Genomic DNA, 105,080 nt, shown 5'->3' with positions numbered 1-105,080 from the left:
CTTAGTCTTGCTGGGCCTCATCTGGCTGTATCTTCAATGGCTTGCAGCCTTGAGTAAAGACCAGTGTGGCCGGGAGGTGTTCTTCCAGGTCTTCTCTTGAGGGATGAAGCCATAGCCTCCCATCATTATGCTTCCTCTCTTCTACCTCCCTCCCTTGATGAGTTCCCACTGCATCTACCAGGCAGCTCCCCATACTCTATCACAGCCCCATGCTGTGTCTGCACAACTCTGTCCTGGTCCCCTATCCAGCCAGCTGTGTCTCTGCTGCAGAGGGTGGCCCTTCCTTCCTTTGTTCTCAAGGACACCGTATGGCCCTGATATCTAGCCATGGAGCCAGCTGAATTGGGCTTCCCTCCCTCTGCTCCCAGTAGGCATAGCCCTCCCAGTTATGAGGATCTTGTTTACCCCCAGCCCCCTCCATTCCAGCAAATGGCCCTTGCAGAGTGGCTGTGCTGGGCCTGACCTTTGAGAGGGTGGGGGCTAAACCTCCTGTCCTCACCTCCAGCACAATCTCCTCCCATCCCCCGACCTGTCCCCGTCTATCCCTCAACCTCCCCCACCTCCTCAGCTTTCTCCCTCCCTGTGGGTCTGGCTAGATATCAGGCAGGGCTGAGATGGTGGTAGTAGTTGGGTCAGGGGCATGGAAGAGAGGAGCAAGGATCCTGATCCTGGCTTGAAGAGGTGAAGGTAGGGCCTTGAGAAAGCCATCCCTTCTTCCCCTGGCTCCTACAACCTCAGTTTTAAGAGGCCCATGCAGCTCCACATATCTTGCATACCATGAGGGTGGATCTAGGCAATAGCCATGGAGGGACAATGTGAGGCTCTTACCAGCAGGATGCCTTGCTTGTCCTGGGGGAACTCCCTGTCTTGCCTGGAAAAGTAGGTGGGGGGCTCCTGAAAACAGGGCAACCCCATCCCCATCCCAAGGTTTTGAGCATGGTACCAGGATGAATGTAGTGATAGGATTTGGCTGACCATACATTTAGAGACAGCTAACTCCTGCCAAGTCTTGCACACCTGAGCTATGCCCTGCAATGGATGGAAGGTTGGGGGTCCAGGGTCAGTTCTTGCCCCTGTCCTGAGGATGAATATGAGCAGGAGGAAGCCCCAGGCAGTTCTTGGCTTCAAGCAGTGGCTCTCTGCTAGTAAGGGATGTCCTTCACGACCTGCCACATGACTTTCAGCTGCGTGAGCAGTGACTTCTAAAGTGGATTTTGCAGGAGGTAGGAGGATGCCAGGCCCAGAAAAAAGCACCTGCTTGATTTCTAGGCTTTAGGCTGGTGAACTTCAGATTGAGGGAACATGTCTTTCCTCCCAGCCAGAACAGGCTCCTAGAATACCCTGCAGCACGCTGAGGGAGGGACCCCACATGAGGGTCATGTCCCCAATCCCAGAGAGCATGGCCACATAGCTGGTGCTCAGATGTCAACTGAGTGAGGTATGAGGTATATGTTTGGGGAAGTGGCTTTCAGCTGACTTGGTAGATGTCCTGCTACACCACTGACATGCATGGGGTGTCTGCCATTGGGGCTGCCATGGTGCATGTCCCCTGCAGCAGTCAGGCCTCCTTGCCCCTTTCTCTGCACCTCCACTGGGGTCTTCTGTCGAGGTCTCTAGTCTACCTGGCCCCAGACTTTGAGACAACTGACTGTTTCCTCCTTTCTTTGGTGTGACCATCCCTCTTCCTTCCCCTGGAATTCCAGCTCTGGAGTACATTGCAAAGGGCCCTGGAGTCTCTGAAGTACCATGTCAACTGCCCCCTCCCAGAGGGCCATGACTGATTTAGGCCCCACACTTTGCTGATCCACCACCAAAAATCCAGCACAATCCACAGGCTTGTTTGGTTGTTTCTTCTTCTTTTTTTTTTTTTTGTTTTTTTGTTTTTACTTTCCCCATTATTTGAAACTGACAAGCTATGACTGAAATAATTTCTTTCATAGAAAGAAAAGGAAAACAACAACAACACATCTGTTTGTCTAGCTTCTGTGTATGGTGGATATAGCAGCATCAGAAATAAAAATAAAATGAAAGATGCAAAATTCAAGGCAGAGAAAGGTCATGTCCCTAGTAGGGCACGCAGGTTGTTTTCCCCCCACCCTCCTTCCACACACACTGTGTCTTTTCCCCCTGCCTGGAGGGTGGGCCCCTGGGGCCAGGGCGCTGGGCAACATTTCACAGTGGCACAGGCTGAGTGAGGAGAAGTCTGGCTGGAAGTCCCTTTGGGAACTGGCTGAAGGGTCCATCAGCCTCATTCATGTTCATTCTCAGACTGGATGGATGAGTCAGATGTGAGGAGGGCCAAGCAGCTAAGCAGCCAACCACAGGCTTCATGACAATGACCACTGGCAGGCAGGTCTGGTGCACCATTGCCACAGCAGCAGGACCTGCGGGGTCAATCCTGGCCATGAGGGGTTGGGGCAGAGACCACTCCTCTTGGGGATATGGGTCCTCTGCAGCAGCAGTGTGGGCTCATCCCCTATTCAAATCTCCCAAACAATTTAACCCAACCCAACCCAACCCAACGCAAAGGGAGCCTCCAAGGCAGGCTATGAAGCTGAGTAGGGCTCTGGGCAGCCTTGGCGTCTGGGCCCCTTGCTTGTCTTTCCCTTACAAGGGGCTGTCAATGACAGAGGGGGAGCGAGGTGCTGAGGCCAGGAGGGAGGCGACAGCAGGGCTGGAAAAGGAGGCTTTGCTCCTCTACCGTGGGTGGGGTGGAGTGCAAGTAGGAATATGTGAAGACAGGGAGAAGGGAGAGCCAGATGCACGATTTCTATCAGCTGCAAAGTAGAGGGCTGACCACCCAGACTGGCACTTTTCTGGAACCTGGAAGAGCCACTGGGAGAGGGCAGAGGTGTCTGAGGTCCAGCACAGGGCAGCCAGGACAGAGCTATGCCTTCAGCCTACGGCCACCAGGCCCCCTCTCCTTCACCCAACTCCAGGTGGTTCTTGGGGCTTTGTAGGGCAAAGGCTTTCCCCACTAGGGCTCCTGGTAGGGAGCATTGGCAGGTATCAGGTTGAAGGAGGAGTGCTACAGGCCTCCAGGTACCTGAATCATTGGAAGGTGTGCCCCAGACCTCAGTGGAAGGGGTAAGGGACAGTATGCCCCACCCCCACCCCCACCACACATTCTCCACAGCTGGTCCTGCCAGGAGATAACTGCTCTACACAATGTCCAGTGTATGGAACCATGTGATCTTTGGAGGACGGTAATGGCAGGCTAAATCCCCACCCCCTGGAGTCCAGTCCCCAGAGAGGACACTGCTATCCTCCAGGAGCCCCATTCCTGGAGCTTCACCCCAAAGAGGGGCCGTGCACCTGTCAGGAAGAACTCCAGCAAGATCAGGAGCCTCATGCCTGACCTATCACAGAGGCCCCACCTCCCTTCAGGAGCTCCACCTATAGCCCTGGCCCCAGTGAGGACACTGCCCCACGCTGGGAGGAGCCCCACTCCACTGGTGCCGGGTGTGGTGCCTCCTACTTGCAGGTGTGCACGTCGTAGATGCGCGTGCACTCCTGGCAGCTCACGTAACAGCACCAGTGGAAGACACAGTGGCACTTCTCCCTCCGCCTCTCAGTGCGTGCGTTGTGGCCTCGGCCGCAGCACAGCAGGTCACAGCCATCAATGCCATGTGAGCTCACGTTGCAGGTGCGGTCACGTGTACCGAAGGATCCCGTCTCGGGGTTGGGTTCACAGAAGTTGGGTGAGGCCTCATAGTAGACCAAGTCGCGCTCTGTGGGCACCTTAAAGTAGGTGTAGCGTGGCCGCAGGGTCTCCACCCAGCCACGTGACTCGCGGTGCTTCTCCACCACCATCTCAGAGGCGCTGTCGTACTTGTCCTTGAGGAAGTCGCCAATGGCACGGAAGTCAGGCTGCGACCACCAGCAGGTCTTCACCTCACAGCTGCCTGACAGCCCATGGCACTTGCACTTGAGGTGCATGTGGCTGGCGATGGCCTGCAGGAATGTGGGAGTGGGGGTGTCAGGGCTGATCCTCAGTCTCCCTAACTTCTGGATCAATGGCTGTGCTTCTTGCCTGTAGTCCCCTCTCCACTCACCTGATAAACCCAAGCTCTCCCACTTGCCCCATAAAACTCTGGGACTCCCAGGAGGAAAAGATGTCCTCCCAGCACCACCCTTCTGGGTGGCTCCTTGGTAGACCCCAAATCCCTGGAGGACAGGGCCTGGGAGGTTCTCCCTCCCTCTCCTGGGCTGAGTCCATCTCTATACTACCTATGTTGAGTGAAGGAAGGGGCTGTAACATGTGACATGTACTTGCTGGGGTGGAGGTAGGAAGACTATCATTCTGATTGGGAGAACCCAAGACTTTGGCTCAGAGATATACATAAGCTGGGTGGCAAGGTTGGGGGTTGACCTCTGACCTGAGCATGGGTAATGGGAGTGGCTTGAGCAGGGAACATTCAGGGCCCAGGAAGCTGGGTTTGCCTGACTATAGGGAAGTGGCTGAGAACTGTGTGTATTTCTCCTGTGAGCATCCTGGTGGAAGGTTCTCAGCCCTTCTCTATTTGGGGGAAGGAGTAGGAGTGAGGTGAAGGGTCCTGTGACTTAATCAGAACTAAGTCTGCACTGGCTACTATGGTGGACACCAGGCCCCTGTGAGGCCCTGAGATGTGGCTGGTGTTCCAAACTGAGAAATGCTGTTATGTGTAAACCATATATGCTGGGTCACATTGAGTCCCCAGACTTAGTACAAGAAGAGGATATAAAAATATCACATTCAAATCTTAATATTGCTTGTATTACTGGATAACATGTTGGCTGTATTGGGTTAAAATATTATTAAAACAAAATTCACCTTTTTTTTTAAAATGTGGCTAATAGAAACTTTAAAATACATATATGGATCCTATTACACTTTCGTTATTCTACTGGACAGTGCTGGTTTAAGGCTTTAGGTAGGTTCTGCATCCAGATGCTGCCTCTACCCTGTCTCACTCTCCCTGCTGTTTCTTTAACCCTTCCCGTTCACACTGGCCCTTTTTCAGGGGCATCCCCTCTACCCCAGTCCAGTTCTATCTAATCTCTTTTGTTTTTGGGGGGGCACACCTGAGGCATATGGAAGTTCCTGGGCCAGGGATGGAATTCAAGCCACACCTGCGGCAACACTGGGCTCTTTACACCCTGCACCACAGCAGGAACTCCAGTTCTGTCTAATCTCTATTCTCTTCTCTTATGTGGCCAAGCTTTTCCAAAAAGGAGTCGTCACTTCCCATCTCTGCCTCCTCAGTTCCTTGTTTTATTATTATTATTATTAGCTTTTTAGGGCTGCACCTGTGGCATATGGAGGTTCCCAGGTCAAGTCGGAGCTGTAGCTGCCGGCCTACACCACAATCACAGCAACACCAGATCCTTAACCCACTGAATGAGGCCAGGAATAGGACCTGCAACTTCATGGTTCCTAGTCATATTTGTTCCTAGTTGGAGTGCCACGATGGGAACTCCAGTTTTACTTTTGATCAAAGTTATATATGCACATACTTTAAAGAGTCCAGTAGTTTCTAAGACCTGTTAAGAAAGACAGGAGTTCTGTTCCCACATTCTTATTCACAGCACTTTCCTGACCACTTGAGGCAGCACCTTGTACCTCTGCTCTTCTAATAAAATGCTTGTCATGCTACTTGATTTTTCAGTGTTTGGCATCATCCTCTGGACATCTCACCATGTAAGTTCCAGGGCACCTCACCCCACAACTCTGATGGGGGGAACTTTTATCAACCACCTTCCTACTCTAAAAACTTTAGGTTATAATTCCAAGTCAGAACAATATTTAGTGCTGAAGGTATTGGAGTTTTGTTAAATGTCATACTCACTTGATCCATGTAATATGATTGCTTTTCCTTTTATACAGAATGTTTTGTTGTTGCTGTTTTTAATGTAATTATCACAGATTTAGTCTCAAAGTCTCCTTTAGTTGTCTAAATATTCTCTTTGAGACTTTCAAACACACCAGGTGTTCTATGGATTTCATCTTCTTGGAGATATCTTTTCAAAAGCTCTTTTTCTTTTTTATTTGTCTTTTTGGGGCTACTCCCACAGCATATGGAGGTTCCCAGGCTAGGGGTCAAATTGGAGCTATAGTTGATGGTCTATGCCACAGCCACAGCAATGCCAGATCCAAGCTGTGTCTGTGACATACACTGCAGCTGATGGCAATACTGGATCCTTAACCCACTGAGTGAGGCCAGGAATCAAACCTGTGTCCTCATGGGTACTGGTCAGATTCATTTTATGCTGAGCCATGATGGGAACTCCTCAAAGGCCCTTTTCTAAGGTAAATGTTGTGAAATGTGTATATCTGAAAACAATCTTTCCTACTGGAAAAGTTGAAAAGATAATTTAGCTGGGTATAAAATTTTTGGCTTAAAATATCTGCCCCCCATCCCACCCCCCACTCAGGATTCTGAAAGCATTGCTCTATTTTATTCCAGATTTCACTGTTGTGTTTAGAAACTCTGATCCTTTGCATGAAACCAAACATTTTTTGGGGAAGCTTGGAATGCTCCTCTGTGTCATTGGCTGTGAATTTCAAACAACAAGTTTTGATGCAGATCTTCTTCTTTCCTGTGCCAAATACTTATGGGGCCTGTTTGGTCTGAACATTTGCTCTTCATCCCTGGAAACCTTTTTGTCTTAATCAACTTCCTCATCTTCATGTTCATCATTGTCTTTCTTGGGCAGATCTTCCATATTTTCTATTCTTTCCTATTTTCCATCTCTTTGTCTTTTTCTCTACTTTGTGGGAACAGTGTCTCAACTATCTTCCAATCTTTCTGCTGAGATTTTTGTTTATGCTGTCCTATTTTTAATTTCTAAGAGTCTCTTTTTTCCCTCTGAATGTTCTTTTAAGTTAACATCCTAATCCAGTTTTATGGATTTAATGTTTTATCTGTTGGGGATAATGATAGCTTTTTGACATTTTCATCTCTCTTTGTAATATCTCTTTCCCATAAGTTTGGTTTTTGTTTCTTTATTTTGGTCTTTACCTCTATGGTTGCAGGGGCCTTCCTCAGATGTCAGTGATCAATGGCTGTCTGCTCATATATAAAAGTGGGGCACCAAAAATCTTGCAACGTCCTGTGTGTGGGAGGGACTCATCAACTTGAGCCTTCACTATAGAGTGATATTGTCATGCTGCTTTTGGGGGAAACTCCACATGAGTATTTTCGAGTCTTTTTTCTTGGAATGGTCTGATTCTCAGGGGAGAATTTTCCATTCTCTAGTCAGGCTTCATTGTGGCACTAGGAGATTAGGAAAAGAAATGTGTATGTAGATGGAATGCTTTCACTTATGTAGCCTGATCCTCAGCTGTGCTTGGTGTCCTTCAGCCCAGACAATGCCTGCTTAACTGTTTTTAGGGAATCAGCCTCCAGACTTCTCTGTATGGTAATGGAGGAACGTTGTCTAGATGCAATAGGTTGGACAGAATTACTGGTAAGTTAAAAAGTACTTTTAAAATAGATGTCAACCAATATTTGTTTTCAGCCATATATCTATCTCTCTTCTCAAGATATATGATACTAGCAATTTCTTGGTGATTCTCAGAGTTCTCTACTGGCTAAGATTCAGCTTTCATGAGTGTACTAAGATATTGAGTATTCATCTATCTGCTTTTTACTTTCAAAGTTTTGTTTCCATTGTCACCTCTTCTGTTTCCATGTTCTCAATAGTTCATTTATGCATCTTAAAATTAATTCACTATCACTTAGTGGGTTTCTAGGAGAATGCAGAGGGAAATGTTTGTATTTGGTTTATCATCTTTAACTGGAAGGCCCCATTCATTTTTCAGGTCTATAATGTCTATGTGATTCTTTCCCAAATCTATTATATTACATTTTAGATTTGCGAACATAAGTAAGAATATTTTTCTCATGATCTGTGTCTAATAATTTCGATATTTGGAGTCATGTTTCTGTTTTTTTATTATTTATTTATTTGCTGGTTATCACTCACTGTGTCATCAGCTCATTTAACAGGTTATTTTTGATTAAGTGTTGAATATTGTGTTTGAAAAATTATTTGTAGAAAAAAATTTCAGACTAGGAGTTCCCATTGTGGCTCAGTGGTGAATGAACCTGACTAGTATCCATGCAGATGCAGGTTCAATCCCTTGCACAGCTCAGTGGGTTAAGGGTCTGGCATTGCCGTGAGCTGTGGTGTAGGTCGCCGACGAAGCTCGGACCCTGCGTTGCTGTGGCTGTGGTGTAGGCCAGCAGCTACAGCTCCAATTCAACCCCTGACCTGGAAACCTCCCTATGCTGTGGGTACAACCCTAAAAGACAAGAGACAAAAAAAAAAAAAAAAAAGAAGAATTTCAGTCTAGTATAAGGTTATCATTATCCAAAAATGATTTGTCTGCTTTTCCAGGTGCATGGGTATACCAGCAATTTGGGATCACCTTAATCCATTCAGTCTTGAGATTTTATTAGCCTGCACATGACCACAAGGGCTGGTCTATTTCTCATTTTTCCTTTACTCCTTAGGGTACCAACCTAGACTAAAGAGTTATTTCCTAGACATAGCACCTTCGGTGGGCCCCTTTTGGCTCTGTGAGGATGCTGAAAGTGCAGCTCAGCATATGCACATTTTTCCCAGATAAGCAAATGATCCCTGGACAAAAGCTGCCCCAGGTACCAGGCTCAGAGTCTTGTCCTTTGTACCTTTGACTGCTAATATATCTATGTATAATATGTATATATAATATAATATATATAGTGATATGTTTACTTATTTGATACTTAACATTTATTTTATGAAAGTGTAATATACATACAAAAGTTTACATGTCATGTGTGAAATATGACAAAATCTTACAAATTACCAGCCCCAAAACAGAATACCAGCTCCTCAGAAACTCCCATCATGCTCTCTTCCAGTTGTTATTCTCTCCTCTCTCCAGGGCTTATATTCTAATAGCATTTCCTTGATCACTAATGCTACTGATCATTTTTTCACATATTTATTGGTCATTTCTAGATTTTCCCTGTGATGTGGATTTTCCAATTTTTCTATTGGGTTATCAGTCTTTTTCTTATTAATTTGTAGTGTTCTTTTTATATTATAGCTTTCATATATTTGTTGGATGTATATATTGTGAACATCTCTTATGTGGATGGCCTGTTCAGTTTTATGGTGGTGCCTTTCTATGAACAGATGTTCTTTTTTCTCTTTTTTTCTTTTTGTCTTTTTAGGGCCAAACCCACAGCATATGGAGGTTCCCATGCTAGGGGTCAAATCGGAGCTATAGCTGCTTGCCTATGCCACAGCCACAATGACGCTGAATCCGAGCCACGTCTGTGACCTACACTGCAGCTCACGGCAACGCAGGATCCTTAACCCACTGAACAAGGCCAGGGATTGTCCTCATGGATACTAGTCAGGTTCGTTAACCACTAAGCCATGATGGGAACTCCAAATGAACAGATGCTCTTAATTTTAATATAGTCCTATTATATTTTTCTTTTGTTATGAGTACTTTTTTGGCCTATTTATGAAATCTGTGCCTACTCCAACACCACAGAGATGTTCTCCTATGTTTTCTTCTAAACATTTTTTGTTTAACCTTTCCTATTTGGACTTGTAATTGATTTTTAATATGGTGTGAAGTAGGAGTCAAGATTAATTTTTTTCCATATTGTTATCCAGTTGACTGAGTACCTTTTACCGAAAAGACAGTTTCCCCCTCTGCACTGCACTATATTCTGTGATCAATCAAATAACTGTATACAGTGAAGCATTCTATACTTTTAAAGAGTGCTTTTTACATTTCATCCTATATTTGTACCTGTCTTTAGCTGGAAAATTAATCTGAGTCACCTAGTTCCCTGTTGTTGGAAGTTAAATATCCCTGTTCACTCTTCAGTCCTCTGCAATGCCCTGGTTCCACAGGACAAGGCCAAGGCCAGTTCTACTGGACATCTTTCAGTCCCTAAGCACATCACTTCCTATCAGCATTTCCCCACTGACCTTCTAAGTCCTTTTCAGAAGGGCTCACAAAGCCCTTTATAGCTTGGTCCCTGCCAGCCTCTCCATTCCCCAAATCCCTTTTTTCCTCTGTTCTCCATATTCTAACCAGATTAACTCACATTCATTCTTTCACCTCTGGGCTAACCAGTGGCATTCCTAGCCTCCCTTCACATAGATAACTGCCAATTATTCTGTTTCTCCACTCACCACCTCTGCCAGCTGAAAGTTTTTTTTGAGACTCCAGCCTGGGTTTGACTACTCTACTATGCCAAGATCACCTTGTGCATGTGAATTTCCTCATCATAGAACTTAACCACACCGTGATGTAGATAGAAGTCTGTCTGTTTCCCTACATGGAAGTGCAGGAGCTCCTGTAGGGCGGGCCTTTCTCCCATCCCTCCTTCCTTGAGACCCCAGTTACACACTGGACAGCATTGTGTTTCAGACATCTCTGGGTAGGAATTGAGCAGACCTCCAGCCTGGCCACGATAATAATCCTTCCTACAGCCAACCATCCTGCCTCCACCAGGCCACACCCCTCAGAGGACCAGGCCACACCCCTCAGGGGACCAGGGTTAGGGTCCACGAGGACCTGCCCGGGTGTGATTTCAGGGCTCTCAAGTTTACACCCCAGGACCGGAAAGGGCCGCAGACGTACCTGGCGCCCAGCCTCATTGTTGTGACGGTTCATTGCGGAGCGAGCGTCTGGCCGGTTCTCCCGCGCATCTGCGAACTCCCGAGACACCATCCCGCCGAACTCAATGTCCTCGCTGCACCCGCCCCACTTCCAGCCCTCACCGGGAGAGCCCTGGTGACGGCTGCTGCAGCCGCAGATGGCAGCGGAGCCCTCCGCACACGAGCGAGTCACAGCGAAGGCAACTCCAGCGGAGGCGATAGCGTGCACGAAGGCAGACTCCCGGGTGGCTGAGGAAAGAGGCGATTTGATTGGCAGGACCTGGCGAGGCTGCTTTGACTGGGCTTGGGGTGGGGGCGTGGCTGCCTCTTTCTGGGCGGGTCCTGGACACCCACTGCAGGCTGCCTTGCTACCTCTCACAGAGGGAACCGAGGTGGTCAAGTGCAGGAAGCAGGGGTGCAGTAGGACAGTAGTCCGCGTTCCTAAACAAGGACCCAAGGAGGAGGGAGAGGTTCCCCAAAGAAAGTATACGGAGGACCAAAGAGCCCAAGAGGCAAGCTACTGGACATTACTCGTCATGGGGAACCACAGGGACGGCTGAAGTCAGAAAGTCAGATCATAACCAGAGGGAGAAATAGAACCCTCCACACTGCTGGCTGGAAGGGAACTAGTGCTGCTGCTTGGGAATCATTTGACAGCTTCTTGAACACACGTGCCTACTATAGTCATATGCCTCTGAGGTGTTTACCCTGGAGGAAACGTGTCCACGCAAAGAAGCAAATGTCACTGCTGCTTTATTTGCAATAGTCCTAAACTGGCAGCTCCAAAATGTCCATCAACAGGTGAAAGGATGAAATAAGTAATGTACAGTATGGCGATTAGTGTTAATAATATCGTATTGTATATTTGAAAGTTGCTAAGAGAGTAGATCTTAATTGTTCTCACTGGAAGAAAAAAATCTGTAACTGTGCAGGGTAATGGATGTTATCTAAACTTATTTTGGTGATCATTTCACAATATAGACAAATATTGAATCATTATGTTTTATACCTGAACTAATATGAGGTTGTAAGTCAATTATATTTCATATAAAAATTGTGGCATATCCATAAAATGGAGTTCTATCTAGCATAAGAGGAAAGAGAATATGGATGAATCTCAGAATAATCATGCTGGACTTGGAGAATAGACTTGTGGACTTGTGGTTGTCGGGGGCGGGGGGGGGGGGGGGGGAAGAGTGGGATGGATTGGGAGTTTGGGGTTAACAAATGCAAACTATTGCTTTTGGAATGGATTAACAATGAGATCCTGCTATGTAGTACTGAGAACTATGTCTAGATACTTACAACGGAGCATGACAATGGGAGAAAAAAGTATGTATACATGTATGTGTAACTGGATCCCCAAGCTGTACAGTGGAAAAAAAATTGTGTTGGGAAAATAACAATTAAAAAAAAAAAGAATAATCATGCTGATTGATTAAAAGGCAGACAAAAAAAGCTTATTGCTACTGTCCCTACAGCCCACCATGGAGCTCCCCTTCCCAGATTTCCTGGTTAGAAGCTTTCAGCATCTCAACAGCCCCTCCCAGGGTGTGGCTCCCAGCCCACATACTACCCACCTGTGGCTCTTTTACTGCCTGCACTCCCTTCTCTTCCACTTAGTGCCTTCCACCAGGCACTAAGAGGCCCAGCGGAAGGGTCATGTCTTCTGAACCTTCTAAAGGCCAGTGCCTCCATGTGCTGTGCCCTGTGCTCCTTGTTCTATGCGCTGGCCCCATGTGCTGGTAGAATGCCTGCCAGGAACTGTGATCAGGTCACCTCTGGCCCTGGGGGCTGGTATTGGAGCTGCCAGAGCCGCTGCACGCAGTCTTCTTCCATATGTGGGAAAACTGAGTCAGGGAAAGTGGCATTGGTTTTGTAGAGGCCAGTGGGAGATGGCTGGAGCTTGGGAAGAAAAAAGGTCAGTGGTCTGGATCAGACAGACATGTGAGGAAGTCAGGGAGGCCTGCTTCTGAGAGACCAGCTGCAGGGGGTTGCTGGGTGTGGGAGGCCTATTTTGATTCTGATAGACAGAAGCCTAGAGGAGTTGGTTTCAAAGGACAGGCAGGATGTTGACAGAGGAAAAGCAGGGAGCAGGAGTATTTTGCATGGGAGATTCCACAAGGGCAGAGCTCCAGGGAGGAAAGATTGGGCTGGCAGGATCAGAGGGAAGTGCAGGACATGTAGGGGATAGCCTGGACTTTACAGAAGCAAGACCCCCCAGCCAGGCTTCCTCAGATGGGGTGAATGAATGTATCATGCTTCCTGAGTGTGTGCAAACACTTTTTTTTTTTCTTTTTCTTTTTGGTCTCACGCACAGCATGTGAAATTTCCCAGGCCAGGGATCGAACCCATGACACAGCAGCCACCCAAAGCTACAGCAGTGACAATACCAGATCCTTAACCCTCTGGAACTCATGTGCAAACATTTCTTCAAGGGCACCAAGACATGATCCACCCTTGGTGGCAGACAGGATTCTGGGGATGTCCTAAATCCTGTGTGAACTGATAGAACTCACTCCTCAACTCACCATTCTATACGTGTGTGTGAGAGGACCTGCTGTTTGCCAAGCCCTGCTGGAGAAACATCAGGGAGCAAGATGACCTCATGGAGCTTACCTGCTGAGTAGCAGGAATTCTAAAATCTTGGGTTTAAAAAAAAAAGTGCCATGGGCTGTGGAGCCTGGCAGGCCTGGGGCTGAATCCTTGCTTGGCATTATACGGCCAGTGTACCCTTGGGTATCTTTGCTGCCATCATGTGGGGTCCTGTGCCCCACCTTTCCTGGCTCTGACTTATCTCTCCTTAGGCCTTCAGCTGGCAAGAGGGAGGAGGGAACATGAGAGATGTAGAAATAGGATCAACTAGGGCCTCTGTGCCTGTGTCCCAGAGTTGCTCTAGGGTAGAGGTCCCACAGCAGTTCTGAACAGTGCTGGGCTCCCAATGGCTATAGGACATGTATCATGGGAGGCTGCAGTCTCCTCACCCCCATCAATGCCTAGGAGGCTTTTTTCCTTGGGAAGAGGATGGACAGGTGGGCTCTACCTTGCAGAATGAGCAGAGGTTTCAGGTTGCTTCCCACACTTCCTCTAGCTGCATAGTCTCACCTATTCCCAAGTTTGCAGCCAAGTGTGTATGCCCCAAAACCCAGGTGGTAGAGGCAGGGAATGGTAAGACAGAGTTCTAGCCAGCAGTATGCACACACTCAGACTCATCTACACAGCTTTGTACACATCCACACACACCTGCCACTGAAAAAAGCACATTTACTCCTATACCAAGAACATGCAGAGTAGGATGCATCTGAGGAAGTGCCTTCTGCACCAGCTTCCTGAGAGCTGTCAGGTCCCACACTGCTTTTGGTGACTCTTTCCATGGATTTGCCAACACTTATGGATGGTTTTGCTGGTGCTGGCCAACTTGTGTACTCCCCATGTTTTGCCCAGAGCAAGTCCTGGACTCTTGCTGTTTTCTAGAAACTCCCAGGTGCAAGCACCCAGACACAAACCCAGAAAGGGACTCTCCATTTCTCTCCTATCAGCCTCTCACTGACAGCTTGGCTGGGGACTACTAAGTCTGAAGGCTGCTCTGACCTCCCAAAATGGCCCTGGCACCTCTGGCCCCTCGACTCTTCACCAGGAGTTCAGCTCTCAGTATCTCCCACTTGCATCAGAAGAGCCTCCTAGTTGGGAATGGCACTACCGGCCTCTAGCTTCCCCTGCCCCCTATCCACACACACACACACACACACACACACACACACACACACAAAATACACTCAGACACAAACACAGACATTCTCACTGTCTCCCTCATACTTGCATGCACACACATCCACACATGTACATACTCTCATACATTTACGCACATATATGCTCTCCCACCACACACACACACTCTCACCCACAGCACTTTGTCCAGGGCCCATCTGGCCCTGCCCAGCCTCTTCTCCACTTCTTTCCACTGTGTCCTTGCTTGACTCACACACAGGCTGACTCCTGCCCCTCCTGTTGCCCTCTCAGCCTTGTCCACCACTCCCTGGCCTCCGGCCACACTCAGCCCTCATCCTTCCCTTGGTTCTTCCCAGGTGCTCTTCTGATCATGTGTATCTGCTATGTCCCCATACCTGCTCTTTGGGGCACAATCCAAGGTCCTGGCCATGCAGTCTGGGCTTGGTCCACACATGGCTCCGGAGCCTTCTGGTCTTGGGTACTTTGGGATCACCCTCCTACACCCATTCTATCTGAAATTTCCCTGATGTGGGTACTGTGTACTGTTCATTTTTTGTTTCTCATCTGGAGCCCCAGGTCCATCCCTCAGATGGTCATTGGGGAGCAAGGGCCTTGTCAGAGGAGAGGGCAGTGGCTCTGGGCTGGGGCAGAGAATGAGTTCTGCTCGCCTGCACAGGCCTACCCCATGGCTCTCTGCCCCTCCCTACTCAGCTTGTCCTTAAACGAATTAAGGACAGCTCCCTCACTGTTCCCTTTCCCAAACATCAGCCAGGCAGCCAGGCAGGTGCTTGAAACCCCTGCCCCATTTTCCTTCTATAATAAAACTGGTCAGTTACAGGCAGGCCTGGAACCACCTCCTTCTGACCCAAGGCACCCATTGAATGAACACCAGCATGGACACCTACCCCTTTCCCTTTTATCCTTCCACTCAGCAGAGTATGTGCCCTTATTTTGTCTTCTCAAGGACTCAGGTCGTCCCCTACCTCCAACTCTTCGGAGGGTGGGCTCAGCTCCCAATTTTCACCCCTCCAGAGTCCCAGTCTGGTGCCTTCCCTCCTGCCTGTGCAATGACTCTGACTTAGGGGCTGTGAGCTGGTGGATTAGGGGCACCTCCCCCCATCCCCACACATACCCAGGGAAGGGCAAAGCCCAGGCATTCCAGGAACCCATCACATACAACCTGGTACCTCCCCCACTGCATCCTCTCCAACGGCCCCTCTCAAGGTTCAGATTCTCCAAACCCTGAATATGCTCCCCCAACTCCCTCTAAGCCTGTCCCCAGGGGGCCCAGGGCAGCTCTTATAGGAGGATCCTGTATCTGTCTCTGCCTCTACTCTGCCCCCTTCATCAGTCCCTCCTCACTTCCCCTTCTCTAGTTTCTGAGATAAGGGGAAAGAAAGCGGGCCTGGGGCTTTGCCCTGTCTTGAACAGGGCTTAGAGATCTCTGCTTATCGAGCTCAGGCAAATAGTCCAAGGCCGCCAGACACACTTGAGGAGAAGGTTGTGCAGGGGTTGGGAGGGTTGTTCCCCCTTGAACTTGGAGGTAAAAGAACTCATTCCTACCCTGCTCTGTCACCAACTAGCTGTGTGACCCTGCACACTTCTCTCTCCCTTCTGGGCCTCAATTTACTCTTCTGCCAAATGAGGAGAGAGGCTCCTCACAAATAAAGTCCTGAGGGCTCAGGACACCTTGGAGTTGGTCTTCAACTTGCTCATGAGGAAAAGAAGGCTTTACAAAGACCACGTGGGCCAGAAAAACGTGAGATGGTTCATTCTGGCAAAAACAGTCCATTTTAAAATAGAAGACACTGCTGGGGAAATAACTATTAATAATAATAATAATAATAATAATAATAAATAAAATAAAATAGAAGACACAAGTCCTTAAGCAGGTTCCTGATTTAGCAATCAACCACAAAGGGAAAAACTGAAACTCTGCTTTGGAGAAAACTGACAGACCCTGCCTTACCAGAGAAACTGGGGATTGCAGTCACCAGCAACAGGACAAGACAGACAGATGGAAGCTATTGCGCTTCCTGAGATGATATTCCAAGGACAGCCCCACCCCCTTTGAGACATTCTCATCAAACATACAGTTATCAGGAAATATCCTACACACTCAAAGACTTGACCAAGCTCCTCCCAGTCTCAAGGGCATGAAGGACAAGGGCTGGGCTGAGGAGTCTAGGGACCTGGGGTGGGATCCTGGACAGATAAATGATATTAGTAAAAAAACGGATGAATCTGGGTTAAGTCTGGAGTTTAGCTATTAATGATGGATCATAGATTTGATGGATCTAACTGGGTTTGTGTGCTGTCTGGAGGCCTAGGAAAGGATCTGGGCTCCTGCAGTGTTTCTGTAAGTCTACACTAAATTCCAAAGAAAAAGGTAAATCTCATCCTGAGGCTGTGAAGAAGAAGACCTCCAGAATTCCCAAATGACATTCCACAGTGGTGGGGCTTTTAACCCAGGAATCCATGGGTAGGCTTTAGGGGGTTACAACTCTCCCAAATCATAAGCATGTCTGAAAACCCCAGGGCATGTCTGAAAACTTGTGTGTTTTCCAGTTTCCTTCCAGGAATAGACTGCTTTTATCAGATCTCCACAGAGTTTGAAACAAGGAGGTCATGACTAGAGGTGTAGCCTCAGTTTACAGAGGAAGGGGAACAGGGTTCCTCTGAAGTTGTGGGGGCGGGAGGGCACAGCCACAACTCAGACCAGGGTCTGAAGCCCAGCAGCTGCCCCAGTCACAGCAAAAGTTTTAGCTTTGTCAGAGTTTTCTGTTTATACAACAGAGGCAGCTAGGGAGGGAGGAGAGGAAACAATCCTGCCCATAGGAAGAGAACTGCATCTTGGAGATGAGACTGGAAATATCTTTGTCACCAGCAAAATGCCTTCTTTTGAATGGGCTATGGGAGGTCAAGAGAGGAGGGGACATGGGCTATGAGAGAGGGTGCTTAAGTATCAATGTTGCCAGTTTGCCAAGTTGCTGGGATAAGCCTGCATGAGCCTTCTGAGGCAGCTCACCCCTGCTCTTATTCCCACAGTATAACCAGGAGTTGGGAAAGGAAGAAGAAAGAGAAACTCGTGATAAAATCTTTCTTTAGGATAAGCATCTTCCATCAAGAAAACCACTTCCCCAAAATCTTGATATTGTCTCATTAGTGATTATTTATTGAGTTCATGCAAAATATCAATGATCTACAATTTCCTTTCATTCATTCACCATCTATCCATCCATCTACAATCCACCCATCCATTTGTCCGTCCATTCACCCTCTATCTATCTATCTATCTATCTATCTATCTATCTATCTATCATCCATCTATCTACCCATCTGGGACCTGAGAGTCTATAATGAGCCATACCCTAGGCTCACAACTAGGAATACAAGATAAGTAAGATACAATGTTCCCATTTTTAAGAACTAAGGTAGGAAATCTGCAAGAAAATGGAAATCTCTATCTGATGAAATTTATAGTAACCAAGGCTTTCTGAAAGTTGAAGGAACCACTTGTTCTGGTGTTAGTTAAGCATAAACTGGATGACCCACTGAAAGGTGGAGGGAATCCCTGTGCTGTGAAGGAGGAGGATGAACCAGAGAAATCCTTGCATTCTTTTAGTAGGCGGCTCTGCTATTGCAAGTCAGTTTCTTTGCTTTTGGCTGTGCTGAGTCACCTATCTTCGGGAGCTTACAGTTCATGAGGAAGAGAGTAGCAGGAACAAGGACACGCAGTAGACTTGGCAACGAGCTCTGGGGGAAGGCCTGGGATGGATGGATGAATGGATGGATGAGTGAATGGATAGATGAATGGATAAATGTGGAGAGTGCATGGATGGGTGAATATATGAGTGGATGGACGGGTGGGTAGGTAAATGGTGGATGGTGGGTAAATGAGCAGATGGATGGATGGTAGAGAGTGGATAGTGGGTGGATGATGGATGGATGATAGATTGATGGATGGGTAGATGAACGGTAGATGGATGGCAGGGTAGAGGTAGAGTCTAGGACAGGCAAGGGAGTAGAGTATGGCAAGATCTGGGGACCTGGGAGATAGAGGGAGCATCGCCTGGCAAGGCTGCATCATCACTGCATCATCACTGCAGCCAGTGCAGCCTTGGGTGCAGGGGTCTAGTGTCATACATGAGAGAGGTTTTGGCAGTTACTTCTCTTTCCCTGGGTCTCAGAACATTAGAACTAGAAGGATCTTAACAAGTCCTGTTTCTAGATTTGGATTTCATAGACTTGGTAACTACTAGAGATTATGCAAGGACTGAAACAGGGTTGCAAAGTGTTGTTACTTTTTTGAGAGAATATGACTTATAAGAAATGACCTATAATTTCAGAAAAGGACCTCTTAATATCAAAAAAGGATACATTTCCAAAATCCTCTATACTGAAGAAAGTAAAAAAAAAAAAAATTCCAAGGCCTTATCTTCCACATTTTACCATGAAGCTGGTCATTGGCAACTACTTATTAAGCACTGACTGTATTCTAAGTGGACAAGGAGGTTGTAGTCTCTGTCCTAGAGATGATTTTCCCTCAGGGAAGTCACCCAGAAGGCCATTTCATCAAGGATTGATAGGAGAGCACCACCCAGGGGCATCCCTGCCCTGGGCCTTGTGAATCCTTTTATTACTGCTCAGAGAACTGGTCCGGACAGAAAGACAGGGGCTCCTCTCTGCTGAGCCACCACCATGGGGCCTGCAGAACCTCTCAGTCCCAGTGATGTGTGGAGGCTCAGAATGGTCAGCCCCAGGCTGCCCAACAGTGAATATTGAGCCTAGACAGGGGTTGGCAGAGAGGCTTCTGCTTCCCTCAGTAATGGGTTGCATGATCACCAGGCTATTCCTGTATCTGGCCTGGCTCCTGTGTGAAACAAGGCCCTTGGTTACTGGCTGCTGTCATCTGGTGGCTGGGTGGGGACAGAGCCTGGGGCAGAATGGGGTGTGACCTCCTCCTTGGGAGCTGTAGGACCTGCCTGTCAAAGCCTTCTCCCAGTTGAGTTTTGGCCTGAGGGACAGCCCTCCCTCACCTGGGTGTGCTTCCCCTGTGACTCCTTGAGACCTAGTGCTCCACCTCTCCCTGGGACATGTTGACCTTGAGGCCGGTGGCGGGGGGGGGGGGGGGGGGGGGGGGGAGGACTTGGTGCTGGGATTGGTCGCCAGCCTCCATAGAGCACCACATCCCCCCAGCCTCCTGACCCCAAGACCATGGCTGCAACCACAATCCCCTGCTCAGGGCGCAGAGTCTTGGATCCCAGCACCATCTCTCCACTACCCTTCAGGGACGTTTCTCTCTTGCCACTGTGTAGGGTGAACCCCCCATCACACAGGCTTGCCCTCACTCAGTCGGGGACTCTTTGTGAGTCCTCTCACTGTGTTCCAGGTAAGGAGTTCCTTGTGGCAACTGCCAGTACTCACGGTTGGATGGGCCTTTGGAGAGGCCAGGGCAGGGTAAATTGCTCCCAAGGGCACTGAGCCTCCAAAGGGCCTCTGTGGGGCCTTTTTCTGCTCCCACCTGCCCATAGAGCATCAGTGGCAGGACACAGAGTGAACTCAGTCCCCTCACTCATGATGCATCCCTAGCACATCCAAGGGCAGCAGCTGTGGCTCTCTTTCAGCTGTGGCTCCCTGCCTCAGCCTCCCTGAGCCAGGCCTGGGGCCTCTGACCACCTCCCAGGTGAAGGGCTATGGGAGGGGGAGGAAGCAGAGAGGCAGATCCAGAGATGGCCACCCCCCAAAACAGACAAGTGGGTCCTGCATTGCCTGCGCAGGTGCAGAGGGGTCAGCAAATGCTCTGTGACTGTCTCCCTGGACCATGAAGGCCTCAAGGGCACTTTTAGAGTGTTCAGGGGTTGGCACCTCTTCCCTACTAATGTCCCAACACGAGGGAAGGACAGATGGAAGACTGGCCAGAGCCCCCAGCCAGCAGTTTGCCCCCCTCCCACACAGCCCACCTTCCCTGCTCTCAGAGCTAGGGGGGGCGGTCAGGAGGGGGTGTTGCAATGGGCAATGGCATTTGGTAATCCCGTTGGCCCGTCCTGCACAAAGGATGGAGCCACCTGAGAGCGGAATGCAGCTTGCGCCCCACTGTAGCTGCGGCCCCTGACACCGCCCGGCCGCCAGCACGGCCGGCGTCCTGATTACCTGCTGAGGCTAATGAATCTGGCTTTGTGAGCCACTGTCACGCCGCGTTAGGCCCACAATGGCGCGCGATATTTTATATGAATTTCCCCCTCGTCGGCGATTAGGCCATAGCAAGCCAGTCATAGCAACCGGGAGGTATGCACGGCCCAGGGGCCTGGGGCGCGAGGGGAGCTCGCTATTCACACGCTTTAACACAGCACTCCCGAGGGCGTGTGAATCGCCAGCAGCATTTTCACTTTTCTCTTGTGCTTAATCTTGTCGTCGTCGTGGGGATATTGTTCTCTGAGCCGGGCGCGGCAGGGTGTCTCTGGGGTCTCTCCTGGCCCCTTTACATCAACTCCCCCAACTGGGGAGAGTTAATGATATACGGGGGGTGGGGGGAGGCTGCAGAGACAGTCGGAGCCCCCCAACCACCATGAACCGAAACACTTTCCGATGGGGGTCAGGGGTTGCAACCTGGATTTGGGGATGCTGGTTCCCTCAAGGGCCCCTTCTTCTCTTTGGCCCCTCCTGAGCCCTGTGGCTTGTGCCATCCTGGCTGTCCTGCCCCAGCCCCGTGCCTACCCGCTGGCCCTCCGCAGACTGGTCTGGGACACACAGGGAGGAAGACAGACCACCCCCTGGAGCCCGGCCAAGAGAAGGAACTCAGCTCCAGAGGGGATAGGCTGTGCCATCCCTTCCTGCTTCTCCCCAGTCCAGAACAGGGAAGAAGGTAGGCAGACATGGGTGGGTGCTTGACCCAGGGCTATCCAAGGGCATGGGTGGTAGGTTGTGAGGGAACAGGGCAGGCATCGAGCATCCAGCACACACTTGCTGAGATCTTGGCTAATGACTACAGACCTGTCCCAAGGAAACCAAAGAGGACTCTGACATGATATGCTTTGGGGGGTCAGCCAAGGCCCTCCACTCAGCTGCCCAGTGGGTAAGGTCCAGGTGCAGACCCACCTCTGCTAGCAGCAAGGTCCCCTTTCCCAATAGGGATGCCCCACTGGGGTATAGAAGTACAGGCTCTATGTCCTCCAGATCCTGAGACCCTGATGGGACCTGGAATCAGAAGAGGGGTGGGTGGCTCCCCCCAGCCATCTCATTAGGGAAGCCACTATGGCCCAGGCTTGAGGGTGCCTGGGAAAGCCACTGCCACCCAGAGCTCCTGGCTCTGCTATACTAAGGGCACTAAACTAGTGGGTGGACACAGGCTGAGGCTCAGTATCTAGGTGTCATTGATGATGAAATTGGGGACTGTACCCCATCTGTCACATTGATGTACTGGGACACCAGTGGGAGAAGCACCAAGGGCCCTGCTCCTCACTGTGGATGGCTCACTGCCTTATGGCTCCTTCCATTTCTCCAAAGTGCATATACCCAACTCAACTGAGACCAAGGTCCCAGAAAAGTCATTTGCCACACACAAACCTCCTGGCCTGGACCTTGAACAAGCTGCATCCACTGTGCTTCCCCAGGGGAATGGCCCTGGCTGGGCTTCCTCCAGGCGTGTCTACTAAGGTACCGCCATCTGGTACCTGACTTCCTTGCCTTTTGGCCTCCCCACCCCTTCACCTCATCAGGGGTCAAGAGTGGGTGTTGGCCAGCTCTCAGGGAAAGCAGGCGCTCCAGGTGTCCAGGAGCCTGCCTGGAGGGACAGATAAGCTGCAATCGTGTGCCAGCCTCCACACACTCAAAATTCTTCAAATGCTTTCTGCCCAGCGCAGGTTAAATTGTCTTGCTGCTGTGGGAAGTGAGAGTGGAGGGCACTTCCAAGCCTGGGCTCGCCTCTGTCGTCCAACTCCACGTTCCTCCCTGGCAGCTTCTCAGCCTAGCCCCCAGTCTTGGGCCAGGCAGATGCTGGTGTGTGTGTGTGTGTGTGTGTGTGTGTGTGAAAGAAAGAGAGAGAGAGAGAGAGAACTGGAAGCAGGAGGTATAGGCGCAAGCTCTTTCCCTCTTATCCTCACCCCCCACCACACACACACATGCTTGCACACGCACACGCTCACACACGTCCACACAAGGCTGGGCCCCTCTCCTCAGCTGGCTGGGCAGTGGTTAAGCTCTGTTCAACTAGGCCGCCTCAGCAGGGGTGGCCAAGCACCCCGTGGACCCTGCCACAAAGCCTGAGTGACCTCTGACATGATTAGGGTCGCCCTGACCCTAATCCAATCAGATTGATTACTGCAAGTGTGGCCCAGTGGGCAGGCGGGGGCCTCCACAATGGCCTCCCAGAGCTGGCCTCTCTCTGGGGCACCTGGCAGTCTCCTTCCTCCTGGGCCATTCAGCTCTGCACCACAATGAATCCGACCATTTCTCAGCCCTGTGGCGAGTGAGGGGGAGAGAGAGGGTTTCCTCTTTCCCACTAGACCAAGTGGTGAGGGTGTGTGGGAGCTTAGATGACTTCCATCCAGCTGAAAAAGAAGGACAGAGGGAGGGAGGGGGAGACATCAGGTGGTGTGGGGTAGTGGGGAGCAGAGGGAGCAAAGGGCAGAGGAAGGAGCATGGGCGTGGGGGAGTAGACATAGGGGGCAAACATGGGGGAGAGTGGACATGGGGGGAGAGGGGTTCAAGAGGCCTGCTGGAGTCTGGACTCCCCCTGAGAGGCTTTTGAGGGAGTGAAGGAGTACAGAGGAGGAGGGGGAACTCTCTGGGCCCCAGCCCAGAAGCTAGTGGCTTGTCTGTCCCTTGGGGCAGGTCCTAGGCACCCACAGAGCCTCCTGTCACCTAGAGAGCCCCTACAGAACCTCACAAAGGCTAGCACATTCTTCTGAGTCCTGGCCCAGCCTCTTCTTCATGCCTCAATTTCCTTAACTTGTAACCTTGGTGCCAGTTCATCCAATGGGTTTTAAGATTCAATTTGATGCTCCATGTAAAACACTTAACACATGCCCCCAGAAGTATTGTACACATATTCTAAAGAAAGAGAGAAAACTCTTTAAGGAGCAGCTCAGGCACCCCCTCCCCAGGGAAGCCCATCCACAGAGGCACCTTCAGGCATGTGTGCTCACCCTTCAGTCACTGACTTAGCACATCCTTATAAAGCACACATTCTCTGCCAGAGCACACCTTGGTACTGCCCTGTGTGCCTGCTGTGTGAACCTACTGTACACAGTAGGGAGCCCCAAACCAGACCTGAGAGCACTCCCACAGGGCTCAGCTCTTGTCCTGGGAAAGTGATGTCGAGATAGAGCTAGGAAACTCGAAGCTGCTCCAGAGGTCTGGAGCTGTCTCCCAGGTAGGCCCTGTGGGCTAAGAAGGATTTGGAGAGACTGAGGATTGCAAAGATGGGGGTCACAAAAACTGACCCTGTATCAGAATATGGGGTGCAGTGAGGGGCAGGTGCAGGCATCTTTGGATGGGCCGGGAAGGTCTGTCTATAACAGTGATGTTAGAAAAATGCAAGGAGCAGGACAAGTCACCAGCGAGAGGGCATGGCTGCTGTGGCACCCTGTGGTGGTGAACACAGAAGAAAGGAGTAGGGATAGAGGTCAAGAAGCAGGCCTCAGGGCCACCACAGCTGCCCTGACTGAGGTGCTTGTGTATCTGAACATGGCTGGTAGGTTTGGAGCTGAACGTGACAGGACCATATGTCTGAACATACAGAAAAAGGATGAAGCCTATGGGCCAGTGAGGGTGATGCTGTGCCCCAGAGGTCTCCTAGGCTGGTCTTCTATCCCTGGGGGTGAACAGAAACAGGCCAGGGCCCAGAGGATGGCATGGGTAGTTCCAAGGCATCCTCACTGGCATCTTTGCCTCTTTTCCTGCCTCCCATTCCAGGATCACCCATCTCCCACATGATCCAAGAGGAGGCTCCTAGTCTTCCTGATACTTGTCCAGACTTGGTATCATCTATAAAATCTGGGCCACCAAGTCCTGTACAAATAAGACGTTTCCAATTTCTTGTTTCCACAGAATAAAAAAGGACCCAATTAAATGATATGTTGACAGATTTTTAAAAACTTTTTGATAATAGATCACTGTGATTTTTGACACATATAACTCCGAAAAAATTCAAAGTATTGATATATACATTATATCAAAACTCTCCCTTTTATCTATTTATTTTCCTGAAAGAAGATCTTCATACTTAGATATATAAAATTTAAGAATGGGATGGATTCAATGCAGTCTCTATCAAGTTGCCAATGACATTCTTCACAGAATTGTAATGAAAAAAACTTAAAATTTGAATAGAAGCACAAAGGACCCTGAATAGCTGAAGCAATATTGAAAAAGAAAACTGGAACTGGAGAAATTAAGCTCCCTGACTTCAGTCTATACTACAAAGCTACAGTCATCAAAACAGTATGGTATTGGCACAAACACAGAAATATAGATGAGTAGAACAGGATAGAAAACCCAAAAATAAATTGAAGCATCTATGGTCAACTAATCTATGACAAAGGAGGCAAGAACATAGTGGAAGAAAGAAAGTCTCTTCAATAAGTAGTGTTAGGAAAGCTACATGGACAGCTACATGTAAAAGAACAAAATTTGGAGTTCTGAGAGTTCCTGTCATGGCTCAGTGGAAATGAATCTGACTAGTATCTACTAGGATGTGAGCTCAATCCCTGGCCTTGCTCATGGGTTAAGGATCTGGCGTTGTGAGGTGTGGTGTAGGTTGCCGACATGGCTTGGATCTGGCATTGCCATGGCTATGGCATAGGCCAGCAGCTACAGCTCTGATTCGACCCCTAGCCTGGGAACCTCCATATGCCATGGGTGTGGCCCTAAAAAGACAAAAATAAGTTGGAATTCCCATTGTGGCTCAGTGGGTTAAGAACCCAACTAGTATCCATGAGGGTGCAGGTCCAATCCCTGGTCTTGCTCCCTGGGTTAAGGATCTGGTGTTGCCACAAGCTGCTACATAGGTCACAGATGTGGCTGGGATCTGGCATTGCTGTGGCTGTGGTGTAGGCTGGCAGCTGCAGTTCCAATTCGACCCCTAGCTGGGGAAATTCCATATGTTGCAGGTGCAGCCCTAAAAAGAAAAATAAATAAATAAAATTAAAACATTCTCTAACACCATACACAAAAATAAATTCAAAATGGAATAAGGGCCTAAACATAAAGCCAGATACTATAAAACTCCTAGAGGAAAACATAGGCAGAACATTCTTTGACATAAATCACAGCAAAACCTTGTTTGATCCACCTCCTAGAGTAATGAAAATAAAATACAGAAATAAACCAATGGGACCTAATTAAATGTAAAAGCTTTTGCACAGCAAAGGAAACCATAAAAAGATGAAGACAACCCACAGAATGGGAGAAGATCTTTGCAAATGAAGTGATTGACAAGGGATTAATCTCCAAAAAATGAAAATATAGCATGGAGCTTTATAAACCCACCCAATCAAAAAATGGGCAGAAGATTTAAATAGACATTTCTCCAAAGAAGACAGACAGATGGCCAAAAACACATGAAAAGATGCTCAACATCACTAATAGAGGAATGCAAATAAAAACTATAATGAGGTATCATCTCACACCAGTCAGAATGGCTGTCATCAAAAAGTCTACAAACAATAAATGCTGGAGACGATGTTGATAGAAAAAAACCTTCTTACACTGTTGGTGGGAATGTAAACAGTACAACCACTATGGAGGACAGTATGCAAGTTCCTTCAAAAACTAAATACAGAACTACCACATGATTCACTCCTGGGAAAATCTACTCCATAGCCTATATGGGAAAAAAGAATAGATATATTTATATGTCTGACTGATTCACTTTGCTATACACCTGAAACTAATACATCATTGTAAGTAAACTATACTATGATAAAATTAAATTTAAAAAATTATGAAAAAAAAAAAACAGGATGGGCTCTGAAACTGTCTCCCCAAGATCAGGAGGAAATCAGAGGCCCCTCTTCTGCTCCCTGCTATTCAACATTGTCCCAGAGGCTACAATGAGGGCAAGAAAAAAAAAAAATAAACGGTGTCCAGATTGGAGAGAATTAAAACTGTTTCTATTAGCAAATGACATGAAAATCTTAAGGAATGCATGAAATATCTATTAGAATTGATAAACCTGCAGAAAGATTATAAAGTATGAGATCAATATTTGAAAATCAGTTGTATTGCTGTACACCAGCAATGAACAATGCAAAAATGAGATGAAAAGTCCATTTATAATAGCATCGAAAGAAAAAATGCTTAGAAATAAATCTAACAAAAGAAATATAAGATTTGGGTAGTTCCCATGGTGGCGCAGCAGAAACAAATCCGACTAGGATCCATGAGGTTTCAGGTTCAATCCCTGGCCTCACTCAGTGGGTTAAGGATCTGGCATTGTCATTAGCTGTGGTGTAGGTCACAGACATGGCTCAGATCTGGTGTTGCTGTGGCTGTGGTGTAGGCCGGCAGCTGCAGCTCCAATTAGACCCCTAGCCTTGGAATGTCTATGTGCTGCAGGTGCGGCCCTAAAAAAAGAAAAAAAATATAATTTGTACACTAAAAACTGCAAAATATCATGAGTTCCTTTGTGGTGCAGTGGGTTAAAGATCCAGCATTGTCACTGCAGTGGCTCAGGTCACTGCAGTTGCATGTTTTTGATTCCTGGCCCCAGGAATTTCCACATGCCTTGGGCTTAGCCAAAAGGGGAAAAAACAACAACAACAACAACAACAACAAAACCACGCAAAATGTCATTGAAAAACATTAAAGGCCTAAATAAATGGAAAGACATCATATGTTCATGGATCTGTAAACAAAATTGTTAAGATGGCAATATTCATCAAAGTGACCTGGAAATTCAACCCGATCCCTAAAAAACCAAGCTTTTTTTTTTTTTTTTTTGCAGAAATTGACAAGCTGATCCTAAAGTCCATATGGAAGAATAATGGGCCCCAAATAGCTAAAACAAACTTGGAAAAGTGGAACAAAATTGGAGTACTCACATTTGTCTGTTTTAAAACTTACTGCAGGGCCACAGTAATCAAGACAGTGTGACCTGGGCAAAGGACAGATGTATGAATCAATGGGATTGGAATAGAGCCCAGAAATTAAACCCATGTTTCCTTCTCTGGCTTCCAGATTGGATCTGATCCCACCAGACACAGCCTCCTCCATTACTATAATGGCAACCTTTCCAGGTGGGAAAGGCTTCTGCCTTCTTCCTGAAACCCCTGAAATTTCTTCTTACCTGGGAAAGTGGGAACCCTAATCATGCCTATAAGGCTCTGGAGCCAGGAACCCAGATGGCAACATGACCCTGTCTGGGCCCTCCTGGGCGTGAGGCAAATGATGAACATACCTCCCTGACCCACACTACCACTGACCATGGCACAGTATGGGATTTGTGTGGGTGGCAACCACACACACACACACTCTACACATTACACACATGCATATATAAGCACTTGCACACCACACATACAAATATACATGCACATGGTGAACACACAAACTTGTGCACATGCTCACAAGTGCATGCACACACATGCACATACATGCACACATACTTGTGCACATTCACACGTCTCCACATGCTCTATTTGCCACATTACCTTGTGGCCCTAACTTCCCCCCTGCATGATAGTAACCATCCCTGAAGGAGCTGCTGTGTAATTACCCTAGCCAGTATCTCTGTAAAGTTGACTGAGTGGCAATTATTCTCCCATTTTATAGATAAGGATGCTAATGCACCAGGAAGTGAACTGAATTGCTGGTTGAGGTCACATGGCATGATTGTCTCACACCCCTTCCGGTTCTTAGAGAACACAGGCCAATCTGGAGGCCTGACCATGACCACTTGATGCTGGGGAGCCCTGACTTCTTGAACAAACACCATTAGGCCCCACCTGCCCTCAATGCAATGCTCATTTGCATTCTTAGAACCTCTGCCCATATGCATGCCAGCAGTCTCAGAACCTGGTGTTTTCCTCCCAGACAGTTCTTGTTCTTTCTTCCTCTGCATTATGGCCTCTAGTTCTGAGCAAAGCTATTTGTTTCTCCCATATAAATTGACCATGTGCTGGCAGACATACATGGACTTCACAGGGCTCATGGGGAGGCTGATGGATGTAATGGTAAAGGATTCAGGACAGTGAGGAACAAGATGTGGAGGTGGGTGATGGCGAGAGAGAGAGACAGCATGGGGGATGCTATGTGATACAGGAGACAAGGTGGCATTTAGAAGGAGACTGAGGGGAGTTCCTGTCATGGCTCAGCAGAAATGAATCTTACTAGCATCCATGAGGATACAGGTTCGACCACTGGCCGCGCTCAGTAGGTTAAGGATCTGGTATTGCCCTGAGTTGTGGTGTAGGTTGCAGACACAGCTCGGATCTGGCATTTCTGTGGCTGTGGTGTAGGCCAGCAGCTACAGCTCTGATTTGACCCCTAGCCTGGGAACCTCCATATGCCATGGGTGCGGCCCTAGAAAGAAAAAGGAAAAAAAAAGGAGCCTGAGGGAAACAGGCAAGGGAACCACACAGAAGGCATAGAAAAGATCAATGACAGGGGCTCTACAAGAACAAAGATGGAGATGGAACAGTGGTCAGTGTTTTGGAAGCAGCCAAGGAGACAGTGGGGCTAGAGAGGGGCACAGGGAAGATGGAGAGGACAAGGGGAAAAGAGGCAGCAAGGACAGAGCATTTGAGAGAATAGGGTCCAAGTGAAGGAGGGGTGTGTGTGGTTGACATGGCTCTTCTGGCCCTTGGGACATTGGGAACAGCACTGAACAGTTGCAAAAGAGCTGCTTCAATCTTGGGCATCAGGGTTGCTGGGTTTGGTGGGAAGTAGATTCAGGACTCTGAAAGTATTACTGTTGGGACTTGTGATGGAGAGGAGTCATGAGTGACCCTACTTATGGGTTGCCTTTTACAACACAAGGAAGTAGGTATGTGGGAGGGATACATGGCCTTGGCCATCCTTTTGCCAGTGCCCCTTGGGACTACAGGGCCTCCAGCATATCTTTGCTAATATTATCTTCCCTACCTCTGTCCTAGTAATCTTCTTTGGCACTTCTTTCTTCTCAGGTCTTCTCTGGCCTACTCTCCCTACTGAGAGCATGACCAACTGTGCCCTCTGTGGCCATCAAATCTCTACCAGCCCATCCTGGAGTGGATGACATGTTCCTGAAGTTGCCATACCAGTGCACACCCCATCCTTCATGCTTTTTCCCAAGGTGACCTTGGCATGCCATCAAAGGGGAGGTTGATGTCCCCTACCCTAGAATCTGAGTGGCCCTTTGTAACTGCCATGACCAACAGAATGCACCATTGCAGAGCCTTTGAGGCTGGGTCTCAAAAGATGATACAATGGGGCACCAGCAAAATGGCAGAGTAGGGGGCTTTTTGCTATTGTTGTCATTCCAGCATATTAAGGAAATCTCTGCCAAAGCACTAAACTTACTATAAGCTAAAGAAACAGAGCTTCTGGAGTCACACATGACAAAGAATATAGTCATAAAAATAATTTAGAAAAGACACTAAACAAACAAGGAACAATAGCCCATAACAACAACAATAAACTCTGAAGGGGAAGAAGAATCTAATTTCCTGAGTTACCATATTATAATATTCAAAAGGTATATATTTCAACAAAAAATACTAGGCATGCAAAGAAATGAGAATATGGCTCATTCACAGGAAAAAGAAAATTAAATTAACAGAAACTATCTCTGAGAAAGCATAAATATTGGACATATTAGACAAAGACTAAATCAACTGTCTTAAATGTTCTCAGAGAGATAAGAAACCAGGATAGCAATGGCTCAGCAAAGAGAGAATATCAATAAAGGGGTAGAAATTATAAACAGCATCCAAATAAAAATTGTGGAGCTGAAAAGTACAATAACTGAAACAAAATATTCACTAGACGTTTTCAATAGCAGAGTGGAGCAGAGAGAAGAAAGAATCAGGAAAACTGAAGAGAATTCAATTGAAATTACATGCCGCAGGAACAGCCCTAGAAAAGGCAAAAAGGCAAAACCAAAAAACAGTATGAGGCACAGAAATAAAAAAGAATGAAGAAAAATGAATAGATCTGTGGGACATCATCAAATATTGCAACAAACACATTGTGGGAGTCCCAGAAGGAGAAAATAGAGAGGAAGGAGCTGAAAGAATATATTTAAAGAAATAATGGCTCAAAAGGTCAAATTTAATTTAATTAAAAAAAAACCTTGAAGATTCAAGATATTCACTAGAAGCTCAATAAACTTTAAATGGGATAAACACAAAGAGATCCACACTGAGACATTTTAATCAAACAATGAAAATATACAGAGAGAATCTTATAAGCAGAAAGATGTGATGTATAAAGGATCTTCAATAAGGCTAACAGCCAATTTCTCATTGGAAACCAATGAGGCCAGAAGGCAATTGGATGACATATTTAAAAAGCTGAAAGAAAAATGCTGTCAACCAAGAATTCTACATCTGGATAAACTATCTCAAAAATGAAGGACTAACCTAGATGAAATGAATAAACATACAAACTATCAAAACTGACTCAAGAAGAAATAGAAAATCTGAATAGACCTATAACAAGTAAAGAGATTGAGTTAGAAATTAAAAATCTCCCAATAAAGAAAAACTTCACTGGTTAGTTGTACCAAACATTTAAGGAGGAGTCAACACCCATCGTTCTTCAACTCTTATAAAAAAAATGGAAGAGGAGGAAATCCTTCCTACCTCATTCTATAAGATCAACATTATCTGATACCAAAACCATATAAAGGCATTACAAGAAAAGAAACTACAGATCCAATACCCTATTATGAATATTGATGCAAAAGTTCTCAACAAAATATTTTCAAACTAAATCCTCCAGCATATTAAAAGGATTATATGCCAATACTGAGGGGAATTTATCCCAAGAATGCAAAGATGGTTCAGTGTAAGAAAATTAGCCAATAATGTTATTCCATATTAACAGAATGAAGGCAAAATCATGTGATCATCTTATTTGATGCAAAGAGAGCATTTGATATAATCTAATACCTGTTTCATGATACAAACTCTCAACTGAACAGGAATAGAAGGGAGTTTCCTCAACCTGATAAAGGGCAGTTACAAAAACCCCACAAGTAACATCATATATTCCATGGTGAAAGACTGAAAGGTTTCTGCCTAAGATCAGGAAGAATACATGGGTACCTACTCTCACCACTCCTATTCAACATAGTACTGGAAGCCAGAGCAATTAGGCAAGAAAAAGAAATAACAGGTATCCAAATTGGAAAGGAAGAAGCAAAAATGTTTCTGTTCATAGAGGACATAATCTCATACATAAGAAATCCTAAAGAATGAACAAAAACTCTCAGAGCCATTGAAAAAATTAAGCAAAGCTGCATGATACAGGATTAAAATGCAAAAGTAAATTGTACTTCTATACATAATCAGTTAACAATCCAAAAAGGAAATTAATAAAACAATTTCATTTATAACAGCATAAAAAGAATAAAGTACTTAGGAATGCATCAATCAAAGATGTATAAGACTTGCCCACTAAAAACTACAAAACACTGCTGAAAAAAATTAAGGAAGACCTAAATAAATGGAAGCTATCTCATGTTCATAAATTCGTTCATTAATACTGTTAGGATGGCAATATTTTCCAAACTAATCTATAGATTCAGTGCCATTTCCATCAAAATCTCATCAGCCTTTTTTGCAGAAATGTAAAAAGTTATTCTAAAATTTATATGTAATTGCAAGGAAGCCCTCCAAAAAACCCAAGACAATCTTGTAAAAGAAATATAAAGCTGGAGAACTTATACTTCACAACTTTAAAATATACTACGAAACTATAGAAATCAAAATGCTGCAGTATTGGGAGAAGGATAGCATATAGACCAATGGAATGGAACTGAAAGTCCATGGAAAAATTTTTTTTCTTTTTAGGGCTGCATGCATGGCATACGGAAGTTCCCAGGCTAGGAGTCAAATTGGAGCTATGGCTGCCAGCCTACACCACAGCCACAGCAACACAGGATCCAAGTCACATCAGCGACCCACACCACAGCTCACAGCAATGCCATATCCTTGACCCACTGAGAGAGGCCAGGGATTGAACCCATGTCCTCACGGATACTAGTTGGGTTTGTTTCTGCTGTGCCACAACAAGAACTCCTCCATGGACAATTTTTGACAAGGGTACCAAGATCATTAAATGGGGGAAAGAATAGTCTTTTCAACAGATGGTGCTGAAATAAGTGGTTTCCAATTGTAAAAGAATGAAGATAGGCCCTCACAAAATTTAACTAAAAATAGATCAAAGATCTAAATGTAACAGGTAAAACTATAAAGCTCTTAGAAGAAGACACTGATGTAAATCTTTGTAATCTTAGATTAGGTAGTACTTACTTCATTATGACACCTATATAGGTAAATTGAACGTCACCAACATTTAAAACTTCTGTGCATCAAAGAACACTGTCACAGAAGTGAAAAGACAATCTATATAAGGGGGAAAATATTTGCAAATTGTATTTCTGGTAAGTGTCTATTATCTAGAATATATAAAGAACTCTGACAACTCAACAACAAAAAGACAAACAACCCAATTAAAAACTGGGCGAAGGACTTAGACATTTCTCCAACATTCACATGGCCATTAAGCCCATGAAAAGATGCTTAACATCTTTAGCCATCAGAGATGTGCACATAAAAGTCAAAATGAGACATCATTTCGCATCCACTGGGATGGTTAAAGGAAAAGACAGAGATAACAAACATTGGTAAGGATATGGAGAAATTGGAACCCTCATGTGTTGCTATTGGGAATGTAAAGTGGTGAAGCTACTGTGCAAACCAGTTTTTATGGTTACTCATAACATAGAATTACCATATGACTGGAATATTCCACTTCTAGTAGTATATCCAAAAAAAATTGAACTGAGTATAGATACTGAAATACTTGTACAAAAATGCTCACATCAGCATTATCCACAAAAGCCAAAAGGTTGGAAATAACCCAAGTGTCCATCAACAGATGGATGGATAAACAAAATTGGTCCATCTATATTATGGAATATAATTCAGCCATAAAAAGGAATAAAGTGCTGAAACATGCTATAGCTAAATCAATCTTGAAAACATGCTGTGTGAAAGAAGCCTTTCTCCCTTTTTCTTTCTCTTTTTCTTTCTCCCCATTTGCTGGAGGGCCCAGTCACTATATTTATGGGAGCCCAGGCCACATACAAGGGCCACTTGTGGGTGTTCCCACTGACAGCAGCATTAGCCATCAAACATGTAAGAGAAACAAGGACTAGCTGCAGTGGAGAGATCAGCCTGCCTACTGGGCTGCTGAACCCTGATCTGCAGGTGTTTTGTGAAAATTTGCTCTTCACTAAAAGTTAACCAACACCCAGACTTCTTCATGTTTCTCTCCTTCCCAGAATAATCCCTTGACTCCAGGATCATGGATAATTTCAGCTGTGTGCCTTTGTGGTCCCCAACCTTCTCTCTTCCTGTGTTTTTCTTTGCTTGTTTCTGTATTTTTCTCTCCAAGACGTGCCTGAAGTCCTGCAGGAAACCTGCAATGGTTAATTTCATTCCCATGGAACTGTGCAGTTGCCTTTTGGGGAAGGGGAAGCAGAAGGAATCTCTCCATGACCCTACATTCTTCCTAAGCTCCAGAAGCACCCTCCAGAATGGATGAGCATTGGAAAGGACCCACATGGGAGATGCCTATGGTAACAAGGTCTGTGCTGGATGTGTTGTTCCTATGCCTAAGCATAGGTGAGACATGGAGGCAGAAAAGGATGGAGTGGCTTGTGTCCACCCACAGTGAGGGGGAACTGGCTTAGACCCTGCTGTACCCACAGCTCTGGGCTGCCACCTCTGCCTGGAAAGTCATGACAGGTGCCATCTGTACCTTTGTCCAGCACGGGGCCAAAGATGGCCAGGCTGTTGTTGATAGTGGTGCAATTCCACCGGCGGCCACGGAACTGGTGTTGGCACTCTTGGATGCTGATCTTGATGCCCTCTGCCACGCTGGGCATGATCTCCACATAGTTCCGGCAGAAACGCAGCTGCTTGGGTACCAGGCCTGGGATACTGGCGCAGAGGATGGGCTGTGTCCCCAGGGATGAGTACTGGGGCCCAACAGCCAGGGACCTAGGGGAGGAGGACAAGGAAGGCTGGTTAGTAGGGGAGGTGCACTGCTAGAAAGCCTGTCTCTACCCTGTACCTGAGACTTTGCACAAAGCATCATGATATGCACGTGGATTGACAGAAAATAAATCAAGGAAGTGGTGGAGGCCTGCTTTCTTCTATGCAAAACTGCAGAACCCCTCCCCCCAACACTGTTGTTGAGACAGCAGCACCCTAAAACTTTTTAGGAATACAGAGAGTAGAACTCAGGAATACAGTGTTATGCTGGGTCAGCTGAGAAGGAGCTGCTGGGTTTGCGGTAGGAGGGAGGAGGACCACTTCTGGAGCAAGGTTGAGATGGGGCACAGCGTGGCTAAATCATAAGGCTGAAAATCATACCTACCATGCCAGTCAGCTTTTGGCTATTTACCCAACAGATATAAAAGAATATGTCCACAATAAGATGTGTTCAAGAATATTCACAGGGCTGTGATCATCAGAGAAAAACTTGGAAACCACCCAAGTATGCATCCATTGAAGCATGGATGAACAGTGTTTACTCATGCAGTGGAATGCTACTTGGAAATAGAGAGGTGTGGACTGCTGATGCAAGGGTAGGGATCTCCCTGGGGGAGTGCTGAGGAGAAGCATGACACAGTGTGCGTAACCACAATTCCTCTGAGACCCAGGCCAGGTACAGAGTGGATGGGGACAGAAATCAGGGCAGTTGTTTCCTCATTCATACAAGAAGATCAGCTTGACCAGAAGGTGGCATGAGACAATGTTTCTCAGGATTCACTTTGCAAAATGGCTCCCATTTGCCAAGGTGCCTATGCAATTTAAATTAAGCAAAATGACAAAATATGAAAGAAAAAGTCAGTTCCTTGGTCATACCAGTTACACATGGCCTGTGGGTACCATGTTGGATGGTTAGATATGGGACATTTCAGTCTGTCCCATATAGACAGCGGAACTGTGGAAAGTTCTACTGGATCACACTGGTTCAGGGTGATGGAGGTGTTGGTTACCCACGTATTTAATGTGTTGAAATGGATTGAATTGTGGTCATTTGACTATAAGTGATTACATCTCAACTTAAGAGGAAGAACCACCAGGTCTTCTGTGGGGCAGAGGGGAATGAGCTTTTCCAATCCCATGGTGACCTGTTGTTACATTGTCCTGCCGCTGGTCTATGTGTCTGTCTCTGTGGTGGGCTTTTGGGCTCTGCTCAATCCCTTTGTGTCTCAGTTCTTCCTTCATCCCTCCGTGGATACTCCTCATGAATGACTGTGTGGCTGCTGCTGCTTTTCAGGGCCAGCTGTGGAAGCTTGCCTCCCATCACCCATCGATATTACAAAGGCTCTTTGGGGTTTTTGGGAAGGGACTGTGAAGACCCTCAGGGTGGTAGGAGAAGACCAAGGCATGAGAGGCCCTGTGGAGCCAGGGGGACCACTGTGGGGGTGGGGTGACTCCAGGGAAACAGCATCCCGTGGCTTCTTTTTGGTCCCTAGGGATTTGCTGACCCTCTTGGAACAGAGAAGTGTAGATGCTGCCCACGTTCCCTTAGACCTTTGGCCTCATGCACGCTCTCCTCTTCCTCAGGGAGCCCCGTCTTCCTCCTTCCTCTGGGCTGTCTGGTGTGGTGTGTCCCAGGCCTAGAGTGGGACACTTCAGAGTGGTCCTTCTGCCTGGCAGGATAGTCTCTGCTTATCTGGTAGCTTGCTCTGGTGGGATCCAGGTGGAAATGTCTGTTTCCCCTTTCTTTGTTTGGTGGGGAGACCAACACACTGGCAGCTTTGTAAATGTTTCAACTGGACCCCCAGAGTTTCTTTTGTTTGGCTCTTCCTCTTCCCTGGGAAGGCTAAGCACCCCTGAGAATGTGGGACAAAGATTTCTGTGTCCCTCGGTAAGCCACATTCCTGCATTATGATGCTGACTTTTAGTAAGTCCTACTCTGAGTCTAACTCAGTTCCATCCAGCTGTGGTGAGAACAATAGGAAACAGGAACCATTGTCTCTCAGAGAAATAAACCTACCCTCTGGAAATACAAATCAGATCCTAACATCTTTCCCTGTTCATCTCCAAAATCTTCAAAGGCTGCCTAGCCTGGAGACAAAAACCCAAGCCTTTCAGCACCTGGAGATGCCTTATTGGACAACCCAGGGAGAACATTTCTTCATTGCACAGTCCTGCTAGAATCTGGATCTGTCTAGCTTATCCTCTCACCCCCTGCAGGCCTCCTGCTCCTGCCACAAGAGCCTCCCCACACACTTCCTCTGTCTCCACCCATCTATCAGCCCATGTAGGGCTTTGTCCCACACATCTCCACAGCCGCACAGAGTGCCCTCTCTCCCCCTGTAATACCCCTGGCCTCCTGTGTGATGGTCACCCTCTCCGCCTCCCCTCTGAAGCATATATGTAGTTCTGTATTTAGTTAGCTGGCTGGGAAGAGGGCAAATACTCCTTGAAGTTCTGAGCATATGGTTTCCCACTCTCATCTCATGCCCTCCTGCCCACCATTTCTGGGCATACTGTGCAGTCTTTGTTGTCTGTTTGCTCTCTTTTCCTAATCAAGTATATCTCTCAAGAGTTAAAAGTCTTTCTGGGAGTGACGATGGCACCTTGCAGTTAGGTGTTCAAGTGAAGCTAAGCCTCCTTTTCATGGTTGGCCATCCCTAGAGTCCCCATTCCTAGGAAAGGCCCAAAGCTTCCAGACCAGATTCCTGGCCTCCTAGACCCCTCCCAAGTCCATGCCCCAATATCTGACCCCACCTCCCTGGGCACACTCCCCATCATATCTGTCCTCTGCTTGAACGCCTTGATGAGCCAAAAACCAGCCATGACCTCATGTCAGATCTCATAGATGCCTCCATGCCCCTACTTGAGTCTGTATTTACAGAAGGGCATGCAGCTGAGGGGCCGGTTCATTCCCTTGCTTGTTCCTTCACTACCTGCAGAGACTGTTGAGTGCTGGGTACCTGTCCAGGCCTGACCCTCTCTAGCTTTCTCCCACATCCACCTTACAGTCTGGGACCCTGAAGTTTTCAGAAAAGTTAGCCCTCTGCTTTCACCCAGCTGTGAGGTTCTTCCTCTCTAAGAAGTATTCTGTCATTTGGGCCTTCCCCTCCTGCATCCTGTCCTGTATAAACAGCTCTGTGCTAACCTAAGTGCTTAGCTTCCTGATGGACCAGCACAGGCTGAGTAGATGGATGGGAGAATGGGAGGGAAGGTGACACTTGGACTGAGAGATGGTGTGCAGGCCAAAGTCAGCAGTCTCTGCTCTTGGGGAACACCCAGAGGCAGGGTGGGGCCTTCAGTGTGGAGAAGATCTGCCAGCTCTGCCCTTTCCAGGCTGAGGTCCAGATGTCCAGGACACAGGTGGTAGGGGGTATCCAGGGAGGTAGGCTGTGTCTAACCTGTGTGTGCCCCCTGCCACTCTCAGCCCAAAGTTTCATGGAGAAACTTCCACTTGTAAAACAGATGAAGAAACTCCCCTGGACCCCAATTCTCCTTCAGAACATTGTCACATTCACATCCTATCCAATCCATTTCAGCAATTCTATATGTCTGTACCTCCTCTCACCCTATCCTGTCCCCAGTGGCCACTCTGCCTATATTGATGCATGTGCTGATGTGGATGACTTCACCTGCCCTGGCTGGGGTCAGCTATCTGTTTCCACCATGTGGTACCTCTCACAGTGACCCCAAATGTACCCACCTCCCACCCTTGCCTGACATCATACCCTTACATCATTTGGCACTAGCAGGATGTGACCTGGAACTGGCAGCATGAGAGTTTGGGAAGACACCCTCTGTAATGAGTGGAGGGACTCGTGGGGAGGGGGCCTGAGAATTATAGCCAGGTGGTCTCGTGAAGGCAGCAGCTGGAACACAGGGCAGGAGCTGGGCTTGGAGAGAAGCAGGACTGTAGTTAAGGTCCTTCAGCAGCTTCTATGGTACCTCCCATAGCTCGGAGTCAATCTCTTACCTCCCTTGGGCTGGTCTGGCTGGTCATTCGCCAGGTTCCTTTTGCCTCAGGCCAAAAAATGGCTGCAGTGGCGAGTCCTGGAGGCCTCAGTGTGTGCCAGGCCAGAGAGGTGGCTATGATGGTCAGGCTGGTGGCTATTAATCTATATACCTTGGAGAACATAGGAGCCCTAGCAGAAGTGCCTGAGAGGCTGGCAGGTGAGGTGAAGCTGAGACCGACTGTCCTAGGTTGCCTGGGACTGAGCAGACTTCCATTTGTAAGCAGGGATAAGCTGTCACTCCTGGTGAGGCTGCTCTGATAGTCTCTGGCTCCGCTATTCCACGAGCCAGGATGTTTCACATTCACTTATTCCACTTATCCCATATAGATGGGATGTGATTTGCAAAAATAAATAAATAAATAAATAAAAAATAAATAAAATAAAAAGCTGAACTCTAGTTAATGATGAGCCCACCAAAGTGTTCAGGGGAGAGTGTACTGAGGGTGTATACAAACATGAGATGAATAATTGGTGGACAGAAGGGATGGTTAGGGATGAGATAAACATGAGTTGATTTTCTCTGTCCAAGTGCTGGATTTTTTCTGGATGTTTGAACATTTCCTAAGGGAACATTAGGGAAAGGTTTGACCTTCATAGCTCTGGTCTTGGAATCTTTTCTGGGGGGATGCTGAGTCCTGAGGTTCATGGAGTTCCCTCCTCTTCTGTTGCTAGAAGCCTTGCTCAAACTGGAGAAGGGCAAAGAGGTCCATCAGAAAGAAAATCCTCTCAGCTGATTTATTTTTATGGGATGAATGTACTTGGAGACTCAGAACAAGTGGGAAAAGAAGAGGCCACTTAATTCAGACAGAAAAACAGGATTTAGTCTCTCTTTGTCCTCACCAGTCCCATCTCTACCAGATGCCAGAGGCCAAGATTCATTCTGTATGGGGGTTGAGGTGCTCTTCCCTAGAACCCCATAGACTTCCACAGAAAGCATAAAACCTGCACCAACCTTGGCCCCTCCCCACCTCCTTTCATGTAGCCAGGCCACAGCACCAGGGAAAGTAGAGTGGGATTCCCAAGTTCACAGCTTCTCCACAGGCTTCAAGGGAGGCTGCTGAGTCAGCTCCCCCACCCCTGCCTCCTTTTGGCCCTCCTCCCAGTCAGGTCCCAGATCACCACCTCCCCAAGCAAGGCTGGAGTACCAGTGGCCAGTTTAGATGCTACTCCAGCTATTCCAGCCTCCACTAAGCTTGACTGGATCCCTCTCCCACTCCTTCTGGCTGGAATAGCTGGACTCTGGGCCCCAGGCCCCAGGGTCAACCATGTACAATCCTGTCTAAAGGTCTTGCCAGGAACCAGTGGCAGATTAGTGGGAGAGGGGTGCTGTAAACTGAAAAGTGCTGCAACTGTAGGACATATCACCTTAGTGCTCTATGCCTCCCCAAGTTCTCAGAGCACGTAAAATGCAATACACCAAATGCAACCTGGGCTCTGGTGTCAGATCTTGGAACAGAGGAAGGATGTCCATGGAGAGACTGATGAAGTCAGTCTGTGTTTGGCTGATGGCAGTGCACTAGTGTGATCTCTCATCCTGATAAGTGAGCTAGTTATGTTAGATGCAAGTGCCAGGGAAGTGGGTTGGGGCTGCAGAAACTCTCTGTAGTACAGTCAGGTCATCATCCCAGACCAAGTGTAGAAGAAAGAAACAGTTACAAGGAAACAAGCAGACTGATAAAAAGTTACAATAGGGAACAAGCTTGTGGTTCTGAACTGTGTTTTAGGTTATTTTTTATTTTTATTTTGTCTTGGCTGCAGGTACAGCATGTGGAAGTTCCCTGGCCAGAGTTTGATCTCTTGCAGCAGTTGTGACTGTGCCACAGCTGCCACAATACTGGATCTTTTAACCTGCTGCACCACAGGAGAACTTCTTGCGTGTTTCTTTATTGAGCCTACAAGGTGGGCTGAGAGCACAATGGTATTTTGTAATCTCTGCACCAACTGTCACCTGAGATAAAAGTATCTGCTTTCTCCTGGCGATAGGATCTCAGAAACTGTGAATTCTGCTGCAGTTCGTCGCCTCTATTCATAACTGAAGGTGAGTTCAACTGCAGTTAGTCTTGGGTACAAATAAAGATGTCATTTCCTTGTCCCAGGGGACTGGCATGTAGAGGGAGAGGGCTTGGGAGCATTTGTGAGGGGACACGTGATTTGAGGGGGGGCACAGAGGGCGGTTGTGCATACTTGGAAGGAGGTAGCTGCTCTCCTGTGCTCCAACCCACCACACCCAGATTCTGACATGGCCCCAAGAGTCCCCACCCTTCCATCTGAGACTGTGAACACAGACAGATCACACTAGCTATATCTATAGGACCTGTAGTGAGCAGTAGACATAAATCAGGGCCATCAACCTGAGTTAATCTAAGCACATGTTAATCTAAGCACAAAGCAGAGACTCCAGGTAGTAGCAGAAGACAGAGATAGCATCTGAGGTTGTTGCTAGTCTTGAAATGAAGGGGCCTAATTCCAGGACCAGAAAGTGGTCTTGAGGAGCTAAGAACCACCCTGGCAGACAGCACAAATACACGAGAACTGCAAGGACCAGAATTTGACAATTGGGTGAGGGTGGGAGCATATTCTTCCCTAGATTGGCCAACACTTAGGTTTTGGCCTCTAGAAACCCTGATCAGGGAAACCAGACTTCCAACCTGCACAGCTGTGAACTAAAGTACAGGTGCTGTTTGAAGCCATAAGTCTCATCATTTGTCACTGGGTGTAGACTAAATATAACCCATCTCTCTCTTCTGTCCATGCTGGCTCTTTCCACTCCAATTTGCTCAATATGGAAGGAACAGAACCTCACAGGATGGTGGTCCCTCCATGTATAGTCCAAGGGTCTGAGCCACTGACACCTTCAAGGGCTGTCATGAGGCCTTTAGACAGCTCTTCCCTTCCCTCCCCCTCCTCTGCCTGTATCCTCAGGACCACCCCTCCCCTTGTACCAGTGCCTTGCTCTTAGAGGTTGGTTACTCCTTCCTTCCAAGTCCCTGGCATCACTTCTGCCTCCATCTGCCATTAGCCACCACCTAGCTGCTTATCTGGCCCACCTGCCCCATCACCATTGCCCATGTGGCTTTGTGCCCAGGTAATGGTGATGAGTCTCTTCAAACTATACAACCTCAAGAAACACCTTGGACTCAGAAGCTGGGGCTAGAGGAAGAAACCAGACTAACATCAACAAGTTAACATGGCAGGAAGGGGTTTTGGCATCCCACTTTCCAACATGATGCTCTTAAAATGCATTAAGTACAAGCACATAAAAGGTAATATTTATGGGAGTTTTCTGGTGGCCTAGCAGTTAAGGACTCAGTGTTGTCACTGCTGTGGCTCAGGTTTGATCTGAGCCTGGGAACTTCTGCATGTCATGGGCAAAACAACAATAAGAACAACAACAACAACAACAAAATGATAACATTTATGAGTAATTATCTTGGTCAGTGTGGGCCACAACAACAAAGAGCACATATTGGGTGGCTGAAACAAAATACATTCATTTCTACAGTCTTAGAGGCTGGAAGTCTGAGATGAGGGTGCTGGCATGGTGAGGTTCTGGTTATGGGTTCGTGGTTCACATGTAGCTACCTTCTTGCTGTGTCCTCGCATGGCAGACAGAGAGCTCTAAGGTCTCTTCCTTTTATTTTAAGGACACTCTTCCCATCATGCGGGCTCTACCCTCATGACCTCATCTAACCCTAATCACCTACCTCCTAACATCATTACATTGGTGGTCAGCGCTTCAACACATAAACCTGGAGGAACATAAAGAAGAAATCCATGACAGAGAGTAAGATAAACATCTTATTAATAAACAAAACCCATATAGCCACCTCTAAATCCAAAGACACAGAACACTACAGGTCTCCTGGGTTCAATATGACCCTGTTTTCATCACAGAACTGTCATTGAGGCGTGATGTGTGTGCTGACCCATTTGTCCCCTTGATTTCTTCAGCCAACATACCAGGTGACTGGGTAAGAGCTGGGTCCTCTTAGGGTGGTCCCTGGGCCAGCAGCATGTGCACCACAGAACCTTGGAAGTAACTTAACTTACCTTTCAAGTAACTTAACTCGCACCACATAAATGCAAGTTTCCAGGCAGTGTGCCCCCTCACCCAGACCTGCTAAGTCAGAAACTCGGGGCTAGTGCACTGTTTTGACAGGCCCTGAGGGGGGTTCTCATGCTGGTGTTTGACATTCTGGGATCACTGAAAGAAAGTCCAGCTTCAATTCCTGGGACTTGGAGTCCAGAGAACCTCCTGAGGCTTCAAGTCCAAACCTTTTGGTCTGGCAGTCAGGGTTTTCCTTTGGTTTCCTACCCCAAGACTTCCAGAAGCTTCTGGTGCTGCCCTTTGAGAACACGAGTTCTGTTGCAGAAGCAAGGGAAGGTGGGCTCGCCCAGGCTCAGGAGTGGGGCCAGGATGTGAGCCCTCACCCTCCACGACCCCTTCTGTCTCTGAGGCTGGCCACTCCCCTCCCTCCCACCCTGTGTTCTAGAGCCAGCAATGAATAAGTTTACCACGGGCTGGACCCCACATCTCTGCTCCAGAGGTGGGGAGGATCCCCAAAAAAGAGTAAGGTGGGTCAGATAAGTAGAAGATGGAAGTAGCAACTTGAAAGTTCCAGAAGCATTGTGGTTCAGATGAGTGCTGGGGGTGAAAGCCCCATCATCAGGCACCCCTCATTTACCCTAGGTCCTATCTATCTGGGTCACTGTGAGGTCCTGATCTTGCCTCAGGGACACCAGGCACTTTTACCCCTCATGGATACTGCTACCACAGGATGTTCCAGCCAATGGTGAGTGACCGCAAGGGTCAGCCAGCCCTGCCCTGATGGGCAAAATCCATGTCATATGACCCCAGGGAAAGCTGAGCAGGAGAGTGTGATGCCATCCTCTGGGGGTAGTGATCATGGGGGCCTGGGAACCACAGGGGCATGAGGGGGCCCTGCCTAGCCTGCAGGGAGAGGCTTAGAGCCCAGCTTGCCTTTACTGCCCCCATTTCCTTCACTCTGCACCTGGCCACCATGATTCACCCTATGAGGAATTTATTCCATTTCCCTTCTTGCTGCCAAACCTGAGAGTGCAGGCTGGCAACCCAGGAAGCGCTCACACCCCCACCTTCAGCTGACACCTGGCTGGGAAGCTAATATTTTAACCACTTAGCTGAATGTCACATTCAGTGTCCTGAAGGCCCCTCAAAACCAGAGTGTCCCAGACTGAATGCAGCCATTCCCCCCAGATATGGTGCTCCTTATCCCTCAGGTAAAAGACCTGAGATTTTACCCTAAATTTCACCTCTGGAGAGATCCTCCTGGCAGGGCCATTCATATAGCAGAAAAGGTCATTGGCCAGGCAAGCAGATCATAGCATGCCCACACCATAGCCCTGAGTAACTGCTATGCCATCGTGGAGAAGTTTCCACAAATGCAAAATGTTTAACCAAGACAGTAAGTCTTAAAAAGTAGAACACAGTTTATTTTGTACACTGTTTTTATGATCTTGAAAAATGTGTCAGTAAAATGAGAAGAACTTTTAGTGAGGGAAATGCCTGTATTAAATTGGTAAGATGAACTTTTTTTCCCCCCAGGTTTTTGTGGCTACTATTGCCAGTTAATTTTTCAGTAATAATTTGTTTTTCTTTTTTTTGGGGGGGGGGTCATCATTTTCAACATAGAACGCAAAGGTGTGTGGTTTGCAAAGTGGCCCCTAGACTCTGGTTCCAGCCTGTGGCTTGGGCCACGTGAGCCACGCCTGCTGCCTGAAAGCACTAATGGTTTTTCTCCCTCCTCCCTCTTTTGCTCCTGTTGAGGACTGCGTTGTTGCACCATTGAAAGGCCAGGCGCCTTGCCAGACAGTCTTACTCAGGATAGAGCAGAGGCGCTGGCTGTGACACGCAGGGGAAGAAGGCTGCCCAGGACCCAGCCTGGGCCAGCTTTGGCACCCCCCGCCCCACTGCCCTGGGCTGATGGACTTCACCCAAGTGGATTTTACTGTAACTGTGTGGCGAAGCCAGAGGACAGAAGCCACTCCTTATGGACTGGGGACAAAGGCAGCACCCCTGGCCCCCCCCGCCCAGCTCCACTGGGGGTAGATCCGCAATCAGAGAGGCTAAATGCCTGTGCACCGTTACCAGGCAGGTCTTAATGGGGTGGCAGGCTCTTAGTTTTCCTGGAGTCGTAGTTTGATTTTTTTTTTTTTCTTTCCAAGAAAATTCAGCAAACATGGGGTACCTGTGCACTGTGGGCATAGCTCTGCCCTTGCTGGTGGCTGTGTGCATTGTGAAAAGAGAGTTGGGACCTCACAGCTGTTTTCAAAGAGAGAGGGGTTCTGCGGGGGCAGGGCTGCGCTAGCCCTGGAGGGCAGGATATGAGCACTAGCTCTATCATTCACTGATTTAACAGTTTCTGCCTTTCCCTCCTGGGCCTCAGTTTCCTTGTCTGTCCAAGGTGGATCACATTCTATCAGAGGCTCCTGGAAGGGAGGTAAACAATGGGCACAGCAGGTTTATTTACAACTTGTTGGAGCCAGGGCGCATTCTGCCCAGGTCATCTAGAACCATCTCTCTAGGAAGTGCTCTGTGCTCCCACCCCTGCTAGCTGTCCTCTCTTTAGAGCCTACTAAAGCTTGCTACTTCCTCCTGCTCATCCTCCTCTGTCTCAGCCATGAGGGGGCACTCCTGGAGAGCAGGGCCATATCCCTTCTATCCTTCAAGGGCACAGATCTCTTCCCAGTTCTCATCTGGGGGCCCTTATTGCCCACTCTACCTGCAGGGTCTTTGCTTAGGAGGGCTCCGATTGGTCCCATGGATCTTCCATTTGGTGATACATAAGGACTCCAGGGTACCTGTCTTATCCCAAATTACTGTCTTCTAAGGTCAGGACCAGGTTCTTGTCCTCAGACTAGAGGCCTTGAGTGTGAGGCTGGTTGCCCTGTGGGTTGATGATTGCCCAGCTTGATGGATAGGCTCTGTCTTTTCCTGGATGGAGCTGTGTAGGAGGCTCATAGGATCAAGACCACCCCCCAGCCCACCCCCCGCCAAGGGTGCTGACCTGTTCAAGGCCCTCCAGGTTCTGCTTTCTCTTTCTTACCCATTGTGGGGTCTCCAAGAAGGGCTCACACATCTCCATGATCTCGCTCTCTCCTGCCTGGAAAATCCCTCCCCAAGAGTTGGAGCACCTTCCACAATAGGAAAGGCTGTGAGGAGGGGGTCCCAAGACCTGGATCCCTGGTGTTGGGGGCCACTTCTTCCCAGGCCCTGGGGCACACAGTCCTGCCTGCAGCCCTCCCAGCACCCCCTCCTGCCCCACCGGGCCGAGCCGGGATTACTGACACATACTTTGCGCAAGTCCCAGCAGGCGGGCAGAGGCTCCCGTGCCCGCGGCCATGCATTTGCCCGCTTCCCTGGGCGGCAGCGGCACGTTTTGTTGGGGAAGGAATGTGGAAGCACCAAAGTGTGAGACACCTCCAGGGTGTCACCTGGAAAGGCTGGGAGGGAGACCGAGGCAGAGTTGCCCTGGTGCATCGTGGGAACCCAGCCCCAGAGCTGGCGGCTCTGTCAGGGGTTTTGTTAAAATAGTCAACTGGGTTCTGTCCCCAAGCATAGGCCACCAGATACAGTTTCTATTTTTCATAGGAAAGATTCCATCCATTCATTCCTTCATTTGTTTGTTCAACTAAATCTTTTCTAGCAGGCACAGGGGTCAAGCAGGGAGGAAGGAAAATGAATACCCTATGAGATTTCACAAGCTGGTGACATGGGTGCCTTCCTTTTGACAATTCTACAAAGGAAGGTATAGGTAGCACTGGGAGCAGGCAGCCTGACTGGAGTCAGAGCCTTATTCTCTGCCTCTCCATGTCACCTCACAGCATCCAGCCCAGCCTGGCAAGGAGTGAGGATTGAGAAGTAGGGCACAGCCAGGTCTGGACCAGTTGAGCAAGGCTAGGGGGTTAGTACAATGGGATTCAGGGGCTCAAGGTGGGGAGGGCATGCTGCTGTGGGAGTGGAGGGCACAGGCAAACAGGGATGGGGCCACCATTCCCTGTGCAACTAGAACCAAACTACCCCAACTGTGCCTAGTGGAGTTTAGGGGACTTACCAGGAGGACTGTTAACCACAGTGCTGACCATGGTGGGAGTAGGGGGAGAAGCTGGGCCTTATAAATCTTGGGTTCAAGGTGAAGTGTACATGGGAACCCTGGACCAGAGGCAGGCTATTCCTTCCTTCCTCAGACTCTGCTTCTACCCCTCCAGGGATGAGCAGTTCACCACCTCCCGAGAACCAGTATTGGCACTTCTCTCAGGTCTAGGAAGCCTTTCCCGTACTGAGCCAAAATCTGCCTTCTGGCCACTTGTAGCCTCTGTTCCCAGCCTTCCCTGGATTCACACAGAAGTCCAGTCCTCTTTCCCCAACAGCCTCTCCCACACTGAACAGCAGTGGGGTCTTCTCCTGACACATCCCAATAACCAGCAGGACAAGAACAAACTCTAGCATTTGGTTCAAAAATGGAAATGGCAAGTGCTGGGTGTCAAAGTGATGAGGGGTGGTGGTCCACACAGATGATCCCTGACTTGAGTATAGCAAGGGCTGCATGCTGCAGAGGACTTCAGCTTGTCAAACTACCTGGAGAACTTGGGTTTAGGGGCTTTTAAAATGTCCAATCCATTATTTAAAAACACATAAAGATGCTTCATGGAAAAAAGTACACAATACATTAAAAGAAACTACCATGATTTTCCCCAAACACCTACTTTCTATTTCTGTTCTTATTTAGTGGACAACCATTCATGATGGGCTCTGGTCTGTGGACTAGGCTGAGTATAACTGATACTTTCATGGATAGGAGGTGCATCCAGGCTGTGCTTTCCATGTCCTGTGCCACACCTGCAGGACAGTAGCAGAGCCCTTCTGGGACAGTGCAATTCCTGTCCCTGTAGACTGGAGATTTGTACTGGAGACCCATTGTAGAAAGTGTGATTTTTTACAGCCCCTCCAGAATGTACTCTTTCTCAATTGTATTTACTCACCTTCTCTCCTGCCAGAAAGAATTCTAGCAGGTTTGTGCAAATAAAACAAAATCATTTAAAAAATGACAACAAGCCCAGTGAAACACAGGGTTAACCAGTGTGGGAGAAGCTGCTGCACCTGAGCCCCAGAGTCCTGAGTGTTTAGGTGGCCAAGTCAGAGAGCTAGATGTGAGAGGTAAGTGATGCTTTTGTGCTCTGGAAGGAATGTGTGCTGTGGTGGGCTTTCAAGGGATCAAGATGATGGGTATTTGACTTGGTGGTACAAAATAAGTTTTCTGACCATACATATTTTACATATGGTCATTTATAACATTGCTCCTCAAAAAAGGATGTCCATTGGTGGTTCTGTAGAGGAACATCGTTCCCAGCATCCTGAGATCCTACAATATTGAGGGTGTTGAACTGGTGTCTGGACTTCTCTAGCTTTGAAAGTTAGCCACTACCATCACCAGCCTCAGGTTTGCAGAGAGAGAGAGAGAGAGGCAGAGACAGACACAGAGGACAGAAAGAGAGAGATAGAGACAGAGATATGGAGGAACAAAGACAGAGAGACAGAGACAGACAGGGTCAGACAGACAGACACACAGAGAGACAGAGACTAGACATGGCGTCACACTGAACCTTCCTGGGCCAGCTAAGGTGATGCCTGCCCTTGGGATCGCTCAGTGCTGGGGAGCCCTAGGTCCAGCAAGGGCTGGTGAAGGGTTGGAAGTGGGGGTTCTAACAGGGAAAGTGGGGGCAGGATCTCTGTTCAGGTAAAGGCAGGGCAGGAGCTGACCACTGCTGCTATAACTCTGGCAGCAATGTGGAGTGGAGGGTGCCAAGAACAGAGGCAGAAGATGGTGGGAATGGGGCAGTGCAGCCTGGTGGTGGAAATGGAGGGGCCTAGCCCAGTGGTGAGGGGGCAGGGGAGAAAACAGGGCCCTTGCTAGGCCATAGGGGGATTATAAAATGTCATCAGCCCAGACATGGGAAGTGAAAGGAAGGTACCCAAAGCACATCATGGAGCACTGCTGCCTACTCGGTATTGTTCTTCAGGGATTCCATATGTTCCCCTTGACCATGATCCTTGTTCTGTGTTCTGAAGACTTTTCTGATAAATCCTAATTAAACAAGAATTCATCCTGGACAAGAGGAGTGAGGAGATGAGGGCTGGTGTCTCCTTGTACATCTGCAGTACAGAGCCCTCTGGTACACTGCTGTGTCTCTGGGGTTAGGTGCCAAGGATTCTAACCTGTCACCTCTCAGATCCCTTTTCTGGATTCCCCCCACCCCCTGACGATCACACGAGGAGCCCAGAACTCATGCTCTTGGAGGTCTCCATAGCCTTCAATGTTCTGGTCTCAGGGCTGTCTCTGTGCCTCTGCTGGGACTGCCTTTGGACCTTGAGCATCTAGGGTGAAGGACACTTCCAAGAGGGTTGGCTCTTTAAATTCCCACAGGATGCAACAATACTTCCTCCTCTCCCTCTACCCTCCCACCAAGACAACACCAACTTCAAAGCCTAATTACTCCCAATTTGGGCTGTTTCCTTGTTTCTCCAGGTGAGGAAGTCCCTGTCACTTTCACTTTCATATGCAAGGTGCTAAGGGTGGTGGGGGGAAGTGATGGGAGCAGTGGCTTCATTTCAGAGAGGTTATTTTGGTGACGCAAAATACCACTTAGGGAGGCTGAGTGTGAAAGCGGTAAGTTATAGAGGGTTCCCCAAAGCCTCACTGGCGGGGGGGCGGGGGATGGCAAGAGACAGAAGGAGTCACCTGTGGGAAACTCCACCAGGTAAAGCAGGAAGATAGAAAGGCTTCTTCCCCTTGCTGTTAAACTCCATTTGTTCATCTAGGAGCCCTCCTCTTACAGGAGCCTCCATGCTTCTGTAGAGACTGCCTCTTTCCACATCTAGCTGGCCTGGAGTCAGAGGGAGGAAGAAGAGGGAACTGCTCTATCCCTAGTGAGCCCTGAGATTGTGTCCACAAGGGATACTTCTCAGGAAACAGAATCCCAGGGAAAGTAAAGTGGGGGCTCCATGGCACCATCTTCTCTCTAGGACCAAAAGGTTGCTTTGGACTCTTCAACTGGGTAGGTCACTGAGAGGGAGCGGGTGGGGAGTGGACACCCTTCCTCACTCACCTGTTGAATACCCGAGCCACCAGAGCATGTCTCAGGATCTTTTCAGATGGAACACATACTGCCCAGGTGGAAAGGGTGGCATACATGTGTCGAGGGGAGCAAGACCAGGGACCCTCAGGGCCAACAAGACAAAGATTCCACGGTGTAGGGTGCCCAGAGGCTGGTGACAGGGCTTTCTTTATAGAAGAAGCGCGGGGGCGAAGGCGCTTCCACTAGCGCCCAGGAATGCGGCGGCGGCGGGTCCTAATTAGAAGCCTGCGCGAGAGCGGGCGGCCGCGGGGCTCTCTCCGACGCGCTCCCCTAGTTCTCCCGGCGTCAGTGTCCCGGCGTCCGAAGGCACGGCAGCTGCAGCCGGTGCTCTAGAAGGCGACCCGACGCTGCCTGCGACCCCTCTCCCAGGCCCTAGTACCCGCTGGTACCACCTTCTCGCCTCGCCAGGCTACTCCTGGACCCGCGCCCTACATCTAGGGTGCCCCAGCTCCTGAACCATCTCGAAGAGAAAAATTATTATCGGATTAGTTGTACTTCGGCTTACTCAATTCTGCCCCCCTTCCCCTTGGCGTAATTATTATAATTCCAGGCAAGCCGTCGGAGAGAGTTCCTGCTGTGTGTGTGTGTGTGTGTGTGTGTGTGTGTGTGTGCGCGCGCGCGCGCGCGAGTCTGTGTATGTGTAGGCTTGTCTCCCATCTGGGTCTCCTCCAGCGGCACGCCCAGTCCCCTCGGCTCCCACATTCCCCCTAGTTGGGTTCGTCAAATCTTGGGCACCTCAAAGCGCCCCTCCATTCTCTCCCGGGAAGCACGGGTAGCTCTTGCCTATGGGGGCTCTGTCAACTTAGCTTCCCGGAGGGAAGGTAACCCTGACTTCCCTCCTCCTTTATGGTGGGTGCTATAGACCTTCTGGACCCTTCCTTGGGTTTATCTGCATTTCCATCGCCAGATTTAGGAGGGTCGGGAGGGAGTATGTCTTGCCTGGAGTGGAAAATGGAGCGCTCCAGCCCTCTCAGATATGGGGTCGCAGAGCCTCTCACTCGGGAGCCCTCAGACGTGATGCTTTCTCTCCCTCTTTACCTCTCCAGAAGTCCCCTCCTTACCAACGCGGTGAGGACAGCAGCGGGAAGGCGCAGAAGGGCCAGGTGCTGGCCCCAGTGCGCCCGCCACTCCCGGCCCTGTCCCCGAAGTCTTTACGTAACTGCGCTACTCCGAGCTGTTCAGTCTTGTCTCACTGACTTTGTTTTAAGGTGTGTGTGTGTGTGTGTGTGTGTGTGTGTGTGTGTGTGTGTGTGTGTGTAAGACATGTCTTTAGAGAAAGTCTCCGGCGGATCTCCCTCTCCCCATCTCGCCCTCCCGGCTTCTCTTAGTCTCGGGCTGCTAGAGCCTTCGTGCCATCTGTGGGTTCCCACTTTCCACCTCTCTCCAACCCTTTACTAACCCGTCCGACGCCGGGGGCCCCCCACTATGTCCGAGGGGACAATGTCTCCGGAAACCCCAACACCCGCGTCCCAAACCCAGCCCGAACAGGTCGAAAGTGGCCGCCAAGAAAAACAAACTATCCGCAGCCCGCGCGCGGAACCAGGAGGGCAGGGCAGAGAGCCGGCTCCGGGCCACAGCAGAGTCAGCCCGAGGGGACGGCGGCTGGGGGACGCACAGAAGCCGGGGAGAACGTAAGGAAGGCTCACTCACCACCAGATCGGGTAGCTGCCCAGAGCTTGCTTCAGGCCGTAGAGGAATATGAAATATCCAAGAGGGGCCATCGCCGGGCTGGAGGTCTCAGAGGGCCAGGAGTCCGCCCCGAGAGCGCGGGCGCCGGGGCAGGTGGGCCCCTGGGAGCTCGCGGGCAGCGGCGCTGGGCCCTCCTGCGGCCGCGGGGTACGCGGGTGTGCGCGGGTGCGCGGGCTCCGAGGGCGGCGCTGCGCCAGGTGGGCCGGCGGCCGGGCGGCGGGCCGGGGCCCGGGGCGGCGCGGGACGGCGGGGGCGGGGCAGCGCCGCGGGGGGCGCCCGCCAGGGCCCGGGCCGGGGCCGGGGCCGGGGCCGGGGCGGGGCGGGGCGGGGCGGGCAGGGGGCAGGCGGGGCCCTGGGAGCCAGCGCAGCGGCGGTTGAGGCGGCGGCTGCGCTGGCCCCTCCCGTGGCCGCGGGGTGCGCGGGGTATGCAGGGGTGCGCGAACTCCAAGGGCTGAGCTGTGCCAGATGAGCAGCTGGCCTGCGGACGGGTACCCGGGACTGCAAGGTCGGCAAGTATCTCTTCTGAGCTCCCGGGCCGCGCCCCCTCAGGACTCACCGGCAGCTCCCGAGGTTTGGAGCCCAGCGCGCCCTGCGCTCACAGTGGGACGCACCGCTCTGCTCTCGTTCCTGCTTCTGCTCTGTCGCGCACTCTGTCCCTTGCCCTCAGGGTGGTTGGTCTCCCTTTCGTCCATCTCCTGCCTGGGGTCCGTTCGTCAGACATTGGCTCCTCCAGCTGCGCCTTGCTAGTCTGCTGGAGCTGACCGTGAGCGGTCAGGACGAGGATGGCCTGTCTGGGGACAGGTGCTGGTGGGTGTCTAGGGTGCCTGGTGGGTGTCTGAAGGTCACTACTGGGAAACAGTCTGCTCTGTTTAGGGCCCAGGTGCTGATGCCTTCCCTTTCTCCCTCTACACCCCACCAGGGAATTCCAGCAACCCTGGCTTTGGGAGTGCAAAGACAGTGTAGCTGGTTCAAACCCTCACTTTGGGACCACTGACCCTGGAGTCTGTCCAGGGCTGCTAGCCCCTTCATCCAGAGGGATTTCTGACAACTTAGGTAAGCCTTATGATTTTTGCTGATGGGGAAAGGGAAGACCAGAGAGTGTCTTTATTCAAAGTCATGAAGAGTGGCTATCCGGTTTTTCAGCCCTCAGTCCACAGCAAAGCTCTGTTTGTATAATCATCTGTAGCCCAGGGAGACAGGGCTAGGGTTATTTGGGGAGGGGAAGATCCAAGTGGAGAAGCCTCCTGAGCTTCCCCCCCTCCAACCTCCAACACCTTGTGGTGGCCCTGCATTAGCGGGACACCCAGTCAGTCTCAATGACTGTGAGGAAAGTGTAGCAGGAATCCATGTCACCGTTTTGCAGTTGAGGAGAGCAGAACTGAATTAAAATCCCAACTCCATGCTCTTCTATGAGGTCTCTTTTCATGTGGACCATCTGCTCCTCCACAGCCCCTGAGTCTTGCCTCACCATGTGACCTGCAGAGTGTAAGGGCCCCTGCAAAGAGGCCACTGGCTGGCATGTGGCCAGTTTTTGGGGCAGGGAGTGACTCAACGACACTTCAGGTTTAGCACTGGCTGGGGAACTAGAGACAGGCTGTACCCCCACGGCGTGCTACCCCATCCAGCTTGATTTCTCCATTTGCGAAGGAAGCCCACGGGGTTCTGTAGGCTCTGGACCAGGGGTCACCTCGGTGACTGCATCAGGAACCTCTTCCTGGATATGGAGAGAGAGTTGTTCTCTTTCAAGGAATGTTCCTTCTCCTCTGCACTGCTAGTGGGATTCAGCTGAGTCTATGCATGCCCGGTCCTTCTACCTCTCCTGAGTCACTGTGCCCCCTCAGCCACAGAGGGAAGGAGAGAAGAATTCTGGAATGAGGCGGGGTAGGCAGGTTGGGAGCTGGCTCATCCTCCTCTGGACTTCCCCTCTCTCGCAGTGAAAATCCCATCCAATTATCGCATTACTGGGGACCTGGGCTGTGGGAGTGGGGTGGGGGCCAATCCTAAGGCAGCAGTCCCCCATCCCCGCCTCTCCAACTGTGGGGCCCTGGGATTAGAATTGTTATGAGGAGCCCCCCAGAGGCTGCTGGCTCCTCACACACAGAAGGATGACTGCGCTACAGAAGGACAAAAGATGGCTGTTCCACTGTGATGGGCTCTGCAGAGAATGAAACAGGTAGGTGCTGTTCCCTCAGTCCTCCCTCCTGCCACCTCATCTGCCAGGGCCTCTTGCTCCCTTTGCTGCTTGCTTCTTCCTCATTAGGCCCGGACCTCTGCCTATGCTAGAGGGTGGGGAGGGAGAGTGAGCTGAGCACCCTGAGCTTGGGTGTGCAGGCAGAGGGAGAGCTGAGAACTGCCTCAATTCTGCTCCCAGGTGAGGACTCCCACTTCTTTAAAGTTCCCTGAAAATGTGCATCACAACATGCCTCTGGTAGAGCTGCAGCCAGGGCAAGCTGCATGGTAATACTGGGCTGGGGGCCTCCAGAAACGGTCCATTCCACATGTTGATCTTGCATGGGGCTCTTCCTTTGCCCCCCTATCATCTTTTTGAAAGCCTTGATCCCAAATAACCCTAAGAGTGCAGACAGCATGGGAAGCAGTGATCCCCAGCAGGTGGAAGGACCTTGGTGGGAAGGCTGGAGTGATGTGACCTGAGTCTGGATAGCAGGGCCCACCATCCCTCCACAGACTCTGTGAGGCTCATGTAGAAGTTGTGGCAATGTGGCAAGTCCAAACCCATTTTCTGGGCATCATAGAAGCCCTCTTGAGTCTGTTTCCTGGAAGCCCAGGAACATGAGCATGGGGGCCATCTCCAGGTAGGTGTAGAGAGGAATGCAGGTGCAGGGAGGGGATATTTCTATCTTAGTTGAATGAGTGGGTTTCTTTCCTGTTCCTTGACATTCAGCTGGAAATTCAGCCACCTGGCTTGAGGATAGAGTCAACCCTGTAGTGTGGTGTGTCTGCTTCACACTATTGCTGGAACTGACACCGAAGGTGGAGAGGGTGCCTTCCTGACAGCGCCCTCTGCTGTCACACAGAGGGAGTTTTCATGACTGACCCATGGGCGCAGGTCTGATTCAACATTCCACATTTGTGGTTGAACCTGGTAAAATGGTGTTTTTTCTTCTTTTCTTTTCTTTCTTTTTTTTTTTTTTTTTTTGGTGTGTGTGCCTATAGGCTTACAGAGGCTCCTTGGGGCTGTGTTCCTTCCAGAATGGTCCCAGTGGGGAAGGAAAGTACAATACCAGGAGCTTTGGAAGAACCTTTTGGGAGGTAGGGGTGGGGTGCGTAGGGTGGATGAAGGACTTGGTGTGGGCGTGGGAGGCCAGATGAGAGAGGGCATTTTGCCTTCCCAGGTAATAACACTCATCTGTGTTGGTGTTTGAATCCCTGCCTGGTAGGTACCAGGTAGTGGTCCTTCCTGCATTGGGGAGAAGGGACCTAATATTCATTCTTTTCCTTCTTTTGCAAAAAGTTGAGGGGAGGCAGGAAAGATTCTGGGTAGCCAGGGGCTGGAGGCTGAGGAGCCCTGCAGCTGTGACCTCAGAGGGGCCACAAGCAGACAGAACGATGAAGTTCTAGGTCAGAAGGGGGGTGCTTTTCCTGTTCCCAGGGCCCATTTGGTTATAAACCCCTTCTGGAAGCTTCCTGCCATATGTGGGGAGTCACTCCTGGGACACCTGCTCCTCAGGGATGGGGTGCTTGCTCTCAGAGACAAACTTTCTGTCCATGTTCTGTCATTTTTTCACAGTGCCCCGGTCCAAAAGAAATGCCTAACAGTTTTTTTTTTTGCTTCTAGCTGCACCTGCAGCATATGGAAGTTCCTGGGCCAAGTATTGAATCCAAGCTGCCGCTTTGCAGTTGTATCAATGACAGAACCTTTAACCCACTGGGCCAGGCTGGGGATCAAACCTGCATCTCTGCAGTGACCGAGCCACTGTGGTCAGATTCTTAACCCACTGTGCCACAGTGAGAACTCCTAACCATTTTGTTTAGCAAGTAGTTAGGTCCAAACAATTTATTAACTAGTAGCTCTTAGAAAAAAATTATTTAAGTTAAAAGAAAAAAATACTATTTTTATTTCATTCTCATATAGCTACAGTTACTTACAATTGGAAGTGTGTACCTGTGACCCTAGGGAGAATACCTTACTTCTTGTTCTTCGTCAATTTTCACTTGGTACTTGCTTTTTATCACAGTGCAAACCAGAAACTCAGTGTCACAAAAGAATGTGTCACCATCCAATCTGAAATGGAACTACCTGGAGGCAGTACGTGTCTGTCCTACAGGTAACAATTTTGTCATGTGACCATTTAAAATACCCTGCAGTACCCTGGAAATTTGCTGTGACACCCCAGGTACCTTGGCACACAGTGTGGGAACCACGATTTTTAAGTGAGCAGCTAAGGGTGGGCCTGAGATGCATGGGTCATCTTGGCTTTTGTGCCTCTCCCATCCCTCTCCTTAATGCAGGTGCCCCTCTCCAAGTGTCCGGTATACCATGTGTCTAATCCTGCTGTGTGTTCATCAGCTCTTACCATTGGCCCTCATCTTTTCATCTTAGTCTGTAGATTTGTTGGTGTTCTAAGAGCCTCTCCTCTTCAGTTTGGATCCCTGGTGAAATTTTCACCTCCTCTTGTCTTTGTGGAAGTTTTTCCTTGTAAAGGCAGACTCCTGGATCAGATGACTTCCCCAGTGCTCTTTGAGATGGGGACAACATCACATGCTTTGGCTGCCCAGCGTTCTGTCCAGTGCTGTGGGGTCTTGATCTTATCCAGTGCCCTCTGGAAGCATCTGTCTCTGCATTCTGGGCAAGGAATCCCAGAGAGGCTTACAATGCAACTTTCCTGAGGGTCCCCAGAGAGATTAAAGGTAGGACTGGGGTCTTAGTCTTCCTGAGACTTAGGTATATTTCACAAGAGTAAGTCCCTGCAAGGTTTGAATACTGATGATGGGTCTTATGATTCTGAAGACTGAGTGGCAGAAGCCTGAAAAGTTTATAGCTGGCATGGGGAGGGCATGCATGGGGGCATGTGTCCTCAGAAGAGAGAGCTTTGTCTGCGGGTGCTCAACTTCCTGATCTGGCACCAGTGGACCAATGGAGGGCAAGGCACCTGGTGGGCTGGGTTCTCTGCCTTCTGAAGTCCCTAGAGAGAGCATTTTCAGAGGTTTGGGGAAGTCCTTCTGAGAAAAAATCTGTTTCAAGAAACCATTGCACAGCTGGCTCTCCCCTCATGTGGTTGCCTCTTCTAAGTTCCCCTGAGAATTCCAATTTGATTTTGATCAGAGGCTGTGATTCGTGGAAGTGACTGGAACCTTAGGTCATCCCCTCTTTTGTTCAGAGAAAGTAGGCTCAGGGTTAGTGACAGTGAGTGAGAGCTAATGGATGAGACCCTGGTCTCTAGACCCCACATGCCAGGGATTCTTCATGTTTTTCGGGTCATCTGCTCTGGGATCACCATGCTCCCAGCCTGTGCCTCTGAATGTCATATAAGAAGCTATCATCAAAGGCTTGGGGAGTAAACATCCTCCATAACATAGACTCCTGTGTGCATTCTTGGCTATGCAGCCCTAGCTCGTGTGTCTTTCTTTGTTGACACCCTAACCTTCAATTCCCACCTTTCCTAGTTCCAGGGCCCTTGTCTCTCCATTTAGGACTTGTCATGCAGGTGGCATGGTTGATCCAATTCTGTTCATAAGTTGCATTATTATTGAGTCTGCTCTTCTCAGATAGACAGAGGTGGCTTGGTGCTGTGGGAATTGTGGATTGTGGGAGGGGGAGGATAGAGTCCAAGAATCTTGGAAGTAGGGCTTCCTAGTTCTAACTACCTAAGTGGCCATGTGGTAAATTCTGCTTAAAATGAATGAATGAGCTCTCAAAATGTTAAGTATCACTCAGTCACAGAGTCGTGGGGCTCAGAGAAGCTGAGGAAGTAGAGCCATCAGATCTTGACATCATATGATTCTCAAAGCAGGGAGCCACAGATAGAGTCTTAGAACCATAAGAAAAAAAATAATTTTTAAATCAACATCATGGAATTTCTGGAATCCTAGACTCTCATCACTACCATTACGATCAGTAGATTAGTTGTCCTGGAATATTGACTCTGAGGCATTGCTCACCTGTAAAATGAGGGTGTTACTCCAGGCTTTATAACATGCTGAGTTTTGTTGTGACAGCCTCCCTGTGGTGCCATTAATGTTTGAGTGGCCACCTGCCAAAATTCCACTTCTGGAACAACACTGCCACCATGTGGAGATGTTGAGTGAGGTGGCATGATGATAGACATAGGGCCACTCCTAGGTTGGCCACTTAGGAGTGACTGGATGCCGGCATTGCCTGGCTGGGCTCAGCTGTGGTTCAGCAAGCCTCAGCCTGTCCCTGGCCTTTGGCATTCCCAAGGCTTAAGCACATATGATCCTCCTCCTGGTGATGGCAGTGACCTCAGTTCGGACCAGTCTACATTAGGCACCTTAGGTGATTCGCTGGATTCCTAAACCACTTAAGACATGGTATTACCATCCTCAGGACACAAGTCAGAGCTGAGCTTGGAGGAGAGCAAGATTGTTGGGGCTGGCATTCAGAGGATTAGGGTTAGGGCTAGAGTCTGGGTGGCTCCTATGTGGCATCCTTCCTGCCTTCCTGTCTCCCAGGCTCAAAGTCTCTAACACCCTCTGTACTCTAGACTATGCTTTCCTTTAGTGCACTAAACCCTCAGCATCACCTTTGGAACACCCATCAGGGATGGTGGGGAAGCATTGGCTCCCATCTCCCTGGACCAATGGAGACTCAGGTGTCACCTCCCCACACCTCCTAAAGGGGTCACTGGGTCAGGAAGGGTGAAGCATGATCATGAGAGGGTGCGAGCAGAGAGGGGCAGCGGGGGCTGAGGCTGTCAACGGTCTTCACTGGCCACTCCTTTCCTCTCTTGTAGTTCTCTGGCTCCAATAAGACTTGATGATTTGTTTTCTATGAGGCCATCAACATATTGGTTGGCTTCATCCCTTCCTCCTTGCTGTGAAGAGCCTTTCCACTGAGCATCCTCACCTTCCCTTGCTCTCAATAGGACTCCCTCCTCTCTCATGTTGCACAGCAGGTTATACTGGGAAATAGAAGCCATCATCTTTCCTGGTACAACCTGCTGTGGGGCCTCCATCTCTCCTGCCTCAAAGGATGAAATTTCTACCAGCCTAGTTGGTCCAGAAGATTCAACAAAGCATTTGTCCTCATTATCTCTAGGCTAAGCAACCATTCCCCCCTCTCTCCTGAATCTTCCATTTGCCCTCCAGACTAATTCTTTTCTATTACTCTAGAAGTTAGGTGCTATTTTAAATGATAGTTTCTTCCAATTTCCATTTCCATTTTTTGTTGGTAGTATGTAGAAATAGCACTGATTTTAGTACATTGATCTTGTATCCTTTCTAAACACACTTGTTAGTTGTAGTGAGTTTTTTTTAAAACATAGATTCTGTAGATTTTCCCCCATAGACAATGATGTCATCTGTGAATAAAGACACCTTTATATCTTCCTTTCAATTCTGGGTTTCTTTTTTTATCTTGCCTTGTTGCACTGGCTAGAAAATCTAGGACAATATTGAATAAAAGTGGTGAGAGTGGATATCCTTGCTTTGTTCTTAATAATGAAGAACATAAGCACAGCGTTCCATTAAGTTTGATGTCAATGGTAGGTTTTTCATAGATGCCCTTTATCATGTTGAAGAAGTTTCCTTGTATTTCTAGTTTACTGGAAGTTTTTATCCAAATGTCAGAATGTGTCAATTTATTTTTCTGCATCTATTGAGATAATTATATGGTTTTTATCTTTTAGTCTGTAAATATATTGAATTATATTAGTAGATGTTCAAATGTCAAACCAACCTTGCATCACCGGGATAAATTCCACTTGGTCGTGATGTATTGTCCTCTTTACATATTGTCAAATTGGGTATGCTAAAAGTTAAGAATTTTTGCATCCATGTTCATGAGGGATATTGTCTGGTATTTTTTTTAAATATCTTCTTCTAATTTTTGGCACCAGGATAATGCTAGCTTCATGGACTACTCATGAATGTTCCCAACTATAATTTTCTAGAAGAGTTTGTGAAGTATTGCTATTATTTCTTTCTTGAATGTTTGGTAGACTTCACCAATGAAGCCAATCTGTGCCTAAATGTACTTAGGAAGAAAAGTTTTCTATAAGTTTGTAACAGTAATTTGATTTCTTTGATAAATGTAGGGCTATTTTGGTTATGTATTTCTTGTTGAGTGAGTTTTGATAGTCCATGTCTTTTAAGGAACTTGTTCATTTCATAGAAGTTAAATTTATTGGCATATAGATGTTAATGATTTTTTAATTTTTAAATATCTATTGTATCTGTAGAGATGTAACCATTCTAATTCTTGATATCATTACTATCTCTCTCTTTTTCATGATTAGTCTGGCTAAAGTAATCTTTTCAAAGTGCCCATGGTTTGAACCTGCCTGTGATCTCTTCCTGAATTTTTGTGGATTTCGGATTTGCTTAGCCTCCAAAAATGTATATGGCAAGTTCTAATAATAAATCAGTGTCCTACCTTCAGGGACTCCAATTACACAAGTATCAGGTTGCCTGAAGTTCTCCCATGGCTCACTGACTCTCTGTACATATTTTTAGTCTTTTCTTCTGGTTCACTAATTTTCTTTTCTGTCATGTTTGATCTGCTGTCAATCCTATTCAGTGTATATATGTCAGCTCAATATTGCAGTCTTCAACTTTAGAAGTATGATTACCTTAATATATTCCTTGACTCTACATAACCTATTCAGTTTTTCCTCTACCTTCACAAATATAGTCACTGTGTTGACTTGCTTGACTACTAATTTTTTCATCTGTGTCACCTGTGTGTATTTCTATTGCTTGATTGCCTTTTCATTATGGGTAATTTTTCTGCTTACTTGAAGGCCTAGTAATTTTTGATTGAGTATCAGACATTGTGAATTTTACCTTATTTGGCTGAATACTTTTGTATTCTTATAAACATTCTTCACTTTTATTCTGAATACAGTTAAGTTACTTGAAAGCTATTTCATTTGTCTAAGGCTTTCTTTTTTTTTTTTTCCTTTTTGCCATTTCTTGGGCCGCTCCCGCGGCATATGGAGGTTCCCAGGCTAGGGGTCTAATCAGAGCTGTAGCTGCCAGTCTATGCCAGAGCCACAGCAATGCAGGATCCGAGCCGTGTCTGCAACGCTGGATCGTTAACCCACTGAGCAAGGGCAGGGATCGAACCCGCAACCTCATGGTTCCTTGTCGGATTCATTAACCACTGCGCCACGATGGGAACTCCTGTCTAAGGTTTTCTTTTAGGCTTTTTTTTTTTTTTTTTTTTTTTTTTTGGCAGGACCTGAGCAGCATTTAGTCTAGGGCTAACTTTTCCCCAGCACCGAGACCATATACTGATGATGCTATTTGATGTCCTCTGAGTTGTGAGGGTTTTCCAGTCTGGCTGTTGGGAATATAAACAACTGCCGACCTGTGTGGGCTATGGAGATTATTTCTCAAATTCTTTTAGGTGGTTCTTTCCTTGGCTTTAAGTAGTTTCATCACATGTATCACCACTCATGGATGACTTGAGGGAGCCCTTTGCAAGTCTTGGGGGCACTCTCCACACACTTCTCTCCTCTCCAGTGCTCTGCTTATGAGCTCCATCCAATCTGGATTCCTAGACTCCTGACTGTCTCCTCAGCTCAGGAAGTCCCCAGGGTCCTCCTGGGTCCTCCTCCCTGCCTCAACGTAGACTCTCCCCAAACAGTAAACTGGGCAATTGTAAAGCTGCCCTTGCTTGTTTTCCCTTTTTTAGGGATCACTATTCGGCTCTGTTTGACACTATCTGTTGTTTTATGTATTTTGTCCATTTCTTTTCTTTTCTATTCTTTATTACTGTTGTTTTATTTAGGAATGTAAATCTATTCCCTGTTATTCCATGAGAGCAAATATCCTGATGTCATTCATTCATTTAAATGTTTGTTTTGCTAGTGGATATGGAGTGGTAGTTCACTGTTTAATTTGCATTTTTCTAGTAACATTTTTATATCTTCTTAATTTGAAGTATCTGAGTGTTTTACATATTATTTTATTGAGATACTGCCTTTTTACTTTAGATTTGTAGAAGTTCTTTACACAACCTGGATGCAAGACCTGTGTTCCATATGCGTATTGTGAACATTTTTTCTCTTGGTCTGATGCTTTGCATTTTATTTTCTCAACATTGTCTTTAGTTGAACAGAAGTTTTTAATTTTGATGATGTATGTGTTTTTTTCTTTTATATTTAGAGTTTTTTGTGTCCTCTCTGAGAAATTTTTGCCTACTCCAACATCATGAGGATATTCCCCTAGAAGACTTTTTAAAGGAGAATTCTAGATATTTCTTCTAGAGGAATTTCTAGTGCTTTTGTGTTTAGATCTGTGATCCATCTTGAATTAATTTTGTGTGTGCTTTAAGGTGGGGGTAAGCCTCATTTTCCATCTGTTTATCTAGTTGTTCCAGAATCATTTATTGAAAAGATTTTTTCTTTCTTGTTGCTTTACCTTGATGCCTGAGTTACACATAGCAGACTCTATTTCCAGACTAAAGTCTTTGTTGATCTATATCTCTATGCTTGTTCCTTGTTCATGCAGCCTGTAGTAAGCTTGCCAACTTTGTTCTTTCTCAAATTGTTTGAGCTATTTTAGGCCCTTTGCTATTTCGTATGAATTTATTATCAACTTGTTCATCCCCAACCCGCACCAAAGCCTATTGAAAATTCATTTGTAAATTTAATTTTCAAATTAACATACAGTTCAATTCCATGAATTTTAACAAATGGGGTTAACGCATGGTATAACCACCAGCACAGTCAGGATACCTAATCATTCCATCATCCCAAAATGCTCCCTGTGCTTTACCTTGGTGATCACACCCTCCCCTCTCTCAGCCCCTGGCGACCCCTGGGCTGTTCTTTGTGACTTTAATTTTGTCTCCATGTGAATGTCATATAAATGGAATCATGAAACATGTAACTTTAAAAAATGAGAACTAGTAAGTGGGCACTTATTTTTTGTAAACTTATATTTGAAATAATTTTAGAACCAAAAGAAGTTGCAGACATAGCACACAGAGTTCTCACATATCTTTCACCAACCTCCTTTAGTGATTATCTGTTATATAAATATAGAACATTATCAAACCCAGAACACTGACATTGGCACAATGTCAGACTTTGGATTCTACAAGTTTTTATGGGTGCTCATTTTTTTTTTGTGTGTGTGTGTGTTTCTCCCATCCCTTAGGTTGTCTTTTTTTTTTTTTTAATGGTTTCCTTTGCTGTGCAAAATCTCATAAGTTTGATTAGTCCCATTGGTTTCTTTTTGTTTTTATTTCTATTGCCTTGGGAAGCTGACCTAAGAAAACATTTGTATTGTTGTTGTCAGAGAATGTTTTGCCTACTTTCTCTTCTAGGAGTTTCTTCTAGAATTTTTACCACATGTGTAGAACTGCCACCATAATCATACAGAATTACTCCATCAACGCAAAAAACTCCTTATGCATCTTTTTTTGGGACTTTAAAATTTTTTATTATAGTTGATTTACAGTGTTCTGTCATATTCTGCTGTACAGCAAAGTGACGCAGCTATACATTTATATACATTCTTTTTCTCATATTACCCTCCATCATGTTCCATCACAAGTGATTAGATATAGTTTCCTGTTTTATACAGAAAGACCTCATTGCTTATTCACTCCAAATGCTATATTTTGCATCTACTAACCCCAAACTCCCAATCCATCCCACTCTCTCCTCTGTCCCATTGGCAACCACAAATCTGTTCTCCATGTCCATGAGTTTTTCTTTTCTGTGGAAAGGTTCATTTGTGCCATGTATTAGATTCCAGATATGTGATATCATGTGGTATTTGTCTTTCTCTTTCTGACTTATTTCACTTAGTATAAGAGTCTCTAGTTCCATCCATGTTGCTGCAAATGGCATTATTTTGTTCTTTTTAATGTGTACCACATCTTCTTAATCCATTTATCTGTCGATAGAAATGTAGGTTGTTTCCATGTCTTAGCTATTGTGAACAGTGCTGCAGTGAACATGCGGGTGCATGTATCTTTTTGGCTGAAATTTTTGTCCAGATATATGCCCAGGAGTGGGATTGTTGGATCATATGGTAGTTCTGTATTTAGTTTTCTGAGGTACCTCCATACTGTTTTCCGTAGTGGTTGTACCAATTTACATTTCCACCAACAGTATAGGAGGGTTCCCTTTTCTCCATATCCTCTCCAACATTTGCTATTTGTGTACTTACTAATGATTGCCATTCTGATCGGTGTGAAGTGATATTTCATTGTAGTTGTAGTTTTGATTTGTATTTCTCTAATAATCAGTGGTGTCGAGCATTTTTTCATATGCTTGTTGGCCATCTGTATGTCTTCATTGGAGAAATGTCTATTCAGGTCTTCTGCCCATTTTTCAATTGGGTTGTTGTTTTTTTTGCTGTTGAATTGTACTGGTTGTTTGTATATTTTGAAGATTAAGCCCTTGTCGGTTGCATCATTTGAAACTATTTTCTCCCATTCCTTATGTTGTCTTTTTTTTTTTTTTATGGTTTCATTTGCTGTGCAAAAGCTTGTAAGTTTGACTAGATCCCATTGGTTTCCTTTTGTTTTTATTTTTGTCTTTTTAGGACCACACCCATGGCATGTGGGGATTCCCAGGCTAGGGGTTGGAATTGGAGCTGCAGCTGCCAGCCTACCACAGCCACAGCAAAGCAGGATCCGAGCCGTGTCTGTGACCTACACCACAGCTCACAGTAAAGCCAGGGATTGAACCTGTGTCATCATGGATGCTAGTCAAATTTGTTTCCACTACGCCATGATGGGAACTCTGGGGGTGCAATTTTAAAAGGTATTGTATTTTTATATTCCTTTTATAATATTTCATTTTTAGTATACAGGAATGCAACTGATTTCTGAATGTTAATCTTATAATCTTGTATTATGCTACTTTGCTGAATTGGGTTGATCGGTTGTAGCAGGTTTGTGTGGAGTCCTTAGGGTTTTCTATATATAGTATCATGCCATCTGGATACAGTGAAATTTTACCTCTTCTCTTCCAATTTGGATGCATTTTATTTCTTTTGTTTGTCTGATTGCTGTGGCTAGGACTTCCAATACTGTGTTTCATGATTTAACTCCCCTTTTAAGGTAGATCTATTGAAGACAAATTCTCTTCATTTTCCTTTCTCTAAGAATGTCTTTATTTCCTCAATTATTGAAGGATTTTTCTCCTCCCTCCCTTCTTTCTTTCTGTCTTCCTTCCTTCCCTCCCTCCTTCCTCCCTCCCTTCCTTCCCTCCCTCCTTCCTCCCTCCCTCCCTCCCTTCTCTTTCTTTCTTTCTTTCTTTCTTCCTTCCTTCCTTCCTTCCTTCCTTCCTTCCTTCCTTCCTTCCTTCCTTCCTTCCTTCCTTTCTTTCTTTCTTTCTTTCTTTCTTTCTTTCTTTCTTTCTTTCTTTCTTTCTTTCTTTCTTTCTTTCTATCTTTCTTTTTTTTCTGGATATAGGTTCTGGGTTGACAGTTCTTTTCTCTCAATACTTGAAAGATGTTGTGCCACTTCCTTCTGGAATTCATGTTTTTGATGAGAAATTTGTTAGAATTGTTTTTCCTTATAAGTAAGTTTTCATTTTTCTCATGCTGCTTTCAAGAATTTTCATTCATATTTTTTCCCCCATAAGATTGGCTGTGATGTGTCCTGGAATGCATTCTTTGGATTGATCTTGCTTGGGATTTGCTCAGCTTCTCAAATCTGTAGGTTTATGTCTTTTACCAGCTTCGGGAAAATTTTCTCAGCTTTGCCCTCTTTCTCCTCTTGTTCCAGGAGCTCAACGACACATGTAGGTCTTTTGTTGTAGTCCCACATAGTCCTTGGGTCTACCTATTTTTTTTTTAGTAGTTTATTTTCTTTCTGTTGTGCAAATTGGGTGGTTTGTAATATTCTAACTTAAAGTTCACTGATTCTTTTCTCTTGGAGTTGTTGTTGAGTCCATCCACTGAGTTTTGTTTGTTTTGTTTTGTTTAGCTGAGCCCGAAGTATGTGGAAATTCCCCATCTAGGGATCAAACCTATACCACAGCAGTAATCCAAGCCAATCCAAGCGGTGACAACACCAGATCCTTAACTTGCTGTGCTGCAAGAGAACTGCCACTGAATTTTTTAAAATTTCATTTTTTGCTCTTAAAATTCCATTTGGTTATCTTAAATATTTTCTATTTCTTTCCTGAAAATTTCTATTTTTCCACTTATTGCAAGTGCATTTGTAATTGCTTATTGAAGCATTTCCTGATAGCATCTCTAGATTTCTCATCAGATAAATTTAACATCTGTGTCATCTTGTTGTCAGTATCTGTCAATTGTCTGTCATTTAGGATGAAGTTTTACTGATTTTTGCTACCATGAGTGTGGAGTAATACATTTAAGTCTGTTTTGGCAGACATCCTCTGATACAAGCCCGTGGAGAAAGAGATGCACTGCTTCATTACTGCCAGCATGTGGCTCCTCGTCAGGTTTCCACTGACACTGCAGGGATGAGGTTGGGGTTTGTAATCCCTGGGAGGTGTTTGTCTGGCTTCCCATCAGGAGCCTTCTGTCACATCATGTTGGTGAATGAGAAAGGGAGTGTCATTACTTCGGGGTGAGGAGAAGGTCAGGGCTCCCACCCTGATAACAGGGGTGTGGTGGGCATGTTTTCTCCCATGGTGTCTTGACTGGGATCAGGCAATTACCATCTAAAATGTCTAGTCTTTTAGGGTATCTTTCTTGGTGCAAGAGATAAGCACATTTTATTGGTGATTTTTGAGTTTCAGCCCTTATTGTGTCTGGGTTTCTGGCTTCTCCAACACCCAGGTCAGGATCTTTGAGGCAAAAAGAAAACCAAGACGTTCACTTATGCATCTTTCATCAGATCCCAAGGTCCAAGGTGGGCTACCTTCTCTCCACCTCTCAGGTCTTCTTGTCTTACTTGGATCTTTTGGAACCGATTTATTATTTATGTTTTGTGTTATCTCCGCAAGTAATGGCATTATACTACTTCTACTTCTGCTTCAGATGATAGATGGTGTCCAACGGCCTTTATTCTGACATGGCTGATGTTTTCAGCTCCTTGTCCTCTTGGGCTTCCAACTTTCTGTTGGGTAGTGTGCATTGAGGATGGCCAGAGGCAATCTTGATTTGGGTCAACTCATGATTTTAAGAAGATGGCATAGGATGAACTCCAGAACATAGGACCCAGAGGCCCCAAAGCCACTATGAAACATTTACATTTGCTGTCTTTCCTCTGGTGGTGTGGAAGGCACCTGATACTCAGGGAGATATAGGACTGAGAGAAGCTGCCTCTGTTTTCCTATAGATGTAATCTGGGTTTAGGTCCTTTCCCTGCAGGGCTTTTGCCTGACCCTGAGATTAGTTTATTTAAGGACATGAGAACCAGGGGTCAGGATCCATGACTGATCTCTGTGTCCAAGGGACAGGTTTAGGTGGTGGGAGAAGACAAGATCAGAACATTGGAAATGTTCCTCCTAGCTACTGATAAAGCCTGGTAGATAAAGATCACCAGAGGTGCCCTTGAAAGTGCTGCTGGGGAGGCCTGGTGTCAAGGTGAGCCTCAAAGTATCCTAGAGAGGAGGAAGGGCCGTTTAAAGGGCCTGGTGTTGTGCCGAGTGATTCTGAGAGGGCCTAGGAATTCAGAGTCAGCTCTGGGCTGTGTGCTGCCAGCAATTGGGGCTCTCATTGCTCTTTGTGGGGGTGGGGCAGGATGGGGGGCTGGACGGAAGGAGTGGTCAGCAAGTAACTGTCACTTGGGAATTGATGGTGCTTTCTGGGGAGAAATGTAGCTCCTGTGGCCTTCACTTGCTGGAACCCATAAGCTGAGGTTGATGTGGAAAGTTATGTGTAAAGAAACCCCTTGATATAAGCTTTGTATCAGGTCAGTTAGTTTTCTGCTGCCACATAACAAATTAGTACAAAGTTAGCACTTAAAACTCGTGTATCGTCTCATCTGTACAGTAAGTCCGGATGCAGTGTGGCCAGGTCCTCTGATCAGGGTCTTGCCAAGCTGAAACCAAGTGGGTAGGCAGTCTTTGTTCCCATTTAGGGGCTAGCCTAGGGAAAGAGCTACAGTATTCCCCATGGGTCATTGGCAGAACTTGTGCCTTTTTCATTCTAGAGCTGAGATCCCTGTTGTCTCACTGCTGTTGGCTAGGAACTGCTTGCAGCAGCTAAAGACCATTCTCATGTTCTGGCCATCCCTGGGCCCCCTCACACTTCCAATCTCTGTGACCCCAGAGAGGATCAGTCCCATCTGATTAGGTCAAGCCCACTTAGATACTCAGCCTTTTCAAAACCAATTGGTCAGTAAACTGACCTCATCATAATCACAGGTTCACTCCCACCCAAGGGTTGGAGCTTATGCAAGGTGTGTACATCTGTGAGTGGGACTTTCAGGGGGGCACTGTAGAGTCTTGCATGCATGCAAGATTTGGAAACCAATGATGCTTGTCCATGTCAGAGTGATCCAGGGGCTCCTATCTGTAAGGCAAGAATGGGCTGCACAACTCTCACCAGTGTAGTTTCAGAAAGCAAAGCCCTCATTGTCTATGAGTTTGGGGACAAGGCTTTTCAAAGCAGGTCTTTATGCTGCTGGACATGTAAGATCCATAGGCTCACAATGGCCTTTCCCTGCCACCTTGGGCCTGCTCCCCCCAAGTGCCAGGCCAAAGCTGTTTTCAGGCATCCAGGGTGCTGGTGGGGGTTATGTGGCTGCTATGCAGTTTGTTGTTGATTGTTTTGTTGCAGGGGTTCTTGGTCCCTGGAATCTAGGGCTGGTTTTGTAAGATGGGGGCTGCAGCTTGTTCTAATTTTCCAATGTGGCAGGAATCTCAGATCTGCTCTCTTAAATGCCTTTTAAGTGGTGATGACCATTTTCCCTCATTTACAAACTTGATGTTGATAATCAACTCAACACCTGACACTTACTGTGTCCCTGAAACTGTTGGTCTCTTAGTCCTCCCTTTCTGAGCTGACAGCAGCCCACCTTCGGAATTGCCTCACTCTTCCCATCTACCCACACCCACAGGAGCCTTGAGAGGTCTGTCAGCTCTCTCTGCAAGGAAGGCTAGAGCCAGCCTCCCCACTACCGGCTCTCTGATCCAAGCATGTGCTTTTCTCACTTGGTTCCTCCTTCTGTGCTTGCCCTACAGTCTGATCTTAGTGCAGCCCAAGGGACTTGCCTTGGGCCCCAGACCTATGTGACCACTTGCTCAGTGCAAGAGCCTGCATGATCTGCTTCCCTAGTGTCCATCTGACTCCCCTTCCCTGGCCCTCACTCACTCTGGCCTCCCCATTGACCTCTAGGACCTGACATCCACACTCAGCCTGCTTTTGTCAGACAGGAAAGCCACAGTAGGGAACTCAGCTACCCAGGATGGGACTCATTTTGACCTTGTTGAGGAACACCATGAAGTTAACAGAAGGTCCACTGCACTAGAGCAAGTCAGCTGGGTCCTGGTCCTCCAGGGTCACTATTCTGTCAGAGGATTGACTCAGGCAGCAGTAGTCCCCACCCACTGCTGATTCTGGTAAGAAAAAAAATCATCGTGATATAGGGATAATAGATATCAGTTCTACACATCTCACCTTAGGTTTTACCCTCCTAGGCCTAGAGAATCACAGAATGTCAGTTCAAACACATGGCCATCATACCTTATAGGTGTAAAACAGGGATGGTGAGACTAGGACTTATTTTGTTCTTTTTAATGGTTGTTAGTAGATGTAGCAGAGTGGTATGACCTGGATCAGACCCTCCATCCCGCCCTGTACCCACCTCCTTTCTCATCCAATGTGGGCCCTGATCTCATCCCTACTTCCTCCCTTGGATTAGGGGTACTCTGATTTATTTTCATCACTTCTTTAAAGGTCTTGTCTCCAAATAAGTCACTCTGAGGTCCTGGGGGTTGGGGAAACCACATTTGAATTTGTGGGGGACACAATTTAGCCCATAACAGCTTCTGTGGACTTTCGGTGTCTTCTCAATCAGGGGTCTGCTGGACTCCACCTTGTGCTATAGTCTAAAACCCCAGATTTATCCATCTGTTTTCTTTCTTTAAAAGATCTGTTATCGGAGTTCCCGTCGTGGCACAGTGGAAATGAATCTGAATGGGAACCATGAAGTTGTGGGTTCGATACCTGGCCTCACTCAGTGGATTAAGGATCTGGCGTTGCCATGAGCTGTGGTGTAGGTTGCAGATGTGGCTTGCATCTGGCATTGCTGTGGCTGTGGTGTAGAATGGCAGCTACAGCTATGATTCAGCCTGTAGCCTGGGAACCTCCATGTGCTGTTGGTGCGGCCCTTAAATGACAAAAAAAAAAAAAAAGACAAAAAAATTTTTTTTCTTATTTATTTATTTATTTTAACTTTTTAAAAACTATTTTATTACTCAAATGAATTTATCACATCTGTAGTTGTATAATGATCATAACAATCTGATTTCACAGGATTTCCATCCCACAGCCCAAGCACATTCCTCTACCCCCCAAACTGTCTCCTCTGGAGACCATAAGTTTTTCAAGGTCTGTGAGTCAGCATCTCTTCTGCAAAGAAGTTCAGTCTGTCCTTTTTTCAGATTCCACATGTCAGTGAAAGCATTTGATGTTGGTGTCTCATTGTTTGGCTGACTTCACTTAGCATGACAGTTTCTAGGTCCATCCATGTTGCTAAAAATGTCAGTATTTCGTTCTTTTTAATGGCTGAGTCATATTCCTTTGTGTATATGTACCACATCTTCTTGATCCACTCCTCTGTCAATGGACATTTAGGTTGTTTCCATGTCTTGGCTATTGCAAGTAGTGCTGCCATGAACATTGGAGTACATGTGTCTTTGCAAGTCGTGGTTTTCTCTGGATAGATGCCCAGGAGTGGGATGGCTGGATCAAATGGTAGTTCTAGTTTCAGTTTTCTGAGGAAAACTGGACAGCCACATGGAAAAGAATGAAATTAGAACACTCCCTAACACCATACACAAAAATAGACTCAAAATGGATTAAAGACCTAGATATAAGACCAGACACTATAAAACTCTTAGAGGAAAACATAGGCCAAATACTCGCTGACATAAATGATGGCAACATCTTCTCAATCCACCTCTTAGAGTATTGACAATAAAAACAAAAATAAACAAATGGGACCTAATCAAACTGAAAAGTTTCTGCACAGCAAAGGAAACTCTAAACAAAACGAAAAGACAACCCACAGAATGGGAGAAAATCTTTGCAAGTGAATCAACTGACAAGGGATTGATCTCCAAAATTTACAAACAACTTCTGCAGCTCCATACCAAAAAAACAAACAACCCCATCAAAAAATGGGCAGAAGATCGAGACAGACAGTTCTCCAAAGAAGACATATGGATGGCCGAGAAACACATGAAAAGATGTTCAACATCACTCATTATTAGAGAAATGCAAATCAAAACCACTGTGAGGTACCACCTTATACCAGCCAGAATGGCCATCATCCAAAAGTCTACAAACAGTAAGTGCTGGAGAGGGTGTGGAGAAAAACGAACCCTAGTACGCTGTTGGTGGGATTGTAAATTGGTGCAACCACTGTGGAAAACAGTCTGGAGATTCCTCAGAAAACTGAAACTAGAACTACCATTTGATCCAGCCATCCCACTCCTGGGCATCTATCCAGAGAAAACCACGACTCGCAAAGACACGTGTACTCCAATGTTCATGGCAGCACTACTTGCAATAGCCAAGACATGGAGTGATCCAGAGGAATGGATCAAGAAGATGTGGTACATATACACAAAGGAATATGACTCAGCCATTAAAAAGAACGAAATACTGACATTTTTAGCAACATGGATGGACCTAGAAACTGTCATGCTAAGTGAAGTCAGCCAAACAATGAGACATCAAATGCTTTCACTGACATGTGGAATCTGAAAAAAGGACAGACTGAACTTCTTTGCAGAACAGATGCTGACTCACAGACATTGAAGACATTGTCTTATTTTTTTTTTTTGTATTTCTGCAGTATCCATTGTGATTGTTCCTTTTTCATTTCTTATTTTGTTTATTTGGGTTATTTCTCTCCTCTTCTTGGTGAGTCTAGCCAGAAGTGTGTCAATTTTGCCTACCTTTTCAAAGAACCAGCTCTTGGTTTTATTGATTTTGTCTATTGTTTTTTGAATCTCTATTTTATTGATTTCCTTCTGCTGACTTTAGCTTTCATTTGTTCTTCTTTTTCTAATTCATTTAGGTGGTGGGTTGTCAATTTGAGATTTCTCTTCCTTTTTGAGGTAGGCCTGTATTGGTATGAACTTCCCTCTGAGCACTGCTTTTGCAGCATCCCATAGATTTTGAGTGGTTGTGTCTTAATTATCATTTGTCTTGAGGTATTTTTTAATTTCCTTCTTGATTTCCTCATTGACCCATTGGTTTTTTTGTAGCATGTTGTTTATTCTCCATGTAGTAGGTTTTTTTTCTTATTTCTTTTCCTGTGGTTGATTTCTAGTTTCATGCCATTGTGGTCAGAGAAGATACTTGGAATAATTTCTATACTCATAAATTTGTTAAGGTTAGCTTTGTGCCCCAGTATGTGATCAATTCTTGAGAATATTCTGTGTACACTTGAGAAGAATGTGTATTCTGATTTTTTTTGGATGTAATGTCCTGAAAATGTCAAATAAGTCTAACTTTCCTATTGTTTCCTTTAGGATCTCTGTTGCTTTACTGATTTTCTCTCTAGAGGATCTGTCCATTGATGTGAGTGGGGTTTTATAGTCTCCTACTATAATTGTATTCCCATCAATTTCTCCTTTTATGTCTGTTAGTATTTATTGTATGTATCTGGGTGCTCCTATATTTGGGGCATATATGTTGATGATAGTAATATCCTCTTCTTGAATGGATCCTTTAATCATTAAATAGTGTCCATCTTTGTCTTTCTTTATGGGCTTCGTTTTTTTCTCCCCACTGAGCGAGGCCAGGGATTGAACCCACAACCTCATGGTTTCTAGTTAGATTCGTTTCTGATGTGCCGTAATGGGAACTCCATCTTTTCTTTTTTTTTTTTTATGGTTTCCTTTACTACGCCAAAGCCTATAAGTTTGATTAGGTCCCATTGGTTTATTTTTTGTCAAAACAAAAGTGTGAAAACTTTGAATGAACATGTTAAAATGTTTATTATACATCCAAGTCTTCAACATACATCTCACAGAGGATGAAGTGGTGTGAACAGATAGTGTCCCACTATGAAGAATCAAGCTCAGGAGACCTGTTGTGGCTCAGTGTTAATGAACCCGACTAGTATCCATGAGGATCCCTGGCCTCACTCAGTGGGTTAAGGATCTTGCATTGCCACCAGCTGTGGTGTAGGTCACAGATGCGGCTTGGATCCTGTGTTGCTGTGGCTGTGGTATAGACTCCAGCTGCAGCTCTGATTTGACCCCTAGCCTAGGAACTACTGTATAGCCCTTGTGTGGCCCCAAAAAGAAAAAAGAAAAAGAATTACGCTCTAAGCATCTGTCTGAGTATAGGTCCTGTGCTGGGCACTGCAGAGAGGGTCTATTTATGCAGGCCAGGATGCAGAACTGGATGCTGGCCAGGGTGCGTTACTGGACAAGGATGTTGCCTGAGATACTGAGCCCTTTCCACAGCTACCTGCAGGGGGCAGACTGACCATGCAGTGATGGGGCTACAGTGTCAGCTCTTTTGAGCTCAGAGTCCTGGCCCTGTAGAGTACCAGTTTCTCTTCTCTCTTCTCTTCTCTACTCTCCTCCCCTCCCCTCCCTTCTCCTTCACAGGTGTGCATGAGCCCATGAGCTGATTTGGTGGCCCATTCATGGCTGGCAGGCTGGATGGGATCATTTCTCCTTGAGCTCTTTGTCTAGCTCAGTTTCAAATGATTCATGAGTGGCTTTCACCATCTTCCCCAGAAAGTGCCCCTGCCTGGCTCTGTAAACCTTTCCAATTAGGCTCCAATTAAGCAATGTTTTCTGATAAGTGGCTGCTCACCCATTCCTTCCAGACCACCTGAGAGAACTCTTCCTGTTTTGGGCAGCATCTGGGCAGTGCAGCCTCCCTATCCTGGCTCTTGCGCCTCTTCACCAAACCTCATTCTCATCATTCTGTTGACTGAGGCCTGAAGAGTAGCTGAGGAGTGAGTAGGTGTCAGCTGGGAAGATGGGGCTCCTCTTGTCCTTTATCCCTTCTATCTCTCTGTCTCTGTCTCTCTTTATCTCTGGCCCTGAGAGGAGGTGACTGAGGAAGTCACTGAATCGACAATTGAGGCCTTGTAGCTGCATCCAAACTAGGTTCGAAGATGTCAAAGTGGGCCAGCCCAGGGAGGTGAGCTGCCTTTGCCCAGCTTGGGGTCCAGCTGTGCAGGACACTTTGCGGTTCTGCTGAGACCTGGGCAGCTCCCTCTGCTTGGTTGTTAATATGCTCAGGACCCATTGTTGTTCATGATTCTGGCAATGCATAGGGCCAGGGTATCCATGAATTTGGATGTTTGCAAAAGTGCCAGTAAGCCTTGACAGCCTACTGCCTTTGTTATTCCCCTCTTGGGAGTGGGCTTTGTTTGGGAGCTATGCCCATCAGCCTGGACCACTCCTTATTCTTCATGCTGCACAGGGTGGCTGCAGCCCCTGCACTAGTGGTAGCTTGTTCTATGAATGTCCTTTCCCAGGAAGCTTGCCCATGCCAGGCAGGACTGAGTGGCTATGGTAAGGGAACTAAGAAAGCCCCAAGCCCAGGCTTCTCTAAGAGAAACATGGGGGCACTTTGCTATTGGCCAGAGCATGCTATGCTGAAAGAGAAAGGTCGGACCTCTTTGGAAGAGACCCCCTTCCCATGCTGTGCAGAGGCCAGAAAGATGATCTATAAGGTGGCTTAACATGAGATGTTTGCCCTTCTAGCTTGCTTTGTGTCTTTGGTGGGCTAATTTGCTGAGTTCTCTGGGCCTCAGTTTATCATCCATGGTCAACTGAGGCAGATGCTGGTCTGTCAATGGCTGTTCCATGTTAATTTACCTTTCTTCCCCACCCTGGGCACACACAGAGAGGCCAGGTTGATGTGGGATGGCCAGGTGTTGTGGGTGACCAGAATCTACAAAGGTGGCCAGGGCTTGATATAGATAAGGCAGGGGTTGTGGGCACAGAGGTGGGAAGCATCTGGCCCATCTGGGGAAGTACAGACTGCATGTATGCCTCTGGGTATGAAAGCAGGAGGGCCACTTTGCCTCTCCCCTGCAGTTTAGGAAGGCCCACCAGTGGCCATGGGGGAGGTGGGATTGCAGGCAGGGGTGTGGTGAGGCAGTCAGACCTGATGGGGAGATGTGTTGTCTAGGAGATGGAGCCTGTGACCTTAGGTCCAGCTGGGGTGGGGGTAGCTGGTAGCTGGGAGCATCATCTCAGTTGCTGCCCTAGATGCAAGGGGCAGGGACAGCCCCTCCTAGGCCCCCAGATACTCCAATGTCACCCTGCACCAGGCACTCCCCCCCCCCCAACTCCCATGCTGCATGGCCCACCAAAAGCTGGTCCCTAAAGGCCTTGGTCCTCACTGTCTAGACTGAATGGGTCTCTCAGAATCCCTCCCCTCCTGATACCTGGGGGAGGCTCAGCACTCAAAAACGTGCTATAGAGCTGCTTAGGCTGGCTAAGTGAGCCCCCCAAGCTGCTATGAGCTGACAACTCCTGATGAAAGCAGAACCCCAGCCATCCTTCACGTTCCCCAGATGGCGCTCACCTTTCCAGCTCCCTTTGTGCCACCTGTAGCCCAGCCAGTCACAGGCTGGAACCTGAGCTGGCCACCTCTTTCTTTGGGACTTGCTGGGTGGCCAGACAAGAAACCTCTACTCCCCATGGAAGTGAGCCCTCTAAGGCTTGCAGTGCCTTCCAAACACATATTTACAATCTCACACTTCATTTTTCTTGGACACAATCTCTGTGCCTATAAACACGTCATCACTCACACCTCCTCACCCCATGCCTCATACTTCCCGGGTGTAAGAGCCATGTCTTCAGGTGGAGGCCCTGATAGTGTGCTGAGGCCTTTGGAGGTGGGGATGACAGGGTGTCCCCAAGCTCTGCAGCCTGGGTGGGCTGAAGCTGCTTTGGTTGGTGTTCTCTTTTGCCATGCCAGCCCTGTTGGTGAGATGGCTGAGTGTGGTATGAGCAGATGAGGGCATCAGATATCCCCCTCCCAGAGAAGGAATCCCTGGAGTAGGAAATGACGTGAGGCTGGTCACACCCACAGAGAGGCAGAACGATGGGTGGAGGTTTCCACAGTGTGACACCACAACTTAGAAAAAGACATGGCTCCCTGGAGTTGGATGGGTCACAGATGGGAACACTGAGGCCCAGAGAGGAAGTGATTTGCTTAGTCCCCATCTCCTTCCCACCCTCTTCTCACCCAGTCAAGCACCAAAAATTCCCCAGGCAGGATGAGGTATGTCCACCAGGATGGCCTTCTAAGAGGGGCGTCCTGCTTCACATGTCTTTGTCAGGTATATTTTTTGTCCTTTTGTTTTGCCTCAGAGCACTGCCCTGAGATAGGTCACCAGGTGGTAGATCCTCAGAGACCACTAGCCCAGCCTTTGAAGGTGCTCAGGCCCCCAGACCCTGGGTCACTGTGGCGGGAAACAGAACTCTGACTTCAGGTGTCTGATATACAGCTGGACTCTCCCTCTCAGGCTCCTCCCTTCCCACACCTCTGGCAGCACTGGCCATGGAAGTGAAAGCTAGTCGTCTGAAGGCTAGCATTTAGGGGACTCCTACCCCACAGCCTGTACCCTACAGCGGTGCTCTTCTCCGTGGTTTGTGGCTGTTGACATGGAGAACCCCTGGCCCAGGGGCTTCTAAGCGTTCTCCTTGATCCCATCCTCTATCTGGTAATTTGTCTTATCTGTTTTAATTACAGCTTGGGGCTTTGCCTTGCTTCAGCTGTGGCTCTGCGTTCTCTGTGTGCCCAGCGGCTCATCTTGCCTCTACCGGCAGCCTTCGTCCAGTTCTCACAGTTTCTGAGACAGAGGTCGCCCCAGGATCAGCGCGGGCAGTGATCTCAGCCTCTAGTTCACCTCTCTCAATTTAAATGTAGGGAGACAGCTCCCAAAAGGTCGAGTGACTCGACCTGCCTGCACCATCCCTAGTCAGGTTGTCTCACTCTCAGGCCTACAAACCAGGGAGCAGCGCTCCTCTGGCCTCCCTTTTTAAAAGTCATGCTTCGCAAAGTGCAGGGGCATCACCTGCTGGCTAGTCTCCTCTTTCAGGAAAACTCCCCCTTCTTGAAAACTCCCTCCGGAGCGCTCCAGCTCTGGGCTGACACCCGAGTCCCCTGCGGCACCACCCCCTGGCTTCCCAGCCAAGAGCTCCGCCCTGGCCCCGCCTCGGGCCACACCCCGCCACCTCTGCGGCCCCAGGTTCCCCCATCCCCAGATCCCCTAACGCTCCCACCCCTTGCTCCCACTCCAACGGCTGTACAAGGACCGCCCCGCCCTCTAGCCCCAGGCCACCAATGCTCCGCCTCGGCTCCGCCCCCACGGCCGCGCCGGGGGCTTGTTCCCTTCCCCCGGCCCTCACCGCGCTCCGGCCCCTCCCGCCTCTTCCGGCCGACCGGGTTCCCACCCGCCTCCTCGCGTGCCTTCCTCCCCACGCGCGGGGCGCGGCCGGAGACCCGAGTGGCCGGGTTGCAACAAGGCTGGGCGGTGCACTGGCTCGGGTTTCGGCCCGCCCCCGGCGCCGGCGTGACTCCTCCCCGGGCGCGGGCGGGGCCGGGCCAGCTGGCCGGCGCCCCGCCCCCGGCCTGGCGCTCCGGGCGCTATAAGAGGGCGGCGGCCGCGGGGCGCCCTGCGCGGGGCCGGGAGCGCGATGGTCAGCCGCCGCGGCGCGGCAAGATGCTGGATGGGCCCCTGCTGGCGCGCTGGCTGGCCGCGGCCTTCGCGCTGACTCTGCTGCTTGCCGCGCTGCGCCCCTCGGCCGCCTACTTCGGGTAGGTGCCTCGGCGGCCCGGCGGGCGGGGCAGGGCGGGCGGGCCCGGCCGGAGGCCGGCGGGACGCGAGGGCGGGGGCGACCCAGGTGCGTGGGGCGCGGTGCCCAGCCTAGTGAGGGCCGTCGGGTTGCCTGGAGCGGTTTGTTTGCGACGCTCGCGTCGCCGGATCCCGAGTCGGTGTCCCTTTGGCGCGGCGTGAGGAAAGGGGCTGGCGTACCCGACGGGCTGGCGCGAGGCCCCGGTCCTCCGTGACCCCGGAGCCGTAATCACTGGGGCCGCGCCCGCGACCGTGCGCGGGGCTCCCTGGAGCTCTGAGACCAACCTTTGGTCCCCGCTCTCTTAGGCCGGGATTTCTTGCCAAAAGTCTGGAGCCTCCCCGGCCCCTGCACACCTCCCCCCCCCTTGCAGTTTCCCCCTCCTTTCTCTCATCGAGAAGTTAATTTAACAACAACAAAAAAATACGTACAAAATCCAGATGTTCCTTGCACTGAGCCCCAAAGGGGGGAAAAAAACTACAGTCTGGAGGAATTTTATTTTTCTTGCGCTTTTCTTCTGACGCTTGTTCGGGCCCGGCCTGAGGGAGCGCGTCTGTGGGACCCTGTCCAGTGCACAGGGGCCAGCTGGGCTGTGAATGCTGCCTCCCGGCCGTCTCCAGGGTCGCTGCCACATGTGCTTCTCCAAAGCAGCAGTTTGCGTGGTTTTGGCGTGTCTCTCTTCGACGTTCCTTCCTGCCCTTCCTCATTCCTCCCTCCTAGTTCTTGGATGTCCAGCCGGGCAAGCATTGGGGACTCTTTCTGTGTTCAGGTCTGGGTGGCATCTTGCGGGCAGCCATATGGTTCTCCTCAGACTACTCACCTTCTGCTCCCTCACCACTCCTGCTTAGCTCCTGTCCTGTGTGCCCTGCGGCCGCTCCCGGGCTGTCGTCCTCCTCCCGTTGTCACCTGTTCTCTCTCCTCTGGCCCGGGCGCCGCCGCGCAGCGGCCTGGCCAGCAGAGGGCCCCGTTGGTCCAGAAATGTGCCACTGATAGGGTGGGGAGAGGCCGACTGGGCGAGGAGCCCTGCAGGTGTATCCTGTTCTCAAAGAAAATAAAATATTTTCATGGGAAACTTTCCCTTTGTGTTTTTCTCCCCCACCTTCTCCTGTTCCTTTCTCCTGAGTTGTCTTCCAGGGTCAGCTCCCTGTCTCCTTCTCCTGGAGACCCCACCCCTCAGCCAGGGCTGTGGCTTTGGGTTTGGCCCGCCTGGGGCCCAGGCCATGTAGAGGCTGGCACGCCCCTGCATGCCATCTGTGCAGCCTTTGCCTCACCCTCTCGGGCACAGGGAGGGTCAGAGGATGGCTGTCTGGCTGCAGGTCCACGGTGAGTCACGATGGCCTGTCAGCCAGCTGTGCCTTCTCGCTTTCCCGGCCCAGCCATGGGTCTGCTCACCAGGCTTCAGACACACCCTGGGCTTGTCTGCGCCACACTGTGCTTTGGTTGGAGTCTCCTTGCTGCTGGCTTTCCTTCTGGGGAAGATCAGATCCACAGGGTGGCAGTCCAGGTCCTGGCTCCCACCCCCATCCCCACCCCCACAGCATCCTTCTCTTTCTCCATGCTTTCTCTGTGCTTTGTACCTCCAGGAAAGTCTGTTTAGCTCCCTTGAAGGGAATAAGTCCCTTCCTACAGTGGATGTATGGCAAGTAGGGAGGGCTTAGAGCCCCTGTGTCTCCTCTGGCCAGCCCCTTTGACCCTACTCTTTGACCCCAAAATCCCCATCAAGTGAGGCTTCTCAAGTCCTGCCCCATGGGTAGCATAGGAAGCAGTTGTGCTGCCCTGGGGACAGCTGGCTCTGCTGGGGGTATCCCCTCACCCCTGCCCCCTGCACTAGACTGCTAGAGAGACAGGACTCAACTTGGTGGAATGGAGGTCCTGGAGAGGGACAGACTCTGTTCCAGCCAAAAAGGCAGAGGAGGGAAGGGGCCTGGTCCTGGAGGAGTCTGCTCCTGGTGTGCTCTGCAGGATAGCACAGGCATGGAGGCCCCGCCTCTGGCTAGTAGTGACCAGATGAACTTGGGTTTGGGGCCCTTTCTCCTGGCCCAGTAAAGGGGCAGGAGCCAGGGGGGAGGTGGGGAGGAGATGGTCCAAGGCAGGCAGGGCAGGGCAGGGCTGGGCCAGAGCCAGGGGGCCTCCCTGTGCCTTGTACTAGGGCTTCCCTCCCCACCCTAGTACAGAGGGAGCGCACGGGCCAGCCTGGGGTGGGGTGGGGGTGGCGGGGAGCTGGGATCCAGGCCCTCCTCTCCCTTCTCCCTTCCCCCACTCCCCCGCTCTGAAAGCTCTGCCTGGCACAGAGGCTCACAGGCAAGGCAGCTCCAGTTACAGCCCAGAAACCCAGAGAGGCTGGCCTGGGGGAGGATCACGTGGGCAGTGGGAGCCCTCCCTGCCCCACCTACACCCCCCCCCCCCGCCCCCAGGCTGCAACCCTACCTGCCTTACTCCTCCTGTCCTTCTCAGGCTGTGGCCACTAGGAAGACCCCTCTAGGTCACCTGCCTGCCATGGGGAAGGAGCTCTCCTCTCTCCCTCCCTGGCCTGACCCTGCTTCTGGTGTGATTGGCAGGTGGTGTTTCCATCTGGTTCTCCTGGGGCTACAGAGATGTATGTGCTTTGGGGTCCTATACAGCTTGGCCTGAAGCCCTCTTGGAAGGAAGTGGAGCCTGGCTCTGAGCAGAAAGAGGCTGTCTCAAGGTCTTGTGGCGAGTTTGAGATACAAACTCAGACACCTCTCCTGCTGCCAACCACCACCCACCTCTGCCCTGGCTGTGGATCTGGGTGGGCTCACCCATACTCTGTTCCTATCTTGATGTTATCCTCAGGTGAGAAGATGGAGCTAAGGAGTGGGCCAAAACCTGCTCAGGAAGGGTTGCCCCAAGGCCTTAGAGCAAGCCATCTTTGTGCTTCTCTGAGTATGGAGCCAGGGTCTGGGTCTGGGGATTTTGGGGATCTGTGCCTGCCAGAGCTGGGACTGGGCTCCCTGGCACCTCACTGCCTTTTTCTTAGAGATCCTGTGTGTGTTTACGTGCTGAGCCATCTCCCAGCAGAGGCCCCTGGGGATGCAAGCATCCAGGGACTGACCAGGCAAAGGGAGGCCCAAGGCTTCCTACATGATTAATCTCCAAAAGAAGTAAGAAGGGGCACAATGAGCCTTGAGGCTCTTTCAATACTCCATGTTGGCTTAAATACTCCATGTTACATAGGAAACATTTGCAGGCTGGCTTAGGGGGTGTGGGGCCTTTCTGTGAGGTCTATGGGCTGGCCCTAGCTCTCTGGTCCAGGCAGCCTGGAGGCCTGCATGGAGGAGGCAGCATGAGGCTTGGCACCCAAGGGCCTCCCTTGTCCATGAGGGGTCTTCGGAGCCAGTTTGAAAGGCAGCTAAGGTGCTCTGGATCATTGTGAATGATCCAATGGACCATTGTGAATGGTCAAGTGGGTGTTAGGGCCGAAGGTCTTTATGTAATTGAAATGTAATTCACATCCTGTAAGTTCACTTGGCTGAAGTATGCAGTTTGGTGGTTTTTAGTATATCCATGAAGCCCTGCAGCCAGCACTGCTGTCTAATTCCAGAACATTTTCATCACCCCAGAAACCTCATATTCTGTCTACCCCCCCCTCCCGCAGCTTCTGGCAACCACTAATCCACTTTCTGTTTCTGTGGATTTGCCTGTTCTGGACATTTCATATAAATGGAATCATACAATATGTGGCCTTTTGTGTCTGCCTTTTTTTCACTGAACATACTGTTTTCAAGATTTATTCACCTTTGTAGCATGAATCAGTGTATCATCCTTTCTTGTGACTAAATAATATTCGACTGGATGGATGAATGGCAGTCTTTTATCATCTATTCATCTGTTGATAGACACTTGGGTTGTTTCAACCTTTTGACTATTGTGAATAACGCTTCTGTGAACATTGTATCCAAGTTTTTTTGTGGAGTTTTCAGTTTTTCGGGGTATATACTTAAAACTGGAATTGTCAGATCTTATAGTAATGCTGTGTAGGGGCTGCACCCAAGGGTCTTCACAACAGATCTTCCTCCTGCTTGGCCCCCCGTGGACTGTATGGGGGGTCAGGGTGCAGTTGGCTGTTCATTTTCTGGCGCTGGTTCAGGGAGTGGGCAAACTAAGGGCCCTGGCACTGTGCTTGTGTGCTGCCCTTGGAGCGGGGGGCTACTATCATGGGGTAGTGTTGGGGCTGTGCATGTGGGGTTGGGAGAATAGACTACTTATTGCCAGGAGGTGAGGGTACCTCTTCTGCTTCTCTGAATATTGAGCCTGGGGCCCCGCAGGGATTCCTGTGTGGCCACAGCACAGGTCCTACTGGCTGCTTGCAGCTGGTCCCTAGAGTAGAAAGAAGGAGGGAGAATTTCAGGGTAGGAGGATGGAGCCTGATGGTGGAAGGATGAGGCTGTAAGGTGAGCCTGTGAGTGGGCAAGGGAAAAGATGGACTGCTGCCAAGAGAATGAGGCAGGCCTGATGGGCATGGGGGCTTGAGCTCACCTGTAGTGGAGGTTAGCCTTACACAGTGAGACTGGGGTGACCTAGAGTCCACTAGGCAGTGGGGCTAGGGAGGGGCTGCAGAGCGTGAAATGTCCCAGCAGATTCCCTGGCCAGGGTGGTGTTGCTGTGAGTCAGTCCCCATGTTGGGGAGTCACATGGGTTTGGGTGGCACTTAGGGCAGGTGCTATGCATGGAGACCCATCTCAGGACAGATGTGCCCAAAGCAGTCCTGAGAGACCTTGGATCTGGTCTTTGGGGGAGTGGCCATGGAGAGCAGTGTGTGTTTAAGGGGTTCAGAAGAGGATAGGCCTGCATTAGGAGCTGAGGGGGAGGGAGGGCCCAGTGTCCAGGGCAGCTGAGGAGCTGGCAGGGATATTACTGAAACCCCTTGGAATTGGCCCTGTGGGTAATAGCACCTCAGAGCAGCGGGTAATGAGAGATGCAGGGTGGGGCAGCAGGCTGGGGATAGGGGAGGGCTTCACATCAGGGGAGGGAGCCCTAGAGACAGGAGAGAACAGAGGAGTGGTATGTGGAGGGGACTGGACTTCCTGTCTGCAAAGGAGGAAGGATTCTTCCTTGGACTCATAGTCTGGAGCCTCTGTGGCCTGCAGAGGGACCAAGGTATCTCAGTTTCCCAGTCGTGGATCCAGGGAAGACATGGAGACAGGTGGAAAGAGCAGGTGGGGGAGGCAGAGGGGATCCCTTGGGAGGGGTGCTGACTACCCTTTGCATCTCTGATCTCCAGAGTACCCCCTGCCTCTCCCTGTCTCATGGGCAGTCTTCTCTAGGGGGCTATGGACTCTCAAACCCTTGGCTCCTTCCACAGGCTCCTGGTGGGGGGGGGGCTGCCCTGGCCCCTTAGTACGGAGACCAGATAGAGACAGGTGGGAGTGTCAGGCCAGGACCTCTGCTCTGGGAACCTTGTGCATGCAAACAGTGGATTCCAGAGGCCTCACGGTGGGGCCTGAGGTGAGGAGGAAGCCGCCGCCATCTGGCTCCCCTCAGCTGTGTGAGCAGATGTTCTGCCACAGCCGGCGGCCGTCTGGACGGGAGGACAGCTGGCCTAATCTCACCCCTGTCCTTGCCACTGTGGTCCAGGACCTGACTCCAGAGCCATAGGCACTAGTGTGATCCTGCCCAGGCTTCCAGGGTGGCCCTAGACCGAGGGTGGCACCCATTACCCACCCCAGGGGCTTTGTGATATCAAGGACAATAGAAGTGTGTGGCTATTTTTTCTCCTGGAAAAGAATGCACACACCATTCCTCCTGGGCAGGGGCGGGGGGCGGGGCGCTGTGGGCCCTGATTTCAGGGAGGAGTGATGAGCTGATAAGGGGACTGGCTTGGCTTTCCTAGCTGCAGAAAAATGACACCTGTCAGCAGGGCCGGCACTGAGCACCCTTAATCTCAGCCTGGGGGACACCAGGCTCCCTTTGTGTATTGTCCCAGTAGTGAGGGTGCCCCTTGGTGACCACTCTGGCTCAGTAGGCTGAGGCTCAGTAGGTTTTAGATGAGGCACAGTTGTCTGGGAAGTTGGCAAGGTCAAGTCCCTGCTTAGAGGTCAGCTTCTGGTGGGTGGGGAGCAGGCCCACTGTCCTAATGGGCCTTCACATCCTCTAGGGCCTGCCTTAGCAGTTGCCTCTTCCAAGAAGACAGAGGACAGTTCAATGGTATTGCTCTTTACCCGTAGCTTACCTCTTGGGAGGCCAGGGGGGTTCCTCGTGGGATTTCCTCCAAATTGCACTGGGCTGGCACTCCTGAGGCCTGTAGGGAAAGTCCCCTCTCCCATCTACTTCCTGGCTCTGCACTCAGGAGCCTGATGTGGATTCCAAGGTTCTCATTTACCAAGTGGGCCAGCCCTCTGCCCACCTCTGGCTCTGACCTCCACCACCCTGTACCCACATTGCTGGCTGGACCACTTCACCTTCTGGTCATGGCCTGGATGTTGGACAGAGACTTGGTGGGCAGTGCTGGAGTTCCAGGGGGCAGGTGGGAGGTAGAGACTAAGGATCCCATTGAGTGAAGTTTGGGGAGGTGGGGGCAGATGGAAAGGCTTGTGCTGCATACCAGGTCTGCAGGCATCTGCAGGAGGGCTTGGTGGCATGGGCTGGGTGATGACCAGCCTGTTTTCCTGCAGGGACTAATCATTAAGGGATATCCATGGGCTGGGCCTTGTGGCAGGTGGCTATGCCAGGGCCTCCAGTGGAGGGCAGCCCCACTCTGCTCAGTGTCAACCTGGGTGGTGTGTGCTGGCGGCCTGGCTCCGTGACCCACGGCCATGGCTCTCTATCCTTCCCTGCCCCTCCCAGTGAGGTTCCTGGCTGGCCTGGTGCCTCTGGCCACAAGAGGAAACCCAGCCGCCCAGCTGGCAGGCCCTGCACCTCGAGACCGGCAGCCGGACGAGGGAATGGAAAAAGGCAAGCCTCAAGCTGCGTTTGTTTTTCTTAGCGATACCTGAGGTAGACGTGGCCAGGGAAGTGGTCTGGCTCAAGAGTAGAGGGTGCCAGGGGCTCCCAGCCCAGAGCACATCAGGGCTGGCTCCCTCCCAGGCAGAGAGAGCAGCAGTGGCTGTTCAGGCCACCCCAGGGTAGGATGTTGATCAAGGCTGTCCCAGTGTCTTCCATCTATGTCTGGCATGGTGCTGCGCACCTGGGAGGCCAGCTCTAGGAAGGAAATCAGTCATCGAGGTGATTCTGGTCGTGATGAGAGGGGGGTCCTGTGGGTCTCTAGGCACCTGCTCTGCATCTTGCATGTCCTTCTTTGTGGCAGCTGTCAGTGAGGCCTGGGGGTGTGGTGACCAGGGCACAGAAGTGTCCTGGTCACTTTAGTTTCTCCACAAAGCCACTGATGCCTATCTTCTCATGGCAATCAGTGAACATTGTGTGTATGTGTGGGGGGTCCCACAAAGCCTCGGCTACCTGCCTGGGGACCTGTAGGCCTGCTCTTCTCTAATCTGGGCTCCACCATCTTATTCTGGAAAGGATGCAGTTGGCTGGTGGCCCTCAGAATCTGAGGGTCCCACAGGTTCTGTTTGCTTTGGCGGCCAAGTGTGGAAGGGGCATTTCTGTTAGGCTTGTGGATGCCAGGCTTGGTGGGCAGTGCTGTGGGTCCCAGTGTAGTGGAGTTTTCTGAGTCCTGTGTCTGCCAGCTGACTCCCAGGGTGGCCAGGCCTTAGCTAAGTAATCCCCTGGAGTAGCCAGTCAGTGATGTGGAGCTGGCGCTGATCAAGAGCTCTTCGTGCCCTGGAATGTTGGGGCCCTGTGAGGTGGGAAAGTCGAGGCCTGGTGGTTCTCACAGCTGATGGCAGTGACAGCTGTCATAGACACAAAGTCCCTGCCGCAGTGTGACCTGTTCGTGGGGCAATGCCCTGCTGCCCTTCCTATTCCCGTCCCTTGGCCCTCATTTTCTCCTTGGCACAGCAGGGCACCCAATGATGGTGGAGATTAAAGGGAGCCCCAGGCTCTGGTGGTGGTATCTGTGCCCACCCTACACCTGCATGCCTGAGTGAGAGGCTGCAGGCCACAGGAGGATGGAGGGTTAATCTCAGAACCAGTTCTCAGCATTGGAATTTGTTTTGAATTTGATTCACACAGAAATTAAATGCCGTCTGGTGGGGCTGAGGTTTCCTTGGCAGAGTGCTGTGGCTTCTGGAAACTCTGGCCTCTTCTCTTTCCGCCCAGCCTAGGGTCTGAGCTTCCCATGTGCAGGGAGCTTGGTTTGTGGGCAGGGTAGCCCTTGCGGTGGCTGGGCCTGTTGGTAGGAGGAAGGGCAGTCAGAATCTGTCCCCTACCCAACCACAAGTGAGAAGGAGTGAGGCATTCTAGGGGCTGAGGGGTATGGGACAAAGACGGCCCCAGTGCTGGCACCCACCCTGATCTGACAGTGCTCATCCTGTTACCTGGCTGTCCTTCAAAGTAGGTATGAGGATATGAGACTGGCTGAATGCTCATAGGAGCTGCCCTGGTAATCTCTAAGCAGTCAGGCATGACAGCCTCAGGCCTGGCCCACAAAAGGGGTTGGGCATCTCCAGACATGGCTCTGTCTGTCCTAGGTTCGTTCCTGCTCTCCTCAGGGGTGCATGTGGTCTCTGAAGAGCTGTTGCAGTCTAGTTGGGGCAGGGCGAGCCCTCAGCAATGTGGGACCTAATCCAAGGTGAATTAGTCTCCAGATCCTTACCTTGATTACATCTGCATGTTCTGAGGTTCCAGGTGGATATGAGTTTGGGGGACCTTTACCCTCTGCTTCAGATTATTCCTGCAAACAGTCTCTCAAATATAGCAACAGCATATGGTCAGAGATAACTTGGTGTGTGTGGAAGTGCAGCCAAGGACTTGAAGAAATGATGGCAGCAGACCAGTAAACAGAGCATCCCACACTGAATAAAACAGTTCTCGGTGTGCCTTCAAGAGCAAGATAAGCTTGGGATATCTGTAAGGAATGAGAAGCCACAAAAACTGACCCAGCAAGTTTGGAAAAACCAAATAGAATTGGGAAAAAAATTCAAGTAATAGACTGATTTGAAAGCAGATTAGAAATAGTTGAAGAGAATTGGTGAACTTTAAGATAGGTCAAGAGAAATTACCCATGGGAAGGCAAATGCATGGAAAACAGAGAGGATGAGAAACCTGGGAACACTGAGGAGGCCGCCTGTGTCACCAGAGGCCCAGAGGTAGAAAAGAGGGGGAATTGATGGGGTGAGGTGTGGAGAGAAAGGCTGAAAAATTTCTGAAATTGATCAGAACAATCAAGAAGACTCAAGAGGCCCAGTGTCTTCCTAAGCAGAAAAAATAAATGTTCATGCTGGAGCATTGCAACTGTAAAACACCAAAGACAAAGAATTATAAAAGCAATCCAAGAAAAAAAAAGTACAGATCACCTCCCAAGGATCATTAGGTTGACAGCTAACTTCAGAACTGAGAGCAAAGCCAGAAGATGGTGGGACCATCCACTTGGTAAGTGAAAGAAAATAACTCCTGGCCACGAACTCTATGCTTAGTGAAGCCTACTCTAAAATGAAGGTGAGGAGTTCCCGTTGTGGCTCAGTGGTTAACGAATCCGACTAGGAACCATGAGGTTGCGGGTTCCATCCCTGGTTTCGCAATTAGACCCCTAGCCTGGGACCCTCTATATGCCGTGGGTGCGGACCTAGAAAAGACAGAAAATAAATAAAATGAAGGTGAAATAAAGATATTTTCAGACAGGTTGAGAGTTTCTCTGAAGGAAACTTTGATGCTGCAGCTCTGGCATGGGAAATGGCCCTGCTGTGTTTCAGATGCAGAAAGGAATGAAGAGCAACGAGAATGTTACAGGGGAGGAGGAGGATAAGCGAGTATTGAACAACTTCCTATAGGGTCCTAAATGTAGAACTAAAACACACAACAGCGTATAATTCTGGGGAGTCAATGAGGTTGTGTTCTCAGGCCTCATATTACCCAGAAGGGGGTGGTATTCCCAATGCTGGACATGAGTAACTTATATTGTAATTTTGAGGGAATCATGAAAATAATGGAAATGAGATTTCCAATTAACAGGAGGAAAAGCATAATAAGAAAAATAACCCAAAAGAAGTCAGGAGAGGAAAAAAAAAAAAAAAAGGAAATAGAAGAAGCATGGCCAGCAGAAAAGATAAACTGAGACCCTAGGAGCTCAGTGGAAGAAATGCCCCAGGCATCAGGCTGGAGTGATTGGGGTTGTAGTCAGGTCCTTAGTTTAATTATAGGCTCTGTGTGAGACCCATACAATGTAAGGATAGAGAACATAAGAAGATGGAGAGAGAACACACCCATTCAATGGACCATAAAGCAAAGAAGGAAGCAAAAGTAGAGCAAGAAGCATGTGCTGTGATTCAGACTCAGGACAATGATCTGAGCTGTGACCTGGTTTTAGTACAGTGACCTGGGGCTGTGTCAGGCCCAATATAGTGACCTGAGTTATGGCTCAGGCTCTGTGCAATGACCTGAGGCTGCAGTGCTGGAGAGACTGAAGCAGCCACAGTGGTAGCTTAAATGCATGTTTTAGAATATGCATTTATTGGAGAGACACTTGTGAGCTCTCAGAAAGTATCCATCACAGAAGGGGGAGAAAGAATAGTGAGGTAAGCCCAAAGAAGGCAGAATGTAGAAAGTAGAAGTACTGCAGAAATTGACACAAAAATGTGCATTAGAGATGAGAATGGATCCCTTGCTGGGAAAAAGGTCTTGGAAACATCTTAGGAGACTAACCTAGTGAAGAGGAGGCTCAGAGTGCTAGTGTCCCACTGCAGGGAATATCAACACAGATTCTGCAAACAAAAGCAAGGGAATGTAATGAACAATTCCATGCTGATAAATCTGAAAATTCAGAGGAAAAATGGAGAAAGCCAGAAAAGTAACAGAAACAGATCCAAGATATAGAAATATTGACTAATACTGTAGTAAGCAAAGAAATTGGGTCATTGGTATAGCCACTATGGAAAACAATCTGACAGTCACTCAAACAAACATAGAATTCCTTTATGATTCCAGTATGATATATCCACTCCTGGGTATATATCCACAAGAAATAAAAATTTATGTTCATGAAAAAATGTGTGCATGAATGGCAGTAGTGGCATAATGTATAATAGCTAGAGTGAACAACTCAAATGTCCATTATCTGAGGAGTAGAAAAACAGAATGTGGTCTCTCCATACAGTGGAATCTTATTTGGATTAAGAGGTGAAGCGCTGATTCATGTTATGACATGGAGGGCCTTGAAAACATTGTGCTAAGTGAAAGAAGCCAGTCACAAAAGTCCACATGTTGTGTGGTTCCATTTATATGAAATGTCTAGATCAGGCAGAGCCATAGAAACAGGATTTATTAGTGGTTGCCAGGAGTTGGGGGAGGGGAATAGGGAGTTGATAGCTAAGGAATACATTATAGGGTTTCTTTTTGAAGTGATGCAAATATCCTAAAAATTGACTGTGGTGGTATTTGCACAATCTGAAAATATACTACAAAATGCTGAACTGCATACTTTAAATGGGCAATTTTTAAATTTTTTTGTTTATTAGGGCCACAACTGTGGCATATAGAAGTTCCCAGGCTAGGGGCTGAATTGGAGCTACAGCTGTTGGCCTACACCATAGCTACAGAAATGCTGGATCAAAGCTGCGTCTGTGACCTACACTGCAGCCAGATCCTAAACTTACTGAGTGGGACCGGGACTGAACCTGTGTCCTCATGGATACTGGTCGGGTTTGTTACCACTGAGCCACAATGGAAACTCCTAAATGGGCAGATTTTTTTTTCTTTTTTTTTGTCTTTTTGCCATTTCTTGGGCTGCTCCCGCGGCATATGGAGGTTCCCAGGCTAGGGATCGAATTGGAGCTGTAGCCACTGGCCTACGCTAGAGCCACAGCAATACGGGATCCAAGCCGCATCTGCAACCTACACCATAGCTCACTGCAACGCCGGATCGTCAACCTACTGAGCAAGGCCAGGGATCGAACCCGCAACCTCATGGTTCTTAGTCGGATTCGTTAACCACTGCGCCACAACGGGAACTCCCCTAAATGGGCAGATTTTATGGTAGGTCAATTATATCTTAATGGAGTTGTTTTTTTTAAAAAGAGGAAAAATAGAATTTGGATCAGAAAGGAAATCTTTCCACCAAGAAAAGGTCAGCCTGCATGGCTTCATGGCATGCATTGTTCCAGCAAGCAGTCAAGAAGACACAATTCTAATCCAACACAACTCTTCTAGAAAATTAAAAAAAGAAATCAAAAACAAAACCAAAACTCTCGCTAAGTCACTGAAAGTCGGCAGGAAGAGCATGGGAGAAGAAAATTACAAGCATGGATGCAAACATCTTAGACAAAACATCATCAAGTTATATCAAGCAAAACAGGGAAAGGATAAAAATCCATCATGGCCAATTGGGTTTATTCTAAGAATGCTTAATGTCTAACATTAGAAAAATCAATTAGTGAAATTCCTCAATTTAGCAGATTAGAGGAAAAAAATGACACATCAATATATACAGCGATGACACTGATCTTTATCAACATCCTTTTGAAAAATTTTTTTCTTTTTGGCTGTGCCCATGGCATGTGGAAGTTCCTGGGCCAGGGATCAAACCTGTGCCACAGCAGTGACCCGAGCCACATCAGTGAAAGCACCAGATCCTTAACCTGCTGTACCACAGGGGAACTCTTAATTTGTGATTTTTAATACACTCATAGTAATCTAAAATCAGAAGGGAAATTCTTTAAGGTGGTACAGGGTATCCAGAAAAACACCCAATGAACCTCATTCTTAAAGTGAAATGGCAAAAATCTTCCCTTTTAAGACTGAGAGTCAGACAGGGATCCCTGTTGTCACACTTCTCTGTATCTGGGTGATGTCACCTGTCTTAACAGACCCTCAAGCATGATGGGGGTTGTTTCTCTCATGTAGCAATACAGTTCTGGCTCTATGAGTGCATTGACTCCTGGTCTCTGGCCTTGTAGTGCCAGCCTTTAGGGTGCTGTGCCCTTGTCTCCAGAGGGCTGCATCTGGATGGCAGAGATGTGAGTTTGGACTTGTGGAGGAGAGATGAGCAAGAATGAGAGTGCCCACTTTCTGGTGGCTTTCTCCCTCACTTCATGGCCACACATGCTGGCAAGCGCACTGGGCAGCCCAGTGCTGGCCAATGATGCAGAGCTGGGGGTCAGGAGGCTGGGCCCCAGAGAGTAGCTGGCAGCTTCTGCATGACTGATGGCCCTAGCCAGTGTCAGAAATCAGCAAGACTGTGTAGCTTTGAAACTAAGAAAGCAGACTGGTGTCTCTGCAGGTGGCATGATTGTATAGAGAGCATCTGAAAATAATCAGAGATTTTGTATTTTGGTGACATAGCAAGGTCACTAAATACACAAAATCAACACAGAGTCAATTGGACTTTTGTAGATCAGCAGCAGAGGGGAGACTGGCTTTGTGAAGATGTTTTATTTTTATGCACTATCACTCTGGAAAAAAGGGTTGACTCTAAATACAGTGCAGCCCTATCAGGGGCTGTAAGATTTCAGACTTCAGTGGGGAACCAGTAAGACTTCAGAGAGAGGTAAGAAGGGAATTCCATTTAGAGAGAGATGCCACTCTCACCAGTGGAGAGACTCAATTCTGCACCCCCAGAAGTCATGACTGCCACAGCAGACCCTGTCCCATGTGTACAAATGCAGAGCCAACACATGCCTCTGAATCTGTTGGAAGGAACTCCTGATGGAATCTCAGTAAAACTTCAGTTCAGTGGTCGCTATCCCAGGGTGGAGCCTGGGAGTGACCCATATGTGAGGCCACTATGATGTCATAGAGCAGTGAGGAGAGGGGACTTTTGGAATCTTGGGGGAGGGATGCTAGCCCCACCAAAACTCATAGGCAGATGCCAGCTGGATGCAAAGCTGGAGGTGCACAGCAAAATGGGCCGCTTTTGAAGGGAGGATGTTTAGGAGACTGCTTATGACGTTAGGGGTGGGAGTTGGGAGTGTCCCAGGCACAAGGCTGTTTTTGAGCTGTGTTCCATAGTTGTGCTACTCATTTCCACGTATCTTTTGAAAATACCTGAATGTTCCAAAGTGCCAGGCTGACATTTAGATCTTGTCATTTCTTCCAGGGAAGAGGGTCCAGTGCTGGGAGAGGCCAGTTAGATGGAGCAAGGACAGGCATCCTTGGCTTATATCCTCCATGGGCCACCTAGGCAGGCTTGTGTGCCTGTCTGTCTCAAATCAGATGCCCATGGTGAGGGAGGGACAGCTGTGTTCAGTATGGTGACAGGTGCACTGGTATGTGCAGCTGGGTGGTCGGTGGGGGGCTGTTCTGTGCCAGGCACTTTCTGGGCTGGAAGGTGCAGTCCCTGTAGGCTGTGTGGGCAGATGCTCATTGCTCTAGGCTGGCATGTAGCAGTGAGAACTTTTGGGGGGCTCTCACAGGCCACTAGTTGTATTTTGAACTTTGTCATTTTGAATGGGCCACCTATGCATGGGACAATGTGTGAGTGGCTCACAGGCCCTAGGGAGAAGAATGTTTCCTCTGTCCCATGCTACCTTTGTCCTGGGTTACCCTGTGCACCCACACATGTGCGTGCAGGTCCTCTTCAGAGTGAGGGCTACACCTATGCACTGATTGTACATAGCAGGTGGGCAGTGGCTTTTCTGATGCTTGCTGGATACTTCATGGAAGGGATGGATCCCATTTATTCAGCCAATCTCCAGTCTTTTTGAGTAACAAAATGCTTCCATTGTTTTTGTATGACAGCATTGTGTTGGGTAACATGTGAGTGACATATGCTTGTACATTTTAAGAATATATCTGTAGTCTGTATTTCTAGAAAGAGAATTGGTGGTTGAGTTTTATACATATAATCAGTCCAAAATCCTATCCATGGAGGAACACTTGTTTCCCTGTGTCCTTAGCAGTAATCTTTTCAGACATTGATTTGTACTCATCTGATGAATGAAAAATAACCTATCAGCGTAGTTTTATTTTGCATTTTTGAATGAAATGCAAATAAGTTTTTAACAGACAGCTAATTCCTTCCCTTGAACTATATGTTCATATCCTATGTCTACTTAACAGTTGATTCCTTTGTTATTGATCCAGAGGAGAAAATACACCTGTGTTGACACATGTACATGCACATGTGCCCACATGCACAGGCCCACACATAAGCAAACAAACTTGGCCCTTGGCCCAGGATCCGAAATGCAGCATTTCCCATGATTTTTGTCTATTGGTCTTTTGACCCTCTGCTACTTTTTCACTTTGCAGAGATTCTTGTGCTTTTAGATAGTCAAATAAATTTTCAAGGCATTTTGGTTTCTAAGTCACTGTGATAAAAGCTTTCCTGATTCTAAGAATGCTTTATGAACCTCTTCTCTTTCCTCCAGCACTTCTGTGGTTTCTTCCTCATGTTAGGGTTTCTGTTGTGGGAGACCTATCCCTTGTCCCTGGGGCCTTCTCCACTGAGTCCAAGCCCATCTTATGCCTTCCCTCTACCCTGTGTATTATCTCACCACTGACACCTCTGCAAGGGTCTGTCTTTTGTCACTTCACTCCAGGCCATAAGCCTGCAGAGTCTACCTTGATTGTTAAGGGGCTGGGGCAGGGGGCAGCTGGCAGCTGGCAGCTAGGCCCTCATAAAAGAGAGGTGGGGGAAGGGCTGCCTTTGTGGGAGGGATGCCAAGGGACAGAGCAGTGCGTTCCCCTCGGGTTCCCCCTTGTGCCTACCATGGGAGCTAGGTGATGGCTCAGAGGAAAGGCTTAGCCCTTGGGCCCTGGGCCTCAGGCCATGTGGCCACATGGCTGTCAGCTGGCCATTCCTGGACTGGGGCTGAACTTTCCTCCATGTCCTTCTGCTGAGAACAGATGTAGACCCCACCTGGCTAGAGGACAGGGTCAGCTTGCCTGGATCAGCTTGTCCTGTGTAGTTTGTGCACAGGCTGGCCCTAGATGGGTGGGGCCCCTGTTCTCAGTCCTCATATGCAGAATTTGGGTGCAGTTGGCCCTAGTGCCTTCAGGTAGGCTGGAAGGCAATCACCTGCCATTTGTCCCCTGCTCCTTGTGCACACCCACATTGCCCTTTCCAGCTTGGCCCTAGGTCCTCCTAGGATAGTCTTGCAGTAGGGGGTCCTTTTGGATGCTGGGCCTGAAGCTCAGTTAATCTGGAAGAATCTAGCTTGGGGGTGTGTGCCGTTTGGAGGCTACAGTGCTTTAGCTGCATGGCAGGCAGTTCTCGGCACAGCTGTTGACATTCCTGTCTGGGGACAAGACTCCACCGTGTGTGCTGCCTTTGTGTGGGAAGTGTGGCTCTTCCGGCTCCCAGCCCAGGGACCTTGGGCCCCTGCCTGCTCCCTGTTCCAGCTCGGCAGCTGTCCTCAGGCAGGAGGCCTAGAAATCCACAAGGCTGCCCTGATGTCAGCCCCTGCCCTGTCCCCATGCCCTTAGGCATGAGGTTCTACCCTTAGGTAAGGGGTGTGGGTGGCTGAGGTCTGGAGCCAGCATGCATTGCCACTTCCCCAATGCATTGTCCTATCTCCAAGCTCATGTGTCTTCTCCCCATAGGACTTTCTACCTCTGCATCCCCACTGCTCAGCGTCCCACAAGGGATGTGTCCATGCCTCAGAGGATTTGGGGATTCTCCTCTAGCCTGCATCCATGCTGGCCTCCCTCTGTGCACCCAGGGAGCCTTCTGGTTCAGAGTATCACTTAGGCAGAGGGGAATGGGCCCTGCAGCAACATCTGCATGGACTTGAGCTGGCAGGGATGCTACTTTGTGCTCTGCTCACCCATACCCTTGGTGTCAGGGTTGGGAGCAGTTGCCACCTCTGCTTCCCTACAGCTCACTGGTGCACCAGCTCTGAGCATTTTGGGGAGCAGGGCCAAGGCCTGGGGTGAGTCTTCTCAGGGTGCCCACCATGGCCTTTCTCATGCTATACCTAAGTATGGAGAGGTGGGAGGATGGTCCTTTCTTCTCTGCACCCCTAGGCCTGGCCAGCCTGCTCTAGACAGAGAGGCGTTCCAGTGGCCTCTTTGTCTAGCAACTGCCTGGGCCTCCTGTTGGCCTGGTTCCTGAGCCTCAGTGCCCTGCTTTCCTGTCCTCAGGGAGCTGATCAGTGAGGGTTAGACAGGGGTGACTCCTTTAGGGACTGAGATCTGGGGGCCTCAGGACAGGGCTGATTTGCTCTGCATAGGCCCCATGCTTGCCAGGATAGATGTGATGACCTCATCCCCTCAGCAGGGCAGAGCATGCTGGGGTATGTGTGCATGCTGCTTCAAAATGCAGCATCCCTATTGGTCCCCAGAAGAGCCTCAGTCTGCAGCATTACTGCTTGAGTCTGCTAGAGGATAGGCTTCTAGAAGGCCTCACCCACATCCCTTTCCCTGCAGAAAGCTGCAACTCTCTATGTCAGCCCAGTGCCCGCTATGCCCTTTAGGGGCTTTGGAAGGACACTGAGAAGGGGGATGGGGCATGGAGTGGGCCTTCAGTATCTGTGGGCACCTAGCACCCCTGGTTTTTGTGGGTTGGCTGGGGTGGGGACTGGGGGTGCTTGTTTCCAATAATACATGTTGTTTCTAGCGGTGGACTCTGAGCCCCACCCATGTCCAGGTGGATACCTCTTGCTTTGAGAACTGAAGTTCTGGGTAGGGCTGGGCATGGACATGCCTGGAGCCTAGATGTCTGTCCAGGGATGCTGAGGCCCTTGGTTCTGAGCACAGAGTCAGCAGAAGGCCAGAGCCAGTCAGTCCCTGGACGGAGCGAATGCTAAGGCAGGCCGGACAGCTGATGACCGACTCAGGCCAGGGCCTTGGGTCAGCCAAGAGAGGGATTAGAGAGCCACAAGAACCAGGGCCCACTTCCTAAGGGGCACCTGGGTTCCGGGCTGGGAGGTTTTTTCTGGTGCAAGTGTTCCTGGAGACCCCAGCGGGACAGTAGGGTGCCCAAGGACAAGGAGTGAGCTAGGGTCTTCCCCAAGGGACCACAGAGCTGTTGGGGGGTGGCAGAGGATGGGGTCCTAGAGAAAGCTGGGTAAGCAGTTATGGGAGTGAGTGGGGAGGGTATGGTAGATGTACATCTCATACATGTACCTCCCTGCCCTGGTTATCTCTGCCTTCAGCCAGCACCCTGGGCTGCAGTCCCCCTGGATATGTTCATGTGGGTTTCTAGCTATCTGTTCCTTTCCTTGTCATCAGAAATTGGGCGGTGAGGCTGGTGTCAGCTGGGGTGTGACTCTCTGAAGGGAGTTGTTGGGGAGGAATCAGCAGCCATGTGGGTGCCTGAGGCATGCTCTCTGAGAGAACCCAGTGTGAGAACCCAGGGCATGCAGGGGGCCAGGCAGAGGTCCACAAGCAGTTGGCAGGGCAGGGGGTGAGGTGGCCAGGTGGGTATGGGGCCAAGCAGCTGCAGAGAGGATGCTTGGTGGGCAAGGGTCCTGTGACCTTCTTGCTACCCCTTCCCCACCAGATTCTCTGTGGCCTTTCTGTACCTGTCCCTAGGCTTGCTACCCCTCCTGCGCACCCCCACCAGGTGGGCCCACTGAGGCTCTGATCCAGTTACCACCATACTTTCTGGCTGGGCTGGTTCTTCTGCTCATCTGGCACTCACCTCCTGCCTTCTGGGACAGGGCTCACTTTGGCCTCTCTGTGTCCAGGCTGACGGGCAGTGAGCCCCTGACCATCCTCCCACTGACCCTGGAGCCAGAAGCAGCTGCCCAGGCACACTACAAGGCTTGTGACCGGCTGAAGCTGGAGCGCAAGCAGCGGCGCATGTGCCGCCGGGACCCTGGTGTGGCTGAGACGCTGGTGGAGGCAGTCAGCATGAGTGCTCTTGAGTGCCAGTACCAGTTCCGGTTTGAACGCTGGAACTGCACCTTGGAGGGCCGCTACCGGGCCAGCCTGCTTAAGCGAGGTAAGTGGGTGGAACATTGGGCAGGAGCAGAGAGGCAGGACCTCCTAGCTGTGGTCTGTGTCCCTAGCACACCACCTCAGCTGAGTTCCAGGTGACTGGGGCAGTGGATGGGATTTGACCCCCAGCTCCCCTGTTCCCTCCCTGCCATTCCCTCCCCTCCCTCTTGACCTCTGCCCCATGCTCAGTCACTCCTCACACCTGCATGGAACAGTTGCTGCTGGCACAAGTCACATATGGGCAGCTTTGGCAGGGCCCAAGGCAGCTCTGATGGCTCTTGCCACATGGCAGTGGCTGAGGCGCAGTGCCTGGGCACAGGAGCAGGGATCCAGCTGGCATCCCATCCCTGAGGACAGAGCCTCCTCTCTTGTGCTTCTTTCGCATGAGGGTGTTGAGAGGGACTCTCAGTGAGTCCCTCAATAGACTTGTTTAAAAACTGGGGACCTGAGGCCCAGGTCATGGCAAGGCCCATACAATGCCCTGGCCAGTCCAGTAGGTTGGAACCATAGAGGTATGGGGTCTCTGATCACTGGGCACAGCTGTGATTGCAGTACACTTTGGGTTCTCTCCTGTCCCTGTGATCACATGCACTGGCCAAGAGAGCACTTCCAGGTGCACATGTCAGCCCAGGCAGGTATGTCCCTCCCTGTGTGGAACACCAGGAAGGATCCTTCCCACAGACCCTGCTCTATCTGGAATGTGTGCTTGGGGAGGCCATGGCTTGACTACACCCAAGTGATATGGGGGCTGCTCTGGCCTACTGACCTGCCCCTTCCCCCTCCCACCCTCAGGCTTCAAGGAGACAGCCTTCCTCTACGCCATCTCCTCAGCTGGCCTGACACATGCACTGGCCAAGGCATGCAGTGCAGGCCGCATGGAACGCTGCACTTGCGATGAGGCCCCTGACCTGGAGAACCGAGAGGCCTGGCAGTGGGGTGGCTGTGGGGATAATCTCAAGTACAGCAGCAAGTTTGTAAAGGAGTTCCTGGGTCGGCGGTCTAGCAAGGATCTGCGAGCCCGTGTGGACTTCCATAACAACCTCGTGGGTGTGAAGGCAAGCGGGGCGGGGTCTGGGGTGGGAAAGGGTGCAGGGTGGGAGGTACGTGGGGTATAGGGCAAGGCATGGGGCCGGGGGTAGAGGCAGTATGGATTGGGGCGTAGTGCAGGGAAGTGCAGAAGGGTGGGCAGGGGCACTGGTGAGTGAGAGGGCTGAGGGCTGGGAGGAGGTAGAGGCAGCTGCCTCTGTGTCTCTGTTTCAGCCATTGGTGCCAGCCAGGGCCTCCAGTCCTCAGGGATGCTAGTTGAGGGTGGGGAGCCCCATGGAGGGCTGCTCATTGTCTCTCATGGTCAGGTAGAACCAGAAAGCCTATTTGCTGCTGGCTGGGGAGGAGGCAAGTGGGTCTGGGATGGTCTGTGTCTGATCCTGAGTGGCCAAGGCCACAACAAGGGTCTCCTGCTGGCAGCATCTAACCAGGAGGACAGTGGACTATGCCCTACCAGCCAGGGCTGAGGGGTGGATGGTCCTGTCACTAGGGACCTAGATGGCCAGTGGCCAGGGAAGTGTATGGCTCAGGAGTCCTGGGAAAATGCTGGGGGTGTGGCTGGCCCGAGTTAGGGAGGCTGCTTCTCCCTCAGGGACTCGGTCTATGGCCAGGAATCTGTTTTGAGGAAACCTGAAACAAAAGGCTCAAGGTGAAAAGGACTGTTTCAGCTCTCTTTCTGGGCCCTTCTGGATGCTGCTGGCTGTAGGCATGGCTGGGCCTGGAGGAACCTGGCTTTGTAGCCATTCTCTACGTACCCCCAGCCCCTTGGCTCTGTACCACTGGAAGAGGCATCAGGCCCCATCACCTTCACTGTGGACAGAGCACCCCACCCTCTTAGTGCCTGTACAACCTGGACAATCAGATGCCTCACAAGGCTTAGCCTGAGCTGTGGGACAGTCAGGGCCTGGGAGGGGCATCTGTGTGCTTACTGGGCAGTCCTGGGATATGGAGCCCCGGCCTGGAGGCTGGAGGAGGGGCGAGGTAATTAACACCAGCCTGGCTCTGAGCCCCCTTTATTGAGAAGCCAGAGTTCTGAGGTGTAGGCTTATTAAAGAATCAATTTCTTCTTTTTCCATAGGCTCTGCCCCTCCTTCCACCCTTTGGGGAGGGGTGCAGGCTGATTAAATCCCCCAGGCGAGGCCCTTTCTTTTCCTCTGCACTCACCCTTTTGTAAGCTATTAATGAAAAGTCAGAATATGAAAGTGCTCTATTAGCTCCACTGGGCCTGGGTAAGCTGCGTTTTAATTAAATTTGTCCGGGTTTCTCAGCAAAGTATCATTAAATGTGACTCTTCTGTTGCCTGACTGGAGGGCAGCTACGTTTCTTAATCCCCCTTGAGCCTCTCCCTGGGGCAGTGTGGGAGCTCAGGCTTGGCTGAGGGCCCACTGGGAGAGAGACCTCCCCTTCCCCCGCTGTTCTTCCCTGTGTCCCTCTAGGGACCCCAGTGCAGGAAGTCAGGCAGGAGGCCCCCCGGGGGAGCTGGCCTGACTCCATGGCTTTGCAGGTAGGACCCAAGTCCTGTCAGGGGAAGGATTTTGCCTTAATCTCTGGCAGCTTCCCACGTTCAGAGCAGAATGTTGGTGCCAGGCCATGCCTGCCCCTGCCTGTGTGTAGGGGGTGAGGGGGTGTGGCCCCCTCCCATTTGGGCTTCTCTGAAGGCTTTCTCCTTCCTTTCAAGATCCTCTTAGGGGGTAGAGGGCAGTAGCATCTGATCACTATGCTTAGATAGGGACATGGTCAGCTCAGATGCAGACTCTGGTGGCCAGTTCTGCCCATTAGGCAAGATAACAGACTTGTCCTCACCTTTTCAAGGAGCAAACTGCTGAGAACAAACACTGAGATCTTGCTGGGGTGCTGACAGCAGGGCTAGTGGGGTGTGCCCTGCCCTTGTGGAGGTCAGCCTGGGATGCAGGGATGGGAAGGAGGGTCTTTACAGTGCAGGAGATGGGTTCAGGGTGCTGTGATGTCTCCTCTGGAGGCTAGGTGCTGCCTGTGGATTTTTCTGATCCTGGTGGTCCATGGCTTGAGCATGTGGGAGCCAGGGAGCCTGGGTGATAAGCAGGGGTGACCTCCTGGCCTGAGCCCCAGTTTGGGGGGCCATGAGGTCTGGCCCTGATGTAAATGGCAGTTCCAGCCGCTCTGAGAATTGTCCTCGGGGACTGGTCTCCGGTCTGCTCAGAATGTCCCTCATGCCCACCTCCCTTCCTTTCACCAGGTGATCAAGGCTGGGGTGGAGACCACGTGCAAGTGTCATGGTGTGTCGGGCTCATGCACCGTGAGGACGTGCTGGCGGCAGCTGGCACCTTTCCACGAGGTGGGCAAGCGCCTGAAGCACAAGTATGAGACAGCGCTCAAGGTGGGCAGCACCACCAATGAGGCCACTGGGGAGGCTGGTGCCATCTCACCACCACGGGGCCGGGCCATGGGGACAGGTGGTGGTGACCCACTGCCCCGCACCCCAGACCTAGTGCACCTGGATGACTCACCCAGCTTCTGCCTGGCTGGCCGCTTCTCCCCAGGCACTGCTGGCCGCAGGTGCCACCGGGAGAAGAACTGCGAGAGCATCTGCTGTGGGCGCGGTCACAACACACAGAGCAGGGTGGTGACCCGCCCTTGCCAGTGCCAGGTGCGCTGGTGCTGCTACGTGGAGTGCAGGCAGTGCACCCAGCGTGAGGAGGTCTATACCTGTAAGGGCTGAACCCCTGTGCCTGGCCAGGCTGCTGTAGGGGTGCAGGCAGTGTGTGCAATGTGAGGGGTGTACACCTGTAGGGGCTGAGACCCTAGGCTTGGCCAGGCTATTGTGGGGGTACAGGTGGTATGTGCAGCGTGAGGGGTCCAGACCTGAAGGGGCTGAGTCGCTGGCTTGGGTGCCCCCAGCATACTTGACAGGGGCAGAAGCCTAGGGGTTGGCTGGGTTTGTCGTCCCTGCCCCTTTGTCTCCCCATCACAGAGGTCCACTCTGACCTCTGTCCCCTCTGCTTGTCCCTCCCATGACCTGAGAGCTTTGCACAGATGCTTTCCAAGCTGTGTACCCCTTAAGTCACCAGTTCCCACAGAGTGGTGCCCCTTCTGCTCTTGGTACCCTCTGAGGAGCAGCAGGCACATCTTTGTGACCTACAAGGCCTCTGTGTGGGCTGCCTGTGGGCTGTCCTGCACCAGCACTGGCTTAGAGAGTCAAACCACTAGGAGAGAGAGCAGATGCCCGGCTACCCAGATGCGGGGTTTTACTGCTGGCCCCCTCTGCATTGAGTACTTCTTTTTGGAGTGATATCAGTGACTTTTAAGTTATTTTTATTTAACTAATATATAATTATTATTTTCTCCATCCCTGCAGTCTCCCAGGCTGTGGCTTCTCTCCTTGTCAGAGCCTGGTCTGGAGGGACCCCTTTCCCCTTCCCCTCCAGGCTCCTTCCTAACCCATTTGCCTGATCTGCTTTGTTGTTTGAAACCACTAAATCAAGAGAGACATTGCTGTTCATTGTTTTTTAAAGAAGTAAAGCAGGCTTTTTCTGGCCACTACCCTCATGGTTTCTGAAAGCCAGGTCCCATGGTCCAGGTCAGCTGCCCACAGCAAGGCTGGCTTGGGAAGTGGATGGGTCCTGTTCTGTACTCAGTGGGCACATGGCTCCACACTTCAGACTGTTCAATGCAGATTCTGGGGCTGGGGGTGTCAGAAGGTGGCCTATTTTCCCCCAGAGGTGGGCATGGGCAGAGGGGCAGGGGCAGCCCCTTGAAGGTTCATTCCATAAGAAAGGCATGGCTTGCTCTCTGTCACTATGGGGGAGGCAGAGTAGGAACAGACATGGGTGGAGAGAGTCTGGGGATAGGATTGACAAATGGAAGGCTGGTCTTCTTGGCCATGCTATTGATTTTGCAGGGAAGGGAAAAGGATGGCCAGCACTGACCTGAATTAGTTTGACTTTGTGTGCACACATGTGTGCATGTGTGTATTCATGCATGAGTGTGTGACGTGTGTGTGCATGAGCATGTGTGCATGCATGAGTGTACATGTGTATGTGATGGTATGCATGAGTGCACATGCTTGCTTGTGTGTGAGCTTTTGTGTGTTTATGCATAGGAATATGATCATATCTGTGCATGGGTATGCATGTATACACATGAATACATTCAGTTGTGTGGCTGTCCATGTGCACATGCATGTGTAGTGTATGTGCATATGCGAGCATACATTATGTGTGTGCATCATGCATGTGCATAAGCACTTCTGTGCATGTGTATGGTGTGTGTGCCTATGCATGCTGTGTTGGTATGGTCAGTGATGGCTGGTGTATGGCCTCTGCCCTCTGCCCATCCTAGGTCTGGGGCTTTCCTTCCCATGTTGACAGGGCCTCCAGCCCTACGCCCATCCTGCTCAGCTCCATGGCTGTGCTCTGAAGGTGTGGGCTTGGATTTGGGCAGGTACAGAGCTGGGTGGCAGCATGGACATGGGAACTACTGAATGAAGGGGTTCCTTGGAGTCCAGGGGGGCTTCAGGAACCCTGGAGACTGTGTTTTAAAAAGAAAACCTATTTATGTGGATATGGGTCTCTTTGTACCTGTTTCATAGTGTAAATAGTAAAGTTTATTTTCCTGTGGTTCAGAGAACATCCCCGGGAATAACTGCATGCTGACAGAGTGGTGCAGCCAAGGCATGTCCCCTGGGAGGGAGCCAGGGCGGGCTTTATGGCAGTGGGTGATATGGGTCTGCTCCTCAGTCTCCTTCACAATTGGCTAGAGAGGGTGGGGATGGGCTGGGGTGCATTCCAGTTGTCCCCAGGCATCCCCACCTGCTGGGACCTGGAGCAGGCAAAGTTGGCCATGCTTCCATGACAAGACTGTAGCTCAGTCACTAGTGGGTCTGGCGAGGTGGTAAATCAGAGGAAGGATTTCTTTTTTAATCAAATACCACATTTAGCTCTATGTCATAAATATTAAGAAAAGTGTTTTTTTAAAACAAGGCAGATTGAAAATGTCTGCTGTCTGGTTTGTTTATACACAAATATACAATAGAATGTCTTGCTAAGTGAAGAAGCCACTCCCGCTTATGGAGCCTCTTGTTAACATGCTTCTCTTTTGTGCAGCAGAGGCTCTCTAAAAGGAAACATGTTCTGTGGTGGGACTCAGACACTCCCCACCCCTGGGCTGCAGGGGCAGAGACATGCTGAGGGACAGGCAGGTCCTGGCCCCCTGCTCTCTGCCCATGTGCACAGACAGGACTCTGAGCTTGGTTAGGCCAGGTCTAGGCTGGCGGGAGGAGAGGGGCATTCACACATGAGAACTCTCTCTGTTCGGAGTCTCATGTGAGCCTATTGATTTCTCTACCTCATCTGTATAGCGAGTAGGTGTGTACTCGAGTGACTTGGAGAATGTATTTATTTAATGGCCTTGTGTAACAGAACAGAAACAAATGGAAACACTAAATAAATGTATTTTTAAATTATAGCACCATCTTCATTGGCTGCCTTCAGAAGGATATTGGTGGTCCTGGGGAGAAAGGCCTAGGGGAGGAGGGTGTGTGGGAGGAGTGCCTGAGGGAGGAGGATCTGAGGGCAGAGGATCTGAGGGAGGAGGGTCTGTGGGAGGAGGATCTGAGGGCAGAGGATCTGAGGGCAGAGGATCTGAGGGTGGAGGGTCTGAGGGAGGAGGGTCTGAGGGAGGAGGATCTGAGGGAGGAGGGTCTGTGGGAGGAGGGTCTGTGGGAGGAGGATCTGAGGGAGGAGGGTCTGTGGGAGGAGGATCTGAGGGCGGAGGATCTGAGGGTGGAGGGTCTGAGGGAGGAGGGCCTGAGGGAGGAGGGTGTGTGGGAGGAGGGTCTGTGGGAGGAGGGTCTGAGGGAGGAGGGCCTGAGGGAGGAGGATCTGAGGGAGGAGGGTCTGATGGAGGAGGATCTGAGGGAGGAGGGTGTGTGGGAGGAGTGCCTGAGGGAGGAGGACCTGGGGGAGGAGGGCCTGAGGGGGGAGGGTCTGTGGGAGGAGTGTCTGTGGGAGGAGGATCTGAGGGAGGAGGGCCTGAGGGAGGAGGGTCTGTGGGAGGAGGGTCTGTGGGAGGAGGGTCTGTGGGAGGAGGATCTGAGGGCGGAGGATCTGAGGGTGGAGGGTCTGAGGGAGGAGGGTCTGAGGGAGGAGGGTCTGAGGGAGGAGGGTCTGTGGGAGGAGGATCTGAAGGAGGAGGGCCTGAGGGAGGAGGATCTGAGGGAGGAGGGTGTGTGGGAGGAGTGCCTGAGGGAGGAGGACCTGAGGAAGGAGGGCCTGAGGGCAGAGGATCTGAGGGAGGAGGGTCTGTGGGAGGAGGGCCTGAGGGAGGCAGGCCTGAGGGAGGAGGGCCTGAGGGAGGAGGGTCTGTGGGAGGAGGATCTGAGGGCGGAGGATCTGAGGGCGGAGGATCTGAGGGTGGAGGGTCTGAGGGAGGAGGGTCTGAGGGAGAAGGATCTGAGGGAGGAGGGCCTGAGGGAGGAGGGTCTGTGGGAGGAGGATCTGAGGGAGGAGGATCTGAGGGCGGAGGATCTGAGGGTGGAGGGTCTGAGGGAGGAGGGTCTGAGGGAGGAGGGTCTGTGGGAGGAGGATCTGAAGGAGGAGGGTCTGAGGGAGGAGGGTCTGAGGGAGGAGGGTCTGAGGGAGGAGGGTCTGTGGGAGGAGGATCTGAAGGAGGAGGGCCTGAGGGAGGAGGATCTGAGGGAGGAGGGTGTGTGGGAGGAGTGCCTGAGGGAGGAGGACCTGAGGGAGGAGGGCCTGAGGGCAGAGGATCTGAGGGAGGAGGGTCTGTGGGAGGAGGGCCTGAGGGAGGCAGGCCTGAGGGAGGAGGGCCTGAGGGAGGAGGGTCTGTGGGAGGAGGATCTGAGGGCAGAGGATCTGAGGGCGGAGGATCTGAGGGTGGAGGGTCTGAGGGAGGAGGGTCTGAGGGAGAAGGATCTGAGGGAGGAGGGCCTGAGGGAGGAGGATCTGAGGGAGGAGGGTCTGTGGGAGGAGGGCCTGAGGGAGGAGGGTCTGTGGGAGGAGGGCCTGAGGGAGGAGGGTCTGTGGGGGGAGGAGGCCCAAGGAGGTGAGAGAGTTTACGGAATAGAGTAGTCTCCCACAGACCAAATCCAGTCCAGGCTTCCCTAGAGATGGGAAGGGTAGGAGCTCCCTGTTAACACATGAAAAAGTAGAAGCTCTTGTGTGCAGACATCATATCCCAGGTCCCAGTCTTGAAATGGCCCTGTGGATCCTCTCATGAGGCTGGCACTGGGCCCACGTGCCCAGCTCCATCTAGCTTGGCCTCTGTCCCCACACAGCCTCAAACAGTGGCTCCCTTGGGAGGCTCTGATCTGTCCTGCCTTTTCCAGCTGCTGGTGACCCAGGCATTCCTGGCTTTTGGCCACCTTACTCCTGTCTCTGCCTCCATCTTCATGTGGCCATCTCCATGGCTTCATTGTTTTCTCCCCTTCGCTCCCCTATGAGGACACCTGTCAGGGGCCATAGGGCTCACTAGGCAGGCCAGGTTGCTCTGGTCTTGAGATCATTAAGTAACTAAATATATCTGCAGAGACCCTTTCCCAAATAAAGTCATACCCTGAAATTTAGATGGATGTGAACTTTGAGGGACAG

General features: G+C 49.4%; 2 protein-coding genes and 1 long non-coding RNA gene across 4 annotated transcripts; 2 read left to right on the top strand and 1 right to left on the bottom strand.

The window, feature by feature from the left end:
• Window positions 1-1,839: 1,839 nt before the first annotated feature.
• Window positions 1,840-51,728, bottom strand: WNT3A (Wnt family member 3A). Of its 2 annotated transcripts, XM_021083340.2 has the most exons (5): window positions 51,428-51,637; window positions 42,307-42,351; window positions 34,357-34,598; window positions 10,640-10,905; window positions 1,840-3,954 (listed from the first exon to the last, which is right to left on the bottom strand). In XM_021083340.2, exons 3-5 carry the CDS (start codon window positions 34,481-34,483, stop codon window positions 3,475-3,477), a joined length of 873 nt encoding a protein of 290 aa, XP_020938999.1. In that variant the 5' UTR covers window positions 34,484-34,598; window positions 42,307-42,351; window positions 51,428-51,637; the 3' UTR covers window positions 1,840-3,474. The 2 variants fall into 2 exon arrangements, with proteins under 2 accessions (XP_020938999.1, XP_003123669.1); XM_003123621.5 differs by lacking the exon at window positions 42,307-42,351 and having other exon boundaries at window positions 51,428-51,728.
• Window positions 51,729-77,320: 25,592 nt separating this feature from the next.
• WNT9A (Wnt family member 9A) lies at window positions 77,321-102,939 on the top strand. Its single transcript, XM_003123611.6, has 4 exons — window positions 77,321-77,527; window positions 96,201-96,457; window positions 97,246-97,508; window positions 99,713-102,939. The coding sequence occupies exons 1-4, from the start codon at window positions 77,433-77,435 to the stop codon at window positions 100,193-100,195; spliced, it is 1,098 nt and encodes a 365-aa protein (XP_003123659.2). The 5' UTR covers window positions 77,321-77,432; the 3' UTR covers window positions 100,196-102,939.
• Window positions 82,689-89,810, top strand: LOC146405397 (uncharacterized). Its single transcript, XR_014837314.1, has 3 exons — window positions 82,689-86,992; window positions 87,131-89,269; window positions 89,550-89,810. It is a non-coding gene; the product is annotated as an uncharacterized LOC146405397 (long non-coding RNA).
• Window positions 102,940-105,080: the final 2,141 nt, after the last annotated feature.

The sequence above is a fragment of the Sus scrofa genome, chromosome 2 (assembly GCF_054392235.1).
Source record: "Sus scrofa isolate SSC_HxYL_T2T_F1_AM1 chromosome 2, Sscrofa_HxYL_maternal_Yorkshire_Landrace_v2.0, whole genome shotgun sequence".
Classification (NCBI taxonomy): Eukaryota; Metazoa; Chordata; class Mammalia; order Artiodactyla; family Suidae; genus Sus; species Sus scrofa.
This window is presented reverse-complemented; position numbering and strand designations above follow the sequence as displayed.

What these genes read in the sequence shown, in the direction of transcription:
- WNT3A (XM_003123621.5), bottom strand. Translation starts at nt 51,498, where the DNA reads ATGGCCCCTCTTGGATATTTCATATTCCTCTACGGCCTGAAGCAAGCT. An exon ending in GGCAGCTACCCGATCTGGTG is followed by an intron (nt 34,599 to 51,427) that starts GTGAGTGAGCCT and finishes CTCCTCCCCTAG; the next exon opens with GTCCCTGGCTGTTGGGCCCC. An exon ending in TGGCCCCGTGCTGGACAAAG is followed by an intron (nt 10,906 to 34,356) that starts GTACAGATGGCA and finishes CTCTTTCCTCAG; the next exon opens with CCACCCGGGAGTCTGCCTTC.
- WNT9A (XM_003123611.6), top strand. Translation starts at nt 77,433, where the DNA reads ATGCTGGATGGGCCCCTGCTGGCGCGCTGGCTGGCCGCGGCCTTCGCG. An exon ending in CCCTCGGCCGCCTACTTCGG is followed by an intron (nt 77,528 to 96,200) that starts GTAGGTGCCTCG and finishes CTCTGTGTCCAG; the next exon opens with GCTGACGGGCAGTGAGCCCC. An exon ending in ACAACCTCGTGGGTGTGAAG is followed by an intron (nt 97,509 to 99,712) that starts GCAAGCGGGGCG and finishes TCCTTTCACCAG; the next exon opens with GTGATCAAGGCTGGGGTGGA.